This window comes from Teleopsis dalmanni, chromosome X (genome assembly GCF_002237135.1).
Source record: "Teleopsis dalmanni isolate 2A chromosome X, ASM223713v2, whole genome shotgun sequence".
Classification (NCBI taxonomy): Eukaryota; Metazoa; Arthropoda; class Insecta; order Diptera; family Diopsidae; genus Teleopsis; species Teleopsis dalmanni.
The window spans coordinates 34553725-34697903 of record NC_051848.1 but is presented as its reverse complement, the minus strand read 5'-3'; the positions used below and the strand labels follow the sequence as shown (position 1 = coordinate 34697903).

The following is a 144179-nucleotide window of genomic DNA, read 5'->3' as shown; positions in this document are numbered from 1 at the left end:
TTTGTGAAGTAAATGTAAAATTTTGGATATATACGTAATATACTGGGTTATTATCATTCAATATTCTATTATAGTTAATATGTGAATCATAAACCAAAAACTGTTTTGATCGATATTAAGAGAAAGCTTTTTGTTATCTGGGGCGAGTTATTTGGATAACCGAAATGGTATCGAAACGATTTTCTTTTATCGTCAATTTTAGCTCGGAGTATTGTCAGAAGTTGTAAGAATCCAAATTAGAAGATGATGCTTTTATTAATTAAGAATTAAATGAATGGCTTTCGATATTCCTGTGGAATTCATAAAATTCTGGTTTCCAATGTAAAACTCCTAAATAATATTTTGAATTTATCGTCTGACCATGTGTGGCTTGAATGCAATTCACTGTTTTGAGTCCCGACAATACTGAAGCGATCAGTATTGTCTGATTCCTTTAAGTTTCTCATGGGTTCTATGCAGTGCTCCAAAATTTTATTTTTAGTATGTATTGGCAATACCAGGTTTTATCGTTAGTTACAGTAGCTGACATGCAATCCGATTTCTCCGATTATTTCCGACCTTGTTGTTCGATTATTAAAACAAAATGGTATATAGACCTTCCGTTTGACAAAATTACAAAATTTTCCATTAAATTTTGATAGTTTGCATATTTCGGGTACTCAGTTTTCTCTTTGATGAAGAACTTCGAAGAACTTTTTTAACTTTCGCAATACTTTGTTCTTTGCTCGGTTCTTATTTTCAGGGTTCTCACGATTTTTATGAAGTAGGCCTTGAAATTCTCTTTGTTTTCATAAATATTTTTTAGTATTTCATGTATTCCTGGATCACTTTTAACCAATTCAGAATAGGATTTAATGGAAAGTTTTTTTTTGGACCATTTTATATCACAATGCATAAAAGATAATGTTAAAATGATGTGTCAAGTGGAATTGTTCAAATTTTGCCAGTTTGTAGACACAACGTTTATCTATCATCGTTCACTCATAGATGTAGCTACCATATATTTGAAACTGGACTTATTGAATCTGGAAACGTTTGGGTGTGTATTTGATTCATATCAGTTTAAAACCAAATTATGAATATGAATTAATACATTATCTAATAGATGATATTCATTCTTACCCGCGTTTATTGTGTCTGAGTTCTGATTTTCATTAACTATTTTTCTATTGATCCATGTTGCTGCGTCTTCCCGATTATGTATTAGAGGGGCAGTATTAATATGTGTTTCCCGTTGTTGTTGTTGTTGCTGCTGCTGTTGCTGTTGTTGTTGCTGCTGTTGCAATTGAAGTTGTTGTTGTTGTTGTTGTTGTTGTTGTTGGGTTCGTTGTTGCTGCTGTTGTTGTTGATGCATAAATTGCAGTTGTTGTTGTGGCGTTTGTTGCATAATGGAAGCTTGATATTGCAGCATTGATGAGGGCTTTTTGTATATAAAAAACTTTATAATTATTATTTTTAATTTAATATATAAAAATTAATAATAATAAGCAATTTAACAAACCTTCTGTACAACAGGATCTAATATATTATTGTTATTATTGGTAATAGTCGACGTGTCCAAATTTCCATTTGTCTGGGGAGCAGTATTTGTAGCAGGAATAGCTGCATTAACAGCTGAAGAAGATGAAGTAGCACCAGAGCACTGAAAATTTTAAAATTATTTTCAATATATTAATATATTAATTGATTGTAACATATATAGAATAAATATTACCTCTGGACCTTCATCACTGCCATCTTCACACTGTGGTATGCCATCGCACGCGTTATAGACAGCAATGCACTCACCGGAGTGACAGCTGAACTGAAATCGACCGCAGTTCGCTGTTATATTAGTGACTATAAATAATTTTAAATAAATGATATTTAAATAAAATAATAAATAAACTTCTTACGGACCTTTTTGTGTGTTGCTAATTTCATTTTGACTGTTACTTTGTGGTAATACTGCCACTATACTATTACTTCCAGCAGCAATATTATTTGTACCAACAGTATTACTTGTACCGATAGGGGAGCTTACCACGCCACCGTTTCCTGGTACGTTCTCAGAAGTTTTCTCCCGAGTTTCTTGTTTTACCTTTAAATTTGATAACTCCCATTCTTGTTGAGATATATTTGTTGTTGCAATATGTGGTAAAGTAGGGCGGGGAGTGGTGGTTTCTGGTATATGTCGAATAGTTGTCAATACTGCACTTGTATAATTGGCATGTCTTGTAAATTTGCAATGGAAATTTTCTGGTGGACCGCATTCAAAAAGATAACAGTAGCCGTCGTTCTTGTCTTCAAATATATAAACATCGCAAGAATCAGTTTCGCAGCATAATCGTTGACATTCTTCCATTGTGTCCAGTTCAAGACCTTGCAAATATTTACCACCAATTGCCTGCGATTCACCGGTCCGTATTATTGTGTTTTTATGAACATCAAATTGACCTATTGAAGGCGAAGAATCAGTTGTAGAATAAAATGAAATGCTTTAATTGACATAATTTAAGAAAAACTAAGAATCCAAATTAGGTACACAATATATCTTTAAAATGTAGATATTGACCGAGACGTTAACATTTCAATAACGTCACAGTTGGTGTGAAAATTAAACGACAAGAGGGAGGTCATTCTAAGCAGTTCCAGAGGCATGTAATCGAAGAAGTTAACAGGTTTCTTAAGATTATAGCCTTGGTCCGACGATTTCATCGGAAGAAGTCAAAAGGTTTTATTATGATTTAATTTAAAATTGGGGTTTTAAATATACGTGAAGGCGTCAACGACAAACTACTCGTTAATTTTCTTATAACTAGTTGTAGTATTAACTAATAAATGTAAAAACAAAAACCAAAAGAAAAAAAATAATATTTATATTTTAATATAAATATAAATTAAAATCAATTAATGCAATAATAAATAATTGATACTTTGTTAAATATGGATTTAAATGACGTTATTTTAAGTTTAATATACAATCATGCTTGGTTGTATGATTTTTATTGGAACCATTCGTATGTGGATTACTCTCATTTTTATGTGGATTATTCTCATTTGATTGAATTAACAAATCCTTATACTTGTCTAAATGACTGTTTGTTAATTTGAATTTAATGTAAATTTTGTTTGATTCCGTCATTTATGTTTAAAGTATATAAAAAAAATTCTCTAGTATTTTAGACAAAGCAAATACTGATGCAAGTAGAACAACATCTGGTTTAAAGTTTATAATTCTATACTTATATAGAAATTTGAATTCTCATTTAGTTTAATTTACTGCACTTATAAATATAGATGTGAACGATGTACAATGGTTGATTTGAATTTAATATAATTTATACTTGATTGTGTGGTTTACATCAATTCTTTATGCTATAAACAATAATGCTTAGGCATTTTTTTTTATTTCTATTATAGAAATTGGACGTCGCATCGATGCTTGATTAAATGCTCTTCAACTTTATCAGTAACGAATATAAATATTATCATGCTCTATATGGAAAAGTAAAAGAAATGGGTTAACGTTTTGCGAAAAGTGTATTAAGTAGAGTTTAAATGAAAAAATATATTTCTTTCTATGTTTAACATTTTCTAATACTCTAACTTTGTTATTTTTTAAGCACCCTTCGTATGAAAATATTTATTTAGAAGCACATATGCTCTGCGGATTGCAAACATAAATTTATTAAGTTTCGGAAATTTCAATACTACTCCGTTTAGTGATATATAAATGAAATCTTAGTAAAAATATATGATGTTCTCAATCAGCAAACTACAAGTTAGTGTTTTCGTACCTAGTCATACGAGTATTAACAAATATAGTTATGTACCGAGCAGCGTATATACTATACACGTATAAACTTTACACTATATATTATATAGTGGCATCGATGCCAGAAGAATTACGATGGCATCGTTGCTGTATTTCACCTCAATATTTTTTAAAAATTTTAAGGTTTATATATAAATTCTTTGTACTTCTTTTTTATATAATATTAATTTAATCATCATTTTGAAATAAATATAATAAAAAAATAAATATATACACTTACGGACCTATTCTGTGCACTTGACAGATTTGTCAAATTCTTTAATAAAATTTTTGATTTTTATATAGCATTAAACTTTTTGATATTCTGGACACATCTTGTATAGAAAACTGTTCGAAATTGTTCGTAACTGTTCGTAAAAAATGCTTGTAAAGAGCATATATTTTAAGTTGTCCAAAGCATTTTTCATGCATTCAAATAACAATAAAAAATATGCTTGTAAAGAGCGTATATTTTAGTTAAGGATATTTGTCATGCATGCAATTAATAAAAAATGCTTAAAAAGAGCACATTTTCATAGTTGTCAACAGCATTTGTAGTATTGACAACTAACAAGGAAAAGAGCTTTTTGTTTATGTCACAGAATACCAAAACCTTTACAGCAGTCAATTTTGACAAGTGTCAATGTTTGACAAGTTTATAAAGTGCACAGAATAGGTCTGTTATTTTTCATATATATAAATGATTCTTTGTTGATACTTTTGGATGGTTTGTGGTAGCGATAACGATTCCCCTTCTTTTCACACCTTCCTTTACATCAAAAAACCATCACTGCAATGATGTTCTAAAGTATTTCTAGGTATCAAGAAAGCATCGTTGGAAATCAAAGATTTATCGCAAATCAAAGATTTACCGAACCAAGTTTACGGAGAGTCTACAAATCTCGACCTAGATACCCCGTTTACATACAGTTCCAATACTTATTCTCTAGAATAAAGCCTACTCTAAACCTAAGCGAAAATGTTGATTATACACATTCAGTGTGATAGTAATTATATTGTAATCACACACCATTATAAATTACAAAACATATATAATAAATATATAATAATTATAATATAATATGATAATAAATAAGTAATAATATATAGTGATAATAATATAATAGTAATAATACATATTATAATTAATAACTAAAATATAAGCCAGGATAACTGAGGTGAATTTAACCTTTAGATCAAATAACTGTAAGGTAAGCATAACGGTTATGAAGGTTGGTATATGAAGGTATGGCTTAGGTTAAAAATGAAGGTATAATACAAAATATGTTATATTATATTAGGATATATTGGAATAAATTAAATTGAATTAAAAAAATTAATTAAGATAATTAGATAAGTTTAATCACAAATAAATGCAAGAGTAAAAAAGAGTCAAAATAAGGTGGAGCAGTTGAGGATACATAAGGATAACATGAGGGTAAACCATAATTAAAAATATTTTCGTCGTTAAATAACTGCTTCGTATGTTATAAGAATTAAACCTTTTATTTTTTTTTGACATTAAAAAAAAAAAAAATTAAAAAACAGTTGATGCTCGTATCATCTGAATTACATTCTGAAGCATTGTTCGGGATATCAAAAATATATAATTTGTGTTTAAACAGCTGCTTCATATTTTGGGCGCAAAACTTTTTAAACAACCCACGTATAATTTTGACTTCATTTGCAAGAAATGAAAGAGCGGTGTGCTGGTTAGAGCTTCCCATAGGATGTACTTACCTAGGCATGATTCCAGGTCCATGCGTTTTGCTAAATGATGCGCATTAGCAGACTGAATTGAGTTGTCGTAATGCTGTCTTGTGTCTACTGCACCGATCCGCGACCAAAACAATGACCCAAATGCCGTGAGGGTCAACAGATTTGCTGCACGCATTGTATGGTCAGCATCGATAAGTAAAAACTTGGTAATCGTAATTAGGAACATAATTACAATAATTTTAGTAAGGCCACACATTATTGAAATTGTTGGCAACACCTTACTAGCAAGTGTGCTGTGCAGCAAAGACGGGGGGAGGGGGATGTATGTGTTTGTCTATCACAAAAAAGATAAATTACTTCGCTTCAAGCAAAAACTTCAGCTGTTAATCTGCACCAGCGTTTGATTTCCTTTTGTTTTGCTTATACTTTTGCCTTTGAGATAATTCCTTTAGCTGGGGTAGAAATGTTGGAGGTGGGTTTTGATATCTGTTCTTGGTCCAATGTAATTGTCACTGCTTTTCGCAATAATTTTAAAATAATTTTCAATTTCTTAATGTTAAAATTTTTACAAAATATGCCAAAAGCACTTAACACTTTATTAATTAATTAAAAATACTTTTTCTCTTATTAATTATTTGTATACAATTAATTTTTGTGATTAACTATTTCTGCTATTCAAAGTTATTTTTACTCGTTTGATGCACTTTTTTTCTAATTCACAAATTTTCATTTAAGTTTTGTTTTGTTTTTCCTTTCACAACAAAAAGCACTATTTTTACAATTATTGATTTTCCGTATGAACAACAACAACAGAGCATAAGACATATATTTTTTTTTTTTTTGATATTTAATATTGTATATAAGTGCTACAAATTTATATTATATATTGCAAATATGTATACTTATAACTTCAGTTATTTTAACAATTTTTTATAGTACAATTTTTTATATCTATATATATATATATACATATACATATATATATATATATATATATGTTTTAATTTAAATTTATTTATAATTTAATTCGATACAAAAAGTTATAAAATTTCTAAGGTCAAAAAAAATTCAATGTCTTTCCGTGTTTTTGGTATGGTTGAAATATCTGTTGTGTGCGAAATATGTACCAGTGGAACGTTGGAACATTGGAACATGATAAATGAAATATGGAACTTGAAACGTTCGCGTGCATATGAAAGCTTTTACTACTTGCAGTTTGGAAGTACAACGATTGGAAGTTAATCTGAGGATAGCAATAAAACGGTGTGTAGTAATAATAAGAAAAAAGCGGGAATTTGGAAAATGACGGTAAATAAGTAAATATGAAAGCTTTATCGCCTTAAAAACAAATCGAAAAAAATCGATATATTTAAAGCACATATGCAGCAGAACAGTGTCAGCTCGATAACTGTGCTATTTTGAAACTTGCGTTTCAGGTTTAGGTTAGGTTTATGTGATATGATTTAAATGATAAATGTTCAATGAAATGAAATGTTCTGATTAATACATTCAAAGAACATATATATGTAGCAGAACAGTGTTAGCTCGATAATTGTTTGAATTCTCATTAAGTTTCTCTAAACTTTTTTCCACTGACTTAACTAATACTTTGCTGTATATTTCGACGAGATAGTTCACTTCTCCCACTCAGTTCTGCTGTACAATCGCCGTTATCGTAATCCACTCTACAGAGTATATACCTAAGTAGTCCTAAGTAGTTTTAAGTAATATTCAACATCTTCCATAATTAACTTTTACTATATTTTTACACCTAGCTTAGATAAATTTTGCAACTACAAATACTAAGCTCCTTTTACCGTTTCTCCCTGATTACTAGAATGGGGTTGCCCAATCTTTCACAATCATTACTAAGAGATTGTTTCAGTCGGTTCAACTCTCACAGTGTGGCTTTTGATGCTCTCCACTTAATGCAAAGAAGAAGAAAAAGGCTCGAAAATTGCACTATCTTGAAACTTGTATTTCAGGTTGCTTAGGTTAGGTTAGTGTGAAGGTCTTACTTAATCGATACATTTAAAGAAAAACAGTATTAGCTTGGTAATTGTAATTCGTTGAAATTTGTTTCGTGCAATCCAGTTATTTTTTCTTACTCACTTATAGGCGTGAGTCGTTATTGGATGTGTTTAATAGCCTTTACAACCCAGCCCGATTAGTGGCTTGCTGCTGCCAGTTGATAGTGCACAGTTTCCCCATACCGTTGTACACCTAGTCCAATGCATATGTCCTTTACCAAACCAGTGAAGCCGCTGTATTTTTAATCGCTTATGTCAATGTCATCGTATAGCTCATCATTTCATCTAATTCAAAACTGTTAACGCGTAATGGATCACAGATCTTTTCAAAATCTATTTCTCTCAAATGCTCGTAAGGTCTACTCATCACTGTTGGTTATTGTCCAAACTTTTGCACCATACATCAGAAAAGATATAATAACAGACTTGTAGAGCATGATTTTTGTCTGTTAAGAGAAGGCTTTATTTATTAATTGCTTACTAAGCCGAAAGTAACATATGTTTTTAATAGTGCTTATTCATTGTATCTGTAGGCAGATATGATAAAAGACTTTTGGAATTTGATTTTTGTCTATTGAGAGAAGGCATTATTTATTATTTGCTTGCTTAGTCCAAAGTAACATATGTTTTCAAAAGTGCTTATTCATTGTATCTGCAGGCAGATATGATAAGAGACTTTTGGAGCTTGATTTTTGTCTGTTGAGAGAAGGCTTTATTTATCAATTGCTTACTAAGCCCATAGTAGCACCTGTTTTTATTAGTGCTTACAGATCTACAGATATAATGAATAATAGATAGATAAGAAACACCACAAAAACATTTATAAAAACCGGCCTGCGCATAGATAACGTTAGAAAGAACAGACATGACTTCGCCATTTAAGTCTATTTAAATCAACCTGTTAAGTCAACAAATTTGGGTGTGCCTTTAAATTTAAAGGATGACAATTCTGTTAGGTCGGTGGGCAAATGGAACTTTAAAGATATTCAATCCTTTTTTGGCCATTGTTGGTTACTGATATATAAGATGAAATATAGTCCCTTTATTTTCTGCAGAGTCACAGTGACTATAAAAGATATATGGATAGACCAAGTATAATTGCATTTCTTTTTTAGTACCATTTTTTGACCTGTTAGTACCGATACCGTAGTGCTTAGTAGCTTTTGCTTTAATCGGAGAAACTGACTTATACGTTTTTGTCAAAATTGGACCAATTAAGTTTTGTAGTTTGACAAGAATCTTTATAAAACCAGACTTTTTTTAACTATTGCTAACTATTGAATTCGGTGGGTGCAACCTCTTTAAACTCTTATTCTTCCTGTTTTTCGTTTATCCTTAGAAATTATTTAGTCATTAATTCTCAGTATAAGATGTATAATATTACATATAATATGTAAATAAAATTTTGATAAACTAACCAGTGAAAGAATATGTACTATAACCTTGCAAAAGTCTAGTATAGACGCACGGAAACACTAAGGGCCGATTTCACAGTCGTTACTTAAGTTTCGAAACTGTTCTAAGTCAATTTGATTAAGTCAATATTATAGCTTAAATTGGTCCTCATTGTCATTTATACTTTACATAAAGTTTTGTTTTTACAGCATCATATGGGTTATTCTTTTACAAATTGGACGGATTTTGGCTAAACGCGAAAGTAATTTATTTAATAAAGATATTTCAGAAAGCAATAACGTTCTGAAAAGTTTTATTTTTTGATGTAAAATTTAATGGTTAATTTAATTCAGAAATAAAAATCAAACATTTTTCCATCGCTTTTCTTGGAAAATTTATTTAATGGTGTTATGGTGCGTATGAGTGACATATACAACGCTTGATAAATTAATTTCTTTTAATTATTTCCAGAAACAATACCACACTGGAAATATTTATTTTTTAAGTACAAATTAATGATTAATACGAATCAAAAACAAAAAAAAAATTTTTTTTGAATTGTCTTTTTTTACTGAACAATCGTATGTATATGTTTGGTGTGTTATGGAATATAAATAAATTTTTTAGAAGTACTTCTAAGGATAATATCGTTTTGGGTTTTAATAGAATTTTATTTCTATTTTATATATTTTATTTATTTCTAATTATTTTTAAATATTATTTATTTTATTTTATTGGAGGTGATGAGGACACTTTTTGCCAAAATCCGCCCAATTTGTAAAAGATTGACCCATATGCGTTATTACTGGACGTTTAGTTGTTTATTTATTAAAATACACTCAGGAAGTAATAAATAAATGTTGGTGCTAAATTTCCAAACACTCTTATGATTTCGAGTATTTCGGACACCGTCGTCTATTCTGAATTAGTTTGTTCATATGCTATAGCTAAAGATAGTTATTCAAGATATTGGGTTTGTGTTAAAAAATTCACCTGAATCAAGTAATTAAATGAAAATTCCTATTACTTTGCTAGTCCTACATGTGTTATTTTGTATAATTTCACTATTTATAATTAGTCCTTTCTATCAAGTTGCTATTATTATAGAATATTTTTAATTATTTTTCTATTTTGTTTGAGAGTTTACAATCTGTTATCCACTAGTTTTATTAAGTTAAAGGAATTTAGACTATTGAGGCGCATTTATTCTTTATCTAATAATGCATTGTATGTTTTGATAATTCTTTATTTAAGTATACGAATAGAAAAAAAAAAAAAAAAAAATTCAAAGAACTTGATTAATTTTATACAAATTCCAATGAGTTTGTCAATCCTACTTTGACATAACCTCGACTGTTATAGTTCGTTTCGAAAGTTCTAGCTATGTTTTTCATGCTCTTCATATCATTTTGAGTAAAGGTTATATTAAGAATTTCGAGATACACAAGGACCATATGTAATACAGTAAAGAAGTCCTCGGCGATTAAATGAATGTAAGTATAGAGCATATAAATAATTGATCTAGTGGTGTTTTTATGTTCAGATGTAGATGATTTACCTGCAAACTAATATAACTAATGAATCCAGCTTTATATAAAACCACTATCTAAATCTAAGCATAATAGATTTTTGCTAGAAATATAACATAATTAAATGTAATTACAGTTTAATATAAATTGAACTCTGGCAAAGCCGATCTCAATACCCATCCAAATAAATAAATGTATTCTTCTACAGTCTAATTATTAATTCCAAAAATTCGTTAAGTCTAATCAATATTTAAACAAAGAACTTCAGGTTTCTATAGTAAAGTAATTATTCCTTAAAAATTATTTAAAGAAAAAATTAAATTTCTGTTTATCTTAATACTTTCCATTAAGTTTTTATATGATTCACATTGTATAATTGACGGTCGTGCAGGACTTGTAAAATCATGCTTTAAATGTATGGCTAGAAGCTTTAAGTATACCATAGTATTTTTGGGGATCAATTTAGGGACGCATTTTAGAGGCATTTTTTAGCAAGAACTTTCTTTCAAATTCAATTTGTTAAAGTCTTGACTATTTATTCTATATAACGAATCTAGAATTCGTTTGATAATGAATTTTGTCGTTCTTCCATGATTAAATATACGTAATGTTAATCGTCTACTGTAATAAATTAGGTCATACATATACATAAGTATAAATAATTATAGTTTTTATATATTAATGGTATATTTTCGTAGAAAAATTGTCAACAATTATAGATTAATGAAAATTTTCGACTATCCATGTAGTTATTTGTACTAGTATTAAATAAAATTCATTCAAGAGTTTTAAGTGTGAAGTATGCAATACAATCTATTTAAATACAGATTCATGCTATATATGTATTAAGTCACTTCGCTTTATATAATTCTCCAATTAAGATCTAGATGACATTCAAGATGTGACCATATTTTGAAAACATGTCTTACAAGCATCATATATACGGTTTTAAACTATACTAAGAGCAGTCCAATAATTTTTTTTAATATTTCGATGTTATAAATTGTTTTGTTCTTCTTATATTGTATATATGTATAGTGTGTGATTATATTGAATTAAATAAATGAACAATCCTAATAACCGGACAGACGGACTAATTATGATTAAACTAAGTTACATCGTCTACTGTGTTGCACTTGTTAAAGCTTTATTCGTATTTTGGTTTTACAAATTTAAAAAGCACTAATAACAGAGGGAAGAAAACAGCTTTTTTTCTGGAGGTTTTGTCGAGCCATTAGAATTTCTTGAACTTTTATATAATCATCACTTATATGAGTGTTACTATTGAAAGCGATCAAATTGGTCCTATGAGATTTAATCAATTAGTTTCAATCAGTGATTATAGAATATATACATAATTTTATTTATTATAACTATATATTTTACTGAAAAACATCAATGATTCAGATTTTGATTCTTGATTTTATATTACCTGAAAAATAGGGCTTTAAATAAAATTTATCTGAAAAAATATTGTTTATTAGAACTTCATTTAAAAGTTAATAATAATTTTAATATAAAACGTATTAATGTACTTACTAATGCTTTGAAAAATTTTTATTGGAAAAGGCATTAGTCTTCAGAAGTCGGTTGCAGCAAAATAGTGGTGTTCTGAAAAATTGAAAAATTTTGATAAATTGAAAAAGCCGAACAATTTTAAACAAAAACAATTTTTGGTACAACTTTCAAACCCATTAAATTATAATTATCAATAAGGCATCACATTAAAGGAAATTTTATAAATAGAAGACTAATGTAAGATTTTAGTAATTCGAATAGAAGGAATATTATGAAGTTATGTATTCTTTTGAGAAATTAGATCGCTTTTAATAGTAACACTCATATAAGTGATGATTATATAAAAGTTCAAGAAATCCTAATGGCTCGACAAAACCTCCAGAAAAAAAAGCTGTTTTCTTCCCTCTGTTATTAGTGCTTTTCAAATTTGTAAAACCAAAATACGAATAAAGCTTTAACAAGTGCAACACAGTAGACGATGTAACTTAGTTTAATCATAATTAGTCCGTCTGTCCGGTTATTAGGATTGTTCATTTATTTAATTCAATATAATCACACACTATACATATATACAATATAAGAAGAACAAAACAATTTATGACATCGAAATATTAAAAAAAATTATTGGACTCCTCTTAGTATAGTTTAAAACCGTATATATGATGCTTGCAACACATCTTCTCAAAATATGGTCACATCTTGAATGTCATCTAGACCTTAATTGGAGAATTATATAAGGCAAAGTGACTTAATATATAGCATAAATCTATATTTAAATAGATTGTATTGCATACTTAACACTTAAAAATCTTGGATGAATTTTATTTAATACTAACACAAATAACTACATGGATAGTCGAAAATATCCATTAATCTATAATTGTTGACAATTTTTCTACGAAAATATACCATAAATATATAAAAACTATAATTGCTTATACTTATGTATATGTATGACCTAATTTATTACAGTAGACGATTAACATTACGAATTCTACATTCGTTATATAGAATAAATAGTCAAGACTTTAACAAATACTGTAATTAAAAAATTAAATTTGAAGGAAAGTTCTTGCTAAAAATTGCCTCTAAAATGCGTCGCTAAATTGAACCCCAAAAATACTATGGTATACTTAAAGCTTCTATCCATACATTTGGTTGCAAATAATAGTGCACGTCACACTTAAAGCATGATTTGACAAGTCCTATAGGACCTACAAAATAAAGCATATAAAAATTTTATGGAGAGTATCAGAGTACACAGAAATTTGTTTTTTTTTTAAAGTAGTATCTTCTTTGTTTATATCTTTGTTTATATTGTATATATTTATATAGTATCATTCGATACAAAAAATTTTTACAAATCAATTAACGATATATAGTACAGAAAAGTACTAAGAAATCATATAATACAATATATATGGAACCGACTGGACTGGACTAAAAGAAGTTCGCTTAATTGGCTACAAAAAAATATTACAAAAGTAATTTTAGTTCCATAACTATATATATAATCATATCCTTACTCAACAGAATTTTCATTGAATTCTATGAATACGTAAGTCGCATGATGTACTTTCTAAAACAATATTGAAATTCTTTTTGTTTATAATATCGAGAACTACTGCACTAATTATATTCTTATTGTTGCCGAAAAGCCTTCCTCTCGAATTTTTTTTTTAATTGAAATGAAAAATATGGAGATGGACTTTCTTCAATTCATGAGAGCATAATGAAATTTTTTTTTTTTTTGTAGCGATTTAAGCTATAGCGTTATTATAATGTGGAAAATATAGTCGGAATTAGGATATCAGAAAATGATTTGATCAAATATTTTGAACGTAGTTAAGCTAGAAAAAATATATATATTGTTCAGGCATGAACATCAGTCTACTATTTTAACATAGCGTAATTAAGATATTGAATCAGGATCATAACAGAACAAACTCCGAGTCCAACATCGAGTTGAAATGCAATATGTGGTTTCATATATATAAACAATCAGATTAAAACTTCTTATTTTGATTAAATGAATAAAATCTATTGTTATTATTATTTATAATTTATTATGGTTTTTATTTTAAGACCACAATACATGTTCAGTAACATCTACTGAAGGTTTGATGATATTCAATACTATAAAAAATATTAAATCAATTTTAATTATAAGCTAGTGAATCCCCAAAGAAAACGATCATTCGTATCCGAGTCATTAAGAAAATTTTTTATATTTTCTTTGCAAAGAGTATTGTCTTAAAATATAGCATTCTCTGCACTTTTATGGCAGGACAACTAACAACTGCACTTTTATGGCTCCTTAAGCTTCATCTTGTCGTGCGAACGGATGAATGTACTCCTGTTAGAAAGATTTTTGATTCGGTACTCGTTGGTGAAGGATCCCCGCAGCTTTGGTAGAAGGACCAGAAGAACAATGATATGAAGATACTCGGTACTACCAACTGGCGACAGTAAGCCTTTAATTGGGCTGACTAGCGGAGGCTATTTGACGAAAATTAATGGAAATAAATTGCAGCATAATTTTTTTTTGCAGTGCACGTCTAACTTCTAATCTAAACTAAATAAATAATTAATTTTATATAACTATATTGTAATGTTATATATATATTATAACTGAAGTTCTTGTTTCACATATTTTTTTAAAAGTATGAACTCTGTAGTCCTTCACGCTAGGTTTTTTTTGATTTGACGACATTTAAAATATGTTTTATTGATAATTTAGTAATCCTTACATTAATTTTTTGCATATGATGACTGATTTTCAATCAAATGTCGTAAAATTTTATTCGTTCTTAGCTGCTCATATTATATTATTTTAATTTAATTTTTAATTTACAAGTAGATACAATCTTTAATATATTTGAAATATCATATAGTTGGCTTAATTAATCTAGCATGATATCTAAATTATTATAAATTAAGTTTAAGTGTTATACATTTTGTCTAAGAATTATACCATGTTCCCACTGCAGCTAAATCAATTTATCTTAATCTAATCAAGATTTCATCGTTTCCATTGACAAGAGAGCTTTTGATTGTTCAATTTTCAGTTGATATCCAACTGAAATGAATATTTTTTATTTTTTATTATCATATATTATAATATTGTATAATAATGGTAACAAATATATATTTGATATATATATTATATATTTTATTTAAAAACATATTAAAAAATTCTTACCTCTTGTTTGTTCGAATTCTTTGTTATTTGTTTATTATTTTATTTTTAACTAGGTTAAAAAGCACAAAAGCTTTTTGTATGATTTATCCAATTTCATTAGCGACCTAAAACACATAAACTGTTTTAACAGAGGCAATGGGAACACACTATGACCAGTCAAAAATGAAAACTTCACTAAAAAAAACTTGAGTAAACAAATTACACTAGATTTGAGTATCGAAAATGAAATTAATTCGTTGAACTTGTGTTTCCAAATAAAGCTGTAGTTTATAAGCTCATTCTAATTTAAGAAGCACGGTTAGTGCTTTGGTTAGTGGCACTAATTAAATAAAAAGTGACAAAAAACCTGCAACTTGAGCATTGAAAGTTTGTGCAGCCTTGGCTACTTGTGGATTAACATGTTTAATCATCGCTTCTCATTTGATGGGCACGAACACTGGCATTTGTAGTTTAAACAAAGTATATATGTACTATAAACTATACTTGACAATACTTGAAACAGCGTTGTTTGGTCAGCCAAAATTTTATTAAATTAACTAAAATTTTTGTCTTTGTCTTTTCTTTGCTATTCGAATCCGTCTAACTTTTGAATAGTTTCTTTTTGTCATAAAGAAGCTTCACACTCGGTTAGAAAAATTAACATAGAAATTACTTACTTTAGTAATGTTGTTAATAATGTTAAGAATTTTTTTAGTTCGACAACAGTCAGACTTTATATGTCCAGGGCTCTGTTAAATTATAAATATTTATAAAACGAAAGGATATTTACATGTAGCTTTATGTTAGACTGAACAGTCGCTGAATGAAGTTTTTCTGTAATCAATTCTGTTATCGTAAACTTGAACTTATTACCAAGTACTGTTAGCTAACATAATGTTAATGTTGATTCATAACACAATTGGCAGCAGTTGGTTGTGTGCTTTCATAATACTTTATACCAAATGCATTACAATTGCTAATGCGCATGATACAAAAAGATGTAATATAAATTATGTAGAAGCAGAGTATCTTTAATAATGGTTTTTGTTTAAAGGCTTCTCAAAATGTTAATGAAAATATCGTGACAATGGCAAAGCCTGAAGTTGCTATGCTCACACCGATAGCAGACAAAAAAAAACAAAAAAATTAAAATAATATAAATATAAAAAATATAGATAAATGTTGCTTACCAGTTCTTTGTTTGGATGCTTAAAGTTTGTAAGTAACTCACCATGCTTCATTATCACATTCGACTATGCGTATAAGTGTATATGTGTGTGTAGGTATGTGTTTATATGTATATCGTGCAGCATAAATGTGCATCTCATACAGAAACTTTGCCACGAGTTCACCCTCCCTTTTCGTAATTTGATGAGGAAATTAAGCAAAATTTATGCAAGCTAGAAATTTCACTAAGCACATGCAATCAGAATATGCAATACGTAGGGTGTCCAGACATGCAATAAAAAATCCACTTTAAAGTCAACCCCGCCGTATTTTACAACAGCGCAGACAACAACATTAAAAGCAGCCACAATGGCAGTGCCAGTGGCAGTAATAACAGTGCAGCAGCAGTAGCAGCAGCAGCAACAACAACAGCAGTAGCGGCAGCACAGTAGCAATTCAATGGGAACGGAATATGATGTACATATAAATTATTAGTGGGTTCAATGTGGTAAAGTATGTGCAGCACGTGAGGTTTATATGCAGAGTGCAGGTGGTGCGTTCGCGTTATGTTTTTTTTATGTTTTTACGTGGTAAAGGTAAAGGTGGTGGGGAGCAGAAGGGAGAGAGAGAAAGAGTTTAGGAATATGCGCTTAAAATGAGTTCGGTTAAGGTTTTCATTCAACTTAATTTTAATATTTTATTTATTTAAGTTTACTTTAAATGGAAATTCAAGTAAGTAAAAGTGACATAAAATTAAATTGAGGCTACCTTCCGAGGGTGGTGGGGCAGCGCATGCTAGACGCATAAAATGGAACTGCTCTTTCTGAAAGCTACTGCCAGTCGTGTCTCTAATAACTGCATACACTGTTTGTTTTTAATGTTAATGTACCTAGCTTTTATTATTTGCTAAAGCAGTGACCAGGTTAATTGCATTTTATGCGAATCAATTTCGCTGAAAAAAAAAATCTCAAATTAATTAAATATGTTTACACAAACAAGATAGGAAAATAAAATAATAATTTTAAAGTTATTTTGTAGCTTTAACAGCTATGAGAATAATAAATTTCACCAAATTTCACCAACAACAACACAGAAGTTATTGGCAATAGCAATCTTCATTCAAAATAATCCATTTGTCTGTGTATATTAGGTGTATTCGGCCGTTTCGAAGTGCCACAAAAAACAGCAAGTCTCTTACGAAAGTCTCTTATCAACTTATTAGCATTACTGTCGTAATCTGTCAAATACAATGTGTACTAACATAGATATTTTTTTGTCATGGAGCATCCAAATACAGCTATTATTGGAAATGTGATTTTTATGGGTTTTACAGTTTTACAGTTATTTAACTTTCACAGTTATTTTTTAAAATTCACCGAAAATATGAGACTGGAAAGAATGAATTAAATTTTAAATATTTTAATAGAAAATATGCCTATCCTATTTTCTTACTTACATTATTTTGCTTACTTACTTAGTTGACCATTACAGATGTGAGTCGTCCTTGGCTGCGGCAAGTAGTCTCAGCTAGCCAGCCCGATTAGTTGCTTGCTGATGACAGTTCTTAGTACTGAGCATCCCCAAATCGTTGCTCACCTGGTCCTGGTCTAGCGAAGATGCGGGCGTCCTCTATCGCGTTTTCCAACTGTGGGTACCGAATCAACACCTTTCTAGCCGGAACAATTTCTTCCATTCGCACGACATGACAAAGCCAGCAAATCCGCTGAATTTTTATGCGCTTAATTATGTCAACGTTACGGTATAGCTCATACAACCCATCGATGGGTCTAATTCGATATTCATCACCAGCGCGTAAGGGACCATAGATCTTCCGAAGAATTTTTCTCTCGAATGCTTCTAACGCCTTCTCAGCACTGTTGGTTATTGTCCAAGCTTCTGCACCATACAGCAGAGAAAGCATGTTAAGAATTTTGTAGAGCGTGATTATTCACATAATACAACATTATTTTGCTATATTATGTATTATAAAAATTAGTCATAATATTTAAAAAATCAACAATTATTGAAATATTTTTGGATTGGATATTATTAATATTGGATTATGTGATTTCGGTTTATCGTGTACGAATTAAAAATTTATTATTATATACAAAGTAAATATGGATACAAATTAAAACCACATCTAGTTTCGTGTTTATATATTCATTTTATAACATTATATCCAAAAATGATAACTACAGAATTATATGCGATTTTTTTTACTATCATGAAAATTTGAATTCTCATTAGGTTTAATTAACTACTTCGTCGAACATGGTTGTAAATTGTATACTATTTGTCCATTTGAATTTAATATAATTACTGTTTGATTGCGTGTTGTATGTTTAAAATATATAAAACCAAATTATATTTATTTTGAACGAAAAAAAAAATCATAAAATTTATTTATTTATTTTGTAATATAATATCCAGATATGATAATCTCTGGATATATCTGGATATATATAACGTAAAGTGTATAATAAAACTATTATGAAAAAATAGTGTTAATGACCTGATTTCTCAATTTGAGTTTAATGTGTTTTATGCTTAATTGAATGATATCAGTCGGATGTACTTATGTTTGCATTTATTATTATTACAAACGCATTAAAGATAGATATAATAAATGGAAGAAAATCTAATTCTTCCCTTTTTACTTATTTGCTATATAATATTATACGCAGTAATGGTAATTAGTAAGATGCATGAAATTTCTTTTACTAATCATATTTTAAATAATATGAGGCCATATAGTTCAAGAGGAGTTAACGGAACCTAGAAGAAGAAGATTTTAAATAATAGTCACTATTTAAACTTAATGGTTAAAAAAAAAATGACAAATAACTTAACGCTGTTTTAGCGAGGTTGAAATTTTAATAAAAAAAACAGTTCTTAAATTCAAATTATTTTTAGATCTATAGAGAATATTTTTCCTTAAACGGTAATGCAATGGATCAGTGGGCTTAAGTGGATTACATGGATATCTAACATAGCCGACATAATCTAACCTAACCTAGCTTGTCCTCCAATTTCCTTCATTTTGATTCCTCGATGTACATACATGAAAAGGCACACTTATAGAGATAAACTTCAATTCTTATCAAGTTTGATGTAAATGATTAAGCCGAAAAATGTGCTATGATTAAAATGGATTTCAAGTCGATTACATAGAACAATATGAAATAAAATAATACGTTCTTCACTTTAATCTTTATTTTATAATAAATCCATTTTATAATGAAATGAATATATTTACAATTTTCTTTCTATAAGGACTTACATCAGTTACATTAAATCTACAAATATAATTTCTTTCTTGCAACAGAAATGGCATTAAGTTAATGCTATTCCTTTCTTAAGCTAAATCTGAATTTTAAAATGAAGCCGTTTCAATATTCAAACTGGTATACAGTCTTCACCTCTTAAACTTTCTATCTTATTTTTTAGAATCAGAATTTGGCAACTAAGAAACTGACACTGTCGGAAAAAGATTATTCTCTTCTTCAGAAATTGGTCACAACATATGTATGGTCTTGCTCTTGTTATATTCTAAGCTACGCCCATGCCATGATCGAAATTTCAAATTAAAAAATTTTTGGTTAACTTCATTTATTATTATTATATTAATTTAATATTCAATAAATTATAAATATAAATCATTTATTATTTATAAATGAATGTTTATCATTTGAAATGTACTGTAGCTTAATATCTACTTCCATTTAAATCCGATATCGTTAAAAGCCATAACGCAATAAAGCAGTTCTAATTACATATTATTAAAAATTATTCAGCATAAAAAATACATAATAAACAAATCAATGATATATATTAACTGTTTCACATTATGTATTAAAATTCATGTGTTACATGCCATGTATTGTATTAAATAATATTTGTTATTTTTTCATTCCCATTATAAAAAAAAAAATTGTAGTCTATACTTCAATTAAATTTGACTTTGACAAATGGATAGGATCTAAACTCTTATTTGTATTTTTATATTAAAAAATTATTGTTCGTCTTCTGTCCTACGGCTTACCTCAATTTATACTAATTTTCGTCTAGAGAAACAATAAAAGTGCTATTATGAAGTAAGACTGAGGATGAGGTCTAAAAATATGTGATATATTGAATCATCATAGAATAAATATATTGAAAAAAATAAATAAAATTTATACAAGAGAAATAGAGAAAAATAATTCAAAATGAAATTTCTGTTTCAAATTTGTGAAAAGTTTTATAAACATTTAAGAAATGTACATTTATTGACAAAAATTTACGAGGTATCCAATTAACGAAGACTAATAATGCATATATGTACATCATTGTATATCATCGGCATACGGGTATGTAACTGAAACTGATGACCACATACAGACGTGACCAATAATGTCTGTACTACTGTAGAGAATATATGTTAAACAGATCTATATTTAGTTCATCCAATGCATCCGTATCGACCAAATCAGTCGAAATGTATTAAACTTTTCTAAAATAACTTTCATTAGAGTTACCAAATAGAGCTCTCCGACAAAATGCACTATAAGAATTTTTATTATAAAATTCTTTAAATTACAATTTTTATTTATTTCATTTCTATTCTATAATTTGAAAGCACTAGAAAGTGTCTCATTTTCGAATCATCATCCTCAGTCTTACTTCATAATAGCACTTTTATTGTTTCTCTTGACGAAAATTAGTATAAATTGAGGTAAACCGTAGGACAGAAGACGAGCAATATTATTTTAATATAAAAATATAAATAAGAGTTTAGATCCTATCCATTTGTCAAAGTCAAATTTAATTGAAGTATAGGCTACAATCTTTTTTTTTATAATGGGAATGAAAAAATAACAAATATTATTTAATACAATACATGGCATGTAACACATGACTTTTAATACATAATGTACAACTGTTAATATATATCATTGATTTGTTTATTATATATTTTTTATGCTGAATAATTTTTAATAATATGTAAAAAGAACTGCTATATCGCGTTATAGCTTTTAACGATATCAGATTTGAATGGAAACAGATATTAAGCCACAGTCCATTTAAAATGATAAACATTCATTTATAAATAATAAATTATTAACATTTATAATTTATTGAATCTTAAATTAATTTGATAATAATAAATGAAGTTAACCAAACATTTTTTAATTTGAAATTTCGATCATGGCATGGGCGTAACTTAGAATATAACAAGAATAAGACCATACATATGTTGTGACCAATTTCTGAAGAAGAGAATAATCTTTTTCCGACAGTGTCAGTCTCTTAGTTGCCAAATTCTGATTCTAAAAAATAAAATAGAAAGTTTAAGTGGTGAAGACTGTATACCAGATTGAATATTGAAACGGCTTCATTTTAAAATTCAGATTTAGCTTAAGAAAGGAATAGCATTCACTTAATGCTATTTCTGTTGCAAGAAAGATATTATATTTGTAGATTTAATCTAACTGATGTAAGTCCTTATAGAAAGGAAATTGTAAATATATTCATTTCATTATAAAATGGATTTATTATAAAATAAAGATTAACGTGAAGAACGTATTATTTTATTTCACATTGTTCTATGTAATCGACTTGAAATCCATTTTAATCATAGCACATTTTTCGGCTTAATCATTTACATCAAACTTAATTAGAATTGAAGTTTATCTCTATAAGTGTGCCTCTTCATGTATGTATATCGAGGAATCAAAATGAAGGAAATTGGAGGATAAGCTAGGTTAGGTTAGATTATGTCGGCTATGTTAGATATCTATATAATCCACTTAAGCCCACTGATCCATTGCATTACCGTTTAAAGAAAAATATTCTCTATAGATCTAAAAACAATTTTAATTTAAAAACTGTTTTTTTTTATTAAAATTTCAACCTTGCTAAAACAGCGTTAAGTTATTTATCATTTTTTTTAACCATTATGTTTAAAATAGTGACTATTATTTAAAATCTTCTTCTTCTTGGTTCCGTTAACTCCTCTTGAACTATATGGCCTCATATTATTTAAATTGTTTCCCAATATTTTTCCAGATAAGAAAATACAGCGTTCAGGAAATTTGTAACTTTATTGAGTAACTCTATATATAAATAAGATAAGTTGAATCCATGGTCTTAGGTAGGATGCAAATCTTTAGAGACATATTTATAAATATTTCATTTTTAAGTTTGGTGAAGACAAAATAAGATTATCCAAATGAAATAACTTTTGAAAATTTTGTATCTATTATTGTGAATGGGCTTAAATGTGGCCCATAATAATACATTTGAAGATAGGTCATTTATAAAATATAACTTCGGGCACACTTTTTGGATATATTTCTCCGTTTGTGCTCTTAACACATGTCTCTCTTGGCTACGCTCATGATTAAAATTATTGTTTATTATTTTTATTTAATATATATATGTATATATATTTTGAAACTGGGTTATTGTTCAATTGTTTAATAAAATATAACTATATAACTATATATCTATATAATATATATAGATATATATGAATGCGTATAGACTATAATTTCCTGAAAATTATTATATTCTATAGTCACTCTCAGGGTGCTATAGTCTATAGTCAACTTAAGGGTACTATAGTCTATAGTCAATTTTAGTGTACTATTGTCGATAGTAAACTTTACTATAGTCTATTGTTATTTTCCGGGTATTATAGTCTACACTCATTTTCAGTGTACTATAGTTTATAGTCATTTTCAGTGTACTTTAGTCTATAGTCAATTTTAGTGTACTATAAACGAAATAAGCTATATAAACTATCGACTCTTTAGTCATCTTTAGGATATTATATACTCCAGTCGTCTTCAGAGTACTATAGTTTATAGCCACCTCCAGTGTACTATAGTCTGTATTCATCTTAATGGTACTATAGTCAATAATCATCTTCTGGGCATTATAGACATTTTGAAGGTGCTATAGACTATGGTCGAAATATTGATGATAATAAAATATATTTTTGAAAAATAATTTAAAAAGTTGTGTATTATTCCTGCAATTGACGAATTAGTCCATTCAAAAATATATATTTAGAATTTGGTCACTAAAAAAAATAAATTAATATGTATTGGAATAAAATAATAAAGTATTTATGTCTTGAAAAGAGAACTGAGATCTTATGATTTTAACTCTTAGTTTATTTTTTTTTTCGATTTATTTATTTATTTATACAACCGCTATAAATATTGATATGTTCATGTAAGTATATATTTTGGTTAACAAGAAAAATGGTTTTTTATTTTATTGATGTGTATAGAAATTTCTTAAGTTATGGAAAACCAGAGTTCATATTTCTTCCAGTTTTCACAATGATTTAAGCACAAAAACCACGAACTCATTTTCCGTTGCGATAATTAAGTTGGTCGCAAAGCAATTAAAGGAACATGATATCCAATACTCGTATCCACTCACACAATCCCTTTCGACTAAGTTTTTAGTCCCTTCTGCAACTTAAACTGCTGAACTGAATTAGTTGATATCAAAGAAAAAATATTAGAGATTAAAGTTGGAATAGAGAAATCCTTCAAAATTTGTTAAAATCCTTGAAGCAACAAATTTTCGCAAAATTTATTTGAAACAAAAAGTCAAAACACATAACGAATAATTGCGATGCTTGCAGGACAATGACACAAAGTCAGACGTCTAGTCAAAAAAGGATTTTATTGCTTATTTGATAAAATATATAAGAAAAATATAAATAAAAAACAAACACAAATAATGAAACGAAAAATAAATCAAAAACAAAAACTTGCCAAATTTTTTTTTCGTAATTCGTTTTATTCGCAAAACAGAATCCACAATGCTTTCGAAGGAAAACAATTCGTACAAAAACCGAGGCATTTGCCTTCTGTGCGCTTGTTCTGCGCTGCTGGGAGTCTTGAAAGACACAAAGACACAAAGACGTAAAGACGTAAAGCTCTTGTCACGTTCGGTCCGCTCTGCAGCTCGTAGTCTGGGTTCATTTGGTCTAGTCGCATTGTGTCTGGGTTCGCTTTGTTCGAGAAGATTAGCGGGTTTGAGGTGATATTTTTATTTGGCGCAAAATTTTTCACTGTAAAAGCGAGTAATTCGTGGAATCGTAAATTTACAAGTGCACACACTCTTAGTTCTTAGTTGTGATGCTGTAAATGAACTTTTCAACTTCAACTGCCGAAAATGTACTTCTTCGTGCCTGTGCTGTGTTGTTCTTTAATAGCCAAAGTTCAATCGAAAGGTATCTGACACATGATTACACAAAAACTTTTATACACTGAGAGTTCGATAGATGCTAAAAAGTTCAAGTGACATTCGAACATAAAAATAATTAACCACCGAAGTCTGTTTAACTACATTACAAGATGACTTCTACTAAAATTTAGTAGACAATGTCATGATCTTTGTGGATTGGGTTGCTTTTAATAGATACGAGTATTTATAATCCTAATTGCCACTATTAACTAATTATGGGCTCATACCATTCTACTGACTTAGTGTAATTAACTACTTCAACTATTTTTAACTATTTTCAACTACTTTAACATAAATTTAAGAAGAGAAAAACACTTGATTAGAAAAGTAATCGAACACTGATTTGATTAATAGATAAGGAACGGTTTAAAATAGTAGTGAGTTGCAACAACAACATTTTATTATTTTCTGTTTCGAGTATTTGCCAAATACCCATCGTCTTTTGGAATTATTTCTTATTTTATTAATTATTCATAAATAATTTTTTGCGACTGCAAGTGCCAAGGGTTGAATTTAAAAACTTATGTACTATTTATTAAATTAATTAAAAAGTAATAAACAAATAATGCCTCTAGGAATAGAATAGTATTGAAATTAAACAATATTAAAAATAAATAAAAATATAATTAATTAATTCAATTATTCTAACTGGTTTATGATTTCGTTCTATTATAAACACAACAAGTAAAATTGTCAATTAAAAGTTTCATAGCAAAAGTAAAAAAACTCCAGAAAAATATGCGAACATAAAAGTCAAGTACGGCTTTGGATCAGTTGGTTAAGGTGCACTGACTCTGAGCTTCACATTTTGCAGGACCCGAGTTCGATTCCTGGTACTTGCAGTCTCCAAAAATAGTTATTTAGGAATAATTAAATACAAGAATTATTTCCAAGACCACTGATCAGGGATATTTGGCAATACTCGAAACAGCTGTATGGTCAGCTAAAAATTCAATTAATTAAAATAATATAAAAAATAAAATTTTTGTTGTTGTAGTTCACTACTGTTCGAAAAACCTCTTTTTTAAAAAATAATGCGAAAAGATCACTAATGATAAATATTGGGTAATACTCGAAATAGCTTTATGATCAGTCAAAAATTAAAAAAAAATCTCAAATTATTTCGGAACTTCGCATAATTGGAAGAAGAGTCAAATCTCTACTTACAAGAAATTAGCATTGGAATAAATGATTACGATAAAATAATTATAATAACTGAGATCTTATGTCAAGTCCACCACTTACTGACTAATTGATATCATGAAAAGAACTCAAGTCAGCATCTTTCTCATACCATGCATACCATACCATGTCTTCTGAATAAAAATCTAAAGCTCCAGCTTTAATCAATTAAACGGGTAATATTAAAATACGATTTCAAAACTTGGCTCCGTAATAAGTTGAATGCTAATAGGCATGTATGTGATTTATGGAATATAGTAGGTCTGTTATTAGTTTAATTCGAATTTTATTATAGAAAGAGTCAACGTAATCATTCCTTGAAAAATAAACAGATTTTCATTCAATCTTCTCTTTTAAGTTATGGTTGGCGCATCATAGTGCCTAGTCCATTGTCCGTTTCACCTCAATTAAGTTGTTTCAAACAATAATTGAGCTCGATGTGTAGGCATTTAGTAAAAATCTTCTTCTTAGTCAATGCTAAACTAAATTAGCAACGATTAAATTTCATTAAATTTGACTACTATCAAAATCGATTAATTAAAAGGCTTTTTGAAGATAGAGAAAATGCTCTTCCTTCATTCTCTATGGTTATATGTATAAGGATAGTCTCTTTTATTCGTCGGAGAGGTTATATGTATGTATTATATATACGTAACTTATTTGATTTTATTTTATTTCTGAAAATAATTAATAATTTTTTTTTGCCAATATCGAGCGGTTAGATAACTTAATATTATTAGCTCGTCGATTCTTCGCCAGGTGCCACAACTTTCCACGTGACATACTACGCACTGATCACCTGCTCACTGAGCTACTAGTCTCCCTAGAGCCTGGCCTTCCATTTGGACAAGATTGCCCACTTCTCTTCTGTAATCCCGTTATTTAATTGTGGTTATAGTAACCCCCTACATAGAGTAAATTCTTAATTAATCTATTTAACCTAGTTGTTCTAACTTCATTTACAATTACCCTCTTCTAAATCCGTACACAATTTTTTTTTATGGCTTAGATATATTTACTTCATAAATGTTAAGCCTTTTGATTACATACCTATCATATCTTTCCCTATATTCTGATATGTGATTCGGAGATTCAGTCTTGGACCTGCATGGTGCCCTGCTCGTAATCTATTCTCTATGCATTTCTAAAGTAGTTTTAGTGAGTTCACAAAAACCGTGTCACCGTGTGGACCATCAAAAGTCACCGTGTGGACTTTTGATGGTTTCCACTTACTGCAAAAAAAAAAATTTGTCAAAATAGTTTTTTTTTTATTTATATAAAATATTGTAATATATTTAGGAAATTATTAGCTTCAAATTTTGATTAAGTCTCTAAGATGAAAGCATTTTTATTGTAATTTTAATCTTAATTGTATTAATTCAATACATATTTAAATAAATTTTGTATACAATTGTAATAAGCAATTATTTAACCAAATTTATGTATTAACTTTTCGGAATTTTTATTACCCATACGCCACGGGGACTAAACGCAAAACTCATTTTAGCATGGAGTCCCTAATATCATGTCCCTTCTGCCAAACCCAAGTAACTACAATAAACTTGTATTTATGCACGGTCAAAATATATATATCTAAGCTTTTAAATTATCAAAAAAAATCTTTTGAACTCCAGTTTTAACATAATTTCATCGCAGTAATTAAATAAAGCGCTGGAAAAGCGCTAAAAATTTATTTCGCATTAATAAATGCAATTAACAGCGGAAATTTGATTTAACTGAACCAATTCGAATAAACATACACAGACACACACACACTCTCACACCCCCAGACAGGCCAAAACACACAGCGAACAGAAGGCAAATCCAACAGCGAAAGATTTTAAAGCAAATCCGTGCGACTGCTGTAAATTTAAAGACTCAACTTGAAAGTATTGTGGATAGCAGCTACAACAAAGAAAAGCTTAAAGAAAATCATTAGAAAAGAGAATTTAATTTTTTTTAATTTTTTCTTATAAGAACAGAAAATGTAAATAAATAAAAATACACAAACAGGCAAAGAAAGTACTTTACGATACATAAACATAAACGTATGAAATGCGAAGCATTAACTTACTTGTACATTGCATATTTTTGTGCATGCGCATGTAGTGCAGCAACTGTGCAGCGACTGAGCAGCGACTGAGCAGCTCCCACTTAACATTTTATCGATTTTTCTCATTCCAAACATAGTTGTTGGCGGCACTTGGCGACGCTTGACGCTGTTATTTACATAGCATGTGCAATTTTCAAACGAAAAAAAACCAAAATAACAGCAAAATGTAATTAGAGATGAACATGCAAATAATGTATAAACTTATTAAGATATAGAAAAAAATCCTTTTCAACATTCTCACGAATACTTAGGTATTTTGTGCGGCTTGATTTATATTCTATATTAAATTGTTATTGGCTTGCAGTTTTTATGTTAATTCTAAAAATGTAAGGCGTGGCTTTTACATTTAACAGAAGAAACTTAACGTTAGTTAAAGACAGTTTAAAGTTGATCATTTACATAGTTTTAACATTGAACAAAAAATTGTTTCATTTCTCAACATTTAGACTGTTTATACGATGGTTTCTAAAGAAATTTGCAAGCCTAACGGTAAATTTATTCGCCAATTTTTTTTTTATTGGTTTTTTGTTTCTTTATTACTAAGTAATGTTTATCTGAAATATGTTACAGATAGTGTTGATTTAGATATACATATTTCAAAAATAGCTGGAAATAGCTGTATGGTCAGCCAAAATTTCAATTAATTAAAATAATATAAATGAATTTTTGTTGTTGTAGTTCACTACTGTTTGAAAAAACCTCTTTATATCAAAAAACATAATTTGTAACGAATTTGGTAACAAGCTTACAATAGATAATAGATCATTTGATATAACCAAAATGTATTAAAATTTATTAAAAATCATAATGGGTGACGTTTTAAAAAAATGAAAGATATCCTTCAAACGATTTGCCTATATGCTACAATAGCTCTATATATGGTATATATAATGTGTATTGTTCGCAAAGACATATGTATGCTAAACGTTGACGTTTGTGATGCCACTTTAGTCGTCATTCTAAACATACGAAATCGGCGACAAATCGCTAATTGAGCTCAATAGAAAGTTATATGCTGACCTGGAGATAACTTATCTTTATCTTATTATTCATTTTTCATTGACTTTTTCTATTTTTTTTGTTATGTTTCCCAATATATCGCTATTATCTTACTATCTCAGTCATTCATTATTAATTGAAATTATAGTTTAATTGTCAATTATATTTTCTAACTCGTATTTACTAAATTAATTACTGATGTCAAAATTCTGTGTATGACATCGTATTTTCTTCTTATTTTTAATCCTAACAGTATTTAAGATATGTGCAGATATTAGTTAAAATCTATATATCCGGATGACACTTGCATCACTATTTTCCAAGTATCAAACTAATCCAAAAAAATTGTCAATATTATACAAAATTCTTTAAAAAAGAAAGCAAGAACCAACAAATGTTGCAATAAAGTACTGGGAATTAATTATAGTGACTTATAAACGGAGAGCACTCTTTACGAGTGTAGCAGGGAGAATAAGAAATGTGAAAATAAAAGAATTGACCTCCGTATAGCAGTTTCCTATATTCGTAAACTTTTCTATGTCGATTTTTCTTTTTATTCCCACTGTTATATTCTGAAGAGCTCTCTTTCAGTTTATAAACTTTTTCAGTTTATAAGAAGTCATTATTATCAACATCAAGTAGTTCATTGCAACAGTTTTTGGGATTTGACAGTTATCAAGACAATTTTCGGACTTGAAAAGTACTACGATAAGATACTTTGATAATGGTATCAACACCAGTAATAGTAAATAGTCATTTATATCTTTTATATCAATAAAAATTTTCTTCATTATGGTTTACAAATGTACTTGCTCTGTAAATATTGTTGCTAGGACGTTTTTATTTTACCAATTTTGTTATACATAGTCGATCTTTTATATATTCATAGAATTGCGCATCCTTTATACTTTCATATTCTATATATAATACTTTTTTGTCTTTTTAATTACTTTAAATTATGGTGCCAGACTGAAGATCGATTTTATAAATCAATATATTGAACTCCTTTACTCAGTGCTTCTAATTAAATATTAAAAGAATTTTTTATTTATATTCAATGTAATAATATTTAAAATACTGCATAAGGTTTCAAAACTTTAAAACTACAACATTAAAAAATAAAATATTTAGATCTCTTTTTATGTATTAAATCATTTCATTACTTTTATATTTTATGGATTTTTTAGTCAAAAGATCGTAGTAAACTTTAAGGTTTCAGCATTGTTATTAGAAGTAATGAATTGAGGTTACAAAGCCGCGAGCACTACCATACTGACTATAACTGAAACCATACAATGTAATGTACATAAGCTTTTTTTAACAGCGTTAATTTTAACATTAATGTTAAGTCCGAATATAATTTAACAGGAATATGTTTATGTATTTTAAATTGTGTAATATATTGGGAGTGAAATGGAGTGCTTAAATGCAAGCAAAATATTATTTACATATAAGTATGCACCTAATAACTATTTATTAAAGTATACTTTAATTTGATAACAAATAAATTAAAAATAAGCATTATTATCATAAAAGGCATTCATAGATTCAAAAGAAATGGTTTTGCAGTACTGCTAACAACTCATACTTTCTCTCAATATCCCACAGTATAGAATACGTTTTAATGATGTTTTTTTTTCTAATTTTTTGATTTTTAATTCTTTTCTGATGTCAATTTTCCCCCTCGCCATTTGTTAAATTTTGTGGCTTTTCCAATTGAGCTTGAAATTATGCTTCAAACCGGAACATTATGCTCAGTTCATGTTTTATTGTTTTTGCTTTTGGTCTCGTTTTTTGTTTTTAATTCTAGGCTCACAGATACCGTAAATTTGTTGCCGTGCCCACTCATACCATTCGCTATGGAAATAAATGCAGTCATTTCAACACTTGAGATATATATCTATATATTGTTTTTATAAGTAGTAGTGTATAGCAATATTTCAATATATATTGTTTTTATATATAAAATACTTTCTTTCATTTTGAATATATTAAAACAAATAGTTTGTTGTATATTTTTGCTGAAGCAGTCAGTATATACGAACGGTTTTAGTGAATATCGGCAATTCGTTGAAATACTAGTTACTTTTTTTCTTGCTTTAAGTTGTTAATTAAAAATTGTTATTATTTAAAATTAAATTTTAATTTAATCAGTCAACTATGTCAAAATAATACAAATTATTTTCTTATATTGAAATATAGACTCGTCGGAGTAACATAGTAAGAATTTTTCAGTATTACATTCCTAGATTAGGTTCTATACATAACAAAGAATATATAAATTATGCCACAAATAATGCCTAATAGAATAATATTTAAATTTAACAATTAAAAATAAAAATATAATTAATTATTTCAATTATTCTACAGGTAGTTTATGATTTCGTTCTAATATAACACAGCAAGTGGATTTGTAATAAAACTCAAGTCTCAAAAGAAAACATGTAACTGACATATGCTTAAAGCCTTAACTAAATTAATAAATAGTTTTATTTTAAGTTAAAAATATTTTGGTTAAGGTAAAAATAAACTTAAGTTTTTTACATATTTTTTAATTTAGATTTTCAGATTTATATTTAAGACTTCAATAAGATTTTTTGATGGATCACAGCCGATTAGAGAACGTTGAGAGATGATTGATTCTTCCGTTAAATGATTACTGTCGCTGTTAGGAAAAGAACGATAAAAGTATCTTATATTTTTTTCGTTACTGCACAGCGCTTGTGCAGCACCGTTTTACTATTTTAGGCGTTTCCTTCCTTGAGTATTTGAGCGAACTTCAGAGCATTTACGGTATTGTCAAATATTCAAGAGAGTTTTTAAAACTCAAATTTCTTGTACTGTAACACAATGAGCCAATAGGCCTAAGGGGACCGTCGATAGTACAACCTAACCTAAGTTTTAAATAACTTTTAGTAAATTTCTATATAAAGGATTCAATAAAAAAAAAACAAATGTATTTTCACTTATAGACATAAATTTTGACCATGTACCTAATACATTTTACCATATACTATATATATTTTTTTATATATATTTTTTTGTGATTTCAAGAAATCTTCCACAACTTTTTTTTTAATCAGAAGTACTTATAAATATCTTCAGCAATTACCAACTGCTTCTCACACAATATTATATATATTAATTGCAACAAAATGTAGCGTACTTACAGAAACAATAGTGCAGAACGCTGCTTTTTATTGAAATGAATTTTCATTTTCCGCGTTCTTGCCCCGCATCTCATTCAGAAATTTCAACTGAATTTGGTGCTGTTGTTATGCTACGCCTGTTAATGCTGCGTTAACATTAGTTAACGTTGTTGTTGTGCTAACGATGTAAATCAAAAGCCCAGAGCAAATTTCATTCGGTCTCACTGCTGTGAACATGTTGTTGTTTTTATTGTTTGGCTTTGTATTGTTTTGGTTGGTTTGGTCATTGGTTGCGCCTGGTTTTGCTTAGTTGTCTCCGGTCGACGTCTTTGTCGTAAGTCAAGACTTACATGCATGCATGTGCACTGCCTCGAATTGTACGGTGGATACGGAAAATGGCTTGATCTGGTCTGGTCTGGTCTGGTTTGTAGACATCCATGCATTTTATTGCGGTTATTAGTATGCCGATGAAGACATGAAACCGAGTTATTAGCCACTTGCCACATGAGAAGTGCTAAATAGCACATAATATAAATCATTTTTCTTTTTATGTAGAGTGAATTTGTATATTATTTTTTATTATTATTTATTTATTATAATGATAATATAATAAATGATGTGTATATTTATTACCAACATAATTTAAATATATATTATATATAAAAATTAAAGAATTTAAATAAAATGTACAGAGCGATTCATTCTCTGGTTCTGAAAGTAAACGTAAATTAAACACACTTGTAACTAAATTTTTAATCAAATTTTTATTTCGGTATCTTATTTTGAGTTTGTCAGTGGATCAAAAGTGCAACATTAGTATAATATCATCAGTAGAACATCTTACGCTACTGCATAACTTGATGGATGTTCCTCCAGTTGTTTCTTAGCGTCTACAGTTTGAGTATTGAGCAATCTTACAGAAAAAATACATCATTATGAAGAGAGATATCTTAATACCGGAGCTTCAATGACTTGACCGGAACCAGCCATGTCATTGGATCCAACCCAACCTACTACTACAAAAAAAAAAATTCCAGTGCAAATAAGTCATATGATCTTGGTGACCAAATCACATAACCAAAATAAGAAATTCCACATCTGAGAAGTTTCTCGCCAAAACAGCTAACTAATCCAAAACAGTATGTTTTACATACCTTATAATAGTAACTTGTTAACACCTAATGTCTTCAATTTCACTTCAAAAAAGAATTGCTAATCACGTAGTTAAAGGGACTAAAATTGTTTATTTGTGTCACATACCTCTAGATCAATTATCACGTCAAACATTGCGTTTTCATGGATACTATGCACAGTTAATGATCATATATGCGACTATATTGTTTGTTAACATAACCGTTAATTGAAAAATAAGCTTTATTACTGAATTTGAAACAATACAAGATGTTTTAATTAAAGAATGATAATGCTTGTAGTAGTTTTCATTATATTAGTATGTTCAGCGGTGGCTAAACGACTTATATTGTAAAATACCCAATCTCAATTTTGTTCTGTTCTTGATATATAACACTTAAACAGTGTTATTAAACCAGGCAGTAGTAGTTGTAATTATTTACCTATATATGTTCAGTGGTTGTTAAACGATTCACATTGTAAAATGGCAAACCTTAAATACACAAATGATGGATTGAATAATAGTTCTGTTCTGATGTGTATTACTAAAATAATGTTGCCAATATTTTTACAAATTTATATAAAACAAAATATAACACAATAAGATATATATATATATGATATACATATATATATATACATATATATAAATATCAACAATATAATTCAATGTATTAACTACTTAGTATAAAACTTAAACTCAAGCACAACTAACAAGCACTTTCCTCTGTTCACACAAGAGTTTTTCATTGTCAGTGCAAGTGCAACAATCTGCAATGTCAACAACATAAAATCAATGATTAAAGTACAAGCGTAAAGAATAAAATCAACAAATAGTTAAGAATAAAAATTCAACTTAAAGTCATGTTGTGCTCCTTACAGAAAATAAGCTTTCTCGCAGCCTGTTAATTAACATAGACATGTAGTGATTGCGTTTGCATAACATTTAGTGGTGACATTACTGTTATAACCATACATGCTGTTGTTAACAGCATAAAAGCTAAATATAACATAAAGTCGTATGTATCTCAGAGATACGCAGCTGATTTTGAATCGGTCGTCATTTCGGTATCTTGACACACTGAAATCAGTTGTAGCAATCAGTTTGTAATTGGTGCTCACCGGGTTATGTGCTTAAGTTTCTGTCGCACCGCAATTATTTGTTTAACTTGAAGTGCGTGCAGAAAATAGCAAATGGAAATAATATATATTAATGCAAATAATTAATAGCAGAATATATAAGTAAATGTATTTATAAAATTGTGTGTTGAATTATTAAATGATTATAAATTAAATTCGGTGCAGTAAAAACAAATTCAAGGAAATTTTATTAAAAAAAATTAATTGTTAAATAAATCTTTGAATAAAATTGTGCTAAATTAAAAAACAAAAATTTTAGAATTTTTAAAAAATAAAAAGTAATATATTTAAACAATAATTAAAAAAGGTGGTAGTAAAAATAATCGAAGATAAATAAAGTTGTGTGCAATTTTTAATTTAAAACTAACGCAACACTGCATGCCTACCCAAAACCAATTAAAATTTTAGCTACAAACAAAAGTAGCAGCAGCCTTTGGAGCAGCAACAACACGAGTAACAACAAAACGGCCAACAAGAGTAACTACAACAACAACAATAGCAGCGGCAGCATCAGAATCAGCATCAGCAGCAGCAGAAAAGCAGTTAAGCAAAATTTCAGAGCACAAAATGTAAATAAAATTATAAATATATTTAGTTATTTTTTTTTTTTGATTCCTCAATTTGCGTGCATAAACAAAATTAAATTTTAAGATAAATAAACAGAAAACATCTAACAACGAGATAAATTCTATTATTCTGTGTGTGCAAACCTAAACAATCTGACAATCAGTAAGCACTAACTATATTCTTTTTTTTCGTTTGAAATTTATTTTTCATCAGTGATTTTCCAATCGTTGGACTACCAAACGTAAGGAAACAATCGCAAATCACAGAGCAAAAACTCCGCAAATCAGCAATTTCTGTACCGCAACGATAGCATTATCAGCAACAATTAAACTGATGCAGACCCGGCTGGTCTACTGCAATCATCGTTGACATTAAACTTATTGGACAGGAGAAGTTTCTATCTGTTGTCTAATAGAAAAGTCTTCTTAATTCTCAGCGCCGGTTAGAAAATTAAGTTTGACTTGTTTCTTTTCTGAGATACTCTTTATAGTATGCTGATTGAGTTAAGCATGAAAAGAGTGTATGAGACAATTCACTAAATATTTATGCTCTTATAAACCAACACTAGAAAAAGAGATCATTGATACTAAGAAGTCAGGCAAATCGTGTTTAATTCTAATATTCTTTTTAAAGTCATTTCAAAAAAGATTTAGTATGAAAAAAAAAGTTTTTTTAAAAAAAAAATTATATATTTATTAAAATGGAGATATAATTCGTTTAAGCAAGGCTTTCAACATATATAGCCTCATAATTTTGTTTATTTCTAATATTCTTTTTAAAATCATTTCAAAAGGAGTTTGTATGAGTTCATTCTAAGAAAAAATTTTATATATATAAATCGCGATTAGCAATGGTCCAAAGAGGATTTAATAGCCGCATAGTCTTATAATTTTGTTTAATTTTAACATACTTTTAAATGAAGTCTATATGTTCACATCTCTCTCCCCTGATTACTGCAATAAAGTTTCCTCAATGCTGTGAAAATCTTCTCCATACATTTCTAAGAGGTGGTTTTAGTGAGTTCAAGTCTCACACAATATAATTTTTAAAGTCATTTCCAAAACGAATTAGTATGAAGTCTTTCTGAAAAAAAATTATGTGTATTTACATTGTGACCGAAAAGTTTCCGGAAATAAATAAATAAAACGCAAAATTCTTAATCTTCATCAATATTTATTTTATCTCCTTCAAAATATGCTCCATTAGAAGCGATACACAAATGCCAACGTTTCTTCCAATCATCAAAACATTTTTTATAGGCGCTTTCCGGTATGGCTTTGAGTTCCCTCTGCGAATTCTGTTTTACGTCTTCTATGGATTCAAAACGCGTTCCTCTGAGTGGTAATTTGAGGTTGGGAAACAGGAAAAAGTCACACGGTGCAAGATCAGGTGAATACGGTGGCTGTTCGATGGTATTTATTGAATGTTTGGCCTTAAAATCGTTGATAATGTTGAACAAATTGAGGTGAATCGGAACAAGCCGGGCGTTGACACGTCGCATACACAAATTGTCCACCAAAATCAAACGAGCCATCTCACGACCGATGCCTAGCTCTCGTGCTATCTCTCTAACACTCACATGAGGATTTTTGAACACGATTTCCTTTGCCTTTTCAATGTTTTCGTCGGTGGTAGAGGTCGAAGGTCGTCCAGAACGCGGCATGTCTTCGACGGTCGTACGACAGTCCTGAAAGGCTTTGTACCACTCATAAACTTGAGTTTTCGATAAAACTGATTCCCCATAAGCCTTTTGTAGCATTCGCAACGATTCTGCACACGAAATTTCGTTCGAAAAACAAAATTTGATGCAAACTCTTTGTTCAATATTTTTTTCCATTGTTTTTTTCGCAACGCACTACTGAGGTGAACTGGTTTCAACAGCTGCCGTAAACGAACTGTCTGACAGATCGCGCTCATTTTTGGCATAGTAATTAAGGACAGTGCTGCCAAACTACATAAACTTAAAATATCGAAAAATATACAGCGCGCGAATTTTAAATGAGAATTTCCGAAAGCTTTTCGGTCACAATGTATGTTAAATTAAGATATACTGGATACATTATGACTCCTATAAGAGTCGTATAGTCTTATAATACTGTATTAGTTTTAGTGCTCGATGCCAAAATAAAATATTTTGCTACTGTGAATATTTATTTTTGTTTGTATCTATCAAGTAACATATTAGCTATTCTATTATCAAAAAATCGACCAAAAAATCTCTTTATAACAATATTAAAATGTAGATTGCATTTAGCAGTGTTTTACTCTACCCGATCTACGACATTCTGTTGTATTTTTAAATTCTATACTTTGGTGTTACTTATTCCTAAGCTTATATTATTTTGGGTCTACTTTTCTTGTGTAGTATCTTTAGGTCATAAGATCCTGAGTTTTTTTAACCATTTATACTGCTGTATTGTATCTTGCATTTAATAATATTTCTCCAGGGTTTTGGGTGGTTACCTGAAGCAAGTGTTTCATCCGTAACACTTTTTTTTTAATAATGTCTTCTTAAGACTTCCAAAAACTATACCCAGACTACATATATGTTTGGGTCATTATTTTTTCAGTAATTATTTGATGCCTACTTTTGAATCATAAAACGGTTTATTTTAATGTATTTGTCAAAATACTAGTAAAATATATGGATGATTAATGGATGGATTATAAATTTTAAAGAATCTTATAGAATCTCAATTTTATTAAAAATTGTTTGATTTGGAAAAATGTTAGTATGTTAGTCTCGAATAGTGAGACTAAAGACTATCCTAAAGACAGAAAATCAATTTATATAGCGCATGAACAGCGCCCCTATGAAAGGGTGCAGCTTTTCCATTTAAGTGAAAGGAAATCAATCTGATAAGTTTAAATACTTTCGCTATATTCCGAATTTTAAAAGATAATAGCTCTGTCATCGATATAGCTGACGGGCATACATAATATAGGGTCATTTATTTATTATTTTATTATTATGTTCAATAGCTTAGTCAAGGAAAGAATATATAATTGGCAAGAATATATGAGTTAAACTGCTAAAATAAAACAATATACGTAATTGATTTATGTTGAGGATTTGAGGACTGATATTGATTGAGAATTTTTTGATGTGAGATTGTTTAAGATGGACTTTACTTTGACATCCTATATATAGTTAAATATTGAATATAAATAAACCCTTTTTTTCTACTACATGTTTATTGTATCTACTTGGATCAAGAAATCGTTTCTTTATGTCTAAAAACAAGAAAAGAAACACGTTATTTTATTAATATATTTTTAAAAATTATTCAAAATTCAACTGCACCTAATAAGTTATTACAAAAAAACCTTAGTACTTGTGTTACCAGTTCATCATATTTTTATGGCTTAAAGGCTTATGGCTTATGGATTTTTAAGTTAATTGAGTTAGACCAACCATTATCTTTCGTAAGTAAAAATTTCATTATTGTAGATTCACAGAGTCTGCATTTAGTATTTGCTATAAGAATAGCATTTAATCCCCGTTTCGATTTATTTCTAATTTTTAAATCTTAGTGTATACGACTAGTTGTAAAATTATCACTTGATAATTTTATCACAGTTTGGAATAATGTATAACACAGTTTGGAATTTTTCATGAAATAAATTTTAATAATATAGCCTATTAAAGTTTAATTACTATATGACATTTTTTAAGCTTTGATTAAATAAATATTTTATATTCTTTGGATTTTTTGTTTTTATATTTAAAAGTTCTTTAAATCAATATTCCAGAACCAAATATAATTCTATATCTGCCGTTATTAATTTTACTTCTTTCGGTTCAAATTGGTGTATTAATTGTTTATAATTATGGTTCTATATTTAAACTAAATATTGAGTATTATTTTTAAAAAATATAGTAATCTGTTTTAGTTCATTACCTTTATATTTTTCTTATTTTGGTACATTCATCATTTTGAGGTCACTTATGTCTTCAACCTATCTTTTGCAGGATGCTTCCACAGAGTTCTTGTCAAATGCTTGCTATGATAATATTTTTTTGATGTTAGCATTATAAGGTCTATGTAGCATATAAACAAACAAACGTACACGCTGGGCTTTAAAAATCGTATGATTATCTTTTTTGAAGTTAAAATCATCTTCTTCATTTTTTTGTCCAGAGATCAAAATAGGACGAATAATTCTTTGCTTTTAATTGAACTGAAATAACAAACAATATATTATGTGGACGACCTGATTTAGATAATTCCATTTTTAGTATTTTCCAATGATTTTAGTTCTAAGTTGTATACAAACACAATTTCTTAATATAACTGTTGTGTTCATATGACTAAGTCTAAATTCATATAAGCCTGGATAGTTATAAGCGTGTTTTTTATTGTCTCTAACGCGTATATCTACAAATGTGATCTACAAAAGTGAAGCCTGAATGATTATTAACTAAACATTTTTATTGCTAATCCTTATTAAAATTGGCGACGAGGTGCTTATGGAAAACATGGTTAGTTGATAATTTAATTAATAGCTGTTTGAGTACTATTATATTAAAAAAAGTACTTACTAAAACAAAATCCAGTAATTTAATATTCAATAGTCTCGGTTGTTAAAATCTCAAACATCTAAAAATTTAATGTTTAATTTTTATATTATTTTAAAATATTGTATATATGTTTTGTGACCATTTATAAATCATTATATTTACATGACTATATATATTTACTATAGAGTCTGTCCGTCCTTCTAAGAAGCCAATAAGTCTTTTAAAAGCTTAATCTCTCTTTAAATATCCAAAACAGCTTCATTTTTATAGTAACCAATTTACAAAGTAAACTATATATAATAGTTGTCAGAAACGTTTTCTTAATGCCGTTCAGGTAAGCTATTCTAAATAATATATACTAACCTTCTTTTCTATCGTGTTCATATTACTTTAATGTTTATCTTAAATTTTTTTTAGTCCTCACACAATGTTAAACGATTTCATTTCGTCTATTACACAAATTTTTAAAATAAAAAATATAGGCTTAAAGATTGGTATGACTTATTTATTAAAAAATGTATGGAACGTCTTATGTTGCTATATTCTACTAAATTTATGTTTTTAGTGAGTCACATTCTTATTATTTATATTATAAAAAACAGCTGAAATACGTGTAAGATAAAAGCGTATACCACCCGGAATGGTACTGCTCTAATCTAACAGTCACAAAACAATATACTATAGGAATGGTGACAAAAGACGGTATATCGAACTTTATTAGCATTCAAATGGGATTAGTTGGTAAAATTCATCAACAACTGGTTTTTTAAAGAAGTAAAGAGAGAAGAAACTGCATACGGTTTAACAATATGTCAATAAATGTAGATGTATGTAGATGTTAGTACAAGGCCGTATTACCTAATTGCACCTAACCTAAGATTAGAGATGATTCAGAAACATCTTCTACGATATTTAAAGTGCAGATAATCGTTATAATGAAAACAAATCTAGAAAACACTTGGTATGAAACGCGCTTGAATTATTTAATATTTTCAAATAGAATCTTACTTAATACACTTGTACAATACAAAGATCAAAAATACAAAGATCAATTGAAGATTAGTATATTATATTTTTATTAAAAATATTTTCTATAAAGGTCCTTGTCAATATGCTTTCACAAAGCATATGTAATTTTTCAACCTATTCACACACCACTTTTTTAAATTTTTGATGTCGTCAAAGCTCTTTTTCTGGTATACTTCAAGTATAATCGCTCTCTTCCTTCCTCTTTCCTTTCCTCCCTCTCACTGTCTTTTAATCTCTCTTAGAGTCCCTTCCAATTGAACTTTAATGACAATGTAATTACTTATTAAAAGTGTGGCCATTAAGTATAAAGGCATTACATGAAACAATCGAATAATTAACACTAAATAAGTAACGAACACTAAAGGCACGAAAATCGAAATGTCTATAAGTTTCTTCTTTTTCATACGCTTACACATCCAACAGGATCTTGTGAAATTCTCCACTGTCCATCTCGGGGAAACAAGTACTATTGAAAAAAGTTAGGTTATTAACGTCTTAGTTTAAAATCAGTTTAAAGAAATTAAGTAATTTCTTCTTATAATTATTCTGTCTTAAAAGATATAAGTGTCAAATACCGATGCTTTAAATGCTGTACATAAGAATATCATATTTTATGCTAGACAGTAACATCGCTTCTTGACTTTTGAAATTAATCTAGCGATACAAAAATATATTCTTACAACGATTAGCTTACATATAATGGAATAGAAGAATGGAAGAGAGATTATGGTACAGATTATAAAATCTACATAATTTCTTTTCATAACTCGTCAAACCTACTAGTTATGTATATAAATGGTGTTCCCTTGAGTCAATTGAACTCTATATATTATTCAATTTATTTTTACAAATACATATATTATATTTTTAAATTCGAAAAAAAATCCTGTAAATGGATTAATTTTAAAAACTTTTTAATTCATTTTGAACTTTTGAATTTAAGTCTGTAGAATGTTCATTTATTCATCAATAAAGGCTATCATGACACATCAACTTTGTAATAATATTTAGTGTACTTTTTTGCCTGCAAAGTGGTTATGCCAAGATCTATAAGTCAAGCAAGTTTACTTCTGGAAATCGGTGAAAGTGGATGCCACTATGCGGGCGAACTAAAGTGTTGAATGTTATCTGTGGATTGGATTCCAACAATAGCTACTTATACGTTTCTGTTAAATATAGGGCTTTTAAACTGTTCAGTTTGAATTGCATTACGGATGAACTTTCTTTCATAAATACTTTTCATTTTATTTTCAAAATTATATTATAGGTACGAGCAATTTGTATTTAATAAATAATTAAACAATTAAAAAAAACATATATATGTAAGTTTCCTATTGGTACATCATTACCAATGATGATCGTATGTTTTATTCAGTATAAATCTTTCTGCCTTCTTTGTTTAAATGGCCATGTAGTCTACTGTTATAGACCTTTGTTCAATAAACTGAAATATATATGTTACACAAATATGGATGCAGTGATGCTATAAGTTTAAAAATTATTGCACTTTTCTGAAAGTCGGTTTCAGTACAATTTATTTCCCCTCAAAAATGTGTAGTACCGTATCTATCTATCAATTTATTTATCTATCATGGGCATGTAGTCTACTGTTATAGACCTTTGTTCAATAAACTGAAATATATATGTTACACAAATATGGATGCAGTGATGCTATAAGTTTAAAAATTATTGCACTTTTCTGAAAGTCGGTTTCAGTACAATTTATTTCCCCTCAAAAATGTGTAGTACCGTATCTATCTATCAATTTATTTATCTATCATGGGCATGTAGTCTACTGTTATGGACCTTTGTCTAATAAACTGAAATATATATGTTACACAAATATGGATGCAGTGATGCTATAAGTTTAAAAATTACTGCACTTTTCTGAAAGTCGGTTTCAGTATGGTACAATTGATTCCCCCGCAAAAATGTGTAATACCGTATCTATCTATCAATTTATTTATCTATCACAACATAAATATTAAAATTTGTGATTTTGGCAATTAAAAGTTGTTCACATTTAGAATCCAGAAAACCTTATTTGTTAAACCCACACAGTTGTATTCTGTTTGCCATTTATATGCCTTCTGCTCAGCTCAATTCCACCTGACGCACAGTTAACTCGCTGATAACAACAACAGCGAGTAAAGTAATCGCAATGCGTTAATGATGTCGTTGACATGAGATTTGTGCCGTGGTGTCATAAAAAAATTAGTACTAAAAACATTAAAAATTTTATTTTGATTACTTTTTTTTAACTTAAATACTCTTTAAATGAGTTATTTTAACTTTTGTGAAGTTAATGATTTAAATCACAGGAATTTGTATATTTTGTTCTTGTTCATCTATAAAAATGTACGAACCAAAAAAAAACATTCGGAAACTATTCTTTCATTTATAATTTTGTTACATTTCTTTAATTATTTCATTTTTTTTTTCTGGTTTGTTTCATTCGTTATCAACGCACTCACCGAACTGAAACGAGACACATTTTGTGAGTTATTTGTACCAAAATTTGCTTAAGCACAACACAACGCCCCTGGCCGTACCCATTAATTCCCACAAACTTTTTTTTGTGGTGTAAAAGTCTATGCTGAACTGAATTGAACCGTTGCCCGCATTCCACACCCCATATATATACCATATATACCATACTACTATAGTGTAAAGTTTATACATTATTTGTATTGTTGAAGTTGTTGTTGTTAATTATGATGATATTTTTACTTTTAACGTTGTTGTTGTTGTTGTTGTTGTTGTTGTTGTTGTTGTTGTTGTTGTTATAAAACACTGTCACAAACACTAACAACAATTCTGACCATTATGCAGCAGCAGCACAACAAACAACATGAAAAACAAAACGATTAGCCAGAAAAACTTAAATGTTAAATAGAAAACTAGCAAATACGAAAACAAAAACAAAAACAATAACAAAAAGAAAAAAAAAGAAAAGCAAAAAGAAACTTCATATTTACATGCACGTTCGTTGGTAAGTAATTTGCATCACATCTGTGCGTTGTGATCTTGTATTGCCGTTTCTGTTCTTCTCAACATATCTTGGCTTTCTTTGCATTCACTTCCACGTTGCAGCAACATGCATACTGCAGCATAAATACTACAGCTTTAGCGCCGTAGAATTTGTAGTAAAAACAAAAAAAAGTGCGTAAATTTCTTGTTTTTTTTTTTTATTTAAAAAAAATGTTATTTTTTACATACATACATACTAAATTTTCTTTCTTACTTTTACCAGTTTTATTTGCTCGTTAATATTCTTCTTCTTCATACTATTTTAAGTGGACTTTACAACATGTTTCTTTGTCGTTGTTATTGTTTACACTCTGTTGGCAACGTTCACTATTTTGGTAAGATTGTGTTCAACGGACAAGTGTTATTACTGAAACCAGAAAGGAAACAAACATTTTTTCTTTAATGAAATATAGAATAATATAAAAAAGCTTATTTTTTTTATATATACCAGAACAATAATATGAATAAAAGCATATATTTGTTTTAAAAAAAATCAATAATAATAATTATTATATTATAATAATTATAATAAAAATTATAATAATTATTATTATATTATAAGAATAATAATTATTATATTATAATATTAATAATTATTATATTATAATATTAATAATTATTATATTATGATATTAATAATTAATAATAGTAATAATATTATTATTATAATAATATAAATTTTAATAATTATTTTAAACTAATTAAATCATATAGTTCATAGTGTGCTTAATAGTTAATAATGAATGTTTACGATCTGACAAGTACTTCGTCTCTCTGAGTAGTTATTTACCTCCACGTATTTTACTTTTACATCTTCTATGTCCTATATCTATCGGTTCAAATAATTTTTTTGGCTGGAGCAGCATCATTCGTTCTCACGTAATAACTAAAATAACTGTATGTTAATTCACTGAACTATATCAATAACTGATAAAGCTTTTACACCTCATGGTTCATGGTCAGCGCCAACTTGTAGAGGACCAATGATCTCACAAAGAACTTTTCGCTCGAATCTGTACTCCCAGTACAGATGCATAATTCTGTCACAGCGTCTTTATTTCTAAAAATAAGCGTGCTATAGAGCGTAAGCTTTGTTTACCGAGAAAGAGCTCTAAATTCCAATTGCCTACTGAGATCATAATAGCACTTATTGGCAATAGTATTTCTTCGTCTGATCTCCAGCTGAAATTGTTGTTGCTCATTACGGTGGTGCCAAAGTAAATGAAATCTTTGACAGATACAGTTGTTAGATTCTAACTCTAAGCGTCATCTAAGCGATAGATATTTCTACAATTACCCGACATTTATTTCGATATAGGTATACCATATAAAAACAAATGCATAGTTCTTAAGTTTTCAACAAATCACAGTTGATATTGTGTATTATAGGAATTTTTTTATATATACCAAACTTATAGAAGTATCGGGTTAAAAGACTTAAGCAAAAATTTATATCTGCTTAAATAATATAGTAAACTTTACATAAATAATAAGTTATTTAAAATTGAAATGTTGTGAGTTATTTATTAACTCTCATGATGTCATTATCGTTTAACTTCAAGTAAGGGTTATAAAAATCTCTTCATTAAATATTGTAGTTTACAAAACACTTTGTTAGAAAAATAAAATAAGAATTTCCTTATATGTCAACAAGGAAATCAGTTCACTTAGTAAAGAGCACATTTTCAATATCTGATTACATCGTTATTAATGGTTATAACAAACTACGTCAAGTCTTAACTATATCAAGAAGTCTCCTACATACATCTACTCTCCCTTGCCTATTAGTCTTAGGTAAAGATTCGTACATCGTATTTTACATTATCCAGACTTTCTTGCGGTCTTTTGTGGATTCGCATTTTATAGACTACAATCTTAATATTTTGTTAAGTCCTATTAAATTCAAACGTAAAATCATACTATTTTTTTTTTTTTTTTTTTTTTTTTTTTTTTTTTTTGCAGTAGGTGGAAAGCATCGAAAGCCACAGTGTGAGACTTGAGCCCACTAAAACCACCTCTTAGGAATGAATGAAGAAGATTTCCACAGCAATGTGGAAACTTCATTCCAGTAATCATGGGAAAGAGGAATGAGAAAATAGACTTAATACCTAGTGAACTAGATTCATCTAAGTCAGAAAGCAAGGGCATGAACTAAGTAGGATGGATGATATAGAAGGGGAAGGGGTTACGGCTAACTAGCGGGGATGGAATCAACAATATACTTTGTGACTGGGGTCACGAAAGCCGCGGTTATATAAGGGGATAGTGGAGAGGTTACGGTCCACTTCGTCGAAGTAGTGAGTCAGGTATTGGGGGGGTTTATAGCGCAAAGCTAGAACAAAGTCTTCTGAGAGAGTGGAAGGAATGGAAACGTCGGGGGGAAGGTCATGGAGCCGGGTGAGATACCTACGGGCGAGTGACAGAAGATACTCGTCAACACGAGTGATCTTGGCATTGTTATAGAGAGTTGTTATGGAAAAGTGTTTGCCATTAGGTTTGCGCTTATAATTAGTGCAATCGCGAAGAAGAAAATCATACTATATTATACAATATCTGCTTAAACGTATATTATAACTGTTGCATTTCTTTATTATATTAAAATTCAAACTTTTAGTATATTGAATCTAATATTTTTCTAAACATTCATCTTTTGAAAGTTATATATGTCTAATTTATAGGCCTTTTCTTTTGTAACCATATCACAAAAGAATAACCGCTTATTTTAAAAATAACATATGAAACAACAACACTGCTGGCTTTTTTAGTCCAACGTTTTTGGAACCGCTTAATTTATAAGCAGCTCAAATCGTATGGTTGCCAAGACTAAAAATTCGTCTATTCTGAACGACTTTTGGAAGTACCAACGAAATTTCCGGTAAACTATCAAAGAATGATTTTGTTAATTATTCGTATTTCGTGTCGCTATTGTTTCTTTTTATTATTTTGCTGTTAAAATAATTGCAAGAAATTATTATTCATTTTTGATATTTCAACTTTAAATTTTATTACGTGTTTTGCACATATGGGTCATTCTTTTACAAATCGGACACCTTTTTGACCTCATGATCTCCGATTTGTCTGAAATTTTTTTTATGAGCTCCTTTCATAAAATAAGAACGTATCTCGGGAAAAAATTTTGTGACCCATGGGGTTTTGAGAATTGGCATTGTAGACACATTTTCAAATGGGTATATCTCAAGTTCAATAAAAGATAGAAACTTAAAATTTAGATCATGAGGTAATTTTTTGCCAAAATCCGTCCGGTTTGTAATAGAATCACCCATATAAGCCTAACAAAATATTTATTTTGTCCAGAGTTGCCATCGAAAGTAGTGGCCTCTTGATGACTTTTTTAACCTGTCTTCTGTCTTTTGACTACTTAAGAATATGGATGTGTATGTAGTCCATTACTGTAATTGCAGTAAAACCATCAACATTTATTTTTATTGTTGTTATTTTTGCTGTCGTTATTGCTGTTACTATATCAATCACTGTTTCATTTTTTGTCAATCCAAGTTTTATTTTATATGGTTAAATTTTCCTGTTTCACTTCTGAACCAAACCATTTCTATGCAAATAACCACTCAGTTTTCTATAAGAACAAGCCGGTTAACGTGGTTGTGGTCTTAGTTAATCCATTTAAGAGTAACAACATTTTTAATTACGGCTTACGCATTACTTAGAAATTATCTGAAAATTGTTAGCAATATTGCAAACAGCACATAAGATAAAATATTTAATTAAAAGAAATTTTTATTTATTACTTTATGTTGTAGAAATTTTTATACAATTTAATGAATTTATTTAATTTCTTTTTTTTTTGTTTTTTTTTTGTTGTTAATTTTACAATAAGTTACGCCATTTCACACTGTTACATTGGTGCTTCACATTATTTATGATTTATTATTTACTCCATCCAATTTACTGTCTAGTGCACCCATTGTGTCGGTTTTATGGCAATTGTTGCCAATGCAATTATTTTGTTTTCTTTGACTTGAGCAAAATACTCGGGCTTAGTTTTTAATTTGCGCCACTGTTACATTTATTTATTTATTTTTTTTTTATTATATTTTTCTTTTATTGCAATTGTTTTAACATTTTTATATTTTCACAGTAACATAGATAACACCATATACACAATATATATATAATTATTTATTTTATGCTACATATTTATTAACTTTTATTTAAAATAATTACCTCTTGCCATTTTCTTTTTGTTGTCTTTGTTTCACTTATGCTCATTGATTTGTTTAATTAATTTACATTAAATACTTTTTACATTTTACGAAATTTTATTTTTAATACATTTCCATCAACTCTAAAACAATTTTCTAAATAATTCAAAGCAACAATTTAAAATCATAATGAGCTTTTACGAAATTTGCACATGCGATGTCACAGGCTTCTTCACTATTTAATCGATATACAGGGTAATTAAGCAACCATAAACAACACCAAGTACTGATAACAAAATCAACAGAGTCGTATTCAATGAACTCAACTTCATTTTATTTTTATTTTTTTTGAATAAAAAAAAATTAATGTGAAAGCTGAAAATTATTACACAATAAATAATTGGCTAGTCGGTTTATTTAAATTTCGAGTAAAGTGAGAAAATAGCTCTTTAATCAAAATTAAAGTTTTTTTGGTTTATATATTTCCCGTAAAGAAATACGCATACCTCTCGAAACCCTTCCAGAATTATTTTCTCTACAATCCACTAAGTATGTGCACATCTACCATAATTTCACTATGAGTGTTATATCATATTTAACACAAAAAAGTATTTTAAATTTTATTTTTTTTTGTCGACAGTAACGCTTCTTATGACGAAAAGAAACTATTTAAAAGTTAGAAGGGTTCAAATAGAAATGAAAAGACAACAAGAAAAATTTTTTAGTTAGCTTATTGAAGTTTGGTTGACCATGCAACGCTGTTTCGAGTATTGCTAAGTGCTCATCATCAGTAGTCTTAGGATATATTCAAATTTTTTTAATTAGTTTATAATCCATATATATATATAAACAGAATTCAGCTACTCATAAATAATTAAAAACCCTCAATAATTAAATGTTTTAATGACCAATAAGAATGAAATGTGCTTATCTAGTACCATCTTAGTCTTCATTGGAAGAGCAAAACACCTTATGTTTAGTTAGGGTCAATTAACAGCACTGAAGTCAAGCTATAATCTCATTGATTTGCTCCGTTTAGAGTCAGCACCTCGCCTACTCTTATTAATCTTATTTTAAAAGCTAAGAATCAGTGAATATGAAAATAGTTTTAAACACCGGTAAAGTTTAGTTTCATGTTAATAAATTTTATCAGCACTTTGTAATTTTTTCGAACCTCTATGAGGTTGACAATCTTCTTAATTTTCCACTTTTTCCTACTTTGGTCCCTACACCAAGAATCAGTGAATAAGCCTATAAAGTTTAGTTTCTTGTTAATAAATTTTATATAATAATCTCTTATTTGGGGCATAGCATGAATTCTGTTTGAAAAAACTTATTTATGTACTAAAGGTCAATGGATGATGAATAAGAACTTATGTCTGAATGATTGGCTTGTAATCTGTAATAAGTATATTTATTTGGCTTTAATGATTACAGGCTCAAGAAGACTACTTTATTGCGTTTAGTTCTTTGTGTCAATGGTATTAGCCATTATTCGGTTCTGCTTGTTTTAACATCAAAAATTATATTATTTGTTAAATTATATTTTTAGATGTATATCAATATATTTAACTCTACATTAATCCAATAAAAATTTGCCTTTCATCATTGCGTACCAGCGTACAACTCGGACATCATAGCAGCGTTACTGAAACCCAACAAACATTACATGACATATTGCATGCAGCACTCTTGGTTCGGATACCTTTGTATCTCACATAACGCAAACTGACAATGACTAATTAAGGCAGAAACACACATTAATTATAACTCGATTACATATTACATATAATACTGTAAGAGTACATACATATATGAATAATTAATTTAGCGGGCAATTACCTTTTGAGTTTGATATTGTGGGACCAGAAGCGAGCAAAGAGCAAAAATTTACAAAAAGGGTTTGGCAAATTGCATTTTGTTAGGAGTAATTCAATCAACATATACTCGTAGTTTAGAAGAGCTGGGACTTAACAGTATACTGCAGTGCTATTTAAATAAATTAAAACTGATGGAAAAATATTTTAATTATGACAATTAAGTTGAAGAAATCTGAAAACACTATTCTTAAAAGTTGGTCAACTATAGATTATGACTATTGACTGTAAAATAAATTAAATAAATATATTTTTTATAAAATGAAATAAATCTTGACTTTCATTTTACACAAATAACTATGATGATGTTATATATCTATCCGTATATATAAGACGTATAAAATAAAATAGTTACATAAAGATAGGTGTAAGAGACGTTAACATCTGTTGAATCTGTAAAATACAAACAACAACATCCATTCATCTTTTAACAGTTTTAAAAGATTATCAGCGAAGCATTTTATTCTACTGGAACTTTTTGAGAGGTTTTTTAGTGGCTTGTCTGCCAACAGCTCATTTATAAATTAAAGGTTCTTCATTAAGTTGTTTCATTTCAAACGTCAAAAGTTTTAGCACAGTTCGCATATACACGAGTCTTTGGCTAACATAAAGTCCGATGCTGACAAATTTTATGGTATTAATACCCAATTCGCCGCGCCTGTTATCTACAAAAAAGCAAAAACCTTTCAAGAATCCAGATTAAGTGTCACTATATGCAGTGAATTTTTTAGATGAAAGGATCTATCGAAATATATAAAAATATATTATACAAGTTGAGTAGTTGAAAGGTACTGATTAACTTATGTTAGTTTATTTCTTTGGTTTATATACATTTTATACATTATATACATTAAAACACCATTAGTTTTAATGTGACGTATTTGCCTAAATAAATACTAATTACAATGAGATGTTAACCATAATGAGGCATTTGCTGCAGCATATATACCTAAATAAATACTAATTTACAAAGAGTTGTTAACCACCCAGATAACAAAATGGATAACTATTTATTTAAAATAAAATCAATCAATAAAATATTTTAACAAAACTGTACATAATTTGTTTGATATAAATTTTTATCTGTAGGAACTCTTAAATTATACTTTGATAATATATTTTATCATAGTATTTTTGATTGCTTCACTGTCACTAACAACAAAGTAATAATGACTCATAAAATATTCAATAGACATAAAATATTTGGAATATTGAAAGCTGCATTAATATTAAACAACTAAAAAGAAGATACTTAATTCAGTTAGAACAATCTATTCTCTCAAAACGTATTCTCTCAAAACGTTTGAAACTAAACAAACCAATTAATGAAAATATTCAACATAAATAAACATTTTTAGAAATTCTGTTTCTAATGCTTTTAATCCAATTCCTTTACTCAGTACTCAGGCGGAACTCACTACTGTGAGTTAATCTCTTTAAATGTCCATGAATGAATTATAACTAAGTAATTTTCATTTACAAAGCGCAAATAACACTTTGCCTCAAGCTTAAGGCCTACAGTCCTGGCTACTGTTGAAAAGTTGATTTCCTCTTAATGGATTTTATTTAATTAAAAATAAAGTAAAATAAGTTTCTATTAAAAATTACAATTCTTTGCTAAACTTTCAGATAAAGTAGTGAGTAAGAGCCTTTATTTTCTAACTCCATTAATTAGTTACAGAAATTTCTGCTCCAAAGCAATTTAGCAAAAGTTCAGCAAAACATATTTCGAATGTATTCAGTGAAAATAATGAAAATATTTTTGGTTTTAAAAATTATTCAAAAACTATACGAATTTCTAAAAACTTTTCCTGTTAATCCACACATAAGGCGAGAATAAAATTCCAAACTCAACTCCTCCTAACTGTTCACGGAAAATCCACAACCCAAAACGAAAGTTTTTAATATATTTGCAAAAAAATATAAAAAAAATTATAAAAAAAATAAAAAAATAAGTCAAAATAAAAATAAAAAATTGAGTAAAAATTTAAATAAAAAAAATTTTAAATCATATTATTTGCCTGAGAAGGCTTTTGAAATTTTAATGATTTAACCCAAGGTTGTTTCATGGCTAAAATCTAAAATCCACACGAACTCAATTATGCTGACGCAGAATTTTTTATTTTATCTCAATTCTATATTCAAACTAACAAAAAAAAATTTAAAAAAAATTAAAAAAAAAATCAAAAAAAATTTTAGAAATGTGAATAACATAAAACATTCCATTCACAAAATTAAAAAGTTTATCTAGTTTGTGTAACAGTTGTATTTGATTTATACCCGTATCTTTACTGCAAAATTATTTTAATTCACAAAACTTCCTACCTTCCTCACTACTCTAATGCATTTTGAAAATTTGACATTTATATAAAGCGTTTATCAAAAACAAAGATATACGTAAGGACTGCAAATTGTCAGATCCAAATAAATTATGAGACATAATGCAACATTAACCCACGGTCGTTAGCTACAGTAGCTGACAACGCCTTCACACTAGTCACTCCAGTATTGAATGCCTTAACCACCAACTACTTCTTAATCGAGCGCAGTGCTACTTATTCTCACTTTCTTTCACATCACAAATTATTGATTCTTTCACATCACATATATGATGCAATAAATCCTTATTTTATTTAGTAGAGCTACAGACCAAAACAGATCAAGAACACATCCTTTCAAACAATATCTGATAAATTTTTATGAAGAAAAGAGACTCACTTCTAACAAAGTACCATTTAAACTAGCCTTTTGAGTGTAGAATAACAGCGACTTACGTGATATATACGATAAGTTAAATGCTCTATATATAATAACAAAAATATATATATACAATAGAATAAAGAGGAAGACGTAGTTATAGTTTTAGTAATATTAATTTATTTTATATCGTGATCCTGATGATAACTCTCAAGGAGCGTCGAAATATGGAATATGATAAAAAATATTAAACGTTGAATTATTTAACAAAAAAATGACCTATAGCCGGATTAAAAAATATATAAAATCCATTATAAAAAAAACAGGTCGATAAATTATTGCAAAAAATTTTTTTTACTTTTATAGTTAAATTTTTAATTTTCATAGTGAAGTTATCAATGAAAATAGGATTTGTTGAATAAACGCCACAAATCCGAACGGCTCAAATCTTGTAACTTTAGTAGGTCATCTAATTTCATATAATGGACTTTCTATATTTTTGCTAGTATGGCAATTTTAACAGTTAATAATTAATAAACATAAATAAATAAAACAAACACAACAATTAGCAGTTACTTCTGATTCCAAACATACTTTATATTAAAATAATACAATCACACTAAACATTTTAATTGTATTTAGTAAATTTATGAGTATACCTGATGAGAATTATAATCAACTTTTGATGAAAAAATTTGCAAAATTATTTTTAAACATTTTTTTATCAATCAATATATTTTAATAAAGTAACGTTACACTAGAAAACGACATTATAAAAGGAACATGTAGACTTATTTTTACATGTAAATTTTTCTGTGAGATAGTTGCTTTCGAAATGGATATAGCTTACATATAGCTTATATACTTCTACTTACAGTGGAAGCTCTTTGGAACTGTTTAGGTAAAATAAAACAGATTTTTGTCGTCGATATATGATAAAGGATGTGATATGAATACACTAATTTACTCAAAACGTTAGTCTTCTAAAAGAGCAGTAGACAATAAAAGCTACCTAATGCAGCTAAAACGGATACAGTCTGCTAGTAAGGTAGTGGCATCAGTAGTTTCAGATGCGCATGGTATACTATTCATCAAGTAGCTTGAAAAAAAAACAATGAATAGTTAATACGACCTCGAGTGAGAAAAAGTAAAGTGCTTTTGTATACAGACAATGCCTCGTCTTACGGGTCGGGTCATTGGTAAGTCCAGGAAAAAAATATTTGTCTAATGAAAAAGTCGATATAAATCGATATAACAAATGCCCATTTTGTGGCTATAAAAAAATCGTTAACAAAAGAGGTATCAGAATATTAATGAAGAGGTGGAATGATTTGTATTTCTTTTGAAGGAAACTGCGTTAGTTAATAAAGATAAACTTTGCAACTCTTCTAGATAAGTCTTTCCACAAAAAAGGTTTTGTTATGTTAGAAAAGCGCTGTAATAATAGTATTGATCTTAAAATGAACTGCGTTATAGAATGAAGTTGAATTATTTTTTTTTTATTATTGATACTACTATTTACATTATAAAGAACGAAAGAAGTCTAATGTTACCACAAAAATTTAATGTTTTTATAATTAAACCTCTAAATTTTTCAGCCGATGTGTTATTTTGCATAAAAAAAATAGAATAAAATAAAGTCAAAAAATACAACCACCTACTTGTGAAAAAATGTTCCATATAGATGGGTCATATTTTAAGAAAACCTTTGTATAAACAATTTATTGGTTTGAATATTTTAAAAAAATTTTGAGATGAATGAAGTTATAAAAAAAGAGGTGTTTCAAACAGTAGTGAACTATATTAACAAAAATTAATTTTACATTATTTTAAATAATTGAATTTTTGGCTGACTGTTTCGAATATTGCCAAATATCTAACATCATTGGTCTTGAAAATAATTCTTATATTTAATTATTTTCAATTTTTTTTTTCAATTCAACATTTATTTACTTCTGCTTCTGAACTTATAGTTGTAACAGAAGGAGGTTTGATGTATACTTATTTTTAATTTAAAATTAAAAATATTACTAATTAGATTTAATAAAAATATTAGATAAAAACAAAAAAAAGGTTAAGTTAAATAAATAGTAGGGAAATAATTGTAATTTTGCAAAATCTTATTCGTTTATAATAAATGATCTGATTTTAAGACTATTTACTATATATGTGAATATTGCTTTAGATGATTGCGGATCAATGCAGTTGAAAATGAGAGATTTATTGTCTCTAAAGACTGTAAGTAAGAAACTAAGATGGTGATCTCTTACTGAGGAGTAAAATAGGGCACTCAAACATAAAGTGATTCAACGTTTCTTCAGTTTTTAAATTACAAAGTGTACAAAGGTTGTTGATTTCGAGTCTATGAATTTGCCCGTTAATACAAAAACGAGTGCAGTGAGTTGATGACAACCGCAATTGGGCGATAACCTTTGCCATAAAAAATTGCTTACGGTCAAAGAGGTAGCAGGCAGGTTTGTCATCCAGGGCTCTTAATAAATTGCAATTCATGGATTGTGAGTTGGCGGATTTTAGAATGTCTTTGAATTTAAGATATCTATGATAGCGTTCAAGGGCCGTAGTTCGGTTATCAATCCAAGTTGCTGCAGTCGGTGTTTTCCACAAGTTTGTCATATTTACAACTTTAAGAAACTCATTAAATTGTGTAACCCAATTAAATTCGCTTGTAGAAGAATTATTTACGTGTAGGTAAATGAGACGAAGGAGACATTGTTTGGGATATCTTGATTGGTCCATTTGGAGAATTCGTATAATGAAATCGATTGCGCGTTTGAAAACTCTATATGAGATTTTTACAAGGCCTAGTTCAAGTCTAAGTTCTGCATTGTTCGTATATTTAATTATACGTAAAAAAAATTTTTTTTGAGACTGCAATCGTACTCGTGCCCTGCAAATTTGAAGCTCAGAGTCAGCGCACCTTAATCAACTGACGCAAAGCCGTACTTGATTTTTATGTTTTGCACATTTTTCTGGAGTTTTTGTGAAAGTTTTATTAAAAAAAATGTATATTGTAGCATTATAAGCAAAAAAAAACATATAAGGCATCAAATTAAAGAGTATAGAGACTAGAGACTATTAGACTATTATTATTATTATTATAAAGAGATTATTATTAAACTTAAGTTATTGAGTTAAATCATTTTTATAGTATTAAAAGTTGACTTAATGTCAAGACTTTCCTTTGTCAATATATATCTAAGTCAATATGGAAAATGGTGTCCCATTCTTCTTCATATGATTTACTTTACAGAGGCAGGAACCACCTGCCTGCTTATTTGTATGTACAGGAACCACCTGCCTGCTTATTTGTATGTACAAATAAATATTATTTAATTGCTTGCATGTTCAAAAGTATCTCTGAAATATTTACTCAACTTTTTGTATTTAATATCCGTCACTTTGTGGTCAGATTTTATTAACACTTCAGTTCTATGTACTATAGAGCACAGAGTGGAAATGCCTCTGACTGATTCTGACAATCATTTGAAAATGGCTTAAAATGTAATCGGAAAATATGAAACATTAAACGTTTATTTAAATGAGATAAAAATGTTTATTGTTGAGAATGAAATGAATATTTTGACCGAATAAAAAACTTGATTGACGAAAAAACTGTGCCTCAAATAAATTGCAAATACTGCGTGCGCAAAGTATATAAATTTGTGCTGCTGTTGCCGCTGTCAAAAGTCAACGAATCTCATATTGACGGAAACGTGTTTGGCATAATTCGTACGAGAGTATCTTTAAAAAATAAAAATAATAATAAAATAATAAAAAAAAAAAATAAAAATAAAAAAATAAATGAAATAACAATAAATAACCCACAAAAGCCGCATTTATATACCTAAAAACAATTTGCTTCATTGTAACGTATTTTAACTGACTTTTGAGCATTTATGAAATTTGATTATATTTCATTTAGCTAAGATAAAAATAAATTAATTCCATTCTTTATGCATATAAATTTGCGTTTGAGTATGAATTATCTATTGCCAATAATTTTGTATTTAAACCATTAGATACACAAACTCGCACACGGGCACTTCTCTTGCCATATTTACTCTATCGATATCTGTAATTTGTATCTAAGCTGTTGTGTTCACGAAAACTGATAGCATCGCCATCAATCAATAAATTTCACGCCTGTTTTTAACACATTTTTTCTACTTTTAGCACACATCTGACTTTGACTAAAATTAGAAATTTTCTGTTTTATTGTTCTCCCATACATTTTACAATACCTACACAATATATACTCTATATAGTGTATAGTATATAGTACCTATATAGTGTACGACTATGTGCAAATGTACGTCACTACTAACTGTAAGAGTGTATGAATGATTGCAGCAGATACAAAAGCTTTTAGTATTCAACTGTCAGATACAAGCAAAAATCAACAATCTGAACAGAAATTAATGTATGTGACGTTGTCAAGAATTGCGGGTCAAAACTGCAGCGCCTACAGCCTTAAGTGGGTTGTGTTGTGCCCTATTGCAATCATAATTCCTGATATTGCACTGTTGAATACATTCCATATCCACTCAACTCTGCGAATCCATTATTAACGTCAATTTTTAAATTCCAAATATAGTTTGAACTTCATGTGGGCACTTGGAAATCAGATCTTAACTTTGTAGATATTTTTGAAAGTCAAGGAAAAAAATGGCATTAAAAATGCAAAGTTAATTAAGTTTAAATGTACTGAAAAGCTATTATTGGCACCAAAACAACTTTTGTTGTTCGAACCATTGTATTAAGAAAATAGTGAAAAGTTATTTAGTTTAAAAAATTATTTATTTAGTCTAAAATATAAAATACACAATTTCATAAGAATATTTTTATGTTCATTTGCCTAATATTTAATTCACTTTTACTTAAATAGAATCAAATCATACAAATAAAGAAAAATCAGAATAAAAAGAATTACTGGGATAATATACCAGGATTAACACAATCCAAATCACTTACTTGTACGTATAACAATAAGAAATACCAGGATTGTGTGAACCTATCAAAAAAAAAAAACTTAGAATCATCACAGAAATTCTAACAGGATCACAGAAATTCTAAACTAAAATACCAACCTACAAGACTAGGTATACTTACGGATGCAAACTATAGATTCTGTGAAGAGAATAAGGAGTCTGCCACATATGTGCTGTTAGAATGCCCTGCGCTAATGCACGTATGGTATAGGCTCCTGGGAATGCATATTCTTACGGAAGAGCCAATAAAACTCTGTAAAGTAGGTTCTATACTACTTTTTATTGACACAACAGGGCTTAGAGACCTACTCCAAGGCCAGAAGGGGACACAAAAGACCCGACGGTCGCAGTGCCACATCCTCTAACAATAATAATAATACTTAAATAGCAAAACTATTTTAAATATTTTGTGAAATCTTTGAGGTGTTCAATGTATTTAATGATAAGTTTGAAAATTTTGTTTATATATCATCTCACCATAAGGATATAACATAAAAGTGATTTCAAGTTGCGCTTAAAAATTTTTCTATGAGTAAAGAATAGTAAGTGAATGGTCCTGTAGACTTTATCCATTTACTGCCAAAGTGAATTCCATGAGTTCAGTCCAATTAACATCTAAAACAGTCTCTGACTGCTACAAATCTCTAAATGAGATGTCGACGTTGTCCAATATTTCTCTAATCTGGTTTCCCGGTCATAGGGATATTATCGGAAATTGTAAAGCAGATGAGCTAGCCAGACAATCTGCCCATATCGTTGACATCATGTAAACTGGCACTGAGTTCTTCCTGTTCCGAATTTTTTAATAAAAGATGAGAAGACTCAACCATAAGCAGGCATCTGTATGAAATTTGACCACTCATCAATAAAAAGAAATCAAACTCTCTCATCGAGAAAAGTAGACTTTATTGAATTTTGAACAAAGGTTTGCAAAAACGTTGGCTATATACATACTTCCTGCCGGAGAGTTCGTAGAGTTAAGAATCGTAAAGACATGTTAAAAAGAATCCGAAAGACTTCACTTAAAATCAAGCGTATATTTCATTGTATATATTTCATGTTATATGTTATGGTAGTCCATAGGTAGTGAACTGTTTTCTTCGATTCGAAAAAACTTACTCATAGTGAATCCACCATGGAATGTTGATTTTAAAATTCAAACAATTTGACCGAAATATCTGGAGCCAGGCAGTTAGTTTTGGTAATTAACTAACGGTAATGTACTAGATGATAGTAGATAAATTATTGATTAAAATATCTATCTTACTTATCGATCATATATTTAATCTCTTGACTTGGCTCCGTTAGATTTTTGACTATTTTCCAAATTTGCCATGACAATGGGTGCACAATAGATGAAGTTGTTCGCAGTGCATAAAGACCTTAGCCTAACCCATTTCTTTGTTGTTAAGAAATAATAATTCAATATTAAAATAAATAAAGAAAAAAATTAAATAAATTTAGATAAATGTTTATATAGTTGAAAGCCTACAATTTTTATTTCCACGTTTTCTACATTGGTGTCTTCTCCAATCATGATATTTCATTTAGAATTTTATCACAGATTGACCTTTGCTTATTCATTAATAAATATTCAAGTTTTAGTTGAAAAAAGTAAATTTAATTTTTTTATTATTCTTTATTGAATCAAAAACACACTTCAAAGTTCATATGTGCATCAATCATGCCCCCATACTGGCTTTGTGTTAATTGAATTTAAAACTTATTTCATCTCTTGTAAGAAATGGAGACAAAATTATTTAATGCGTTTTTTATTGCTATCTCTAATTAAAAATGGGAAGATATAAGATTCTATCATATCTACCAAAGTCGTAACTAAAAAGCAAATCAAAAAGGAAAACTAAAAGAAACAAGCTGTGCCTGAAGTCTGTAACTAAAACAATTGATTCAACTTTAATCTATGGCATTATCTTAAAAGTGGTCAACTTAAAATTTTTGGAATAGAATGTGATATAATATAAGTTAACATGAGTTCTTAAAAAAAAATTTAAAAAGGTGTTTTGCATTGCCAACACTCAATTCCTGTTAAACCTTTCGATCTGCTAATGATGCTAGAACCGATTTTAAACAAAACTTTTAAGTTCAAAAATGTTAGATTACCCTAAAAATGTTCGATTGGGCAACAAAATTTGACAAATCAAGAGAATTAATCTAGATTCACCAATCGAAAATACCATTAATTTAAACATAATCAGCGATTAATATACGATTCATATTTTTAAATAGCAAGCCCTAATCTAATCAGGCGATGCTTCAATTTAAGATTTGTTTAACATATGTCACTGTATGGGTAATAATTTAGTTGATAGTGCACCACTGTTTTCTCCACTTACCGCTTCCGTATCCCATGATTTTCAACTAGATTTTTGAAGTCCCTAATCTATAAACTAACCCTTCTCTCTGCGCAGAAATGTTCAATTTTCAATATAATAATGATAAATAATCATAGTTTATGGTATAAGCTCGACGTAGAAAAACACGAGTAGTCAGCACTTCTAATTTGATAGGTACGAGTTCTAAGCCTGGCACTTGCAATCCAAACAAATTATATATAGACTAGATCTCTATTGTTATTATACGTAAAGTTCTATGCCGTGGAGGTTTAACACCTCTACGTGTTAAATTTCTACGGCATATAAACTAATTAAAAAATTTGAATATTTTCTAAGACCACTGAAAATGAGTACTTGACAATACTCGAAACAACATTGTTTGTGTCAGCCAAATTTCAATAAATTTACTAAAATTTTTGTTGTTGTCTTTGCTTTTCTATTCGAACCCTTCTAACTTTTAATTAGTTTCATTTCGTCATAAGACACGTCACTTTCGGCAAAAAAAAATTAATATTAATATAATCAACTTATCTGTCACCTATCAAACCTGTCACCTATTTAAATTGGGGGAAATGGAAAAGTAATGAATGCTGTGGTACACATATATAGCACATGTATATATGTTTGTAAATGGAAATAAAAAAATTAAGTTAAGAAATTCTTTTGCTGTGAACTACTTTAAAATCATAACCAAATAAATCATAAATTTTATTACGAAAATATTGTAAATTATATTCACATTAAATTTTCCGGCTTTGCAAATGTCCGACATAATAGGGTTTTGATGTGAAGGACTTCACATGTGAGCTCTAATAAACAAATTTATTATACTACGAGTAGTAGCTCGCATCTCGTGTTTAATAATTAATTACTTTTGATTAAATTAAACAATTATTGAGACTAACTGCTTCCAAATGAACGAATATTTTATTCTAAAGCTTGCCGATAAAGACTCGCAGCTCCGCTTGCGTGTGATTTGTAATTATCTGAACTCAACACTCGTGGCTTGACCATCAAAATTTAAGCAACTTGTAGTTTGTATCTTTGAAATGTTTTTTGTTATTATTATTATTTTAATATTAAGTTTTTTCTCCAATAAATTCCCATCACTCTTAGCGCTAAGCTCGCGGGCTGACTTTAATATCTACGCTACTAGCCATTCATACTTAACTATTCATAGCTCATTAAGGAATATAAAAGAAACAGGTGTGAATTGTGATATTGCATAATTGTTTTGTGATTTATAATATACAACATTAATACATAATATAACTTTAATATTTTTTTTTTTTGTATCAAATACCACACCTAACTTCAATTCAACACAACAAAAACTTTAGATACTTTTTATAAATGCCATATTTTTTTTATTTTTTTTTTGAATTTTCCCAAAAATTTCCGTCATATTTTTGTTTCTTTAAAATTTATGCTTAAACGATTCTTTCAATAAATATTTAAATATATTTAAACATTGTTAAATCATTTTATGCTTATATTTTTAGTATCGGAAATATTTGATTTCTTTAAAAAATATTTTTTTTTATTTTTTTCTTAATTTTTTTATCATATTTCGGCTACTTTTGTATGTGGATTAACCACTTAAGCTTTCGTTTTTTTTTTGTTTTGTTAACATTGGTTCATTCATTAATTTTGCTTCAATGAAGTCCAATTCAAAAAATTGCTTTAAAAAAAGCCAAAACAAAATCATGAAATTATATCTTAACTGGTCAATAGTTAGTAAAAAGAAAAAGTTGTTATAAGGTTTTAGCCATAAAAAGATAAACATGCCAGCCAACGACTTCGAGTGCATGAATCGTAATAAAGCAATGATCCACACTTATTTATTTAAGGAAAATATAGAAATGTGGAACGAGTTAAGACAATAGTATTGTCTAAAAATTTTTAATTGGTCAAGAATAGCTTTTGCACACACTACAGCTTTTATTTTTAACGGTTTAAAATGATTTCAGTACTTACTTAAAGTGCTACCCATTTACATCTGAACCTTGATCAATTCAATAAAAAGAACAAAGTTGGACTTAAAGATCTTTAAAGTGACAAATGAATTAATCTATATACTTAAATAGAGCCTCTACAAAAAAATGGTATTGAAATTTAACAGTTAAAAATAAAAATAAAAATATAATTATTTAATTCAATATTAGAACCTCCTTGCATAAATTCCAAAAGGTATCACAATGGACCTCATGGTCTAAATGCATCTTCAGACGGCCCCAATAACCTAATCTAACGTAACCTAATTCAATTATTCTACATCTAGTTTATGATCACGTTCTAATATAAACACAGCAAGTGAATTTCTTAATAACACTTTTGCAGCAAATTAACAAAACTCCAGAAAAATGTGCGAACATAAAAGTCAAGTACGGCTTTGGGTCAGTTGGCTAATGAAAACTGACTCTGAGCTTCAGTTTTCGCAGGGCACGAGTTTGAATTCTAATACTTGCAGTCTCAAAAAAAAAAAAACAATTATTTACGAATAATTAAATAATTATTTCCAAGACCACTGATGGTGGATATTTGTCAATACTCAAAACAGTTATATGGTCTATATATATATATATATATATATATATATATATATATATATATATATATATGTTGTTGTAGCACACTACTGTTCGAAACTTTTCTGTTAATCTATAAACTTTATAAAACGAGTAATATATAATATTATATAATAATATGATAAAATTATAATATATAATATTATATAAATATAATTATAATAATTCTACATATTATAATATGTCGTATATAGCTTTCTTTACCTCTGTTGAAGCATACGGTCAATGGTGACGTGTCAATGATTCTCACCTATTGGAACCTCAGAAAAACTTTTTACATGTTGAGAAACTTTGAGAAACTTTTCGAAACATTTATCTTTAAGTTGAATTGATTTCCGTAGCGGCATTTCTAAATAATGCATACACGCCATTTTGTTATCACATAAAACACACACCCTGTAATGCAAACCTATGTTTTAAAACTAAAGTAGATTTTGCGATGGATAAAGTAGATTATTGTTAAAGATCTAATTTATAAATCCACTAGACATTTGCAAAGATAATGTTTAGTTGTTTCTTCTTCTTCTATTCTAGGAGATCTTCTAGCGGGTATCAAAATATTCAGCATAGGTATCACCCTTAAAAGTGTTCTTTCATTAACAATTGTGATTTGACTGTCTGCATAACATCATATTTTGGTTATGACCAGAGTGAACGTAAAATTGAAATGACAGTTTATCATATGCCTATTTGCATACCATGATAATATAGAGTATATATATGTCCGTAGAATATAAACTCACAAACGCAAAAAAAATTTATTTACTTTAGAATCAAATATCATTAAGTTTTTATGAAATTAAATCTCATAGATACGTATTTTTAATGTGTTTTTACATGTGGAACTTTTTATTTAAATTGTTTTGCATTGCAACTTGCATTTGTTTTCATCTGATGTCAATGTTCTCGCTACCGTTATGGAATTGTACCACTATATAGTATACTATAACGTACTATAATTGCAATGTATATATTTGCATTTATTGATGTTTTTGTTTTTGTTTTCTTTTTTCTTTTTTTGTTGTGCTTGTATGCCATATTGTGCGTCATTCAGTGCAATGTTTTTTTTTTCCGTATTGATGCACAATTTAAATGAAACTGCACTAGCAGCAGCCAATGTTGTCTTCACCTCATCAGCTTCAGATTCGACTTCAATGGCCTCATCAGCAGCAGCTATAGTTCGAGTATAGTAAAAATAGTTATATCAGTTGGTATGTCTGACTGTTTGTATGCCAGCATGTCTGTCTACGGAAAAGAAGTGTAAGTTCAATCGTCACAATGTCTACGTCCAGCGTTGTTTTCCCTAGTGTGGCTCATATGGGCTTATGTGACTTTATAGTATGAGCGCATTGAAAACAGAGATAAATGCTTTATTATACACAAATAACAATTATTAATGCGATAATTTCTTTTATTTAAAAATTGAAAAATCTCTATATACATTTAATCTCAAGAGTACGTTTGACATATAAATATGCATATATATATATATATATATAATTTTATTGTGTTCTGATATGAAATGAATTACACAATGTACTATGTATGTATTTTTGTTGTTTTCCTTAACCCGCATAAATTTAGATACAGTATTTATGGAAAACTTCACGTATAGTATTATATCCGTAGTATATATGGTCTATAAAAATAAAAATAACAGCAAATAATGAAAAGAATTTTCTTACATTATTAAATTGAAAATATTTCAGCGACTGCCTGACTTTATTTATGTGAAAGTATCTACAGCCAACGAGTAGCAGATATCGTATGTATGGTATACTCGCTTAATTGTGAGTTTATGCAATTGAAGTCACTTGTGTAAATTTGTAAAATATTAAATTGTTGCTGCCATTACGTTTTTAGATTAAAAGTTTTATATACTTTCCTACAACATTGAAGGAAGTGCCAAAGACCTTAGATTTTGTGGCAAATAAAGCAATAATAAAATGGAATAGCATTACAAATATCATAAAATTCACAACTCTGCAGAAAAAAAAATAAAACAGAAACAGAAAAATACTTAAATGCCATTTTGCTTTTATAGAAATTATTTAAATAATTTTTTTTTCTCATACGGTTATACTATATACCATATACCATATAGTACTCATATACCATATATAATTCATTTTTATTTGTATGTTTTTATATGTTTTTGTATGTTTTGTAAAAGGAAAGCGCATTCTAAACGCATATTTTAATTCCATTTAATGTGACTCAGTGACTTATGAAAAATTGCTGAGAATTTATGCAAAATATACTTCAAAATTCATGATTTTTTTTCACATACGAGTAAGTGGTATGTGTCTTATTTCGCAAAAAAATAGCGAATAATATGCGAACGTCATGATTTTTTGCCGCAGGTAATTTACCTTTTTTGAAATTTGGGTAAAATAATAAAAAAAAAATTTATTCATGTGAATTATGCAAGCTTTAATAAGGTTAAAAATTCAATTTGTGTAAAAGAGCCGTTCTAAGACATCTTGAAATAGTCAACCGCAAGTAAGATGAAGTAAACGCGCAATATTTTTTATTAAAAATATTCATTAAAATTCTTTAAACAATAACAGTTTTACTTAATGTGTACTTGTAGAGAGAATAAAATTTTTCAAACTAAAAACTTGAAGACTTGAAGTCATTATACTCTATCTTACTCCATTCAAGGTTTTTATTTGTATTAGTAAAATTTACCTATTTTAATATTAGAAGACTAACGAACAGCTGATATAGCTCAAAAGATACCAAGAATCTATTTACCATACTTATACATTGCAAGCATAACTAATGCATTATTTTTTTTTGCTATATCACTACAATAACTACACTACAATAAAACATTAGAAAGAAAGTAGCGCCTTCCTCTTACCGACGCCTGAAACATAATAGATATTGTTTTCTTTACACTATGTATCTGATTATACTATAAAATTGTAGAAACAGAGTAGCGCCTTCCTCTCACCGACGCCTGAAACATAATAGATATTATTTTCTTTACACTATGTATCTGTTTATACTATAAAACTGTAGAAACACTTTAGTCCATTTCTATGAGCGATACTCGGAATGTAGGTTAGGTTAGGTTAGGTTAGGTTAGGTTAGGTTAGGTTATACCGGCTATCCCAGGGGGATCCACTTAAGCCCACAGGCCCATTGTGCTACCATATTATTGAAAACCCAAGAGCTAAAACCATCTAGAACCTTTGATAAAGCTTATAATGCTATTTAGAGGGAGGTCTCGAAGTTCGCCAAGATCCTCAAAAAAGAAAACCTTCAAAAATTTAAGGCGACGCTGCATATTAGCCGGACAGAAACAAAGCAGGTAGGAGGCACTTTCGTCATCCTCACCACAACTGCGGCAAATATAGTTGAAAGGGAGATTCAGTCTCCTAACATGATAACCTACAACACAATGACCACTCGGAATGTAATGGAGCCCATTTTCTCTTCACTATGCCACTGCTTGTACTATAAAATAGTGGAGGCGAAGCGTTATGCACTCTCTCTTTCCCTCGCTATGCCACTGATTGTACTATAATATGGTAGTAACGAAGTAGAGTTCCGCTCTGAGCGTTGTCCAAAACATAATGACCCTCTTCGCTATGCCACTGATTGACAACAAAACAATAGAAAGCTAGTATCGTCATTCCATTTGTCGAAAAAAAATTAAATTCCAAAATATCGTAAAGTATAAAGATAATATACTCTTAAAATAAATTTGTCCAAAGAGTTTTATGTGAACTTCAATATCAATAATTTATAAAATTATTGCCTATTATTGTTTTGGAAAATAAGTTCTTGTTAATTAATGTTCTCTGATCTTTGCTTAGGGACTACAAATACATTTTTGCAAAAGGGGGAATTAATCTTATCATTTATATATCCAGCACACTCTGTTTATCTTATGATCATCATTTTTGTTTTTACCTACGTCAATTTCCACACGCTCGCGCGTTGTCCTGTTTCTGTGCCTTTCTTCCTTCCTCATCTCTTGATAATATTCATCTACGATTTATGAAGTTACTGACTGCAGGGTACTTTTATAGACCACGTACTTTACAGCAGTAGTCTGGCAGAACTAAATCGTATCATTACAGATATGTTCTAGTTGAATCGAGAGTTATGTACTCGTTACCAGCGGGCCCCACACTTTGTTTCATCCACACGATGATTCCAACGAACCCACATTTTAACTATTTTATTAGGTTTACTGGAACTGATGACAGATTTATCAAAAATTGACAGTTTTCAATTTCAAGTTTGTTAATAAATTCTTATGTATGTTAGTTAAGTTATTAAATAGAGGTTGATGCATACGTCTCTAATACTATATGAGCCTAACAGTGAACTTATAACTACTTAACTATAGACTGGTGTAAAGTAATACTCATCTTGTTAGTTGATTATGAGCGATTAAAATATATAGATCTGATCTTAAATAAATTATTGATCTTTAAGATGTACATACTTCTGTTTACTAGCACATTTCAATTGTAAGATTATTTGACTCTAACACCTGCAAGTTCTGTAAAATGCATTATGAGATATTTGCTTAACTTATCTGTTGGTGGCGTGCAATTCTCAGGGTCCAATACCTCAAAACAACTTTCATTAAGCCTTGTGAGGTCTTGGAATTTAAGTCAGAAGACATTATTATGTTTGTTAAAAACGTTTATTTGTTCAGATTTGCATAGGATAGTAAAAATGATCTCCTAAATCGTGGTGTGACATTATGCCATCTTATAATAAGAATAATAATATTTTCTGCAGTTTTGAGGTTATGTTCGTACGACTGTTTATTTTGGTATACATGTAGTTCTGTTGTATAATGGAATTTTTACTTTAAGTTTTATAAACATTTGTATAATATATATAGTACATTTTTTAAGACCATATATACCTACATTTTACATCTTAAACAATATTATGTATTCTTGTTTATTTGTATTCAAATTAATTCATATCTGAATGTCGGTGAATTACAAGCAATTAACATTATACTCGAAACTTTAGGAGATACATTGTTGATGTGAAGCCACTTTTATTGGTATATTATGTTTCAAAGCACCAGCATTGGTAATTAGTGAGACAATCAATCAAATGGATTTGGATTAGTCACACAGATAGAAATCTTGCTAAAATGAATTACCTATTGTTTGACTCGGATGAATAGTGATGATATTTTGCGTTGCGTACGGGGTTCATTGACTGTAATTATTATTATTTGTGTTAAGATATCTTTTCTATATTTCATAAATAGATTTTTATGATTTCTTTATAATAATTCATTTATAAATTTAAATTTAATTTTTGTTCTCAGTTCTTTGTTCTGTATTTTTTGATACAACAAATATAACGTTACGTCTATTGAAATATTGATAAGCTTGATTTTTGATTGATTTTTAATAAATAGAATATGACGAGAACATAATAATAATTTTTTCTGTTTTTCTGTTCAGAAATTAATCTCAGTTCCTTATGTAAGTTTTTGCGAGTTAAGAAATATAAATTTTTTTCTTTGTGATAAAGAAATATAAATTAGAACGTAATAGCACGAATAAATTTTAAATGCGACTAAATTACAATTAATTAATTACTAAATTATTGAAAAAATATTTAAATTAAATAAAAAATTTAAAAATTCATATCAAATTGTTGATTTCATGATTGAAGCCTTTCAAATTGATAACATTTTTTACATCTGCGAATCCATGGAAAATTTTTACTTTATTGGTTCATAAAAACGAACTTAACTGAAGGCACATTCATAATGAATTTCATATCATTTATTCTATAATTAAAATACATATTAAAAAGTTACAAAACGTTACATTTCAGTTGAATGAACGCTGTTAAATTAAGCATTAACGCATAAACCCAACATTTACACAAAGGCGCACTTACATTCAAATTACTAAAGCATTTGATAATATCCATCAGTTTAAATCGAATAAAAAATACCCTAAAAATGTAAGAGAGAAAATTTAACTAACATATATAAAAACGAATTCAATATATATAATATGCCAATATTAGGCGCGATTCCGATTTCTCGAGCGCGCCGACTTGGCAACGAATTTTATTAGACTCATTTAAAAATTTTTTCAACTACGACATATGTCGATCACTTGTCGGGAAATCGAAGTTTAAAAATAAAACGAGGTGTATCACCTGGCCCGATTTTAAGTTTACAATCCAATATATCTAAACCTAAACTATATTGACTTATGTTCTAGTGAAAAATAGTGTTTTACTAGAATCTGTTGTAAAATAAGCGTACACGAGAAATCTGGTACTTTTAGTTTTCTTTTATAAAACATAAATCATTCGTTCCTATGCAACTTAACACAAGTAGTTTAAATAATGTTCGTAATTTGAGGTTTCCATATTCCATTTTAGTGTTGAGATTTAGAAAATCCTACAAATAGTTTCATTGCAAAAGAAGATACAATAAATATATATATACTTATGAAAGAACAACAATGAATGAAAAGAAAAATGGATCAAATACTTCTAACCATAATATAATAAACGTTTTGATGAAGCAAATAAACAGCTTTACTTTTGCACTCTTTTTAGAATTTTACTAAATAATAGGACACCTCTAAAATAAATTAATGTAACAGTATTCTTTTCATATAAACTTTTCTATGGCTTTATAATTCTCCTGAAAACAAAATCATATCAAAAAACAGCTAAACATAATACGATAGACGCGTTGGTAAAGAATTTAACCCACCAGTGCTTTCTAACATAGAATGTGCTATACTATTGCACTATTTTTAAAATTTTACTATATAAGAGCATATCGCTACAATAAATTAATGTAACAATATCTATTTTTAATATAAACTATTCCTCGGCCTTCTGTTAGGATTGTATGACTTTTATCGTAAGTTAGTAATTGTGATGTTCTTAAATTGTTATTATTTTACTTTTTATAAACTTTTATATAATTTCTTTTGGAACACATAAAGTAAAACATGACAATAACTTTACATTTGACACAATAAACTTGTATTGTTTTAGGTATACTGATATATAAAAGTAATAGATGTAATAAATATTTGAATCTTAAATGAAAACCATTTAAGGAATATATCTATATAGAAAAGATACTGTATACCATAGAAAAGATACCGACACAATTGCTTTCTGTAAGCTTATGATACTCGTACCATATACATTGTATATTGTATTACCATAGGAGATTCTGTTACGCGGTGTGTTTATATTAGCTATTTATTTTTAACTTTCAAGTTCTCTACGGTTGCAGAAATCCATCAAATCCATTTTACAAGTATTTTTGGTAACAAATCAACGAACTTGATGGACTATATACATCACTCACCTGACATGACACTCAGAAAACGGAACAACAATATTGGTTGTTGTTGACAGATAATATAGTTCGGCATATCGGTGTACCGACCATGTCATCATGGAGAACAATAGAACATAAGGCATTCGTGAGATGGTATTATTCCCAACTTCCATAATGGAATTAAATTTAAATTGTTAACAGAAGTTATTGCTGAGGACAGAACAGAAAAATATCATGGAATAAGATTCGCGTTTATAACGTAAAGTTTATATGCAAATGTTTAGGAAGTAAACTATATAACTTTACTTTTTTTTAATTAAAATCTGTATTAAATACTAAAATTTTGAGTGATATAAAATGTATTAAAATGCATTGAACGGCATCGTTGGTAAGCGTGCACCGCTTAGTATGATATTGTATAATGTAATATATATCACATATATCAACATATTGCAGTATACACCATTAATCTACAATATTAGGGTCTAACACTATATAGACTAATAAAAAATTCTAACGTCACGAACATACTCAACGCTTTTTATACTCTTCCATATAATAATAAAACCTGCATAAAAAACATAACGTTCATTCATAAACAAATCATAAAACTAACTACATACCTGGTACGGATTCATGGTCTTTTTGGTGAGATTGTCAAAACCTATTAGCAGTGATATTCATTATATCTTAAAAATAAAAATATTCTTAGAGACTGTGACATTGATATTTAAAATGATAAATAAAAACGAAGCTATGGATCTTTTCGATTAGATAGAGCTAAGGATCCAAACTCAATGCTCATAAACTATAAAAATCTGTGAAATTCCACTGAGGAAGGAAGATATGCCGAAGTTGGGGTACTTATAAATGAGAAATTATAAAATATCACTAAATAACATTGAAATCTATACAATTTAAGTGTAAGACACACAAGTGTTCACTGATACGAATAAGCAGTGATTCTGATTGATATTAACCTTATAAATCCACTCAACGTTTTTAAATTAATTAAAGTTTGATTAATTAAATAATTATTAACATTATTAATTAATAACTATTAACTCTAAATTAAATTATTCTGATAACTTAATAAAAGCTTATATTATATATTAGAAATTCTAATTAATTAATTTATCGTGATTTAACTTCTTTGCCATTCAGATTATAATGAAATTAAGTTAAATTTGGGCATTGATTTTAATCAAAAAATATTTGTGATATTATGCGGACTCTTTTCGGGACAATTTCAGTTTAATGAAGGACTTCTTTGCCGTTCAGGTTATAATAAAATTAAGTTAAATTTGGTCATTCTCTTCAATCAATAAACATTGAAGAGTACGCTGACCTTTGTGGCTCTTTCGGAAATCATACTGATCTGCGTATGAACACCACTAATTCGTGGTATTACAGCGGGCCATTATTTGAGCTCAAGTGGGCTTTGGGCATAGAACCGCCAATCTGAACTAATTCAACCCAACATTGGAAACTTCAAGATAAATTTAATCCAGTTGAATACAATTATGTCAGCGTTTGATTTAATACTCTAGATATTTTTTGTCTGATTAAGTTGTAGAATTCAAACTCTTTCGATGAGTTTTTTTTTACGACATCTATTGATTTAAAATATCTAATACGTACTTAACTTCAAGAATGGAAAAAAGTTAGACGAAGTCACGTCAAGTGAATACGTACTTTGATCATTTATATTCATATGATCATTGATATTGCACTGATTGATAAATACGATGATTGAAAATCTATAAAACGGTTTTTCGTAAACGTGGCCATTTTCTTCGGGTTTTTCTGTAAAAATATATTTATTATTTAAGTTAACTCCTTAAGATTTATACGACGATTTTCGATCACTAACTCTGTGATATTATGTATGTTTTCGTTATCGTTGAAGACCGGCTAAAAAGTAACACATGGTTTACCACATCACAGTCTATTTTAAATTCTCTGGGGAATATGGAAACAGATTATATTGCCTCTCTCTAGGCAATATAATCTAAAGATAATTAAAACTATATAATTCTGATAATATTTTTGTTTATATTGAAGTATTAATAATAATTAGAATTTTTGATAGTGCAACATTAATATAAAATCATTAGAGATACTTATTTTTAAAAATAATTATGGAAAAAGCAGTAACTAATTCTTATTATGGAACATAATTTTACCATCGCGAACATTGTAGAACACTCCAAACTATAATTACAAAAACCTTTGACGTGAACACACTCTATAACAGATCGTGCCTATATCTCGAAAGGTAACCCACTACAATACTACCAACTTATGAATCTGAAAAGCGTTTTTTAAATAATACACACATATATATAGATATCCATTTTAGTTAGTTTTATTTCGAAACAAACTGCAGTATCAGATTTGGGAATATCTGCTGCTTCTCATTTGCATATTTAGCAGATTTATTAGAAGAATTTAATTTATTGAACTAATTTCACATTGACATTGAAATTTCTCAAATAAAATTACGAATTTAAAGTTATTTGCAAAAACGTTAATCACATTTGGTTTAAAAGTGACAGAGTTATAAGATTTTTCTCTTCAAACGCATATGAATATGGATACATCAACACACATCTATATTTTTGCCTAACAAATTAGGCACATTAAGCAATTTCAAATTATTGTAAAGCGGTTGCCATAATCTGTAAAATATGTGTAGGCTTGTACAACATTAATCCATTAATTTTAAACATATTTAGTTTTTTAAATCTATAGTTGAATAACATATAATTTCAAGTTTATTTTTTAGATCGATGAAGAAAATATCATAGAAATGCATTGTACCATACTTAATTGGAGACATGCTTCTAAACATACGGTTGATATATTGAGGATGAAAATCAATAGCCTATGCTTTTTTAAATGCATTGTGCTTTACTTTAGCACTATTTTTAAGATTTTACTATATAAGAGCATATCGCTACAATAAATTAATGTAACAATATCTACTTTTAATATGAACTAATTCTCGGCCTTCTATTGTGTTACTTTTATCGTATATTCTATCGTATTTATCGTATCAATTACTAAAATTGTGCTGTACTTAAATTATTAATATTTTACTTTTTATAAACTTTTATATAATTTCTTTTGGAACACATAAAGCAAAACATGACAATAACTTTACATTTGACACAATAAACTTGTATTGTTTTAGGTATACTGATATATAAAAGTAATAGATGTAATAAATATTTGAATCTTAAATGAAAACCATTTAAGGAATATATCTATATGGAAAAGATACTGTATAGAAAAGATACCAACACAATTGCTTTCTGTAAGCTTATGATACTCGTACCATATACATTGTATATTGTATTACCATAGGAGATTCTGTTACGCAGTGTGTTTGTTTTAGCTATATATTTTTAACTTTCAAGTTCTCTACGGTTGCAGAAATCCATCAAATCCATTTTACAAGTATTTTTGCTAACAAATCAACGAACTTGATTGACTCTGTACATCACTCACCTGACATGACACTCAGAAAACGGAACCACAATATTGGTTGACAAATAATATAGTTCGGCATATCGGTGTACCGACCATGTCATCATGGAGAACAATAGAACATAAGGCATTCGTGAGATGGTATTATTCCCAACTTTCATAATGGAATTAAATTTAAATTGTTAACAGAAGTTGTTGATGAGGAGAACAGAACAGAAAAATATCATGGAATAAGATTCGCGTTTATAACGTAAAGTTTATATGCAAATGTTTAGGAAGTAAACTATATAATTTTACTTTTTTTTAATTAAAATCTGTATTAAATACTAAAATTTTGAGTGATGTAAAATGTATTAAAATGCACTGAACAGCATTGTTGGTAAACGTGCACCGCTTAGTATGATATTGTAAAATGTAATATATATCATAACCGCTCAAGAGGCAGAGCAGCGAAATCAGAGGTTTTTATTGCTAAAGCGTGCTTCAAAACTTTCAGTTGATGCTTAATTTTAAGGAACCACAGTATTACTACTGTGATATGGTAGTCTATTTTGTTAGACCAGAGTGGGCAACTTACTATTTCCCTTCGAATATTGAGCAGCTCTTCTTTCCCATAAAATGTCTTTTAAGTTGTGACACTTAAACCTTTATTTTTTTTTTTTTGTGTTAGCTGTGTCGTTATTGTCTTACCTCTCTCTTTACCTATAATATATTCGAGTTATATAAATTTTGAGGTGAATATCGAACTGAATATAGGAACACAAAAAATGTAGCGCACTCATACGATTTTATTTTTATGTGTTTTAGGCGTCTAATTTAAGCATTAAAATATTTGATTTTATTTTCGAAAATAAAATAAAATAAAATAAACATTTTTCATTAATTAAAAAACAATAAATGATAATAAGTAAAAATAAAAAAAAACATCAACACATGTGTGCATTATATAAAAATACAATAAAAATGTCAATAATTTTTGTGTGAACAATAAATGTTTCAAAAAAAAAGTTTTAACAAAATTTAATATTAAAATATAAGAATAATAATACAAGAATTGAAAAAAAAAATGAAATAAAAAAGACATTAAATAATAATTAAAAAGATATTTAAATCGCAAAAATTCTTTTAATATTTTGTAAATAAATAATAATTTAAGAAAAAAAAAAAATTATTTTAATAAAAGAATTAACATAGAATCCCTTTACAAACTGTTTTATGCTATAGCATAAATTAAAAATTAAGATACTGTATATTTTTACTCAAACGTTTTGTATATATGTATGTACACAAATCTATCTGACAGATACAATTTTTTTTTTTGTGATGAGCATCTTTGAGTAAAATTGGTCAAAATCTAAAAATAATATATTTTCGCATAAACACAGTTGTTGTGTAATTTTTTAATAGAAATTATTTATATGAGTGCAAATGGCAGCGGAAGGTGATAAATGTACCAGTATATATACTGATTCTACTTAAAATTAGCACATAAAATGCCACAAATTTGACACTTTACACGTACGCATAAAACGGGCCTAGTGGCTTCCAAAGTATATTTGTGGCATCTATGTCAATAAAATTTTTAAGAGGAATATTTTGTTATATATTTGGTTTTTTCATTTTATTTTTTAGAAGAAGAATACATGTGAATTTTATTAAATCCACACAGAAAAAGAATTTCCAAATTTTTTTTTTTTTTTAAAAACATATGAACAAATATCTGATAGAAAATTAAATTTCGTTTTATTTTTATTACAATTGTTGATATTTACAATTTATATAAATTAAATGCTTAAAAATTTTACATTAAAAAATCTTTAACATCATTAAAAACCAAATAAGTCACACTGGACACACAATTAAGTACATTGAATGTATTATATTGCACTATTAAATTAAAATATTATCGGTTACGAAGTACGTATATCTCTTCCTCCCGACACTTACGAAAGTCGTCAATATTTAACTAAAATTATATGCATTCAAAATTATATAAAACACATAAAAAATTATATATCAACAAACATTCATTCCATCGCCTTCAAAGTAGGGCCCTATCGAGTGCAATGCAATACAGCGTCATTGAAAAATGTGACAAACACTCGTAAGAGATATTAAAAAATAATAATGGAGTTACAAAGTATATCAACCAGAACAAAAATATACGTTCAAGTGTTATCTGCCGTGGCAATTGACGAAGGTTCTGTTTTAGTTAATAGAATTCGCCAGCGATATAACAATCTTAGGTAAACGTTTCTCAAATATATGTTCGGTCCACGAGAAGAGGTTAACGTAGACAGTGTAATGCAATCTACAAATGTCCGGAATTAACACTTCACAAAAATACTTAAGTAACAGCATTGATTAAGGAGTAGGTTAAAATATTATTGGGTTCTGGGTAGTACACCAAAACTTTATGGCCAATTGTGTTTACGTATAAATTTGCAGGGGTTTGAAATTTTTTGAATCGATAATTAAGTGTAAAAGGATCCGTTATCTTAAAAATTTTTTTATAAGTTCTTAGCATGATTAATCTTAGTTGCGTTTGGAATAATCAATGACATTCCAGATAATTAAAATCAGTGTAGGGAATATCCATTTTAGCATGGTTTCGTGAATAATAGTGATCTATTAATAAACCCACGAAACATAATTTTTACTATTTTAGATATGTAGTTGATAAAAAAAAATAAATTTCACAACACTGTTTAATATAAATTAATATATTTTAAATATTCTCTGAACCTGACATACATTATGGGATGTCAGGATGTCTTTATGTATAAACTAAATGGTTTGCAGTTTTCAATAGTTGCAATAAATAATATGCACTTTATAATATTACCAGCTTTAAAAGTTATCCATTTTATTCTCAAATATCCTGAACTCTTCAAAGTTCAACAGGTAATAATTTTTTATAATAATTTTTATAATTATATTGTATAGTACAATATCGTGTCATAAATATAGTATACGTATATATAACGAATATAGAAGAAGTCTACTGAATACTTATTGTAAAGTACTGGAGAGAGGCTATAATCATTTTAACTCAGGAATAGTTTTCTACAGAAGTTCTAAAGCATCGCAAGTCAAATTAATTATAGATCTTTTTCATGATTGCAATAGATAAATCGAACTTCGACAACTTAAAAATAAGAACTCATGCTATACCGTATGAAAGGTAACTTTAATATTCAACACAAAAAATTTTTAGACATTAAAAGTGTATTTTGCTTTTACTTTTGCTTGAATAATGTCTAACCCAAAAGCGATAAATAAATTTTGTGTTAAAAAAAAATTAGTTTATATAGTTATCTATGTAAACATCACCGACGTTTCGAAATTTTTTATTTAAAGATTAGTTTTTTAAAAATGGAAATAGTAAAAAACTATATTAATTTAAATGTTATAAATATATTGTTATTATTATTTCCATACTCCATTAGGAGCTCCATTAGGAGCCTACAAAATTTTTCCACTTGTTTCTATTTTGTGCTATTGCTCTCAACTAGTTTAACGATTTGTCGATCTCCTGCTGAACTGTCCTTCTCCAGGTTATTGCTAGTCTGCCTCTGCGCCTAGTCCTATGGGGGTTCCAAGTAAGTGTAGCATGCGCTATGTCTTCATAAGACTTACGCAGTGTTTGTCCAATTCAACCATACTTCTTTCTTCTTATCTCGCTGTTTACGTTTGTTTGGTGCGTTATTCTCTAAATATATATATATATATAAATAAATATTTAAATATTTATATTACATATGTATATATACAAAGTGTTTATTAACAGTGTTTAATGCATCATTTACAATTTTTTTCTAATTTTTTCTCAAATGATTAAAAGTACAATAACTCATTGAAGTACGAGTACCACATCTCGTCAGAGCAAAGGTTCTACAAGTCGTTAGAGCAGAAAATTCTAAAAGACGCTGATCATTCCATTGAATTCTTTAAGCCAGTACTATAAACTGTGATGTTCGTTACGAAGTTCAGATATCAAATATATTAAAATTTATTAAAATTAAAAAAAATTAAAAAAATTGTTTATAATTTATTAAAAAAATTTTTAAAGGACTGAAATTATTCACTCTGTTTCAGTTTCGCCGAAATATAGAAATCTTCTCACAAAAAAGACGAAACAAGTCCGAGAGTATGTACTAAAATTTAATATATTTACTAACTTGTTAAGCTTGTTTCCATTTCTTTTTACAAAGTAAAATTTACAAAAAATATTCTATACAATATTTTATTATACACTCATACTTATATATAATATATATATAAAAATCTCTTAATTAACAGAAAAAGAAACAAGAAAAATATAATATGTGAAACCGTAAACATGAAGCGGCATATAGGAACTGTTGGACGGACAGACAGTATATTGACCAGAATATGAAAAATAAAATAAAAATAAAAGTTCTCATTTCAGTAAAAAAATAAAAAAAAAAACTTAGTTTATTTTAAAATATATTTAGTAATTCATAAATATTCAAAAAGCGTTCAATTCAATATGCAATAAATTAGAAAACATAAAGTAAATAAGATGGAAAACGTAGTCCAAGAAATTCGAAACTAATAGCATTTAAAATGGTTACAAGGGAAGATTAAAAAAAAATTTGAGAAATATGCCGTTGCACGGCCATTGTACTTTTAAGTGTAAAAATACCTCCGATGCGATCACAAACGGCATCGGATGTGTTACTAAGGCCTAACTGTATTTGTTTGTTGTATCTTAAGTATCTAAATGAACCACAAAGAAAAGCAAACATACACAAGAGTTAGCCTCTTCAGAGACTAGCAGTTGCAGCGAAGACACGGCCCAAATGACTAAAAAATTAGCATTTTAAATTAGAAAAGCATTAAAAATATCTCAAATTGATATCTAATGAAAAAAAAATTAATCTTAATTTTGTTATGAAGACTAGGGAAATTCAAAGAAGGAATGAAAAGTTTTTGTAAAAGACATTATAAGCACGAAAGAAAGAAAGAAAGTAAGTAAGTGTTGAGATAAGACTGGAAACGCAAACGGTAATGTTGTAGAATTCAAAAGTAGCCGACATATACGAGTACAATAAAATTATTTAAATTTACAACTGAAACCAACAAAGAACCAAATCAATTGAAATGTTATCTGTTAATAATATTTACTGGTAGATTCAGTATTTAAAAGAAATTTTAAAAATAAAAGTTACTTCATTCATACGTGTATGTAGGTAGATAGGTACATAGGTTTAACGAGTTAGCATACAATTGCTACTCATAGACCTCTAGATCTTGATACGTAATACCGGTTAGAGACATGATTAGTACCATAGTAGTCCTATCAAGAAGTGCGTGTACGAGTTCATTAGTTTCCAACATTAACGAAGTGTTTTTAAAAATACCGACCTAGTTCCAGCCGTTTATAGAGAAACCATGCTATATTTTATTATACACAATCTGTCCTAAATCTACACAATCATAAAAATACTACAAAATGGTTCTTATTTTAATTTTTGATCTTGTTTTTGTAAAATAGTCTTGGTTCAAATAAAACCAACGCAACACATTAAATAAAGATTTTTAAATATTTTTTATAATCATTGCCCATTGGTCATTGCATACAGTATGTCGGACAAATGCTTTTGGAGAACCCATATGGTATTTAAATGATTTACATTCATCGTTTATACGAGTTTTAGTTTGAGAACATCGTATGAAATCAAATAAGTTAAATATGATAGATAATCGGTAAATACGAATTGTATCAATATGTCGCAGAAAACCTTTTGGATAACCCTGATGGTATCTAAAGGATTTTCTTTAATCGTCTATATTAGTTTCAGAAATAGTTAAAAATTGTTGGAAACCATATAAGTTGAATAAGTTAATAAGTCTTTTAGTCAACAATTGGCATGCCTTAATAACTTTATGCAATTATGAATTATCGTCCCACAAAAATCAATAATTTAAGGCCCGTTATCTATTGTGTAGCTACTAGATAACATACTGCGTTTATTATTCAATCTTATAAAACAAATTCACTGTAAACAACTACTTTTGAATTGAAAAAAACGGGGCTAGCATGATCTTAATTTAAGTCTTTTGAAAACATATTTTATCTCTTTTGATTTATTTGGCTCTTTTAGTGAATTCCATACAGCACTTTAACATTATATATTGGGGTGATATTGAAAACACCAAATTTATTAACAGTTACAATAGCTAATATACTTCACGTTTTCATCTGGGACTAGTTTTAGTATCAGTTTTTTCGTTTGTGATTCTTTTGTATTTATGCCTTCATACATACCATTGTCAGGCATTCTGTTTCGTGTCAAGAAAAAATATAAAATCATGCTGATTTCACAAAATTTTTAATGGAGTTTTAATATCTGTGCCGTTCATCATCAGCTATAGCTATACAGTCCATTTACGACCTATGCTTATTTTACTTCAGTTCTTTATTCTTCTCTATAAGAGCTGTGCTGTTGCTGTCGCACACTGTTTTTGAAATCTGTGGCTGTCAATTCTAGTCATCCGATTTTGATTTTATCAGTACAGCTTTGATTTGTTGTCCCATGTCCAGCAGGTTTTCAATGACAGCATTTCGTATTGCCTCACTTCAGGGCAACAGCATATATGAAATTATTTAGTATAAGAAATAGAAATCTGGTAACCTGAGGCAAGTACTCTTTCTAGATTAATCGCTTTAATAACATATTTGGCACAAAGATATTATCTGAAAACTTGTGCTACAAACATAGTCCACGTCTTATTATTGGGGTTTTCTTCTATAAATAAATATAACTGTTCCATATGATTTGGCAAGGTGTGCTGACTCTGAGCTTTAAATTTGGCAGGGCACGAATTTAATCACTGGTACTTACAGTCTCAAAAAATTATTTACGAATAATTAAATAGAAGAATTATTTTCAAGACAACTGATGGAGGGTATTTGGCAATAATTAAAATAATATAAATTAAATTTTTGTTGTTGCATTTCACTACTGTTCGAAACTTCCATATTAAATATTAGTAATATTTATAAAACTGCAAAATTCGAATTAAAAAGAATATTTCAAAATTAAAATAGCTTTTTATGTTTGGAATATAAATTTATTGTGTTGACTTATATTTATTAAGTTATATGTAAAAAATTTCAAATAATTTATTTTTATTTTCTTTTATTTACAGAACTTATACTTAACAAATTGCCCAAAAAGGTAAGAATGAATTAAATAAATAAATATTTTTTATTTTAATAATACAATCTATGGTACCTAAAACACATAAATTATTCAAATTAAAAATAAGTTTGAAACATTAACTTACTGACTTACGGTATGTCATCCATTAATCCCAAAGTATCATAAGTCCTTTACGATCGTTTTAAGTCAAATCTTATATTTGTGCTTTACGACATTATTAATCCTCACCATAGTTAACCATTCTCATCTCAGTCTTTACTGTTCTATGTCACGTCTATGTTATTAGTAAGGTTTTTAAAAAGGATGAACCCAAAAAATTGTGATGTTAATTATTCAAAGACCAACTAAGCTCAAAACATTAAATTTTTCCCGCAAATGTTCCTGATATTATAATGTCCTTAATAAGTCCCTGATATTAACTGTAAGGTGTAAATCACTACATCACATTCTCCCATGCTTGTTTTCACATCCATTAATGCTGAAATCTAGTTATTTTCTTTTTCAAACGGTGGTAGAAACAAAAATATATTGTATGGTGTATTGTATCCGCAATCAATTTATTTTCAAAGCCTCATTGAGTCGGTCTTTTGGCGAGTTGAAATTCTACTTACCTCTGAAAACCTCTGTCCTAAGGCTTATAACTAAAAAACATATTTTAATAAAATAAATGTAGATATTAAATTTTACAGAATCTACTATCAATTTAATCTATTTTGGAACAAATCAAAAACTTTAATTTCTACTTCCTTACATATTTTTATTTAACTTTTTTTTGTTTCGTTATAAACATTCGTATATAATATACTGAAATAGATTAAAGATACATATTTTTTTGTTTATCCATAAATGAAAAAGTAACGAGAAACAGATTTTCGTGTTTTTCAGTTACGTGTAGTTTCAGGAAATAGCGCAGTTACAAAACCTAAACAAAATATACTAATTTTTCACACGAATATTTAAATATTTCTTCATACAACACTTAAATAAAGCATTTGTTTTAACAGATTGGAAACAAATCTGAAGTACTCGTTATATATCAACTCAGCTACAAATTTACTTGGAAACCAAATAATTTCTTGTAAATAATGCGCCTCCTTTGTTTCTTCATGGCATATAATTTACTAAATAAAATATTTTTCCGAAAAATTTGATTATTCAGCAAAAGAAAACATAAATACGTTCGGTGGGAGTACAAATTAGCGGTAAAAAAAACGCTTGGTACCGCTGATCTTCCGCTTGAGCTGTTGTGATATATATTACATTATACAATATCATACTAAGCGGTGCACGCTTACCAACAATGCCGTTCAATGCATTTTAATAGATTTTACATCACTCAAAATTTTAGTATTTAATACAGATTTTAATTAAAAAAAAATAAAGTTATATAGTTTACTTCCTAAACATTTGCATATAAACTTTACGTTATAAACGCGAATCTTATTCCATGATATTTTTCTGTTCTGTTCTCCTCATCAACAACTTCTGTTAACAATTTAAATTTAATTCCATTATGAAAGTTGGGAATAATACCATCTCACGAATGCCTTATGTTCTATTGTTCTCCATGATGACATGGTCGGTACACCGATATGCCGAACTATATTATTTGTCAACCAATATTGTGGTTCCGTTTTCTGAGTGTCATGTCAGGTGAGTGATGTACAGAGTCAATCAAGTTCGTTGATTTGTTAGCAAAAATACTTGTAAAATGGATTTGATGGATTTGATGGATTTCTGCAACCGTAGAGAACTTAAAAGTTAAAAATAAATAGCTAATACAAACACACTGCGTAACAGAACACAACAAGATCTACCATGGTAACACAATATATAATGTATATGGCACGAGTATCATAAGCTTACAGAAAGCAATTGTGTCGGTATCTTTTCTATACAGTATCTTTTCTATATAGATATATTCCTTAAATGGTTTTCATTTAAGATTCAAATATTTATTACATCTATTATTTTTATATATCAGTATACCTAAAACAATACAAGTTTATTGTGTCAAATGTAAAGTTATTGTCATGTTTTGCTTTATGTGTTCCAAAAGAAATTATATAAAAGTTTATAAAAAGTAAAATATTAATAATTTAAGTACAGCACAATTTTAGTAATTGATACGATAAATACGATAGAATATACGATAAAAGTAACACAATAGAAGGCCGAGAATTAGTTCATATTAAAAGTAGATATTGTTACATTAATTTATTGTAGCGATATGCTCTTATATAGTAAAATCTTAAAAATAGTGCTAAAGTAAAGCACAATGCATTTAAAAAAGCATAGGCTATTGATTTTCATCCTCAATATATCAACCGTATGTTTAGAAGCATGTCTCCAATTAAGTATGGTACAATGCATTTCTATGATATTTTCTTCATCGATCTAAAAAATAAACTTGAAATTATATGTTATTCAACTATAGATTTAAAAAACTAAATATGTTTAAAATTAATGGATTAATGTTGTACAAGCCTACACATATTTTACAGATTATGGCAACCGCTTTACAATAATTTGAAATTGCTTAATGTGCCTAATTTGTTAGGCAAAAATATAGATGTGTGTTGATGTATCCATATTCATATGCGTTTGAAGAGAAAAATCTTATAACTCTGTCACTTTTAAACCAAATGTGATTAACGTTTTTGCAAATAACTTTAAATTCGTAATTTTATTTGAGAAATTTCAATGTCAATGTGAAATTAGTTCAATAAATTAAATTCTTCTAATAAATCTGCTAAATATGCAAATGAGAAGCAGCAGATATTCCCAAATCTGATACTGCAGTTTGTTTCGAAATAAAACTAACTAAAATGGATATCTATATATATGTGTGTATTATTTAAAAAACGCTTTTCAGATTCATAAGTTGGTAGTATTGTAGTGGGTTACCTTTCGAGATATAGGCACGATCTGTTATAGAGTGTGTTCACGTCAAAGGTTTTTGTAATTATAGTTTGGAGTGTTCTACAATGTTCGCGATGGTAAAATTATGTTCCATAATAAGAATTAGTTACTGCTTTTTCCATAATTATTTTTAAAAATAAGTATCTCTAATGATTTTATATTAATGTTGCACTATCAAAAATTCTAATTATTATTAATACTTCAATATAAACAAAAATATTATCAGAATTATATAGTTTTAATTATCTTTAGATTATATTGCCTAGAGAGAGGCAATATAATCTGTTTCCATATTCCCCAGAGAATTTAAAATAGACTGTGATGTGGTAAACCATGTGTTACTTTTTAGCCGGTCTTCAACGATAACGAAAACATAATATCACAGAGTTAGTGATCGAAAATCGTCGTATAAATCTTAAGGAGTTAACTTAAATAATAAATATATTTTTACAGAAAAACCCGAAGAAAATGGCCAAGTTTACGAAAAACCGTTTTATAGATTTTCAATCATCGTATTTATCAATCAGTGCAATATCAATGATCATATGAATATAAATGATCAAAGTACGTATTCACTTGACGTGACTTCGTCTAACTTTTTTCCATTCTTGAAGTTAAGTACGTATTAGATATATTAAATCAATAGATGTCGTAAAAAAAAACTCATCGAAAGAGTTTGAATTCTACAACTTAATCAGACAAAAAATATCTAGAGTATTAAATCAAACGCTGACATAATTGTATTCAACTGGATTAAATTTATCTTGAAGTTTCCAATGTTGGGTTGAATTAGTTCAGATTGGCGGTTCTATGCCCAAAGCCCACTTGAGCTCAAATAATGGCCCGCTGTAATACCACGAATTAGTGGTGTTCATACGCAGATCAGTATGATTTCCGAAAGAGCCACAAAGGTCAGCGTACTCTTCAATGTTTATTGATTGAAGAGAATGACCAAATTTAACTTAATTTTATTATAACCTGAACGGCAAAGAAGTCCTTCATTAAACTGAAATTGTCCCGAAAAGAGTCCGCATAATATCACAAATATTTTTTGATTAAAATCAATGCCCAAATTTAACTTAATTTCATTATAATCTGAATGGCAAAGAAGTTAAATCACGATAAATTAATTAATTAGAATTTCTAATATATAATATAAGCTTTTATTAAGTTATCAGAATAATTTAATTTAGAGTTAATAGTTATTAATTAATAATGTTAATAATTATTTAATTAATCAAACTTTAATTAATTTAAAAACGTTGAGTGGATTTATAAGGTTAATATCAATCAGAATCACTGCTTATTCGTATCAGTGAACACTTGTGTGTCTTACACTTAAATTGTATAGATTTCAATGTTATTTAGTGATATTTTATAATTTCTCATTTATAAGTACCCCAACTTCGGCATATCTTCCTTCCTCAGTGGAATTTCACAGATTTTTATAGTTTATGAGCATTGAGTTTGGATCCTTAGCTCTATCTAATCGAAAAGATCCATAGCTTCGTTTTTATTTATCATTTTAAATATCAATGTCACAGTCTCTAAGAATATTTTTATTTTTAAGATATAATGAATATCACTGCTAATAGGTTTTGACAATCTCACCAAAAAGACCATGAATCCGTACCAGGTATGTAGTTAGTTTTATGATTTGTTTATGTATGAGCGTTGTTTTGTATGCAGATTTTATTATTATATGGAAGAGTATAAAAAGCGTTGATTATGTTTGTGACGTCAGGATTTTTTATTGGTCTATATAGTATTAGACCCTTATATTGTAGATTAGTGGTGTATATTGCAATATGTTGACATTATTGACTTTGAGTTACTTTGAATTTTGATGGCACTTTGCTCTCTTATGTTTATTATCCATTTTCGGTACTGTTTTCGGTACTATATCATCTATGTTATATACTCTTGTAAAGCATATGTCGTTTGCATACAAATCGTTGTTGGTTCTAGTTTTTAATATAATGTATTTTTATTACAAATTTTTAAACCGCATTACAAAGAATCTATTTCGAATAGAACTTAAATATTTAATTTTTAATTAAGTCACATTTTGGACTAACTGTACAACTACAGCTTTATATAATTTTTAATTGTTTTAATTATATTACTTATAAATATTATTTATATATAGTATACAATATTTATAGTATACTTAATATATTTTATTTTTTCCTATAATATTTTATTTTAAAACATGTTGTACGTGTTTTCTTTCTCTTGTAAACATTTTAATTTTACCATTTAAATATTATAATTTACTTATTTAAATAAAATTGTTGCAATTTATTTTGAAGTTTAATTCCTTAAAAAAATTTTTATCTCACTCCAATATTACGTTCCTATATCAATGTTATAAAAAGTACCGTCTCCATTAAATCACAGTTTGTCATTCTTTTTGTAACATTAAAAAGGGCTCCAAAGAACTTAAGTTCATTAGAATTTTGGATGTATTAAATAGAACGTACAAACCCACATATATGTCATTATTTATTATATTGTTCATTTTACTCTTTATATTCTATTACATTTTGCTTGAAACAGGAAAAAACGAGACCAATGTTTATGTGTGTATAAAATATAAGTGATTACGGCGTAATCCTTTGAGACTTGAGACAAGAACTTGATTGCTTGGGTATTCAGAATAATAATCAGCACAAGCAGCAATTTACTTAAATGTTTTGCCCTTAATTCAAATTAAATTATTTTAAAATATATTACTATACAGACTTTACAGACATTATTTACGTAGCAAATTAAAGAATGTTTAATGTACTAAAAAATTGTTAAATGTATCAGATTATTTAAATTAATCGTTTCCAGGATACTAAGAGCCTCTAAGTAAAGAGTTTTTTTTTGTTTATATAGGCCATTTTATCAATAAGTATCTCAGTAGATGTTGACAATACAAATTACTACAAAAATCATCTATACGATTTTTTTCGCTTCTTGGACCAAGATATCACCTCCAGAAATTAAATTATGTTCATTTCAAATTTCTTATATAGAGATACATTTATATATAAATGGATATCATACCTACACACACAGAATCGTTGGAGCAGAGAATCACCTCTGAAACCAATTTACTTTTGTTTAAAATTCTCTGTGTAAGCATATTTGTTTATAAATAGATCTAATACACACCCATACGATTTTATTTATTACTTGCTCCAAACTATCACCTCCTAAATTTGGATAACATTAATTAGAAATTCTCTATATAGACATACTTGTATATGAACGATTTTCAACTTCACTCTATCCATTCATTTACTTACATGCTTTTCCATCACAGTTTTGAGTTGTCCTTGTCTGTGTCCAGTAAACTCATTTATCCAGCTCAATCAGTGGCTTGCTGTCGCTAATGTGTACCACAGATTTACCTTCATATCGTAGGACACCAAGACCTTTCACTGCAAAGCGGACGTCCTCTATCACGTTTTCCACCAATGGGACGTCCTCTAGTGCTCCTAACGTCTTCTAATCACTGTTGGTTATTATCGAACCTTCTGTACCCCATATAGCAGGACAGGCATAATAAAAATCTTGTATAGCATGATTTTTATTTATCGAGTATATATGTATGTACTATATATAATTTTCTAAATAAATAAATTAACTATGTTGTTGATGAACATTTTCTTTATGTCTAAGAAAATTATAAGAATAAAATAATTGCTCTTAAAAAATAAATTAATATGAATATTGTTATAAACAATTTGTTTTTCATTTTTGTTTTGTTATTGTTATAATTTTATAAAAAATATGAGCAATTTTTAGATACCCTTAAAAATCTTAGCAAAAATCAACAAAACGTCGGGTAAATAATAAAATAAAGAAATTTTTAATTTTCATGACTATTCCAAAAGTAAAAACAGAGTAACCTAAATATATATTACCGAAACAATAGATCGAACTAGTCAAAATATAACATTAATATAATAAACTTTAACACGTTTGGGTATATTTACGGAAGCAAACTGTAGTTTCCGTGAAGAGAATGAGGAGTCGACCAGACATGTGCTGTCAGTATGGCCTACGCTAATGCACAAATGGCATAGGCTCCTGGGAATGTATATTCTTACGGAAGAGGAAGTAAAACTCTATAAAGTAGGTTCTTTACTACTCTTTATTGACACAACAGGGCTTGAGACCTACTCTAAACCCAGAAGGGGGCATAATAGATCCGGCGGTCGCAGTACCACATCCCCTAACAATAACATGTTAATAAATAAACTTTAATTCAATGATGTGTAAATATAACAAAATATTTATTTATTTATATATATTTTATTAAATATAAAGACAAAAAATTAATAAATAAATAAATAAATATATATACATATATTTATTAATTTTTATTTTTTATAATATTTAATATGTAATATATATATATATTTATAAATTAATTAATATATGTATGTATATTTATTTTCATTTTAAAATTTCATTTTTACAGTATGATTAGTGAATCTTAAATTAATATATAAATAAATATAATTAAAATGGCGACTTGGACACAATGTCGTCCGTCGACTTATAGTATAATAGCAGTATTATAAATAGTTGTATAATAGTGAGTATAAGAATAAACTAGTATATACACGTTATAAATAATAGATGAGCTATAAAATATATATTAATTATTATATTCTGATATTAGATAAGACCGGTATGCTATAGAATTTTTTATATATTCTGCTAATTTCGCCCATTCTACCTCAAAATCGTTTAAAATATTTATAATGTTTTCATAAGATAGAATAGCTTTACTAAAGTAAGCTAATCGAAACTCTTTTAGAAAAGGACAACGGCCAAGAATATGTACAATATATTCCGTCTCATCTACACATACTACAGAGCGCATATCTATATACATCAAATCTGTGTCCGTATATATTACTAATATATATTACGTATATATTACTAATAATTAATATATATTACTTTATTAAAATATAAAATAGATTTTTACATACTTCGGTAAAAAGTTCTTTAATATTAAATCTTCTCATTTATATTACTGTTTCTAATGACTATCATTTTGAATGACCGGTTTAAGTCGGTCCCTTCAATGTCGTTATGGATGGTTTCGAATTTTCTTGAGAATAATGTATAAACGAATAACGTGTTTTATCTCTAGAACCAAAAAATATTAATGAACTATTAAAATTTATGTATTTGTTATTACAGTTTTTAAGCTGTTACAATAATTTTAATGACTATCATTTTGAATGACCGGATTAAATCGGTCCCTTCAATGTCGTTATGGATGGTTTCGAATTTTCTTGAGAATAATGTATAAACGAACGACGTGTTTTACCTCTAGAACCAAAATATATTAATAAACTATTACAAATAATAGATTTGTTATTCATTGCAGTTTTTATTCTGTTACAATATTTATTATTTTTAATTCAAAATTAGCTTCAATCAGTAAAAACGATATGCCATATAAGCAAATAATCCCTTCACAATTCACTTCCGGTAATAAAATTCCTAAAAAAATCACAAATAAACTTGCCTACTTAAGCAGCTGTCCATTGTGTGGTTTCTTGATCATTTGCCAAATTGAGTTGAGTTTATCTAAATTTCAACATAAAAATAAATAAATAAAAATGAAAATAAAGATACAAATATTCAAGTGTGCGATACATATTCGTATGAACAAGAGATAATAATACTAGTCTATGTTCAAATGGCTTTATTAAAGTTTGTTTTTGTTGTCCTTAGGCGTAATTGTTTGTTGGTAACTGAAATTGGGTTAATGACTGCAGTCTGCGGATATTTCTCTTCCATAATCATTCATGATTTTTGTCACATATGTCATTTTCTTAGAAAAAATAAGATATTTTTCTTTTTTTTTAACATCAGATACGAACAAAACAAAAAAGTAAGATATTTTTTTTTTTTTCTCTTAAAGTTTGGCAATTTTTAATATTTGTATTTATAAATCTACAAAGTTCAAAAAGTTGAAACTTATTAGATGACCTTTTTAAAACTGAAAAAAAAAACAATGATAAAAAAAAGAGTTATTTTATTAAATGACTTTGTCAGTCGAAAGATTTAAACTTGGCCAGGCAGCATAATTTGAATGTAATTTGGCTTACCTAAATGTGTAAGTTGGCTTACGTATATGTCATTAGATACCAGCCATCAGCTGACATTATCCTTATTGATTCTAATGTGCTGCCTATGACCTTATTTTCCGGTTGATATGCCAACAGCCTAAAAATATAAATTTCAAGTTTTTTCTATTATTTATTTGAATGTTAGAATGTTAGACTAACTTTTTTGTAACCATGCACTCTCTGTATCCATGCCAAAGTTCCATCACGATTATCCTTGTGCCACTTTTATATGGTATATAAAATGCTATTCACCTAGTAGGACAGGTTAGAAAGGGTGCAAAAAGGTCTACTTAATTTGTTTGTAATTGAATAGACGCAGAAAGTATTAGATCAAAAACTCATTATAAATTCTTTTTATTATGTATAATTTGAAAAGGAAAATATTAATGTTTAATTGTGTTAAAGGGAGTCTTGTGTGGAAGTATGCGGCTTTTTAAGTATATATTTGAAATACAAGTAAATTTGAATGTTGTTAAACCTTTGATATAAAAATAATTAAGTTAACTCTTCTCCTTTGTTGTTTAGAATTTTAAAGTTAATAAAGGGATTACAAAAATAATTAGTTCGTTTGAACTCTTAATATTAATATAAAAATAATAATACGAAAGTTAAGAGTATAACAAAGATATAGCCAAAATCAATTATAAAAGAATGAGTTCACAAATTAGCTACTCCTTATGATCTATTGACATAGTAAATGTTAATGGCGATACTGACATCTAGAATAAATCGGCATTCACACAATATTTTTCCTGATTTAAGCGGACTTAAACGGATAAGTAAAGAAACATCTAATTTTATAAGCATGAATTGCTATTTTTATAATTATACAGTATTTCTTAATATTAATAAAAAATAATAATACGAAAGTTAAGAGTATAACAAAGATATAGCCAAAATCAATTATAAAACATGAATTCACAAATTAGCTACTCCTTATGATCTATTGACATAGTAAATGTTAATGGCGATACTGAAATCTAGAATAAATCGGCATACACACAATATTTTTCCTGATTTAAGCGGACTTAAACGGACAAGTGAAGAAACATCTAATTTTATAAGCATCAATTATTAAAATCGAATGAAAATCTCTTTCTGAAATATAATACGTGCTTACTTAGTTGACCATTACAGACGTGAGTCGTCGTTGAACACTTCCAGTATTTTCCGCCAGCCAACCTAATCAGTGGCTTGCTGTCATCAGTTGGTAGTACCGAGTGCCATTAAATTGTTATTCACTTGGTGCTTCCACCGCAGATAAGGTGCTTTTGGTGCTTTTTCAACAGCAGATATCGAATCAAACGCCTTTCTAGCCGAAACACTTTCTTACACTCGCATGACATGACCAAGCCAGCAAAGCCCCGAAATTTTTAATCGCTTCAATATATCAATGTCGTGATTTTTTCTGCCTGAAAGTGCACACTTTTTGAAATTCAACTCTTTTATAGAGTTCTATATAGTTCTTAGGTTTTGTCAAGACAATATAAAGCTATTTTGTTGTGTTGATTTTAATTATCAGAGATTCAAAAAAAGTTTATCTAACAAGCTCTGACACTACCACTTGACATATGTTAGAGAAAGCTCATTTGTAAAGGGAAGAGCTTTTTAAAAATTCTACATATAGCATATAGTCCAAGTAACAGCTTAATCCAGACAAACAATCAATGAACATTATATCGTGACGTGTGACTAGATTATACGAGTTGTTACAGATTAAGCAAGCTATCAAAAACGTTAATAGTTTTTAATAAAAACTGAATTTTTGAATGTTTATTGCTAATAATAGTTTTGTTTTGCTAAACAATTTTTTGCTAATAATTGCTGAACTTATATTTCTGATATATATTTTCAAAACTTGAGAGAATTTGAGGAACTTAAAAGGATAATTTTTCGGAACTAAATTTTAATCAATAATTTTAGAATGTCTTCACTTTCATTAAGAAATTTTTACTTGACCAGTTCTTTAAAGGAGAGGATTACTTTAAGTTTAATTTTAACCCATAATTTTAACTTGTAATACTTACCCACAAATCCTTATATATATTAATCTGTTTCACAGAAATATTTAATCTGCTTTACATATTTTTACAAGCAAGGTTTTGAAGTAGTTTAAACATAATTTATCAATAAAAAAAACTATAACAACTTAATTATCAAATATCTTATATTTTTGGGATTAACTTATTACTTATGGCTTTATATGTTTGTAAAATAATTTCGCCTAGTACTGATCTATAATCTTAGAGACTATCATAATAAAAAGATATTTACTTCATATTATTATATTATATATACCTTGGTGATAATATTATATATTTTACTAATATCACCACTGTTGACAAGATCATAGAAAACCTATATTAAAACCTATAAGTCAAATTTCTTATACAGACTCAAAAAGCCATTTTGAGGAATTGTGTGAAACCAACGATACCTATTTACAAGAATCTTGAGAGTTCTATTCAATGAATGTTTTCGAGATACTGTTCTCTATGGAAACATGTATGTTCTAACCATTATGCTATTTTTTTCTAAACTTGGTTTTAGATCTTAATATTTTTTCCTCAATTCTTGGTTCGCATATGATTATACTTACTTATTTTTCGAAGAATATTTTTGGCCAGATCATATATAAATGAGTAGCATTACGAGAAAAATAATGAGTTTTCACCTGGAGAAACTTCGGCCATCATAAAAATTAAATAATGTTGTCAATATGATGAATTTGATGAATTTAGGATCAAGCCTCAGAACCAATAGAAACGATATCAGATATGCAACACCGCATTGTCTTAGTCTTGTATAGATGTAAATTTTAATCTATGAAGATTTAATCATGTTAGTTTTATCAAAATGTATTTCATATTTTATTTACTAAAAGATTTTATGACGGATGGTACAGATTATGTCATCTGTATATCATATGTTATATTAGCATTTATTTCGTTTATATTCACTAGGAAGGCTAAAACTCTGCGACGGCTCGAAGATGAACCATAGCGCAAAAAAGCTTAGTGGTACTGTATCATTGTATAAAAAATTAAAGAAAAATTCACTATATCTTTTGTTATTCCAATTAAGATTATTAAATCGCTTGATAATCTTATTTTACTTCGTGTCAACCTTAACACTTCACTTGACAAATTAATGTTAACGTCAATTTGTGGTTTGACCTTTTCACCTTTTATTATTTCACTTTAGATATTCCTGATTAATTACTTCAAATTGGTTTCTACTTTTTCCACAGAATTATAATATCATTATAATAATATCATATGTACTGCAGATGTGTAGTTAAATTAAAATGGCACAAATATCAACTGTCACAAGTGAAATAATAAGAGACAGTTTGTCTATATGTAAAAAATAATGTAAAAGATATTTGAACCAAAATAATATGAAGATATAAAAATAATTTTTAAATAAAATTGTATATTTATTTCATTAAAAATTATATTAAATTATTTTACTATTAAATTTTTATTGTTCATTAATTTATTAAATTTTTGATTGACCATACAACTCTTTCATCAGCCAAAAATACAATTAAATAATAAATAATAAAAAAAAATTAGAAAATAATAAATAATATTATTGTTGTTATTCACTATTGTACAAAATACCTCCAGTGGCGACGCTAGGCGTCAGCGACATCGGCGACCGACGGCAACCTCGCGCCCTCAGGGACCGACCGACTCTTGATTTAAAGCATTTAATGCATATTTTGAAAAATTTAGTTTTATATATGACATTAATCATATGACCTTCTCAAGTATTATAATGCTTTAGGTATAATTCGGCCTATTAAAGTGTATGAGGAGCTGCTGCTTTTAAAATTGAACTCACTAGACTCAATCAACGATATAAAAGAACTGGTCTGTTATATTAAAGTAAATAATTTAGAGGAAGTATATCCGAATGTTTATATAGTAACCAGAGTCATGTACACAATTCCAGTTAGAACTGATTAGGACCTATTTGAGCAGTATGCTGAGCCAAGACAGATTATTTTCATTGAAAATAAAAGCTGGTGCAAATTATGATATAGTTTTAAAAAAATTCAGGGGGGCTACAAGTAGAAAAATTCATTTATTTTAATTTGATAAGCTATAAAACTTTCATATATGGTTCTTCCTATTAGTGAATGTAAATTATTTACTTTTATAACTCAGTATTAAAAGAAATCTAGCAGTTCTCTAATTACCGACGTCCAGAGTTGGTCTAGCGCCGTCAATGAATACCTCTCTATCGAAAACAGAGGTTCATATTAAGAATAAAAATCAATTTATTATTTTACTATGCTATGTTTAATATATTTGTCAAAATCAATGTTCCTTTAAATTCTAAAGAGTAATAAAAACATTTGCAAATTATTTAGAATCTTATGCAGTATAAAATATAGTGCAGTTATAGTTTTTTATTTAAGTATCTGCTATTTATTTCTACTATTTATTTCTAGTATTTACTTACTGTAAGCTTCTTACGTTGTCGATTTTTGTTGAATTCCCAAACACTGATGCGACCTTATTAAATCGTTTTAATGCCAAGTTAAACACTTTATACACTTACAACTTATCTCAATTACATTGTATCTTGTTTCACTCCAAAGTATCTCATTATCCACAATTTTTTTCTATTTTCCACCCATGAACACAATTGCGACGAGCAGTTCAGGCCTTTGACAAATGCGCCCCGTACATTTGCGTTAGTACGAGTGCTTTCGATGCTTAAGTAAGCAACTTGTAAGATAAAAACGTATCTGCGAAAAGGAAAATATCGCATTACGAAATTTCCCATGGAAAAAGAAAAAGCCTTAATCGTGTGAAAATGCAAAATTGTTTATGTTGGAAATGTAAATTTGTTTTGTTAACAATTTTCTGTATTCTGCCTTTTATTTCCAATGAAGAAAAGGCAAGAATTTCATGTAAAAATAGTCTTTTGTAATTTTTTTATTTTCCTAAGTCTCTTTGTGATTTTACTGACTATATAAATAATTAAGTATAAAGAAAACCGAAAAAAATCGGTAAACCGTTGGCGTTAAAGTATATTTTCTTGAGGCATTTTCCTCCAACTTCACTTATCTGCGTACTTATTGTTGACTTTATGTGACAGCTTTTGTGTATTTTCCCTCATGTTTTGACATTTGACATAATATTTGACAGGTAAATTGTCTTTTTTTTGTTTTTTTGCTTATCGTGAATTAGTTTAACGGCACAAATTGTATTAAAAATAAATAATTTAACATGAAATGCACAAAAATACGCGATATACGAATAAATACAAAATTAAATAAATAACCAATGAGAAAAGTTGAATGTTGACTGAAGTTTCACAATAAAATAAAACAAACAAACCATTTAGACAAGGAAGAGTTGCCACAAACTAGCGTATCTATATTGAAACAGCAATGGCCAAAGGGTATCCGTAACCGAAACGCCTTGACTTCGTCGAGTTTTTAGGCAGTTATTCGGTTTCAAGACACGATTCATATACTCTTCCAACCTTAAAGCAAAATTCATAACTCATGTATGTAGAAGATATATACAATCGTAAAGACCGTCTTAACGAAGATCGAGTACCGATCAAGAAATTCCTTTAACTGACAGTTGTATGTCTGCGAGTGTTGTCCAAGAAAAAAACAGAAATCACATTGATTTATAAACCGGAGAAACAGACGATCAGAGGTCATATCCTACTACAAACTGTGCTCAAAATTCTTGTGGCCAATTTTTTTTACCAACCTAATAGGAGTGTTATTATATTCGTCGGGTTGGTTCACTTCCACTTGAATAATCGAGTCATTGGTGTACTTTGACCATTGCGGTCCCTTCGAGAATTCTTCTGATTGCGTATGAACAATGCTCATCACAATGGTTGGTTTGAGTAAAAGTAGGGTTTTGTTATAATACCGCCACTCCAACCTTATCCAACCAACACACTCTGATTGATAATCAAAAATACTATAGAGTTTAATATTGCAAAGACATATCAAAAATATCGCGAAAAAAATCCAATTGCAGACAAACGTACCAGAGTTCATGACTGAAAAAATGTGATGCTTTCAATTAGAGCCAAAACCAATAACATATATAAGACTGTAGTAGAAATGTTACCAGAAGACACTCTTGCATAGGATTATAGTTAAGACAATGATCATCATTTTCTTTGATTCAAGAAAAATTGTTCAAAATGAAATTGTTCCATGCAAAATTAAAATTATTAAAAATATATTTTTAATTATTATGATTATTGTTATATTTCAATAAATGCATTAAGTGATTATTTTCAATTTATTTTCAAAAATGAAAATGTGGCTGTGTAAACAATTATTTTCCACTTGTCTATTTCATAATCATAATTAAATAAATTATTGAAATCGAATAGAAACAAGTCTCTATTCTGAAGTCTGTCTATTCTGTCTAACAATGGGAAAACCATCCATTTTGATTAGAGCTGTCATGAAAATTATTCCCATTTTCTGTTTTCTGTGTAATAATCGTTGAAAGCACATAAATGCACAGATTTTCAATTGAATTAAGCAAATATTTGTTTAAAATATTCAATTTGAATTGCCAATTGATTATACTGAAAAATATTATTCCTAATTAAGTTATCAGCCAATTAAACATAATTTTAATTCAATTGAAAATTTTTGAGAAAAACATATATACATAATGTATATAAAATTTTAGAGTCAATAATTAGTTCAGCCGAAAATATATTAAAAAAAAAATGTGGCATAAGTTAGGATTCACTGATTTAGATAGAGATGGAAGAGAAATTGTGGAACCCATTAGAGAAAAAATATATTAAATACCAACATGAGATAGATAAATATTCTAAATAGAAATAGAAATAAATAGTAAATAAAAAATTAAAATTAAATTAAAAAAATTTTATTTTAATTAATTGAATCTTTGGTTGACCACATAACCAAAGAATACTCGGCTATACTCAAGTATTTAATTAATCTGTTTTATTTGCCCTTTAATTTCAGAGTGTAGTTAAAGATTAACATTTCATTACAAAGTTACAAATCTGCGCATAAAGGTTATATTATTTTTTTTCTTTATATCGTTCTAACAGTTTTAGTTCTAGATTAACAAACGTCGCACCAAACCTACGACATACTTTCTCATACCTGAACCTTCATGCAATATTTATCGATTGTTTTCATTACTTAGAAATCAACTCCAGTATTTGTGGTATGCCATTTAGTAAGGCAACAACTCCCAAAGTCCGGATAAGCTATTTAGTATAAGAATAACCAGAATAAGATGGATCACTACAAAATCACTGATTTAAAAATAGATTGCAACCGTTCAATTAAAATAGGAATCTCTATTGATCCATGTAATCACCAGACTAATGAGCTCATTGGTTTTTATATCACATTCTGATTTAATAGAATATATCTCAAACTATTGACATGTTATCTATCTGATAAACACGATTTGTGTTATCATCATAATAAGATGGGTCTCTCTAAGAAGATAGAATGTAGAGTCTACTTAAACACAAATGAGAACTGTAATCAGTATGTTTGTGATTGTTTAGTTTCGGTCTGGATACTGATATAAGAAATACCTTCGATTTTATTTAATTTAATTTTATTTTATTATATTTTATTTTATTTTATTTTATTTTATTTTATTTCATTTTATTTTATTTTATTTTATATTATTTTATTTTATTCTATATTTATCCATCAGTGTACAGTATTGTTATTTAATATTTATATTATGTAATAGTATTATTTTTATATTATATTATATTATAATATTATATTATTTCAATTATTATTCTTTTTATTTATTATGTTCTCGATTTCATAGAACTATTTCTTTAACCTATGTATTTAATTAATTGCAATTATTATAAAAACTATTTATTATTTAAATATCTAAACATTACTGAAGATAAGGGCTGTCCAGACCAGATGCAATCGCGGACCAGTACAAATCAGGGTCGCAGAAACAAATACATACGTTCATAGTTAACGTATGTATTATAACACGGTTATAATATTAAATTTAGTTATATAAATTTATCAATTTAAATTTACTAATTTGGTATACCACAAATATAAAATAATGTAGTTTTACCTGTAGACCAAAAACAATTTTAGTAGTTGTAGTAGATTAAAAACATATCGCGAACCGTACAAACATTAGCCGCAGGCCGTGCTTTGAATAGCCTTGCTGTAGACTATAGTCAAAATATCGGGAACTATAAAATTTTTTAAAATTAAATTATAAAATAAAGCAATAATGCCAAACACCACTAATGATGAGTATTGAACAAAACTGTATGGTTAGCCAAAATTTTTATTGATTAATAATATAATTTTTTGTTGTAATTCACTACTATTCAGAAATCTTTCAGAAATATCTTTACTTAGATATTTTTTGAAAATTTTATTCCGAACTAAAGCCTATTCTTAATTTTCAAGATGTATTTCATGACTTAAATTGCAAAATATCTAATATTTATTGCATACCAAGATAATGTTGTTGCGAAAGAATTAACTTCATAGATAAGAGCATTACTTAACTTTTTAATATACTCCCATTATGCAGCTTGTAAACTGTTTTCCTTAATTAAATAATTTTATATATTAAAAATGTTGCAATTCCTTCTTTCGAATTACAACGTTTTCATTTAATGTGGACACAAATTAACAGACTCATTCACTATAACAATGGATACTCCCACAGTTTGTAAGTAATGGCGTCATTACGTACCACAACGAATATTGCATCACATTAACCTCACTGGCAGTTAGTATCAATTGGGAGCAAGCGTTCTCCACCAAGCTCTATACTCAACTCTCTGGAATTATGATTTACATGAAATGAAACATTTATTATTTGCGCTATTATTTTATAATTTTTTTTTCTAATTTAATTATTTGCAAGTAGTCGCTTAAACGGATACTGCAAGTTGCCACATATAACATTTCTATATCTTTAATAACAACAGCGACATCGACACCGACACCAACATCGACACCGACACGGCTACAAATAATACGAGTAGGCCGAACTATAGGGAAATGGTATGTAAATATGTTACATGCAGGAAAGTTACATTATTAACTGAGGGAAGAGTCGTACTGATCAGATGAGGTGCGAGAAAGAAGAGAGAAAAAGAAACAAGTAGTCCGGAAATAGCTCAGCTGCACAACTTAACTGACTCTGCTCAGGCAGATTACGTGTTACCTTCTTCTTACCTGTTTTTGCATTCTTGGCTTAAAAACAAAATCACATAATTTGTGCCTGCTTGTCTAGCACGGCACATGCAGCAAGTCGTACTGGGCCGGCCAGGGGACATAAGGGAGGCGGCGAGCTGGTTGTAGATAATAGAAAAATGCTTCGGAAAATGCATGCACCAGAGGAGTCAATGCAGTAACAGTAGTTGTAGCCACAATGCTTGGCATGGGCAATTGAAAAATACCAACATGCAACGTGTTGCATGTTTATCGCATTCCCCACTAAATTTCATCGGAACACTGAGAGAGTTGCTTCACCCATTGTTAGGAATATATACGTATTGCATTACTCGTAATTTCAGTTCTTGCCTTAGTTTCGCCTTAGTTTATTAATTATGTTTACAATATTTTTATGCAAAATAAGACATCACTCAAGTGCAACCACAAAACAAATTCATGGAAAAAATTAAAAAGAACTGAAATTCAAGTAAATATTTCACTTCTTCCATCTTGCAACAATAGACGCTACTACTTGGTACCATCAACTACTGTAGCATGTGGCAACGTTTTTATTAAATCTTGAAAGTATGCATAATTGTCATCACAGATACTACACTTTTATATGGTAAATATATATGTATGTATATATTTTATGTCATGGAAAAATTAATATTGTTGGTAGCAACTTATAAACTCTGATAAAATCATTATATTTTTAAATAGTTGCAATAGACGGTGTTTTTGTTTTTTTTTTTTTTTCATGAAAAATAAAAGATTTTTTATTAGTAAAGAATATATTATATGCTATGTAACAGCATTTATAAAAGAAAATATACTTCATGTAAGTACAATATTTTCCCATCAGAAGAATGTAAGCAATCGTTCATTTTTAATCTTAATGCCAAAATGAAAGTATAATTAAGTAAAAAAAAAAACGATAGAAAAATTAAGACTCGCATCATTACAATATTTAAGACCAGGGCTTTCCAGACGAGATGCAATCGCGAGCTAATACAAATCACTGTACAAATTGGAGGGCCGCAGAAACAAATACATACGTACATAATTGTTTTCGACAAAAATAATAAAAATATACGGTTATAATGTTAAATTTAGTTTTATTAATTTATCAATTTAAATTAAATATTTGGTATACCATATAAATAAAATAATATAGTACTAGTCAATCAAAAGAAAATTTATGTAATTGTGGTAGATTAAAAACATCTCGCGGGCCGTATAAACATTTGCCGCGGGTCGTGCTTTGGACAGCCCTGTTTTAGACTATAAGCTGCACCAATCAAACTACTTATTCTTGTACTGCTAAGTGATTTGTTTACTTTGAATGTTAATGCGACCCTTGACTCAGCCTTAACCAGCCTCAAAAGCAATTTCGTGCTTCGTAAATCCTCATCTCCTTGGGTCAACTCTTTCTATAATTTTAACTTGCATAATCAATTCATACACATTATATTTTTCTGTGTGCCTAAAGTCGGCATAAAGTACCCTAGTTTTCCACTAAATCTCTTTCCTAATTGAAGCATAAAAGCATGACTTGCTTTAGCATTGAATAACATGATTACTACCATTGATTTGTCTATAACTTCCCGAAAAAGCGATTTCATGCATTTTCGAAACCACTGTCGTACATTCTAAAACCACGATATGTTTCGTGTCCCTGGATCACACATCTTCAATAATCAATTTATGCACGTCGTACTTTTCGGGAGCACTTAAAGTATACCCAAATTAGTGTAGTTTTTGTCGTTTTATCGTCTCCAGCATTTCTCTTTCGTTATTAAAGCACAAAAACCTTAATAGATCTACGTTTTGCTATATTCAACTGGTTTAAGCCATACGTCGACAGCACGAAAATTCGCAAGTTTAAATCTAATCGACGTAACAGACCTTTTTCACTGTCTTTACTATGAAATAATATGGGACAACATTTTTAAATTTTTATCTTAAGTCATAATGACAACTCTCAGACACACAACAGAAATGTTTTCTTTTTTAAATATATTATACAAAAGTAACATACTTTATACTCTAGTTATAGGGAGGGACAATCTGTTATTAATGACTCAATGCTACTTAAAGGCTTGGAGCTTTATTTGTATTTTTTTGGCTTCAATGTGGTTGCGGCAAATTAGTCACCTGTCTAGGCGAATACCTAACTGCGTCATATTATCTGGTTGTGGTATGAGTATGTTATCATTGAAATTATTGGAGATATACTCCGATTAAGGTAAAAATTAACAACACAACAGAAATTAATTTTTATAAACATACTTCTCTTAAATCGAATGAGTACTCCTTAACAATGATCTAATTATTTACTGAACTGATATCCTAGATAAATATATTTGATGTTTCTTTACATCCAAACCGTTTTTAATACATTAATTAAATAAATATATTATATTATAATATATATTATGTTATGCTATGTAAGTATATTATTTAAGTTTTTCTTTTATTCAAGATATTGTATATATATTTTTACTATTATATGTAACTTATAATTTAAATTAAAAACATCATTAATTTTATTTCTTGCATTTTCTAATTCCTCTTCTTCGAATCTTATCCCCTTATCCTTTACTGTGTGAGTTAGGTCTCATTAATAATTTTTGATTTTCAAAAGGTTCACATCATATCTGGAAGAGTCTAATCTGCTCTGTTTCCTAACAACCCTATAGATTCTTTCAATGTTCCGTGTGGAAAATCAATTGCTTGTCTTTGTTAAGCTCTAGCTTCAATTATTCATTCCTTGCATTTAATTCAATTAAAATAAATAATATTATATAGAATTTTCATGGAAACAATAGAAATATTTTGTTTCCATTTTTACAACGAATTTATTTTCCTTATGAGTTTTCTTTGTTTGAGAAAAAATATTTTTATTTTAATATATGACACTTATAAGGAAAAGTTGCTTATTAGAATTGACATAAGTGTGCGTTCACACAGAATCCGATTAAAAATGCAGCAAAACATTAAGTATTAAAATTTTGTATATGTTTCTGAGTATTGTGTATTTTGTACTTTTAAGGACTCAAATGGAAAAGTAAAAGTAAGGACTCAAGGAGAAAAGCCCCTTCCATTTTAGCACTCCACGAAGTTGACTGACAGTATGAGCGATTGGTCGAAGTTTTAACGTTTTATGTCGGGTTAAAAATGTTATTTTTACTACCGACCATAGAAACTTAAATTGTTAAATATGATTTTTTTTTTTAATATTAATTCTAAAAATACTTTATATAGGTTAACAATAGGGACTTATTTATTTATTATTGAGTAAGGGATCGTGCACTGCGACCTTTAAAAGATCTATTGTGCCCCTTTGTCGGGTTAGAGTATTTCTCCAAGTCCGATTTCTTTAATGAAAGACAGTATGGATCCTATCTTCCCCAGTCTTGAATCCTTATGATCCATTAAGTACCCTCCTAGGTGTTTCTTTCGCTTATGCATCAGTGCCGGGCACTCCCCGAGCACATGGTATGCCGTTTCTCTCTCTTCCCTGCAGTATCTGCAGTCTGAGTTGGATTGAATTCCTAACTTCGATAGGTGATTATTCAATCTGCAGTGACCGGTCAGTAATCCCGTAATAATTCTTATGTTAGTCTTTGATTGCACTATGCAATCTTTAAAGCGTTTTAGGTTGTAAGTCCCTAAAAGCATTTTAGATTGTGAGAGTCTTGGTAACATTAACCAATAGAGTTCTCTCTCTTTTTTCTCTGCGTCATTCATGATAATGGATAGAGCTCCTTTGCCTAGACCACAAAATGGTTCTGGGCCTATCATTCTTGATGCCGCGCCTCTTCTTGCAAGTTTGTCTGCCATTTCATTACCTTGGATACCAGTATGTCCCGGAATCCATAAAAGGTGCACCTGATTGATCCCACCGAGTGTGTTCAGCTTGTCAATGCATTCCCATACCAGTTTGGATGTTACCTGGTAAGAACAATAGGGACTTACTCAAGTTCAATATTGATTCTTGTCACACATAAATATTATATATATAGGATATGAATATATGTTCCTATTTGATTATTAGATCATTTATCATTTTGATATCATCTATGGCAATATTTTCTCTTCAGAATTAGTTTTAAAGCTGCTATTACTGCTAGTGAAAAAATATTAAGGACGCCGGGTAAGAGACAAAACTTAGCGCTCTAAGTGCTCGCCTTCAAGAGCTTCTATGAAAAATAATAACCGAGATGTTTCAGCAGAAACAACTATCTAAGCAATTGTGTTAAGGAATTATGTACTCAAAGTCACTTGATATTTGGATATTATCAAACTTCAGCCACAACAGCGACATATAATATTTTTAGTAATCAACATATTTTAGAATAGGTAGTTGAATACAAGTCTAACATCTATTGTATATTTACACATTTTAAAGCTGTCTATTATTTAATGCAGAGAGAATTTATTATTCAAGCCCTGATATATCTCAAAATACTCAATAAACTGATAAATACTAAAAGAACTACTATACAAATTTTCAGTTGTCACTCTGGATAATCTGTCATTCCAATTCACAATGCTTAGAAAACCGAGACATGACGATATTATGTACACTATTTAATATAGCACTTAAAAAGACGATACGAGATATTTGAAAAGATTTGTTTGTACTAAGACCACTGATGATGAGTACTTGGCAATACTCGAAACAGCGTTGTATGGTCAGCCAAATTTCAATAAAATTAAAAAAATTTTTGTTTTTGTCCTTTCTTTCTGTGATATTCGAAAAACCCTCTACATTTTATATATATACTTCTTTGTCACTATAAAGAAACCTTAGCTGTATCGGCAACACTAATACATACTTTAAAAATATACATATTATACACCCAACTCTTTTTTTACACGGTTATTTTTACACGGATTTGAAGTTACACGATTGAAAAAAAAAAATTTTATGTAAAAAATTTTTTATCTAGTACGGTCTCAAAATCACTGTCTTGTTTGACACTTGCCATTTTTTTTACACGGTTTTTTTTACACGGATTTCTGAGGAATGTATCTACCGTGTAAAAAAAGAGTTGGATGTATATATATTATATATATATTGTACTTTAATATTTAATTTAATTAAATATTAGTAAATGATACGTGTATATATAATATTAATATATATACTAACGGAATCTCTGTAATTAGTTTGTAGAGAAAAGGGTATTATTTCGTTCTTTAGATGTTATTATAAAATATAAAAATAATCTCCAAAAATTAATTTGAATTACTACAATCTTTGTTTGGACTTCCTCTCCTGCTTACGACTACGCCCATGGATAGTTTTGAAGTATTTTACTTTGCTATGCCCAAATAAATTTCTGCTTCAATAAGGGACCTCTACAAAATTTGCCATCGTAGACTCCATACATACTTGGTTAACCATAATAACATATACATGTATTGCAAATATAGCATGTAAAAGCATATTATCTGATATATCTATATATATATATATAAACATTTTAGTGATTATTGAACAGTTGCTTTTTATTTTCAAATAATAACTTAAGTGATAAAAGAATTTTGAACTACGGAGTATGTACTATACATATATATAGGTACAATATGTAAAGTGAGTAATAGATTAAAATGGAACGTTTGTTAAGTGAGTAAGCGTAAAGGAATTTACTACTATATGTTATGACATGACAAAATGGTTAAACTTGTTTTGAGGTTTAAATAAGGACATATCTGCAACATGAACAGTTTCTCTTAAATAATTTAATAAGAATGCAAACTATTTCAAAGCAATGCCACAAATCGGGTAGAATGAAAATAATCGTAAACCTAAACACACACAATTCCTTGAACAAAATATGTAGTTTATGAGTCACAAATAACCACAATAAGCGAATATAATTCTTTTTGGAGATTAACTTGAAGTTATGCATCGCATAAACAGTTTCACATCTATAGGCCATCCATTCAGTATGAGATACGTTAACAGTGACGCACAGACAGAGGACGGAGTCAAAATACGAATAAATAAAATTGTGTAGAATTTTTCTGAATAAAGTTTTAAATTGACAAAAAAAAAAATTCAAAATAAATACTAAACAATTTTCTTTTAATTACAGTTTCGCAATTTAATTAAAGTCAATAAAAAACTGAAGAGAGCTAAATAACAATAAGTCCATATTTCATCAAAAAACAAAGAAAAAACAACAGTTCAATTAACTCCCACACAACAAATCTTCAAATTAAAATCAACTTTGTTAACAGAAAATATAAAAAAAACAAAACTAAAAAAAATACAAAAAAATTAATAATAAAAAAATATTAAAAAAATAATTAAAAAATCCAATATGCAGTGCGGTCTGGAGCAAATGAACGATTGCGAACGTTCGCCAAATCGAACAAATCTCCGCGTCAATTTCAACGAGAAAGGCTCAGAAGTCAAGGAGAGACGTGAAAAGTTCCTCACCGCCAAATATGGTTCACATCAGATGAGTTTAATTCGAAAGCGCTTGGCAGTTGAAATGTGGCTTTATGATGAACTACAAAAACTCTTCGATCCACCAGTAAGTATTCACTATTCACTATTTGCACAAAATACTAATAAACTCTACTTTGAACTTTGCTTTGATCATTACTTCATACTTTACTTTAAAATTAATAAATAAAAAGATAGACTAAAATAGTTCATTCTTTACACAAATATGGTAGTTTTTTTTATATATTTATTTAAAAAAATTTATATTGAATTGACTTTCTTATTACAAATGCGAGTTGGAAACCCAACTCACAGATTAAAGCGGTTAAACACAATAAACTTTTAGCAATTTAATGTTAAGCAAAATAAATTAATATATTATATTTAAAAAAAAATTATAAAATAAAGAAATAATAAAAATTAATACAATTTATCACATATTTAATGTAATAAATTTAATCCCAGTTTGAACAAACAAGTCACAAGTACGGCTTTTGCCAATGAAGACTGACTATAAGCTTCAAATTTGGCAGGGTACAAGTTTAACGCTTGGTACTTGCAATCTCAAAGAATAATTTACGAATAATTAAATATAAGAAATAATTTTAAGACCACTAATGATGAGGTATTTGGTAATTCTCGAAACAACTGAATGGTTAGACAAAAATTGAATTCATTAAAAATAATAAAAAAAAATTTTGTTGTTGCAATTTCACTACTGTTTAATAAAAACCTCTGTATTGAAAATAATATTTTATATTAAGAATTTAGTTTCTTTCTTCAAAACAGGCGTTAAAAATTAATTTCACGTATTTAATGTTAAAATTATTTATTATTAAAACTTGACTTTTACATTGCAGACTGAAGCTATTGATGTAGATATAGATGAAATACTAGATATGGATACAGACGACATCAGAAGATCTCATCTAATTGTAAGTTCAAATAATAATTATAGATGTAAAACACAATTTATATATATAAGTATGTTTGTAATATACTTAATCCGACTGTTTAAGATTTTTAGTTACCATTCTCTATTAAAATACCTAAAATAGCAGAACTAATTAGATTACCACTAATGTCTACCATCTATAATGTAAGGTTTAATTTATAATTAAATAAGGTGACATATTTTAAAACTTTATTTTAAATAATTAAATCAAATATTTTATTAGGAGAACTATAAACAAAATACGAGTAGTTTGTTGAAGTTTTAACAATGACTATAACTTATAGAAGTCTGTTGTCTGTAAGCAACTGAACATAATAACCCCCTCAGAGGATTATTTACTTTTAACTGAATTTACATTAAATTCCAGAACATATATTTAATTAATTTAAAATTTAAATAATATTACTTGTGGCATCAAATTTTATATATAATGTTTACATATTAACTAGTTTTCTACACCAGGACTTTTCTGTTTAAAACCCGACCCGACCGTTAAAAAATGGCATAATTTTTTATATTTATTCTAATTATAAACATCTGACGTTAATAACTTGGTTTCGAATGTAATCATCCCATGTATTCCAAGTAAATGATCAGTTTCAAGTACATATTAACAATAGTTTTAATATTAAATGCTAGTTTTGATTCTTAAAAAAGATCAATGCTTTAAGTTAAACTATTTATTATTATGGCATGTTCTGCACAATATTTGATTGTATAAACTTAGCCTATTCACAAAGACTTTGTATAAAAGTTTGCCAATTTTACCTTTCTCGAGCGACATATCTCATTTCACCTATCGATTTGTTCTTTTCATTGTTTATGGTTCTATGCCAAGATTTGCGTAGTCGTTCTCGAGCTCTACTGCCTTGCGGATTTCAGATTAGTGCCGCATGTGTTACGTCATTTGTGCTTTGGCGTAACGTAACGTATCCAATCTACCTATATTTCCTTTAAGTTAAACTATAGAATATGTGTATTTAAGATATAGTTTATAAAGAACTATCGTTGATGATGTTTTTATAGTCCCCCACACGAGTATAAATATAAAACTTTTTTCAATTCTCATATTTTTTTCTAATAAAATATATTTTCCAATATTTTCAGAGATTATTGTCAGTCTGCAAACGCCCACAGTCGGACATTTTGGTAAATTTTTCTCATACATTTTTATTATTAATTAATTTTTTTTTTTAAATAAAAATAAATTTTACTCATAATTTTTATTATTTCATTGCAGAAATTTATCAGCGATCTCCTTGATCGCGCAAAAACGCTTTAAACGCCCGACAGCAGAAATACGTTTTTCACAACAAATTCTGTTAATTTGTTATTTTTCTTTTATAAATTTATAAACTTAAGTTTAGCTATAAGAAATTGAAATATTAAACTTTATTATACATACAAATATGTTGTAAATTTAGTTTTAATTTTTCGCAACGCACTCCTAAGTTCGTTACTTTTTATTTAAATTATTTTTAAATTTCAAAAAAAAAAAAAAACTACCAGAAAAAAAAATATTGTAATAATGAATAATAAATAAATTAATATATATCAAAATAAATATAAAATTAGCATATTTTATGAAAGGCATAAAAATGTAATTCAAAGAAATTAGTTTTAAATATCATTAAATTAATTAATAAATAAAATAAAATAAAATAAAAATGGCTAATTACATTTTGTACTAAGAAAAATAAACTCGATTAAGATCATATTTTACGCATATAACATAAATAAATGAATTTAAAAAACAAAAACTTTTTAAAATAATGGACACATTTTTTGAGCATATAAAAGGTAAAATTACAATTAATTAAAAAAAAATTAACAACAAAAAAATTAAATTATATTAAATTTATTTTAGAAAATTTATTTAAAAAAAAGTTTAGTGAAAATGCTTAAGTGGTTGTCAAAAATTGTTTGTGCTGAATTTTAAACAATTTTTTTTAATAAAATATATAAAAATAATTAATTTTTTTTTATTAAAATTTAAAAAAAAATAATATTTGTCGTTAGTATATGTAATGATGTATTTTTATTATGTTGCGTTAATAAATAAATTGCTTTGTTTGTACTCTCATTTTTTTTAGTAAAATATATACTTATAAGTATAAGCATTGGACACGTTTGTAATAGTATTTATATATAAATATAAATGTTTATATAGCTAAATAAATATTTATATATATATAACAAAATATAAATAGTTATACATAAATGGGTGAACGCAATTTTGTAAAGTTTTTATCACCAAAATAAATATGAAAGCTCAGGTTCACTGCCAAAATGTGGAGAGAAAGATTTTTTTCAATTAAAAAAAAAAAAATTATATTAATATCAAGTACATATTTTAAATTATATATTATTGGATTTATATAGTAACCAAATTAGAATTATTAAATAAATTCTTTGAAAGAAAATATCAGCAAATTACTTTGAACAAAATTTCGAAAAAGTGTTGAGTAAAGGATAATGAATGCTATTAATCGGAGAGGCTATAAAACTCAGTATATATATATGTATATAGTTTTTTATCAAGTGAAGATTTTAAAATTCCAAATACAACTACATATTATATAAACATATATATGATGGTCAAACCAGTCAAATAGTTAGTAACCTATTTGTATAGATAGTAACCAATTGTGTTGCTATTAAAAAGAAAAATATACTTTTTGTATTGTTCATAAATTTTCTACAGGAATTTCTAATTCATGATGGACTTTGCTTAACTGAAGAAATTCAAACTCAAAAAAATACTCAATCTCTAACCCAATGATATCTTTCAATACAAATGCAAGAAAGCGAAAGGTGAAAAGCTCTCTGTGCCAGAATATGAACTAAATATCTGCAATCCTCTGAAATGTAGTTATTTACACAGAACTGGTAATTTAAACGGTATTTTTACCGCTATTAACGGTGCTTTTAAAACATATTGAATATTTCGTAGATCCGATTTTTTTAAGTACCTCCGAAATATAGCTATTTGCGCAGAACTAGGTATTTCTACTGCTATTTTTAACAATGGTTTTAAAACATAATAAATATTTCACCGATCTATTAAAACATTAATGTAGAATTAATTCTATTTAGCTATATTAAATAGATTGGTTATATATAAGGACATGCGTACATACAAAATGGTTTACTGGATTAAAAATGTATCAAATCATATCATCCAATAATAGACCGGATTTGTTATTGAAAAAGTTGCAAAAAGAATTAAATAAAATATTAAATATTAAAAAAAAAAAGTAATTCTCCAACAAAATGATTTTTAGTTCTTGTTTTAACAGGAAGAATTTTTAGAGTTCAACAGATGATAATAGAATCCACCAGCCATTATAATAAATATAAATTTTTTTTTTAAAGAAATTGTTTTTTATTACAAATTATTATAGTATATATAACAGCCAAAAATATTTCCTTACTGCAAAGGGAGTTTTTCGATGAACTGTCAATTTTCTATTACGGAACATTTTTTTACGACTTATTAAAAACCGTAAGAACGATCATAAGCTAAGATGCATTAGTAGTCTTTAATCCATTTTAAACCAAAAAATATTTTTTACATGATGTATATTAGGGAACTATATTCGTAAAAACGAATAGGCATTAGGATAACCTTCATTATTATACTTTAATGCCACTTTTGTGAAAACGAATAAGTATTAGACTAACTTTCATTCAATGGTTCTTCAACCCATTTCTAAGTAAAGATATATTTCTACTATCAAGAAACTACTTTCCATAAGTATGAATGGTCTTTAACAAAAATTCGTTTTCAATTTTTTTACCCACTTCGAACCGCTTCATATTTTTCAAGACATATCTTTCAATAAGCTATTTCTCAATCAATCATTGCAACTTGCCGCGTGAGGAATCCTAGAGATCATATATTATTTGCGAATATAGACAAGATACCGATATTTACTAGTTTATAAAAATAACTAACATATCTCTGAAAAAATGTTTACTATTAAAACTAAAAAAAAAATTAATAAAAGTTGTCTAACATATTGTTGGTTGAAACAAATAGAGCTACATAGATTAATGCATTTAAACTGTTGTCTCAAATATTATATGAACTATTCGAAGCTTCGATCATTTTATATACGAAACGTTCAAAAATCTACGAATACCATATAATACACGAGCATTTCCTGTTATACGTTATGTAGGAAAGAAATCAAATTTTGAATACAAAAAGGATTTAGTGGCAGATTTAGTATTTAAGTAGTTTGAATATCTTCGAGCAGTTCAAACGTTTTCGTACATTTCAAGTATTCGATTCAAATATTCGAATGCGATAATACTTGAACTACTCAAGCACTGTTAACGCTGAACACTTGAAAACGGTAATCTAGACATCTGATGAAATAAGAGAGTTATTCACGTCACTGTGTAGCTCAGTCAATCTTTTACCGAGAACAGAATATATTATAAAACTAAAAGAAAGATAACTTAGTAGTTCATTAACTGGGTAAGGTAATGAAGATAAGCATACAATTTTATCATTTAACACTGTTAAAGCATAGCTTATCTAAACTCCCCTATAATTTTCTTCTGTTCTTCACTTCAAGAGAATTCACTCTATGATTGTATTTTATTAATTATGAAACGTATATCGCCAATAAATTTAGTATAGAAATAGATTAAAACTATGTTGAAATGAAAATGAATAAATAAACTGAAAAATTTATGATCTAATACATGTGACATAAACTTCTTCACTAAACACACTCAAAGAACCGGAGAACTATCATAACTTCACTTAAGCCTAAAATACAAATCAAGTAAAAGCCAAATTTTTCTATAAGATCTCAAGTCTGTAAACTTAATCAAGTCAGTAAACCACTTCTTCGATTTTTTTTAAATAATTGAACTAAACCACATTGATAAACAGTATTGAAGATATGAAGGTAAACTGCACTGACCTATTTTAAAAATTTATGAGGTAAACAGCACTATTAGATCGTTGACCATCACCTTAGAATGAAAGAGTTTTCTATCGCTCTCCTTACGGCATTTACGTTGTATTTATTATCAACTTTTTGTAAAGTAATTATAGAATTAATAATATTATAATTAAAATAAAAAATTACTATGTAGCACATTTAATTGCAGTCATTAAAATTATTTATATATTTTTTTTTTAATCTATTAACGTCATTATTTTTACTGCAAAAAATCTAAGTACAGCCAAAATTTTTATATATGAATTGATAAAACTAAATCAACTTCAATTAAAAAATAAATATTTTAATTTTTATTAAGTTTTTTTTATAATTACTAAATAATTGCGTAAATATGTAAATTAAGCCGATGTTGCAATATAAAACCTAATAAATTTTTATTTACGAGTATATAATTTTATATTTTTTTATATTATATTTTTATTTAGCACAACATATTTCTTCTATTTGTATTTTGAAATTATTTAAAAAAAATTCTATAATACATATTTAAAATTTTAAAACAATTTACTGTTAGTAAAGTTTATAATGATTCTTCTTTTTGGAATTTAAATTATAAATAAGCTTACATATAAATAAAAAAAATAAAAATTGGCTTCTTATATGTAAATATCTAATAAAAATTAATATCTGTCTTAAGAGATATTAAGTTATTAAGTAATATATATATGTATAAGTTTTATTGAACAGTAATTAATACAATACAATAATAATGCGAAAAGGTATTATTTCCAAATTTAAAACTCATTGTATTTAAATTTAAACGAGCAATTATTAAAAAAAATAACTTTACAAAATTAATTAAATTTAAAGAGATCTTATAAAATAATTCGTAATTGATTAATATTATAATTTTTACTGGAAGAAAAATTCATTTAATTCATTTCATTCATAAAATTATTTTTCACATTTTCATTAATACAGTAATCATAAGATAACATATCGTTATTTTATTTTATATAAAATTTAAACATTTAAAATATGTCCTTTAATTTATATAAAATAATTTACCGAATATTAAGAACATTAATTTGATCTGTGTTAAATTTAAACTATCATATAATATATATTTTTTTTCATTTAATTTTGTTATCAAATTGAAGTCTTAACATTATTATTAATATCATTTTCGATGAAATGATAACATCATCCCCACCATCTCTATCATCATCACACACACACAATCATTATCATTAGATCTTTCATTCATTCATTTGCTCTTAAAAGAGTTCAATTTTTCTTAATAGTGTATTAATGACATTTTTCTGAGAACTATATTAATATTGTCTATTTCTTCATCATCATTATTATAAACTCACATTAATAATTAATATCATTATAATTTTGATAATTATTTTGATTTTCTTCATTGATAATCTTTTTATCATATATATATCAATGAAATCCTTTTCAAAATTTTCAAAATCATTATCTCAGTATGATCATTTTTATCCTTATCGTTATCACTATTATCCTAATTATATATATCATATTTTTATGATAACTATTATCATTATTATAAATCTAGAAACATTATTACCATCATTATGATTCTTATTATAATCATTCTTATAACCACTAGACTTATTTTTGTCATCCACATATCATATCCTCTTTATATTCTCTAACAATTTGCTTAAAATGTCAAAGTTCTCATCATCATTATATTCAATGTGATCATTTGTATCACCATCATTACAACTATTGCTTTATCATTCTTATTATAATCATTATTATAACCACGAGACACATTTTTATCATTCACATATCATATCCTCTATATATATCCTCTAACAACCTGCTTAAAATATTGTCAATATTTTCATCATCGTTACATTCAATCTGATCATTTTTATCACCATCATTACCACTATTGCATTATTATTATTATTATAATCATTATTTAAATTGTTTACCAATCTGCTTTAATTTTTACTGCTTTAATTTTTATCATTATTAATTTCGTCAACATTTTTAAGGTCACACTTATCATTATAATCGTTTTTATAATTCTCATTGTTATATACATTTTTCTTCTCTTTTCAGTCCTTAGCTCTTCGCAGAGCGTAATATTTTTCTTATAACTATATAAATTGTATTATATTGAGAACTCTGTTATCATCAATAATATCCGTATTTCCGTGATAGCTATCAATATTTTGATAAGTTTATCTTTAACTTCACTATCATTATGATTATAATTGTGATCTTTACTATTAGACACACTTTTTTCATTCACATATTTATCATAATTCTCTCAGAATCATTATTAAAAAGAAATATTTTCAACATTTCCATCATCAACATTTCATTGTAATCATCTTTATCAATATAGTTACAATTATTATTAATATTATTCTAATTATTATATACCATCATGTTTTTAAATAGTATAAAAATATTTTTATAAAAATATTATTCACAATTTCATTATCATCATCATGCTCATTAATATCATCTTTACCATCATATAAAAACTTTCCATATATATATTTATTATTATTTTTCAATATCCTTTTCACACGGCATTTTCGAATCTGCATTAATTATTGATCTGAATAGAATGTTTACTGTAGCTTATATGTTTTTTGTATTCAAACCAATTTACAAAAGTCTACTTTTATATATATATGTAAACATATTTCCATATTCATTTATTTTTGTTCAAACTGCTGATTTGAATCGAGAACGCGATTAGCTAAAGACGTGTGAATAGGTCATATGAAATAACTATCATTTAGAAATTGTATTCATTCCATACAAACTTCTTTACTAATTGTACTACGTAAGTCGGACTTATAGATGCTCAAAATTTCATTATTGTCAGTCTCAAATTTATTCCTATCATCTACGATCATTACTAAAGAAATGTGGTTATTACAACTTACTTAACTGTAGAGCAAAGTAGGTTCTCTGATCATTTTTAATGCATTTCAAGCTGGGTTAGCTGGGATATATTGTGTATAGTTTTTTTTTGTTTCATGATCACTAACATCATCAGTTGTTTCAGTGATCGGGCCAAAAATGCCTCAAGTTATTATCGCTATCCAACACTGGTTTTAATTATAATTCTCCAGTTCCTATGTTCTGGATGTTCTCACTGAATTATTACAATTAATAGTTCTTCGTTCCCCCTGAAACGGCACACTGCAATAATAGCCGTTCTTTTGTCACCTATTGTGAAGTTCCCAATATAAGACGGAAATTAAAACTCCTCACACAGATAAAACCCTTATAGTCACAAACTTTGTAATTCTTATTAAGATAGTAATGTGGGCATGTCAACTAACCCATCAGCTACCTTAAGTCCGTCACCACTTCTGTAAACAGGCGATAATCTAGAGTGCTTCACTAATAAAAACTTTTCTCGGTTATGAACCACTTTTCTTTCAGAGACCTAGTTCACAATAAGGTTCGTTATAATTTTTATAGCACTCTTCCTCTTTGAAAAGGGTGTCAAATGTCTTGTTTCGAACGCATTTTTATTTATTCTCGACTCTTTTATATCTCTGATACATATCTCAGGTTAAGTATTATCAGAGTTTTTATTAATAATAAACGTAAAAAAATTTATTTCTGTAAGAAGTCTATGTAAAAAGAAGATTTCTGTAAAGAAGTCTTTATTACTGTAGGAAGTAATTGCATTCTAATTGTAATAAAATCAAGAAATGTAATGCGAAACATAGATAATTTAGTGGAAGCATCAATCTTTTAAAATCTTTAAAGATTATATACATTATAATTGAAAGATTTGATGTTGATAATTTCCTTAATTAACATATGTCAGAACAAAAAGTGCGAAAGTTGATATTACTGATTAATTCAAGTGAAGTCTTAGTATATATATATATATCCTTGTACAAGAAGATCATTATTAATATAGAAATTTAAATAAAATTTAAACTACTTAATTTTAAAAGATTAAAAATAAATCCTAAAAAAACACTAAACACTTTAAAAAGGTTCTGATAGTATCTAATAAGATCTGCTTTTTAACCGCATATATATATATATATATATGTCTAATATTTTTTAATAGTTCCGTTCTCCACCCACCTGCGCTCAACTTAAATAATTCCTTTACCGGAAAATAACAAAAAAATAGATCAGAGAGATTTTATCTCGTATCATTCTTTAGAATGTATTTTAAGCGTTGTGCTATTTAAATTTATTTCAATTTTTTTATATATTTATAAATTTTTACTTTTATGGTATTAATTTTAATTTAGAAAAAATTAATTATTATACTATATTCAAAAAAAAGCAATTGTACAAAAGTATAAGTATTTACACTCAGCTCAAGCAACTAAAAATATTTTTAAACACTCAAAATATTTAATCAATTAAATTTATTTTAAAAAAAAATTTGTACTAACGAATCCACACTTTAAAAATTACTTACTACACACATCTATGCTCTTCTTCTTATACAATAAAAATCAAATATTATTAACCAAATATGACACATGACTTTTTAGTAATAATAAAAAAAATTATATGATAACAAAAATAATTATAATTAAGCAAATTTTATTAATATAAGAAATAAATCTTTAAAAGCACACTTTTATACAATTTTAAATTACTTGTTTAATTGTTTTTTTTTTTTTTAGATTTTAAATATATAATTTTTTCACATAAACACATAAACAATTAATTTAATATATGTATAATATATATACATATTTAGATAAAACACTGAGTTATAATAAGTAAGAAAAAAAAACATAATTAGTATAAACACAACAACAACGCATAAATAAATGCATAGTATATGAAAAACATATTAACAAAAACATTATGGATTATATATAAAAATGATTTAATTAATTATAAAATATTATGTAAAATATGAAAAAAAAAAATACAAAATCAAAACGAACACAAATGTAATTTGATTTGAAATAAAAAAAATTGCTTTGGAAGAAAGGATTTATATGTGTTGAATTATTTCTATATTATTTTATACAAAAAAATATATACATATATATATGTTTACACCTATAAACAAGATATTTGTCAACTAAAAAGTATGAACATAATATTGTGTTTCCACTGCAGCTAAAACTACTTATGTTAATGAAATTAAAATTTAGTCGTTCCCATTATCATAAGCTGATTTATGTTATGCATGCATTTGATAGTTTGATAGTTGATAGTTTGATTGTTTACATTTATCATATAAAACATATGACAAATATTTCAAATTTTAGTAATTTCTCTCGCGAGAATCTTATTTTTAAATGTTACATTCGACATTTTTCGCCCTAAATCAATTAATTTATTCATAATGAGCTCATTTATGTGAAAACTCTATGTATAGTTAATTATATTAATTAGCATTCTTGATGAGCAAAACTGCTTAAATGAGATAAGGAAACATGGTATAAAAGATGATCTCCCAAATACCGATGATATCGTATGAGTTTAAAATTTTAATCAAAATATATGATATTAAAGAAATTTCTACTAGAAAAAAAGATTTCGAAAAAAACCCTATATGCTTGAAAAATTCTTCATTCCAAGTGCTTAAACCATATAACAATTTTTAATCTAATAAATATTTTCCTAATTGATACCTAATATATTTTTGTACTATAGAAGTTTTTTTTTGCGCAATTTTCTCATATATTTTTTTTTTTTTGAGAAAACCTCATTTATCTCAATTTTTTGAGATAACGACTTTTTTTCTTCGTTTCAGTTATATCAATATTTTATTATAGATATAGAATCCAACATCCTACGTTTTCCTAAGCTTTAAAATGCACTGATAAGTGTTAGTTAGAGTAATATCTTCAGGAATATTTTTACGTATGTTCCAACATGGTACTGCAAGTCTCAAGAAATTCGATGTTGATGGACAGTTTTAATAAACTATGTATTTGCCTCACCCGCACAAATTATTTAGTATACGTATATAAGTGCTTAAAACACAAAACGCCAATAAAAATTGTCGATCTCGAAAAGCCGATTTTTTACTTTATCCTTTTGTGTTCTTAACTAGTCCCTATTTTACCCTTAGGATGGCATGATCCGATATTTCACTTCACCCTCTTGATAACATGTTAAATATTAATTAAACGAATTCTGTTATAGTGGAATCATATTAGTATCTAACAATAAAACCCAAACTATCTATATTGTCTTGAACCTCAAAAACGGCATTTGTTAGTCCTTGGCATCAGCAACGAAAAGAAAAAATCGAAGTGATAAAATACCTAATGAAAGGTAGACTTTAGTAGGTGTGATACAGCACTTAGAGTCTACGAATTTAGCTAGTATGGTATGATATTTTTTACAAAAGCGCCATAATTTATGGGCATTGAGATGGCACCATAACTAATCATGTCTATTTTTATAGCCATGGTTTATAGCCATGATTCAATTAGTATTGTAGAAGGCACTTTAAATATCAAAACTATTGTACTTTCAAAATGAATGTTCGGGCTGAGAATAAAAATTGATTTTTAGTAAATTAGCTCGTTTTGAAGAAACTAGTGAAAATGAGTCGAATGCGCTAGTGGCTAATGAGTCGAGTGGCTTAAAGCTGGTGACAGACTTATGCGTTCAATTTAAACGAGACATTGTGATTGGTGATTGATAATACCATATTTTTTCACTAAAAGATAGTCCGTGAAGTGTGTTCACAGAAACAACTAAAAAATCTCATTCGGAACAAGTGTACTTCCATCTTTGAGTCAGTTCAAAGATCATGTATTAACACTGTGGACATTAAAAGCAGTCTTAGCAATTGTTCGGTTCAACTTTCCGATAGCTTTTTATACTCGATTAGGGTTATTTTAAGGTGGTCTACTCGCATTTCGTTTTGCCATATCTGATAAGTAAGAGTTCTGACAGATAAGTCTCTAAGAAGAACTTGTAAGATAGCGTATATGGGCTGTTTTAAAGCGGTCTAGTTACATTTGGTTTTACCGTCTGAATAAGAAATTTGATACATAAGTCTCTGAGAATTGGCGAAACTTATGGGATAGTTTATATGGTACGTTTGAGTTATCTTCTCATATAGATTTTGTAGTAAAAAATGTGTGCCTATGGCTTAAAAAAACATGTTTCTCATTAGGAAGCCAGATTGGGAGTGTGTACTATTTGAAAAGGATCTTTATAATAAAATCCAACATCTCTTTATAAAGATGGATTTACATAATTTATAAGCGATATATAAATGCTTAAATGATTTAATGAAACGAATTTTTCATAATTAATAAAAAATTAAATTAAATGAAAAATGTGCTGAACTATTATTCAACTATGTATTAATCTAGTATTAGAATACTTAAGACAGAGTTTATTTAAACAACTATGAAAGAAGTTCAAAAGAAGTCCATTTGCTGAACTACAGCTTTCCAATAACTAACGGAACTATGAAAAAAGTATTAATATGTCAAAAAATCCAACATATATTTTATTTTACTGTAGGTATATAACATATCAGGAACGCAGTGCCTATTAAATGGTTTTCTGATCACTGCGATAACGTAGCCAATGTACTGGGTTGATAACTTGGGCAATGAAAACACTGAAGACCAAAACCATACATCAGCTTTCTTTCGTTGGTTCAATGACTTTGTGGAGTCTAATCCGAAATGGGAACAACTTGCAATGTAACGAAAAGTTTTGTAAAAGAACTTGACTATATACTGGCTATATACTGAATGAGAAGGTTTTAGGAATGAGAAGGACCTCATGTTCTCTAACTCCCTCCCTCTCCTCTCTCTCTCTCTCTGTCTCTCTCTCTCTCTCACTCTCATTACAGAAATTAAGAAATTCAAGTTAAGTCAGCTTAATTTGTTTTAAGTTTCAGGTTTGAGTGGTCACTTGAAGAACTGCCTTGATTTTATCCTAAACTACATTAAAAAAAATAACATGACAAATAAAAACGAAATCACTGATATGTTCAAAAACTATGGTTTGGAGATACAAATTAGAATGTTTTTGCTTGGATAGTTAAATTTGTATAACGGCAATACCAAGCAAAGGAAGAAAACCGCCAATAGAAATGAAACATTGAAGAGAAATGTAGTTTGGTTTGCTTCACATATACGCGAATATAAAAATGAATATTTAATAAAATTTTCTTCTCCTTCTAATTTTATTTAATTAACATATTTTTAATTCATATAGTTATTATGATATAATTATTTTGATTACTTCTCTTAACGTTGCACAGGATCTGTTTAGGACGGACAGACGAACAGTATGTCCCATTTGTAGGAAACAGTGAATTGATATAAATATTGCTCACAGCTGGTAATTATTAATCTAACTAAGAAACTGCGTTGTCGATGTCGCCAGTTGGAACAGACGATCGCATATAGTCTTTATGACTTTTCTATGAAATGTAAGAATCCGATATTCGAAGTGTATACTATGAATCATGTTGTGATAGCGCAGTTAAATAGATTAAATAATTGAATATTTTTATATTTTCTGTTTAGATAAATATTCGACAAATAATAAATCTAAATATTCATTTATATGTGACAATGTTAATGTACTGTCTTCGCGTAGAATTTGGTTCTCAAAATATCTATAATGAATAAATGTGAAAGCCATGACGCCATTGACTGTAAATATTAATTAATTCTTAATTATTTATTAATTCGTTATTTATTATATCTGTTTCCTAAACTTTTAATAATACATTATTATAATAGTTTTATTTCTCAAAGAATTTTCTATGGGCTTACCCGAATACACAAATCGATATTCGAGTTACATTTGAAGTAAGTTCCTGTTATCGAAAAGAATTTCTTATAATTGCTGATATTACAACTAGTTTGTAATAAATTATCAGCCCACTCAAATTCAGTCATATATAATAATACTTGTAGTGAAATTGGAATGTATTATAAATCATCTTGAGTAACTTATTTCATCTATTAAAAAACACAACAATTAATGGATTTAAGAAGGTGATATGATTAAATTTTTGATCTATTATATGCTCTGTTTTTCAAGATACACTGTACTCTTCTTATGACAGAGATCAATTTTATAAATAGAAATTAATATTCGAAGATAAATAATTTGATAGACACATATAACGAAGTTTTTAAAAATATAAAAATTCATTACTGATTTTCATTTAGTCCAACATACTTTTACGAACAAAATGTCACTGGGTAATACTACCCAGTAAATGTTCAGATTTAATAACTGATTCTAAAAACGAGCCACACCTGTTCAATGACAGCAACTGATATAGTAAGAAGTTAAAATATTGTTATAGAAATAATATCTAATTATGAACAACCGAATATAGAAGCACTAGAATGGCTTACATTTCTATCATCACTAGAGAGAGAATTGCTTTCCTTTCTTTGGAGTTGCTTAATTCTTTCTTGGTAAAAAAAACTGAACGTGTTACTTTTTGTATGCTTCCAAAAAATACTATCACAAAGAGCTCTGATCTTACTACAATATCAGTATAATCTTTCTCCTCGAGATAAATAAATGAACATCTTCACTATTATAAGAATTAAGTTAAGTTAGGTTGGAGTGGTATCACTCTACCGTGGATCATTGTGTTACCAGAAATAAGACGTTAACTGTACGCCAGACATGAAGCACCACATTAAAGACAGAAGCCCCAAATATCTTTTGCACGAACTGTATCATTTTGAAAAGACATAACTTCTACATTAAATAGAAGAGAACCAGCCTGACAAGTCTATAAACTTGGCCATGTGATTAAGTGTAAGGAATGATTGCTCAGTCTGTACAGTTAAAAAAGTTTCCTCAAAAACATAAATCTTCTCATAGCCATAGTTTCCTATTCCTCTACAAAACCACAATTTCCACAAAAGTCGTTAAAGTCTTATTAAATGCAATACTAATATGCAATAATATATTTGCACCAATACTATAGTATTAAGTTGGTTCCACTTAAGTTAAAGCAGCTGAAGGATTCGAATTTTATTCACTGAGGACCAAGTGAGTCTTTTGATTTGACAAGTATGTTCATCTACTTGTCAATTTTCCTTGCTAACCCATCTAAATTGCATTGCAAAAGTAATGTTTTTATCATGGTATTTATTAAGAGTCTATTACAAATCAAAACTATAAGAGTCCAAAGAGACGTATTTCGTCGACAGAGATATTAAGCGCAGCCCTGTAGGAAACCTTGTTGTGGTCTAAAAGAATATGTCCGTACGGAGGGCGAAAAGCCGTAATAAGTCGATTATGGGCGACCTCAATAATGATATTTTCGTTGTGGATCGATGTATTCATGGAGCCAAGAAAGCAATCGACATATGCAACGAGATGGGTTGGCTCACTTCATTGTAGTGCTATTTCGATGCCCTGGTGCGTTTGTAGTCTACACCTACATTGTGATCTGACTATCAAACTTGTCGAAGATATTATAGTTTATGAACTTAAAGTAACATATAAATAAAAAGTCTATAACTCGTCTAACAGTCTTTAACGCACTAAACTGTACGGGTTTAGTAATATGTCCTCTGGTAAAAATGTTTGTTGATTAAAAATAACTAACTGTATTATTAGCATTATATCTATATTAGTCTTAAGATTACTAAGAATAATACAGTGTGTCAATTAAACAAACTGAGATCAATAACCTGATTAAGGATGTGATTCCACCACTATTAAAGGTATTTTAAAATATATCACACTTCTAGTATTATATCTAAATATTGACGAGTAACATAAGTTCATGATAAACAAAATGTAATTCTGTAAAAATTTAAATTAGTGAAAATCATTACTTATATTTCCATGTATGACCCTATTTCAATGATGTACCAGCACTGCTTTTTCTTGTTTTTATATCTTATTCATATGCCCAGTTAACTCTTCAAACTGTGTCTGGAGAAGAACGTCTATGTATTGTACTTTAAATGTTATTCGAAAATCTGTTTTTTGTGTGCTGATAGAATTTACCACCATTTGCAACATTACTTATATTCGCTTAATTATTGCCATATCATTTTCAAACATTTGTTTTCAACATACATATGCTTACATTTCGGTCTAATTAATAAATAAGACGAATATATTTGCGGTTTCTCGACTCTATGCGAGAGTAATATTTTCTTAACTCTGTTTACAATTTGTTATGTTGTATATATAAGTTATATATTACATTTATTTATCCTTTTTTTATTATTTACTAAACTATTATTTAAAAATTTCGCTATTTACGTCCAGCGACCAAACATTATTTAGTATTTATAAACATAATAAATATAACTAAGTAAATTAGAACAACTATTTGTGTGGCACTATTGACGTACATTATTTTCTAAGGCTACTTCACCGTCCATTGTTTGTTGTAATAACTCAGCATCGATATTTTTTAATGCGTTATTGTATTCAGTTATTTCAAGCGCTTCCCACTCTGCTTTGAAGGCTGCTTTTGGATCTTGTGGCATTGTCATAGCAGCACCAGTCATGGCATCAGCTTGAGCCTGCGTCTGATCTGCTTGATTATTTTCACCTAAAACAAGCGTGTAAATGGAACGCAAACCAAACACGTTCAGAAAATACCATGATGCTGAGGACACCCATGCTGCGTCCAGGGAAGCTAATTCAACACCACGTTGCAGCATAGGCTTGAAACGTAATGTCAATGGAAAAGGCACTTTAGTAGTTACAAAACCAGAAAACATCCAATTAATCCAGCCACCAATAACAACCATAGGAAGAACGTTGATAAAATTGCCTTTTACCATATCTGTTAACATGGCGGTTGAATTTTGAGCAACTGGAGCACGTTTCTGAGTTTTGAAGTAGCCCGTTTCTTCGTTGTTAAAGAAGTTTTTTCGCATCGCAAATGAGTGGGCTGTGAGATATTTACCATTTTCTCGCAGTAGTCGTGCTCGAATCATTGCTTGACTATTAAAAAATAAAAATTTTATATTTATTTATGTTGAATATATACTGAAGTTAAAAATTAAATTAAAAATGTACTTACCTGTCTTGAATTTGGGTAATTTCTGCCTTTTTCTGTGTTGAGATTAGTATGGACACATAATGACGGACGACCCCAACAAAAAATGTTATTAGCACAATCGGTAAAAATACCCAGACGCGTATAGCCGGGTCAATTAATAATTCTGTCATTGCTTAATGTATTTGAATTCAAGTTTAATTTATTATTAATAAAATTAATTAAGAACAATTAACGAAACAGAAAGAAAATATTTATTATTGCCCTACTTGTACACGTTAGGGTAACCTGTCAAAAGTGCAACTATTCACAATAGTCCTTCACTCAATATATGCAAAATGTTTATCAAAATTGTATTGTCATGCGAAGTAAGTACTATTGAAGAGGACACATTAGACCAAGGGCGTAGATATTTAAATGTGCAACTATTTATTTATCAAATTACTGCAACTTAGCATATTTCTGTTTTATCTATCAATAGCTATGTAAAAGCTTCATATGACTCAGCTTCATATTGACAACATAACAGCAAGTTTTTATTCTTTCCACCTTATATGCGCTTCTAAGAAAAATCGGAATTTTAAGTTATAGTTTGACAATGTTAACTGCGTTTTAGTAAATAGTGCTTTAACAAACTAATAATATAAAACAATACCAATGCTGTACACTAGAAATTTAATAAATTCACATTTTTGTGGAATGTGGATTGTGTGTACAAAATAAAAGTTGAAGAATTTCTAAGTAATTGCTTAATATTTGTATCACGTTTTATAAAATTTCTCTAACGCTTACGTCGAAAACTAAAATTTAATTAATTCTTTCGTTTACCACTATTTGTGCTTCGGCATTAAAAATCAAATATCTTAACACATTTCTTAAACAGTTGAACAACTCGCGTTGCCAATAACTTTCATTTATGACCCGTACCACTTCAGCAAAAGAAAAATCAGATCAGTATATGTTAAAACGCAGCTTTTTTTGACTTTGGGGGAGATATATAGTTCAATAACAATAATAAAAAAAAATAGCTGTGCTTCACCTGGCTTACGAACATTCAAGTTCAATGTGGAACGCAAGCAAAATAAAAGTGCAATATAATTGATTAAAATTTTGTTGTAATTGTGGGAATAATTTTGGTTTTAAAAGAATAATTAAAAAAATTTTATGTATAAAAAATCTAAAATATAAAATATGCTGAAATGTTTGAATTATTAAATGTAGGTTTTTGTTTATTATTTACTTTTAAACTTTACTTAAATTCTATAGTAAATAAATGAAAATAGCAGATTTGAATAGAATCATCCAGCGGCTGTGAAACTAACTTTTCTACTCCGTTTTTAAACACTAGTTGAAGTGTAATAAGCTCAGGGGATGAAGTGTGTCGGCATTAAAATATTGGGAATTTTATAATTCAAATTTGCGTAATAATTATTGATTTAAAAAAAAGCCCCACTTTTTTCACCAAACTCTATGTTTTCACTTATTTTGTTTAAATTTTTTGTTACACAGTATTACATTGCTAAAAGCACATTGCATTAAATACGTTCTACTTTTATTTTGTACACACATTCCACATTGAACCAGATCAATTGCTGATTCACCTAATTGTTATTGTTTTGCATATAAATTGAGCGGATCATGTTTGCTGAAACGCAACTACTGTTTTCTATTTCTCGTTTTAATTGCGATTCTGAGAGAGAAAATACGATTTTATTTTAAGCTTAACTTAATTTTTACTTAAAAAGTAATCACTATTAAGCACATATAATTGACCATTTAATTTGTCCTCCTATGCTATCATTAGAATTGTTACAAATTATGTAGCAACTCCTCAATTTCAAGCCCAATATCATTCTGGTTTAAATCTACGGACGTAGCCGTTACTAGTATCTATCAATTATTGGTAGTCTTATCTGACCGCAGTCTTGCTGCTAAATCAGCTGTATCGCCAAACACTGCTCTATTTCTTGTCTTAATTGTATACTTGTTTTTAGCTTAGATAAATATAATTTGTAAAATATTAAGTCTATTAACCTAACTTTTTTAGCATTGATTGCTGGAATAGAATATTATCGATTGATATTTTACTCATCCAGAACAGAAATCTTCTGCACAGTTCATTACTTATAGGTGGTTTTAGAGAATTATAGCCGGACACTGGTTTTGATGTTTTCCAAAAACTGCAAAAAAATCTTAATCAATGTTTGTAGTCTATTGAGTCATGCTTGCTACCGAGCTGAACACCGATTTTTGTTGTTTATGCGGAACTTAACATTTTCCAGTAGGTGTAAAACATCGAAAGCCAGAGTGTGAGACTTGAACCCATAAGAAACATCACTTAGAAATGCAAAATAAAGAAATTTCAGTAACTTCAGTTCAAGAGCTGAAATCACATTCTAGTGTTTAAGATGAGACAGGCATTAGTATACAGAAGACATAACATTTAGAACAGAACTTAACTTTTAAGTTTAATTTTGTGCAAAATAAACTTTTAAATATGGCAGCACTTAAGTTTATTATTGTATGAAACGAAACGTTTCATAATTTCATGGATTCCAGTAATTGTTTGCCGCATCTTTGTTGACAGACTGTGCCCTTCATCAAGCTTCGGTTGTAATATACATTTATTGTATTTATATATTTATTATATTTATTGAGGAAAGTACAGTATAAGTGTTAATATATTTTATTTTCAAAGTAGTTTCATTTTTATTTGATATATTCGTTAATATAAAAATTTAAGATGAAGGGCAAGGGTAAATGTAAGGGTAACGTACTCAACTCTTTTACAATAAATGCTCTTGTTCAAAGTTTGTTATATTTTAGTGGAAAAAGTGGAAGATGGACCATCGACTAGTGCCGTAGCAAATGCAGCTCAACCCAAAAAACGTGCGGATATGAACACATTGCCCACACGCCAATATTTGGATCAAACACTCGCACCTATTTTATTGAAAGGTTTGCAGACTGTGTCGCGTGAACGTCCGGCAGATCCAATTGGGTATTTGGCTGATTTTTTGAATAAGCATCGACGCACTGAGGAACCCGTGGCTGAGACTGTTTAGTTATTTAATTTAAAAAAATGTTAATATACACAATAGTTAAGTTTTTCAATTATATTTTTTTTTAAATATATATCTGAATAGTTTTTATTATTAGTGAAAACTTTTTTAGCAAAAACTAGCAATACATACGGGCACGATTACGATTTCCTTGTTAATAGCTTTTTGCAAATTTGATCAACGTTTTCCATTGCACTACATATCCATAAAGCTTGGACATATCAAGCTTTGAAGTTATGCCACCTTGCGGTGATTTGGATATGGAGTTCTACTACTGAGTACTGATTACGCAAACAACGATAAACAAGTGGATGCGCCCTAAAGGAAATTGTTGCTCACAATTATTGCCAAATTTCAATACTCGGAATTAGTAATCTTGCCCGTGCAAATGCAAAACATCTTATATAAAATTGAATGAAGAGGTTAAATATTTAATAAATTGCACGATTTAATGCAAAATACATTAATTTATTTTTAATGTAATTATTTTATTTTAAATAAAATAATCTTTTAACAAATTAAAACTTAAACAATAATTTATGTTAGATATAAGTGTTTAATCTTCCATTTCTGATTCAACTACTCCGAACATGCCCGCTATTATGTAGCCGTAATTTATTGCGTTAGATTCTGTTAGCTCATGCGGAGGTATTATTAACCCTCCATCAGCTTGATAAATATAAGGAAGTCGTAGTACCCAATAGGCACTTTGAGTTAGTTTTGGCGGACGTGGTAAGCCGAGCGTAAATGTGCGTTCACAATCTCCAGCCTTTACCTGAAATTTAGATTTGTATTTATAAAAAATGTTTAATTAGTTTAAAAAAAAAATTAGTAATTTAAAAAAAAAACAAATGGAAATAAATAATATGCTTTACATTTTTGTCACTAAACTGTCCTAATCCTAATATAAATAAAATATACTCGTTAATAATGAAAATGATCATTTTCATACTTCATAATTTTATACTCGTTATGTTAAAAGTATATTTACCTAGTTAAGTTATAAATACCGTATGGCATTACTAGCTCTGTAAAATATAATAAAGTAAACTAATCATCCAATCATACGGTGTCCAAGGTTTTTAACGTGATTACCTACTATTAAGATTCAACACCGCAATGTCCCTAACACACGTACCAAAATAAGTTAACGACAAATATTCCCTTTTGGAATCCAATCTAATACCTCTACTGTACTTTGGGGTACAGCATCCGGTTAGAGAATACAACTCCATATCGAAATAAAATAATGAAAACACTCATTCTACCTGTGTATATTTCCGTTTTAACCACAACCACCAGAATACTCCAATTAAAGGGATCCATCTCCATTAGTCAATACAGCTAAAGCTGTGGGCCCTGATTTGCGTGATACCAGATTTACACCTCGTCGGATGCCGTAAGTAAAACTCACTACCATTTATACTCCAATAATTTTTGGGTGTTGCCTACTAGATTTCATTCACCTTATACTACAGACAAGTTTTACTTTGAGAATACTCTAACTTCCCTGCCGCATGGGGCATCCGACCATATAGCGAAAATTGCCCGAATCAATCATTATAATCAATGATAACAGCAATTTTTATGTTTACATTAAAATTAATTTACGCGAAAATCAAATCATCACCTCAGTAATAAATAATCATTTAGCTTTAGTACGTAAAGCTTTTACTAGTTAAAATAACATAGTTATGACTGGCTATCCATGTCGACTGTAACTAATCTCTCTCAACTTCCAGGAGAAGACAAAGACATTATGGACATTCAAAAATCATTGAATTTTTAACAGTTCCATTTGATTGAAATCATATATATGGTACAAACAAATAATATCTAAAGTCTTAGCTATATTACATTCAAATCAGTTCAGTTTTTTACAAAATCCTCATTTATGATTATATCTCAAATATAAGTTCTAATACAAAAAACTATATCTCCCCAAAAAATTTATTGTTTTGTCTGTTGATATTTTTTCTCCACATTTTGAGATGATATGTCAACAATTAATCAAAAGATATGGAAGCGTTAAATCACTTCATAACGTCAAGCTTATAATCCAACCCATCCCCTAGTCTATTCTTAAATCCCTAAACAATTCCATCCGCTCTCACACTACCATCACGACTACAATAACAACAACAATATTGATGTTTTTGTTTAAGTAATTTTTAAAATCATACAAACCTTTGGATCCAGCATAACATCAACAGGTGCTTTAGGTGTTACTACATGAATTCGCATAAGCTGCGCTGCATAAGCATGACTTGTACGACATGGACAAGGAAAATAAAGTGGCATATTATTATAAACAACTTTGCTGCCACTATCACGCATTATTTCTAAAAATAAAACAATAGAATTTCATGAGACATAAGAAAAAATTGCCACTTTTACCAGAACCACCGCGTAGTATTTTATCAGGGGCACTCATCATAAAACGATGGCCACGTGGGCATTCATATTCATAGCCGACAAATACTTTTAATATAAAAACTTCACCCATTTTACGAAATCGTTGCCTTTCTGCAGCCCATGACGCTGAATGCTCCAAACGCACATGCACATCCCAGGGTAGTAAGAAATTCGAACCAGATAGAAAACCACTTTGAAAATGTTCCATTAAACCGGTGCTATGACTATATATTGAACTAGAACCAGCACAAACTAATGACCAACTTGGAAATTGAGGTAAAACGCCTTCTGGACTTTCGGTATGTATCATGCCAGATAGATATTCCGTTGTCGATGGTTGTCTGCATATACTACGCTCATTCTCTTCATCAGTTGATTTATCTCCAACTTTTAATACCAATTCATTTAGTGATTCTTCAGAACTATTTAAACCACTACTGTCAGACTTCATTTTCAATGAATTGTCAGTCAAACTAAGTCTTACATGTGACCCTTGAGATGCTGTTAACGGCTGTGACAACTCAAATATATTCATGGTTTCGTTTGTTTTTTGAGAGAGTGTTAGGTGCATTGGTTCCGTGGCCTTTCCTTCAGTTAGTGTGAGTTTGGGAAATTCTCCTTCGGTATTGTATTTATAATCAGCGGGTCTTTAATAAATAATATATACAAAAAATATTTTTGTTATTAAAAGACACAAAAGTTAATAAAATTAAAAAAGGAAAAATATGCGCACATATAGAAATGATTAGGATTAAATGATGTTCACACATGTACCTAGTTAAAATCGTGATAATTCTGTTTCGTTGTTTTTTATACCTTATAAAAAAAATTAATTAATTTACTATTTTTAGTATTTATGTTGTATATATACATATATATAATAAAAGAAATTTATATTATATAAAATATTTATATTTTATATGTATCGATATATGCCATATATCGATTATGTATTTAAATTAATTATTATTTGGATTTAATACTTTAAATTAAATTAAATTAAATTTTCTTTTTCTTGTTTTTTTTGAAAATTTAATCATTTAAATAATTTTTTAATTATTGACTAATATCACTTACTTAGAATGGATGCAGACAACACAGATTGAAATTCGATTTTGGATTATTTGAAACAGAATAAAAAAAATACCTCAGTATGAACTGGGCTTACAAAGATCATTATATTGGGTTGCTCGGAAAGTACTTTTGTTTTTTTTTGTATGAAAATAAAAACAATTTTTTTTTTATAATGTACAAATATATTAATAAATTATAGATTCTCCATTATGGTCCAATATCTTTTGTCTTTTTTCATAAAATATCTAATAAAAAAACCTATTTTAAGTAAATTTTTTAGCCATCTAAAAAGTTTTGTAGAATTTTTGACCAGTTCCCAGCCTTATATTTATCTTACATTAGTTTAATAAGATATTTTCTACACACTTTTCCTCTTTTTTAATATAACAAGTATTAGGAGAAACGATAACTGAATTCTACATTCAGTTATTTGAATAGACGGGTGGGTCCGGCTAATAGATCCGGCGGCCCGTGGCTTCTGAAATCAGTTTGGGCTTTTTGTCACTTGCCAACCTTGTATTATATCTTACATTAGTTTAATAAGATATTTTGTATACATTTTTTCCTGTTTTTTAATATAACAAGTATTAGGAGAAACGATAACTGGATTCTACATTCAGTTGTCTGAATAGACCGGTGGCTCCGGCTAATAGATCCGGCGGCCCGTGGCTCCTGAAATCAGCTTGGGGTTTTTGTCACTTGCCAACTTTGTATTATATCTTACATTAGTTTGATAAGATATTGTGTATATATTTTTTCCTGTTTTTTAATATAACAAGTATTAGGAGAAGCGATAACTGAATTCTACATTCAGTTATCTGAATAGACGGGTGACTCCGGCTAATAGATCCGGCGGCCCGTGGCTCCTGAAATCAGCTTGGGCTTTTTGTCACTTCCCTACCTTATAATACAAGGTAGGAGTATTATAAGGTAGGGAAATTGGAGTACACATGTGTATCTTACATTAGTTTGATAAGATATTTTGTATATATTTTTTCCTGTTTTTTAATATAACAAGTATTAGGAGAAACGATAACTGGATTCTACATTCAGTTGTCTGAATAGACGGGTGGCTCCGGCTAATAGATCCGGCGGTCCGTGGCTCCTGAAATCAGCTTGGGGTTTTTGTCACTTGCCAACTTTGTATTATATCTTACATTAGTTTGATAAGATATTTTGTATATATTTTTTCCTGTTTTGTAATATAACAAGTATTAGGAGAAGCGAGCGGAGTTCAGTCATCTGTATAGACGGGTGGCTCCGGCTAATAGATCCGAAAGACCGTGGTTCCTGAAATCCGTTTGGGCTTTTTTATTCAAGTAAATAATTCAATTTGTCTAGATGATAAAAAATACGTTTTAAATATTACTGTAGTATTATCCGATAGAGGCTTAAAAAAAATGCTCTTAACAGAACTCAAAACAATGATAAATAGCATCTACTTTGATGATATTTTTTTTAATGGCGAATATAATTATTTGAACTAACTCCAGATAGAAGAATCTTGCCGCGTTAATAGGGCGAAGCCATGCATCAGTAGGTCTCAAATTTTTGTAAGTTAATCGATATTTCGTCTCTAATACTGATTCGCTTTAAAACTGTTTTATTATCTTAATAATTGAAATGAAAATTATTGACTATAATACAATGCAGCTAATTTTGTTACTGTCCATCGCAATCCATGCATTCGTCGTGTAATTCCTTCAAGATATTGCTTTTCAAATCCCCACAGGTAACAACAAGAACAATTAAGTGCCGTTTAGCACTTCTAAAAGGGAGAACATAAGCAGATCTCTAAAGGCTACAACCACATATTAGTTGTCAAAATTTGTTATGAAAATGTGGCTTAAAGGTGAGATTAGGAATGGAAAAATACGTTAAAGTACTCTGTTAGTAAAAAAACAAAACCAGTCTCCGGGCAACCCAATATTCTTCAGTCAAGTTTTTATTTCCCGCACATCTCAAATTTAAATGGAATCGCAGACTACAATTTTTAACAAAACTTAAAAAGAAAAAATGATTTAATAAAAAAAAAACAGCACACAATCAAGCATGAAACAGAAATGCTGCTTTTTATTGTAAATACCTGAAATCATGTACAGATGGTTCGAACACAGGAAAAGCTATACGTTTCACTTTAAAGCACAAATTGCAATTATTCCCAAGAAACTCGTAATAATCGTAGTTAGCTTGTCGCAATGTATATGGATCGTCACGACGTCCTTGCGTATGCCCACAATTACACGATGAGATAAATATAAAACCGCTGGAATGCTCTGATATATTTGCGTTTGCATGCTTTGCCATTATGCAGGGATTGCCACGTAAGCTCGGATGTTCGCATTGTTGCTTTCCGTTGTGCCAACATTTCTCGCATTGCATACGCAATTTTTCAATATGAACTTCTGCGTTCGGGCCGCATGCGTAACGCATATACAAATCAATGGCCTCCTGTACCTAATTTAGTACAAATATAAAATAGAATAAAAGATTTATTCTTAATACTTATTATTTATTATTAATGTTTTTGATAAGTATCTAACAAATTATGTTAAGCAAAGTATGTACTCACCATTTTATTATGTACCGAACTGCTGTAGTGTAATAAGGTAGGATTGTTATAAAAGTTATATGCTTTCTTATAACCAATATCACAACAAGTTGCGAAAAATCTGTAAAATATTTAAAAATGTTCTAAATATCAAAATCTGTAGTGAGATTTAAACATTTTGCCTTACTCAGCATCACAATCTATAATTTTGTCAAAGTTCTCCAAATAGGCTCTCTGTAAGATACATGAATTTATATATGCAATAATAAATAAAGTATAAAATCGATGTTTTAATTTATAATACAATTCCAAGCAGCACTTGTGCTTTTTATACGACAATACTTACAAATTTATAAAACATACATATATACAAAAGTGAAACTTTATGAAAATTTTGCAATAAAATGTCTTGATTAACAATATCACCTATTCAGCAGGGAGCGAAAATAATAGTTTTTATTAAAATTATAACTTATTTTTATTATTAGTAGTTTTATAACAGAACTGTCAATAATCGGCACTGAGCGGAACTAGTTCTAAACCGGAACAATTGACAACCAAAGCAATAACTGAATCATTATGGCTTTTCAAATTCTTTCTGAAACAACCGGTGCGGAGACTAAAGATTTTGGAACCGAATCAGTGGTTTAAAATATCGAACCACCGAACCGAATCACTATAAACCAACCACTAAAATGAATCAATGTAATGAAAATAGGTGAAATCTCTCAATTCCACCTAATTCCATCACACAATTTTCTTTTATTTCTTTTGCGTATGTCTTGTCAAGTTTTTGTTGTAGCCCGCAAGAATCTGCGTATGTAGTTTCTTTTGGAAGTGCTCACCGATTCGGTCGTTGAACTTAATTATAATTTCCCCCTTTCCCACTACCCTTAACCAATAATCAACTACCCACATCTTAAATCAAAAAAAGTCAAGCATATAAGCATATTCTTTTAGGACTTCTGCTGTTAAAAAGGAGCGGCGCTAAGTAGTCTAAAAGGACGAGTTGCTCTGGGACGTAGACCCCGCGACTCCTGAATAAAATATCATAAATTGAACATGTACACTTTGAGGTCTTAATGATTTCAGGCATATAATAGTGTACATAAGTATCATAAGTATAAGTAGAACTTCCTAATAGCTGCAGTGTTAAACCATTCGTTAGAACGAATTTCATGAATTTTTAAAATAGGACTCAATGATAACACTAGTCTTTATGCATTTTAAGATTATTATTTTGTTATATAAACATGAGATAATATTTGAGAAATAAAATTGTAGTTATTTTACGTTAAGAAGTCTGTGATTAATAATGCAAGGATCTACTTCAATGGACTGCTTAAAAATCTTCAAATAGGAAGAAAAAAATTTTCTACTAAAGCAACACTACAACAAACCATAACGAGAATAAACGTATTAGACCAAGTTTGTATTAATTATTTACTTACATAATCTGCATCTTTGGCATCGAATTCAGGATCATCTGGATTTTCAATAAATATTTTATGATATATCTTAAATGTTTCATACCAGCTTTTGAAATGTAATATCTAAAAGTAAAAAGAAAATATATTGTGTTAACATAACATAAGCCTTTTCAGAAAACTTCTTTACCATATAAAAGATTTAGTATTAAAAAATATATAATATTATTATCATATATTTAATTATGGGAGTTAAATAAAACATTTTTATTTATATATTCGTGGGTCTTTGATAATTGCAGGACAAAAAATACAAAATAAATTATTAAATTTATTATTATTGTTTAAATACCATTCTTTGTTGTATATGCCAATATAAATAATGCTTTAAAGCAATATATTAAATAAATAAACAAAATAAAAATAAATTAATCAATATAATGATTTACCACAAAATGATTTCTTCCTTTATATTTGCTTGAATTATCATCAAATCCATATTGAAAGGCTTCGTCTTCGTGATCCTTAATTAATTTTTCAAAATTATGATTCATCAAAAAGATAGCATTAACGGATTCATTATAATTACTACGCATTGGTGGAAAAGATCTTGCGAATCCCTTGAATGTTAAAAATATTTTAAAACTTAAATAAAAAATTTTCATTTAATTCAATTAATATTTACCGGATGAGGGCGTAGTTTACTAAAGCAATACTCTTTGTACTCATTGAAATTTCTTACGTTTGCGACATTTTTAAGTATTTCACCTGATCTTATTATGGGATCTATGTGTAGACGTGGATCAGTATTAAAGTATACAAAACGCTGATTAATAGGTATCGCAAACAATGACATGGCACTAAAAATATTAGATGTTTAAATTATAATTTAGAGAAATATTGTTATACAAAATATACAGACTTATTATTCGTCACAATAAATTCATTGCGTAGCATTTTATAAATATAATTTTCAAATTCGAATTCTAAACCATTTATTGCTTCTTTGGATAATTCTATAAAAAAAAGCCCATTTTACATAAGAAATAAATAATTATTTCAACAATTCTTTACATACCCTGTCCTTCTGGATAGTTTTCAAAATAAAATATTATTCTTGGAGTACACATACGTGCTGGTTTACCCATAGAAGCCCCAGTGCTGGAGTTTTTTATTAATTTGTGTATAAATTTTAGAAGAAACTTTTCTCTGGAATAAAGTTGTTTTAATAAAACAATTTTTATATTAGTATATATACATAATAATCATTAAAGTTACATGTGTGTGTTGGATCATATTATTAATCTAAGTTTAAAATTGATATTGATAAGTAGTGTGTGTTTAGTTTCAGGGGTCTTTTTTGTATTTTCAAACTTGTTGAGTAATAACTTATCAAAATCAATAGTAAAAGTAATAATTATATATTAACGGCTAAAATGCCATAGCTATAAGCTTTATATATATAATATAATTGTTATTAATTTCTATGTAATACAACAAATTTAAAATGAAGTAAAATAGAGCAAAAAATACATATATAATAAACTCACCTAATTATTTTTAAAGATTTGAATATAGGAAGTAATGAGCAGTCGAAGTTCATACCCGACTCTACAAAAATGATAAGATGGCATACTTGTGTGGCAAACAGAAACATACGTGCAAAACGACTTCTTACACGTTGACTGAATGTCAAAAACTCATCGTATTTTTCATCGGCCAAACTTGCGTCCAGCATTTTGTACATGCATTCATTGTCAAATGATGTCTCAAAATGTAAATAAAGTATTGAGCTCTTGCGATTATAATAAAATTGTATTTGCCCCTATAACATTTATAATTTTCGATATTTGAATGAAATAATAAAATTGAAGAAACAAACCTCTTTTGGTGGATGGTCTATGAAAATAGGGTAACTGTTCAGAACACCGAGTGGGACCATTTTATTACAATCTGGTCTATTTGACTTTCCAATAACTCCAATTATTAACAAACGCTTATCGTCTGCCTGAAGTTGTTCCCTAAAATAAATAATTTCAATTTCGTTTTTATATAAATACTTAACACAACATACCCAATTTTAGGCGGTATATTTGGATACGTCCAAAAATCAAATTTAGCCATTTTTATTAACTTATTTTATTTAAAAATAATATTAAAAATTTAAATCATTAAGCAGCATCCAATAAACAAATTGAATTGTGAACAGCTGTTTGAAGCACTCTTCTTTATTTATCTCTAACCATTCACAATAATAACCAATTCTATTCTAGAGCAATCAATAACTTTGTGATTTAAAAACTATTTAATTATATTGATATTGATTAGTATTAAACTTTCAAAAATTTTAATTTGATAACTAAAAAACATTGCTTACTTTAAAAAATATTCTACTATAATAACAAAAAACAAAGTATATGAACATCAAATTAAGACATGAATAATAACAATTTGAATTGATGGAGATTGTTAAAACCTATCCATACGACATAAAAAAAAATAACTTCGTTAATTGCTCTAGGCGTAGAACTAGTTTCTTGCAGAAGTGGAGTGGAAGAGGATACAATTACACTCCTCTAATTTAATTTCATGTGTAATAAATTTAATATTATTAAAAATTGAATGAAAATATATAAATTTTTTTTAATGAAATACATCTTTTAAAAGCGGATCATTTTCATTTATTTAGACCGTGTGCGAGTTCGAGTAAATTGAGGAAAATAGTAAATTATGTCGGTATCGTAGCAAACGTTGATATTTACCAGAATTTCGAGTAGAATAAATTAGATAAAAATTAGGTGTTACCATTGTGACAATTTTATGAGATGTTTAATAAATACATTTGAAAACTTTTGAACAAAAATAATAAATAAGTACAATAAATAAATAAATAAATACTTACATAACTGCAGTGTAAAAAATCCCTAGGAAATTTTAATTTACTTTACCTCAATTTACTGGAATCGCACATGGCTTAAATTCTTTTATGAAATTTTATGCAAACCGCAATCATATATTTATTTTAAATAGTGTCCACAAAATGGCTACTGTCCATACAGCTGGTTGGAAATTACTATCCACACATATACTTAAGTGGTGGTTGTTTGTTATTGATCGAGAAAAAATATATGAAAATAAAATAGTAGGAATTGTTGTTTGATTTAGAAAATAATTTTCTTCAAGTTGTGCAAATAAAAATTATTAGAATAAATTCAAAATATATATAATTTGATAATATGGGATGTGATGGAGGTACCATACCAAGGCGTGATGAATTAGTGCGCACAAAGAAAAAACCAGAACAGGTAAGCCCATTAATTATTCTTTTTATGTTATATTTTAATAATCAATAATAATTATTTTTCTTCTAGAAAGATAAAGATGCAGAACGTGAATTTCGTTGGTTACATTGTGCTATTTCACAACAACGTCTGCACGAACCAGTCGTAATGTGTGGTTTGGGACGTCTGTATCTAAAAGAAGCTGTAATCGAAGCACTATTGGATAAGGCGAATTTGCCTGATTCAGTACAACATATTAAAAGCTTAAGAGATATTCAAACGCTTGAACTGACTCCCAATCCTACATATGTTGATGAACCTAAGACAGGTTCAGTAGATGTCCAGCGTGCACCGTTCATATGCAAGTTAAGTGGTAGGGAAATGTCTGGAAACTACCGATTTGTTGCTTTGTGGAACTGCGGCTGTGCTATGGCGGAACGTTCCCTTAAAAAAGTAAAGAATTCATCGTCAACTTGTCCATTATGTCAAACACCATTTGGTATTGAAGATATAATCGTTTTAAATGGCAATGAGGAAGATGTTGAGCTTATGCAAGCAAAAATGGAGATGCGTAATAGAAAACGTAAATTATTAAAAAAAGATAAAAAGAAAATTAAAACCGAAGAAGCCGTAGCTAATACACCACCGAATAATGTTGAAAAAATCGATAAAACTCCACTGAGCACTCCTTCCACTAGTAAAGCCACTATTTTTACTACAACGACTTCACTTAATGGAAATGGTGAAAGCAACAAAGGCAGTCCTGCGCAGAATCTGAAACGATCAACACCAAAAGCAGCTGAGGGCAAACAAAGCTTAGAGGATCCGGATATAAAACGTTTAAAAACAAATTATAGTGTTTCAAGGGATCCCAATGCCACCGATGTGTATAAATCGTTATTTACTACACACAAGACTGAGAAGGATCAGACTCGTGCACATTGGGTGACTTATAATCCATTTTATAACTGAAACTTTAATTATAATTTCCATTATAAATTTTACATAAATCTATATTTTTCTTTATCTTGCTAATTAATTTTTTTTTCCTCTAATTTGAACAATAAATTATATAAATGTTTATTATTAACATTGAATACTATCTTTTTTTTTTAATTTGTAAATGTTTTAATTATGATAAATCATACACTGATTTATATATTGATCGTCATTAAACTCAGCTCACAGGATGATACGTTTGTGTTGTTGTATAGATTTGAACAGACGACGTAAGTTTATATCAAGAATATTTCATTGATGTGAAGGTGCGGAAGCAAGAGATTGTATTAAGTTTAATAATAACCTTAATATGTCAAAATTAACTCAGGCACTGCACTCCAGAGATAGCACAATTGATCTCATAGGCCGCAGTGCACCATTGTTCATTGTAATAATAATAATTAAACATTGGGAATACAGGAGGTAATGCGATAATATAAGTTACCAGCTAGAGGTTGTTCGCATTTGGAATTGTAATTAAAAACCGGGGAAGTGCGAATGTGTTTGTGACTTCACTTTATAAACTATTGTGTTTATTATAAAAGTAATAAATATGAAAATATTTCTTATCTTAAAGATATTAAATCCTTTTTTATTACGATATCTATTGGTGTTGTTAGACCTTGGAGAGAACTATTAAACAGTTAACATGAAAGGAATACATGGGTTAGGATTTGGATAGGTGATGGCAGTGTGAGGGGGCAGAGAATTATTTCGGACTAAAAACAGATTGTGAAGGGGTGACATTTAAATTAAAGGCAACCAGGATCAACAGGACAATGGCAGTGTGAGATGAGAGGGGATTTTTTCGGATTAAGAATGGATTGCGGAGGAGTGACATTTAAATTGAATTCAACCAGGATCAAGGCGGAGGCACCTGATTGGACTAAAGTTAGTGTGTATATTGAAGCCTAATGCAATACCTAAAATAATACAGCGGTGTAGATGTATTGTTTTGTCGCTTTAGAGACATTACCTGTCTATCCATGCTCATTGAGGGTTTACATTAAATATCGCGAACTTACATAAATTTTTTTAAATAAATTTGTATTTTAAAATTTTAAAGATTTAAAGCATTGGTAACGTTAAAAAAAGCAGTACTATTTGGAGATTAGTTAAGACAAAGAAACAATCTTGAGTTGTCCACTTAATAGGGTTTCAACCGAGTTGTAGTTTACCACTGTTTTTTTGCGACAGTTTATATGAGTAGGGATCTACAAGTATCTACCCCAATCACTGACAAATTATAATTTTAATGTCACCGCCTTAATTGTATTTGTTAGAAGTTTTTTTTAGTGCAATGATGACTTCCATCTGGCATTTTTATTGGCACGCATACTTTTTATTGCACTTTACACTTGAAGATCTTTAAGTGTTGAACTTCCTGCTGCACTAAAGCTATTTATTATTAAAATCCACACAATAGATAGATGTACTTATTTCAAACTCGAAGATACCTATTAGGGTCAGAGAATTGGCATCATGATCACCAGATAAAAATAAACATCTATAATTCTCATCAGGGGATATCAACAGTGGCGGTGTTGTATCTAGATAGCTAAATATGTTTTGCTAAATTAGTCCAGTGTGATTGTCTGTAAGGGAATAGTCTTGATGCTTGCTGCTCCGGAACCATTCAGTGGCTTAGCAAAGGGAAATTCCTCTTCATTTATTTTAGGTAGAAGTAGAGAAACGGAAGCAATAGTGAGACAATTTACCAGGGCCAACGCAATCACCCTACAAAACTGGATCTTTAGTTAAATGGTAGTCTTGGTTTTGTAGCATCGTAACAAGCAGATCAAAAAACTAGAAATCTACTTAGGTTGTCATCTTCTATCACATGAATAACGAAAAGTGAGTGAAGCGGGTTCGAAACTACAATTCAGTAAAAAAAAATTAACATAATAGGATCGCTTGTAATACGCGATCCTTGAAACTTATAAAAATAATAATTAGCATAAAGTGTTGTATTAGGAGCTGTTTCGTTGCCCCATTTTTTGGGTCCCTGACCAGAAGTGGTTAGTCATACTTAGTGGTTGCTGCTGAATTTTCATCACATACTTCATTTAAATACGATATGATGTTAAATAAAATTATAGAACAACGGGAATGTAAACGTTTCATTGTCATATCAATCAATAAAATTCAATAATCAATTATAAAATTTTACATAAAATAAATTAACTGAAATGTATTATACAAAATAAACAATACTAAATAAATCATAAATAAACAATACAAAATAAATATAAATTAAATAAATAAATAAAGAATAAGGTATGGTTGTTGTTCTTATTGTTTTTATAATCTGTGAAAACCTATAGGACACAAACGTTGAATTATTGAAAGACGAATATAAACGTTAGGCTAGGATAAAAGGAACAACAGAGGTGAGTCTTTTTGGGGTGAAGAAGGGATTATGGTGCGAATAAGTAATGGGTTGACTATACGCACTGATCCGGCTATCAAAATAAAAAATAATACGAAATGAATAATATCAAACAAAAATACAATGAAACATATAGAAGAAATATAAAATAATCATATAATAATTATAAAAAACCGAAAAACAAAGAAAAAAAAAAAAATAAAACAAACAAAAAAAAAATAAAACAAACAAAAAAAAAAATAAAACAAACAAAAAAGGAATAAAACAAACAAAAAAAAAATAAAACAAACAAAAATGTATAAAATACAACGTAAAAAATATAAATTTAATTCAGAACAAATATGAAGCGATATAAAATAAAATATAAAGCAAATATGAATTAAACATATAAAACAAAATTAAATCAAAACATAAATAACAATAATAATATAGAACATACATAACAAAAACACAATAAAACAAATAAAAAAAAATAATGCAACATACAATTATATATAATAAATAAAAATACAATAAGACAAATAAAAAATAATAATAGTAAAAATAAAACATAAAAAATATACATTTAATTCAGAACAAATATGAAATGATATAAAATAATATAAAATATATAATTAAACATATAAATCAAAACTAAAATAAAACATAAAATATAAAAAAAAAACATAACAAAACTATAATTATATTAATTAAAATTATATAGTTGATAAAAAACAAAAATTATATAAAGCAAAGTAATTAAAATACAATAAAATAACAGATACAAGAAAAAATAAAATAAAAAATAAAAAACTTGAATAAATGAAAACACAATAAACATAAATAAAATAAAATAAATATTTTATATATATTAAATAAAATCAAATATAAAATAAAACATAAAAAGCAAAACTATTATAAAACAAAAATACAATAAAACAAATATATAATAAAGCAAAATACAAGAAGACAAAATTTCAATGAAACATAAAAAAAGATAAAACATAAAATATATAATAATAATAATAAATAACACATAAAATGATATGGTTAATATAAAATAAAATAAACAAAATAAAATAAATAAAAAAAAATAAATAAAACAAAACATATAAAACAAATTAATACAGAATACATATAAAATGATATGGTTAATATAAAATAATTAAAAATAAATAAAAAATTAAATAGAACAAATTAATACAAAACACGTATAAAATATAAAATGATAATATAAAATAAATATAAATATAAAATAAATATAAATATAAAATAAATATAAATATGAAACAAATATAAAATATATAATTGCAATATACATATAAAGAAAATATGAAACCAACATGAAATATAAAAAATAAACAAACATAAAATATAAAAACAAATTATAAAATATATAATAAATACGAAATGAATAACACGTAACGCATTATAACACATAAAATGAAAGTAAAATAAATGCATGATTATTTTGTTTACAATAGTTTTTTATAAACTAACTTATGTTCTGGTCAGTACACACTTATAAAGTACATAGTTGTTAATTATTTATAATAATTCAATACTGATGGGATTAACAATTTTTATAAAATCTTTAAATTTAGTTTAAGTTGTTCTTTAACGATCATTTTTACATTATACAATTATTGTTGAGTATTTAAATTAGAATTGCGGAATTAAATGCAAGCAGGTGCAGCAATCATTATCCTCTTCTTTAATACTGCGTGCTAAATAAATAAAAAATAAAAATTAATTATTTAAATGAAAAAAATAAAGAATCTAATAAATAACCTTTATTTAGAAGTGATAACTTCTTCTTCAGCGGCCACGCTATCATAGTCCATGTTTTGTACTTCATCGAAAGTATAATAGTCACTCATATCATCATTTTCAATTTTTATATGAGGTTCACTGTTAAGGAATTCATCGTAAACTGGTGAATTTTCACATGCAAAAGGTGGATACTCCTCCTGTTCCACTTTAATTTGTGAATTCTCCACTGAGGAGATCATTTGAGCTGCTACCAATTGTGCGTTATAATTATCCGCAGAATCCATTTCAATTGTTTCTTCTTCATCCTCCTCAAAATCATCTAAATCGCCTAACTGCATGACACTGTCATTCTGAGCTTTTTTTTCTACAATGAAATTGGCGGTAACTGCGTCTGGTGGCACTATTTCATTTGGTTGAAATCTGGCTTTTGCTTGTGGTTTTTGGAATATTACTGTGTCTTGATTCTCTATGCTAGCTTTAGATTTCAAAGCTGCCGGATTTCTTACAATTACGCTTTTTTCAGTCTTAATAGGTTTATCAACCGCTGCGGGTTTAGGGAATTTGTCTTCATTTCCACTATTTTGTACTTTACCATCTTTTGCTGTATGAACTATCTTTGGGACAATAACACCTTTTGCTTCCACATTTTCTTTACCAGAATTCGATTTTTGTGCACGAGTTTTTATAGAATCAGAAATTTCATTAGTAGTGCTTTTAGTCGATTCAATATTTTTACTTAACATTTGATTATCATCGGCAATAATTTTATTAACAATCGGTTCCATTATCATGTCCACACCACGATTACCAAGTGTCGCTTTACCTTTTAGAAGATCCTCGTGATTGGTAGCAACATGCAATTCAAACGAACTTATATCCGCAAATGTCTTGCTGCACACAATACAGACGAGAGGAGTTTTTGGTTGAGGAACGGAATGCGTTTCATTACGTGCAACATGACCCTGCATATGTTTATTCAGATATGCTTGTTGACTATAGTTTTTACCACATATATGGCATGGAAATGTTATATACCCTGTGTGCCCCTTCATGTGCACACTGAGACTAGAGGTTTGTGCAAAACTTTTGTTGCAATATTTGCACTTAAACGGTTTTTCTCCTGTATGTATCCTCATATGAATGTTGAGGCTGCCTGGCTGAGTGAAGGAACGTTCACATAAGGAGCACGTGAAAGGTTTTGCACCGGTATGACATTTCATATGTTGTACCAATAATGATGCTGTAGTGAATGAAATCTTACAGATAGCACATTGAAATATAGAAATTTCAGTGTGCAGAAGCATATGCTCATCCAATACTGATTGCTGTTTAAATACTTTGTCACATTTCTCGCAACTGTAAGTGACTTCTCCCTCATGAGTTTTCTGATGCATTATTAGTGCTGCATTATTAAAGAATCCTGAAAATTTAATAAAGTACATTTTTCAATTTTTATATAACTCAAAAAATATATTATCATCTTATTCAAAAATTAAAGCGGACAGAGCAGAAAGGCTACATGTGTTAATTAATTAATTATTTTTTATTTAATTTCTGCATTAACGTTCATCATTGTTTGTTTAATTATAAATTTTTTGGGTATCCAGATACGTTACTTGCAGAAGAGGTTAGTCGACCATTTAGAGAATCAAAAATTATACAGGCATTACTTCAATCAGTTTAAAGAATCGTCTCTGTACGAAAATACATGTACCCTTTCTTCATTAACCGCAACCGCATCAATTTAAAACTAATTTAATAAAAAATAATATAAATATATGTTAAGAATATAAAAACACATAATAAAACAAATATAATGGACATAAATTCTATAAATGTATTAAATAATAGTTTTAAAAATATAAATTAGAAATATTTTTAATAAAAACAGCTTTATCGTCCCGAATCCCGAAAAAGTCCCAAATTTTCATTTAAAAATCTTTATTTTTCTGCTTTTTGTTTCTCTCTCTCTCTATTTGCATATATCACTCAAATTACTGATTGCAGCAGCTCTGAGAGCAAGAATGCTGTGTGAATGCACAGTCGAAAGACTTCTTAAAGTAAGACGTCTTAAATTCGTCATGTGAACAGCATATTATACGTCATATAACTTTCTTTAGCTCTAATGACTTAATTGTTGTCTAATCTAGTCAACATACTATTCGTATAATTATAATAGTTTGCAATGTACGGCAAACAACATTTAGTATTGAAAAAAAAAAATACACTTAATAAAATTATTAGAGAAATATATAATTAAAATAAAATAAAATAAATATTAGCAAAAAAAAAAAAAAACAAAATGAACATCAGTACAAAAATTATACTAATATTAATATTATATCTATATATATTACATTATAAGCTTAAGTTAGTTTGTTAAAAATTGATTAAAATATTTATAGTAGAATAACACAAAATAACATATACTATAATTAGGATAATAAAGACAA

The 144179-nt window shown here is 28.3% G+C and overlaps 7 protein-coding genes across 12 annotated transcripts in view; 3 read left to right on the top strand and 4 right to left on the bottom strand.

The window, feature by feature from the left end:
- LOC119662090 (putative uncharacterized protein DDB_G0271606) overlaps positions 1-6061 on the bottom strand; it is an 8960-nt gene extending 2899 nt beyond the window's left edge. Inside the window, exons 1-5 of the mRNA XM_038071640.1 lie at positions 5537-6061; positions 1900-2436; positions 1715-1839; positions 1502-1642; positions 1123-1438 (exon numbers count right to left, since the gene is read on the bottom strand). Of these exons, the coding sequence (XP_037927568.1) occupies positions 1123-1438; positions 1502-1642; positions 1715-1839; positions 1900-2436; positions 5537-5690 (1273 nt within the window). The 5' untranslated portion in view covers positions 5691-6061. The remainder of the gene's footprint in view (positions 1-1122; positions 1439-1501; positions 1643-1714; positions 1840-1899; positions 2437-5536) is intronic.
- A 28524-nt stretch (positions 6062-34585) lies between these two features.
- Positions 34586-107364, top strand: LOC119688061 (protein phosphatase 1 regulatory subunit 14B). 2 transcript variants are annotated; one of them, XM_038102689.1, is made up of 6 exons: positions 34586-34871; positions 80146-80174; positions 104555-104998; positions 105771-105845; positions 106973-107014; positions 107106-107364. In XM_038102689.1, exons 3-6 carry the CDS (start codon positions 104783-104785, stop codon positions 107145-107147), a joined length of 375 nt encoding a protein of 124 aa, XP_037958617.1. In that variant the 5' UTR covers positions 34586-34871; positions 80146-80174; positions 104555-104782; the 3' UTR covers positions 107148-107364. The 2 variants fall into 2 exon arrangements, with proteins under 2 accessions (XP_037958617.1, XP_037958618.1); XM_038102690.1 differs by lacking the exon at positions 106973-107014 and having other exon boundaries at positions 107106-107245.
- A 14516-nt stretch (positions 107365-121880) lies between these two features.
- Positions 121881-123078, bottom strand: LOC119662052 (ER membrane protein complex subunit 3). Its single transcript, XM_038071595.1, has 2 exons — positions 122801-123078; positions 121881-122721 (listed from the first exon to the last, which is right to left on the bottom strand). The coding sequence occupies exons 1-2, from the start codon at positions 122947-122949 to the stop codon at positions 122109-122111; spliced, it is 762 nt and encodes a 253-aa protein (XP_037927523.1). The 5' UTR covers positions 122950-123078; the 3' UTR covers positions 121881-122108.
- A 2262-nt stretch (positions 123079-125340) lies between these two features.
- On the top strand, positions 125341-126277 carry LOC119689269 (protein dpy-30 homolog). 2 transcript variants are annotated; one of them, XM_038104063.1, is made up of 3 exons: positions 125341-125544; positions 125603-125876; positions 125936-126277. In XM_038104063.1, the coding sequence occupies exons 1-2, from the start codon at positions 125520-125522 to the stop codon at positions 125839-125841; spliced, it is 264 nt and encodes an 87-aa protein (XP_037959991.1). In that variant the 5' UTR covers positions 125341-125519; the 3' UTR covers positions 125842-125876; positions 125936-126277. The 2 variants fall into 2 exon arrangements, with proteins under 2 accessions (XP_037959991.1, XP_037959990.1); XM_038104062.1 differs by having other exon boundaries at positions 125603-126277.
- Positions 126278-126356: 79 nt separating this feature from the next.
- On the bottom strand, positions 126357-135610 carry LOC119687928 (protein SMG8). 2 transcript variants are annotated; one of them, XM_038102481.1, is made up of 15 exons: positions 135380-135610; positions 135188-135326; positions 134856-135130; positions 134384-134514; positions 134228-134321; positions 133991-134165; positions 133755-133925; positions 133330-133431; positions 132066-132112; positions 131900-131999; positions 131414-131784; positions 129028-129069; positions 128236-128900; positions 128026-128180; positions 126357-126613 (listed from the first exon to the last, which is right to left on the bottom strand). In XM_038102481.1, exons 1-15 carry the CDS (start codon positions 135427-135429, stop codon positions 126395-126397), a joined length of 2736 nt encoding a protein of 911 aa, XP_037958409.1. In that variant the 5' UTR covers positions 135430-135610; the 3' UTR covers positions 126357-126394. The 2 variants fall into 2 exon arrangements, with proteins under 2 accessions (XP_037958409.1, XP_037958411.1); XM_038102483.1 differs by lacking the exon at positions 129028-129069.
- A 756-nt stretch (positions 135611-136366) lies between these two features.
- Positions 136367-137667, top strand: LOC119690001 (replication termination factor 2). Its single transcript, XM_038104966.1, has 2 exons — positions 136367-136610; positions 136677-137667. The coding sequence occupies exons 1-2, from the start codon at positions 136542-136544 to the stop codon at positions 137556-137558; spliced, it is 951 nt and encodes a 316-aa protein (XP_037960894.1). The 5' UTR covers positions 136367-136541; the 3' UTR covers positions 137559-137667.
- A 3885-nt stretch (positions 137668-141552) lies between these two features.
- Positions 141553-144179, bottom strand: part of LOC119687342 (zinc finger protein 2) — a 6227-nt gene continuing 3600 nt past the window's right edge. For all 3 annotated transcript variants that reach the window (XM_038101629.1, XM_038101627.1, XM_038101628.1), the window contains exons 3-4: positions 141745-143146; positions 141553-141680 (exon numbers count right to left, since the gene is read on the bottom strand). In XM_038101629.1, coding sequence (XP_037957557.1) covers positions 141747-143146 — 1400 coding nt within the window. In that variant the 3' untranslated portion in view covers positions 141553-141680; positions 141745-141746. The remainder of the gene's footprint in view (positions 141681-141744; positions 143147-144179) is intronic.

Coding starts and splice junctions, on each gene's coding strand:
- LOC119688061 (XM_038102689.1), top strand. CDS start 104,783: ATGCAGTGCGGTCTGGAGCAAATGAACGATTGCGAACGTTCGCCAAAT. Junction 104,999..105,770: donor AAAAACTCTTCGATCCACCA/GTAAGTATTCAC, acceptor TTTACATTGCAG/ACTGAAGCTATTGATGTAGA. Junction 105,846..106,972: donor TCAGAAGATCTCATCTAATT/GTAAGTTCAAAT, acceptor CAATATTTTCAG/AGATTATTGTCAGTCTGCAA.
- LOC119662052 (XM_038071595.1), bottom strand. CDS start 122,949: ATGACAGAATTATTAATTGACCCGGCTATACGCGTCTGGGTATTTTTA. Junction 122,722..122,800: donor ATTACCCAAATTCAAGACAG/GTAAGTACATTT, acceptor ATTTTTTAATAG/TCAAGCAATGATTCGAGCAC.
- LOC119689269 (XM_038104063.1), top strand. CDS start 125,520: ATGAAGGGCAAGGGTAAATGTAAGG. Junction 125,545..125,602: donor GGGCAAGGGTAAATGTAAGG/GTAACGTACTCA, acceptor GTTATATTTTAG/TGGAAAAAGTGGAAGATGGA.
- LOC119687928 (XM_038102481.1), bottom strand. CDS start 135,429: ATGGCTAAATTTGATTTTTGGACGTATCCAAATATACCGCCTAAAATT. Junction 132,000..132,065: donor ATTATAGATTGTGATGCTGA/GTAAGGCAAAAT, acceptor AATATTTTACAG/ATTTTTCGCAACTTGTTGTG. Junction 129,070..131,413: donor CCATCTGTACATGATTTCAG/GTATTTACAATA, acceptor TTTTTTTATAAG/GTATAAAAAACAACGAAACA.
- LOC119690001 (XM_038104966.1), top strand. CDS start 136,542: ATGGGATGTGATGGAGGTACCATACCAAGGCGTGATGAATTAGTGCGC. Junction 136,611..136,676: donor CAAAGAAAAAACCAGAACAG/GTAAGCCCATTA, acceptor TTTTTCTTCTAG/AAAGATAAAGATGCAGAACG.